Raw genomic sequence first — 121,896 nt, forward strand, 5'->3', positions numbered from 1 at the left:
GATCTGTCACTTCAAACACTGAAATGGCAATCAGGTCCGGAGAAAAGACACCATTCAAGATACAGGATTATCCACCAGGGAATGGTGCACAAATAAGATTTTTTGAAGATAGAAATAAACTGGACGGATTTAAGGAGACATTGAATGGAGAACATGTTACTGTGGCTGACAGTGTTCTTTCTGACATGGTCTGATGTAGCAGGTTAGTGCTCTGATTAAATCTGTGCATCCAATCTCTTGTGATACAGATATTTTTCAGATTCCAACTTCAGCTGATGCTGAATAAGTGTAACACTACTGGATCATTCAAATACAATTGTGTAGTAACTAATATAACTTAAATATACTATTTTGTTACAAAGTTTCTGCTTATATCCTTAGATGATTCAAGTTTAAATAGAACAATGTGATGGAAAATTCTTTACTTGTGAGTTACAGCTTTGGCCAACTTTCACATTGTGTAGGTTTTGTTGGGGGTGAATTTCAGAGGGCGATTCAGGCACTAAAATAATGTTCAAAATGTACCATCATTTCTGGCTACAGATATAGACTCTTTGCAGTGAAAATGGATACCAATTTATTGCTTAAATTCTAATATCTCATAACAGTTATTTTGTTTGTGAGCCGAGATTGCAAACTATAAACATTTGGGCCCCAATATGGCTCAGAGGTACAGTGCAAATGGAGGAGTGTTGGTGGTCGGGGAGGTTGTCGGGATCAGCTGTTCCGTCGAAACAGAAATATGGAAACATTTATGGCAAAGAAGGAGGTCATTCAGCCAATTATCTCCATGCTGCTCAAAAAAGAGCTAATAAGAGTTTTAACAACACCAGGTTAAAATCCAACAGGTTTATTTGGTAGCAAATGCCATTTGCTTTCGGAGCACTGCTCCTTCGTCAGATGGAGTGGAAATCTGGTTTTGAGAGCAGATTTCCACTCCATCTGACGAAGGAGCAGCGCTCCGAAAGCAAATGGCATTTGCTACCAAATAAACCTGTTGGACTTTAACCTGGTGTTGTTAAAACTCTTACTGTGTTTACCCCAGTCCAATGCCGGCATCTCCACATCAAAAAAGAGCTATCCAGCCTAATCAAACTTTCCAGCTCATGGCCTTGTAGGTTACGACAAGTCAAGGCAGATCCAAGCGGTTTTTCTAATGTGATGAATGGTTTTGCCTTTACTACCTCTTTAGGCAGTGAGTTCAAAACCGCACTCCCCCCAACTTAGAATGAAAAAGATTCCCCATTAGTGGGGAGCTTTAGCAATCCCCACTCTGGCTGCGGGGGGAGATGCTAGTGGGCCCGGAGGCTTCAGTCCCGGGCCCACTAATAACATTCAAATTATATTGAAATAACTAATTAAAAACTTACCCTCTCTCCCTGCCGATTTCCGGCGCAGTTCTGATGCTGCCTGAAATCCAGTGCTGGGAGGCACTATTGCACTGGGAATGCATGTGCAAATCATGCGCATTGCCCGCCACGAGATTCTCCCGGCCCGCTGTGCTGATTTGGGAGAATCGTGGCCATTATGTGGGAAGTCCAGACATACATGCGTTCAACATGTTTGTTGGTGGAGCTTCAACAAAGCCAGCTCATTATCATTTTACTTTGGAGTTTGGCAGTGATTCTGTGACAGCCAGTGAGATGAAGACCTGCAGATTGCAATCCCAACACCTTTGTCTGGAGGACCAGGTCATAGGTGGAATGTTGAGTAGCTGGAGTTGGAAACAACCAAAGTTAAGCTGTTAAAAACAGATTCAGGATGTTCAAACTCTGCATTCTGCTTCAGTTGTGCCTCACTTGATGGACTGTTAGGGGGAGTCAAGAACAAGAGATAGGTACCCTTCCCCAACAGGGAAGGAAGAAATCTGCTACCCTTAGGAAGAATGTGTGGCTGAAGGTGGCTCAGAAGATGAGCCATTCTGCCTTTTTGAACACATTCAAAAAAACACATTGTTAGCTCATAGAATCCCTACAGCACAGAAGGAGGCCATTCGGCCCATTGAGTCTGTACTGACCACAATCCCATCCAGGCCCAATTCCCATAACCCCGCACATTCACCCTGCTAATTCCCCTGACACTAAGGGCCAATTTAGCATGGCCAGTCAAGCTAACCCGCACATCTTTGGACTGTGGGAGGAAACCCACACAGACACGGGAGAATGTGCAAACTCCACGCAGACAGTGACCCGAGGCCAGAATTGAACCTGGGTCCCTGGCGCTGTGAGGCATCAGTGCTAACCACTGTGCCGCCATGCCGCCTGTAACATTACATCATATTACGCCTCACATCCATTGATCTTGCAAATAACCCCCAACCTTCTCTTTCGATCTACTTTCTCAAATCTCCAATTGCCCAAACACCATCTCAGGACCAGCTCAGATACTCGTACTTCAGTGGGACCAGTTAAACAAATTTTCAACTGGGTACTCACACTTCACAAGTGAGCAAGAGCAGATGGTGATGATAGGAACCGCTCTGGAATATCTACACCAGAAACTGTTACGCTATTCAAACTGTGCTGAGCTCAAAGCTGATGCTGTATCATCCAGATCATCAATGAGAAGGACAAGCGTTGAGAAACAACAGAGGACATGTGATGTACTGTCCAAGCCTACTGGCCATGATTGCAGAGAGAGTAAAGAAGTGGCACGGTGGTACAGTGGTTATCACTGCTTCCTCACAACACCAAGGACCTGTGTTCAATTCCCTGCTTGGGTCACTATTTGCGTGGAGTTTGCATTCTCCCCGTGTTTGTGTGGGTTTCCTCTGGGTGCTCCGGTTTCCTCCCGTATGTGGGTTAGGTGGATTGGCCATGCTAAATTGCCTCTTAGTGTCAGGAGAACTAGTGAGGGTAAATGCATGGAGTTATGGGTATAGGGCCTGGTTGGGATTGTGGTCGGTGCGGACTCGATGGGCCGAATGGTTTCTTCTGCACTACAGGGATTCTATGATTCTATGATTATATGAAGTCCTCAGGAAAGAGTGGGGTAATGTTGCAAGACTTTGAGAGGATATCTCCATACATAGATAGAATGGTCAACACTATGGAACATTAAATGCAGTAGTCAAGTGTGTCTATCCATGCACTTACCAGTGTTGTGTTCAGTTTTGTTGTCAATATCATGATGCCCTTAAATAGGAAGACAGATGTCTTAGCTTTGGCCTTACAGCAACACACTGACCTACACCAGAGTGTTCTCCAGCAGAGTGGTATTAGTAAAGTGCAGCTGCTCCATGTGAGGGGTGGCGCTGAAAGGTGACATGACTCCAATAAAAGTGCTTTCAGTTCTCAGCCATTGCCCATGCTGCCTCGTGTCCTGATGACCTTTTACAGTCTTCAGCAAGGCCCCAAATGGGCTCGAAAACCCAGAGGTCATTAGCCAGGAGCATCTCAGCAGTCAGAGCAAGGACTGTAGCAGCCTGCCTCCAAATCTGCTGAAACCACAAGGTAACACCATAAAGGAATGGTAGGAAAAGGAAGAGTTAAACTGGAGTGTGTACATGGATGCATGAAAAAATATCATGTTATGACGTTTCTGTTTTATGGTTCAACATACATGGTATTAATTTGTGCCGCTTTCCCAAGCTGCCCATGTTGCTGGGTGACAAGGTGCCATTAATTTGATAATCAACCTGAATACTCCAATTGATTGGGACCAAGAAGAGGATGTGCAAGTGTTAATTGTTTGTAGGACTGCTTGACATGGAGGGGAGACATTAGTCCACAGATGAAATCTAAGTCAACCTTGAATTAATAAGGACATCCCTGAACTCAGGCAGCAATGAGGCTGCATTGCCCATATCACCTTCTTTCTCTTTGTTTCTCTTTGTTTTCCTCCTCCTCTGAATTGTCTGCGGTCATACTGTCGTACGTTCCTATGTCCCTACGCTCTGTGCCTTGTTCCTCATGATGTGGAGATGCCGGCGTTGGACTGGGGTAAACACAGTAAGAAGTCTAACAACACCAGGTTAAAGTCCAACCTTTAAAGTTGGACTTTAACCTGGTGTTGTTCGACTTCTTACCTTGTTCCTCATACAGGAATGAACACCATTGCGAAACAATATTGTGCAGGTCGAAGCATGTCGAGATCATTTCGGATACATTCGCTGGAGTACTGGTGGGTGCCTCCAGCTCTGTCTCAGCACCTGAATTAACATTTAGCAAGTTAATGGCTTGCGCACTGACATATCTGGTGGTCACCTCTGGTGGGCATTCACCGTGTAGTCATTAGGTTTCATGGGTAGGCCTTCTGCTGGGAATCATCAGCTAAGTGGGTATCCCTTGTCTCCAAGCAGGCATCCCTTAAACCTGTTTCCAGCTCCAAAGATGTCAAGGAATTTGCACTGCTGCAGGGTGAAAGCATCATGGCAGCTTCTCAAGAATCTTGTCACATTTGCAGGAGTTGCTTTTCGTGGCTGCACACCAGCTGCAAATAGATGAAGTGGAAACCTTTGCATTTCACACATGCTCATGGTTGATGTGGGTTACCTGGATTTAACATGTGTGTGCAGCCGATGACACACTAGACCTGTGGACAGCCAGGCAGAATAAACCCTCAGCACCCACTCACTCTGACTGGCACTGGCACAGGTGAAGTTCACACAAATCTTTGCCCTGCCAAACCAGCCGTCAGTCACCTCTCGCTCTGCATTGGTGGACGGCTCACTGGGAGACCCTGCGATGTGTCTCCAGCTGATAGAATGCAGGGGCAAAAATGTTCAGGGCAGTGAGTACTTTCACAGCCACTGGAAATGTGAAGTGTTCCAGGGGGCCGCAGATGTCTGAGACCACATGACGTCTGAGAAGCTGAACCTCCTCAAGCTGTTCCGACATGTCAAGTAAACTCAGCCTCTGTCTGAGATGTGGTTAGTGCCTCCTGCAAACAGCACTCCTCCCTCCATTGCAACTCATTGCAGATAAGTCTCCTTGTTGGCTTTGTGTGCATTTTTTGTCAGTTGTAAGCCTCAGCTGCTCCTAAACCCAGCTGTTCATTCACATCGAATCCCTCCTCCCATCTATCTATCCATGCATGTTTCCATTCATTCTGTTCGTTGCTTTTAAAAAAAAATCATGCCCATATGATTTTCTGTTTGGTATTACAGATCTCAGGTAATATTTGGCAGATGAGACACTTTATCTAATCTAGTGTTCTACTTGAAGTGACTTTACGGTGTGTCGCCATTGCACTTGAGATTTCAATTCACCAAATTAAACTGCACATTTAACTACCCAAAGTACAACTATATTTAACAATACTGACTGAACCCACACAGTCTTGTACAGAGCTTTACTTTGACTATGTTACAACAACTAACAGCTATGCATTGATCTTTCTTAAAAGGGAATAGCATGTCCTGTTTTTCTATCATTGAGTAAGTGTTTTCAGTAACTGTGTTATTGGATTGTTGAAGTTCGACACTTTATTTCCAAAGTCCTCATTATATTTATAATGAGTGGTGATGATAAGCAATATCCTTCTAGCTCTAGACAGAAGACAACATGGTTAGAAATCTATAATTAGACAATTATTTTGACAGAAAAGATTAAAAGATGCTGCAATGCAACATGCAGCACTCAGATCGATATCAATATGGTGTGATGATCTGCAAGTGGATCTGAGATGCACTGCTGTTGGCAACTTCGGTTGTAACTTGATTACACTGAGACACTATGCATTTGTGCCTGAATGCACGCACAGAACACTGTTCAGGATGATTAATTTTTAACATAGGAACAGGAGGAGGCTATTATTAGACTTTCCAGCTTGTTCTGCCAGTCAGTGCGATCATGGCTCATCTTAATATCATAAGAGGCAGGGTGACAAACATCCTCAAGACATTAACAAATTTTTGAAAGATGCTTCCAAAGCTCTCAGAGTTTCAATGAAAGGTCTGAGAACCTTTAAAATAGAATTTACACTAGCTGGAGTGATACTTCAATTCAGGTAAGCGCCAAGCAAACTGTGACTACCGATTGTCCGTGTTTCAATTCTTCTTTAACCTGTTGGGGAGTCAGATTTCTGATCCAAACCAAAGTTTCCACTTCTGTTACACCCTAACACTCTTTCTCTCTTGACGTAAAAGTGGTACGTTGACATAGCTAAAGAATTCAGCCCTTCAAATCTGTGTGTCATTTGAGCTGATCTGGAACTCTATTCCATTTATCTGCCTTTTCTCAATATCTGTTGATGCCCTTATCTGATAAAAATCTGTATCGATCAGTGCCTTAATCCATTCTCAGTGTTAGAGTTTTAAAAAAAACTCTTGCTGTATCGCAACACCTGTGGTGACTTACAGTTACAAATATTAAATTCAAATGTTGAAGGCTACAATTAAAACTCCCAGAGATATGCTCCATATATAAAGCTCAGCTTATAAATAAAGGAAAGGACTTAGTTGACTGAGACAATGGGCCGGATTCTCAATCATACCCGCAACTGGGCTTCTCCAGTCCCACTGAAGTGAATAGATAATTGGCTGAGCGCCACATTTTCAGTGTTCGCTGGTGGCACGCTGGCACAGTGGTTAGCACTACTGCGTCATGATGCCAGGGACCTGGGTTGGATTGTGACCTCGGGTGACTGTGTGGAATTTGCACGTTCTCCCCATATCTGTGTGAGTTTCCTCCAGGTGCTCCGGTTTCCTGTCCGAGATAGAGAGGGTGACAAAAGAGGTGACAGTGTTGCTTTACTGATTGGGGAGAATGTCACAGCTATACAGAGAGAGGACACCTTAGTGGGATCATGCAGTGAGGCCATACGGGTAGAACTCAGGAACAGGAGAGGTGCAATCACACGGTTGGGGTTTCACTACAGACCTCTCTACAGCAGGATGAAGTGGATGAACTGATATGTCAGCAGATTATGGGGAGGTGTGAAAACAACAGGGTTGTTGTGATGGGCGACTTTAACTTCCCCAACATAGACTGGGATTCCTTTAGTGCCAGGGGCTTGGATGGGGCAGAGTTTTTTCAGTGTGTCCAAGAGTGCTTCTTGAGGCAATATGTGGATAGTCCAACTCGGAAGGGGCTATCTTAGACCTGATTCTGGGAAACAGGCCCGGACAGGTGATTGATGTCTCGGGGGGGACCATTTTGGGAATAGTGATGACAATTCTATAAGTTTCAAGATACTTGTAGAAAAGGATAGAAGTAGTCCCCGAGTGAAAGTATTAAACTGGGGAAGGCTAACTATGACAGTATTAGGCAGGAGCTAGGGAATGTAGACTGGGAGCGGCAGTTTGAGGGTAAATTCACATCCGATATGTGGGAGTCTTTTAAAAAGTCAGTTGTTAACAGTTGAGGACAAGTATTTCCCTGTAAAAATGGAGGATAAGGATGGCAAGATTCAGGTATCTTGGATGATGCGAGAGATTGTGAGCTTAGTGAAAAAGAAGAACATAAGAACATAAGAACTAGGAGCAGGAGTAGGCCATCTGGCCCCTTGAGCCTGCTCCGCCATTCAATAAGGTCATGGCTGATCTTTTTGTGGACTCAGCTCCACTTACCCGCCCATTCGCCATAACCCTTAATTCCTTTATTGTTCAAAAATGTATCTATCCTTGCCTTAAAGACATTCAATGAGGTAGCCTCAACTGCTTTACTGGGCAGGGAATTCCACAGATTCACAACCCTTTGTGTGAAGAAGTTCCTTCTCAACTCAGTCCTAAATCTGCTTCCCCTTATTTTGAGGCCAATGCCCCCTAGTTCTAGTTTCACCTACCAGTGGAAACAACTTCCCTGCTTCTATCTTATCTATTCCCTTCATAATCTTATATGTTTCTATAAGATCTCCCCTCATTCTTCTGAATTCCAATGAGTATGGCCCCAGTCTACTCAGTCTCTCCTCATAAGCCAACCCTCTCAACTTCGGAATCAACCTAGTGAATCTCCTCTGCACCCCCTCCAGTGCCAGTATATCCTTTCTCAAGTAAGGAGACCAAAACTGTACACAGTATTCCAGATGTGGCCTCACCAGCACCTTATACAGGAGCAACACAACCTCGCTGTTTTTAAACTCCATCCCTCTAGCAATAAAGGACAAAATTCAATTTGCCTTCTTAATTACCTGCTGCACCTGCAAACCAACTCCTTGAGATTCCTGTACAAGGACACCCAGGTCCCTTTGCACAGCAGCATGCTGCAATTTTTTACCATTTAAATAATAGTCCATTTTGCTGTTATTCCTACCAAAATGGATGACCTCACATTTACCAACGTTGTACTCCATCTGCCAGATCTTCGTCCACTCACTTAGACCCTCGCCCACTCACTTAGAAGGAAGCATACATAAACTTCAGGAAATTTACAACAGCTAAGGTTCTTGAGGAATACAAAGATAGCAGGAAAGAGCTTGAACAGGGACTCAAGAGGGCAAAAAGAGGCCATGAAAGGTCCTCGGCAGGCAGGATTAAGGAGAATCCCAAGCTTTTATGTGTATATAAGGAGGAAGAGGCTAGCTAAGGAAAAGGTAGGTCCACTCAAGGACAGTGGAGGGAACTTATATGTGGAGCCAGATGAGGTGGGTGAAGTCCTGAATGAGTACTTTGCATCAGTATTCACAAAGGAGAATAAAGTGGTAGAAAGGAGGATGTTGACATTCTCGGAGATGTTGAGATAAAAAAGAAGGTATTGGTGGTTTTGAAAAATATAAGGTGGACAAGTCCCCAGTGCCAGATAGGGTCTATCCCAGAATACTGAGAGAGGTGAGGGAAGAAATTGCTGAGGCCTTGGCCAAAACCTTTGTATCCCCTTTTGCCATGAGCGAGGTACCAGAGGATTGGAGAATTGCTAACATTGTTCCTCTGTTTAAGAAGGGCAAAAGAGACAATCTGGGAAATTACAGGTCTGTGAGCTTTATGTCAGTGGTGTGGAAATTATTGGAGCAGATTCTTAGGGACAGGATGTACTCAAATCTGGAAGTGATTAGGCTTATTAGCGATAGGCAGCATGGTTTTGTGAAGGGGAGGTTGTGTCTCACAACGCATTAACGCCAGAAACTTTTGGCCAATGTCAAATGGGTGAAATAATGAGGCAGAAATTCTGAAGAATTTGCAACTGTAATGGTGTGAAAACCTCAGAGAAATATGTTTACTTTCCCCTTGGTGTTCTACCAGATGCCCACCAGAAAGAGAACAAGAGACTTGGGCAACTCTTCATAGACCCAAAGTTCAAACATGGTTGTTTGGAATGATAGGAACATTCTATACAACAGTAATAGTTAATATCTTAGTGAGAAATGTTTGGCTCTGTAGAAACATACATATCAGTGAAATCATGCTGCGTATCGTTGAATTCTTTTTAATCCTCTACTTCTGTAAAAGCTATCACTCGAAGCCCTTGGCCCATATTTCAAAGCCTCTATTATAAATCAGTTGACCTTAAATAGTGAGGGCAGAGAGAGAGAGAGTCGGAATGGAACCAGTGCCAGAGGACTACAATTAGAAGTGCAAAAACCAACAGGCAATGAAAATATTCAGGTAGAGTCAGAGTTCATGAATGCTGTGGCTCATGAAGGTAGCAATTTATTTTAAGAGTTGGGCAGTAAATGCTGACCTTTCCAGCGATGCTTACATTTGAAGAATGAATATATCTAAAATAATCCTCAGTATGTGACAGATGTCAGTTGTGTTCAGTATTAGGGGTGGCACGGTAGCACAGTGGTTAGCACTGCTGCCTCACAGTCCCAAGGACCCGGATTCAATTCCCAGCTTGGGTCACTGTCTGTGTGGAGTCTGCACGTCCTCCCCCTGTTTGTGTCGTTTTTCTCTGGATGGTCCGGTTTTCTCCCACAGTCCAAAAGGCATGCTGGTTAGGTGCTTTGGCCATACTAAATTCTCCCTCATTGTACCTGAACAGGCGTCACAATGTGGCGACGAGGGAATTCTCACAGTAACTTAATTGCAGTAAGCTTACTTGTGACCCTAATAAATAAACTTTAAACTCGGTATTTTTTCAGTCAGTAGTAGTGCAGTGACAAGATGGTTGGGATCTTCCTGGTTAACCAGATGTGCAGTAAAGTCTGCCAGTTGCTCAAGTTCCACCAGCACTTGAGATGCGGCTGAAGTCACTGCAATTCACTTATTGAATATGAGAGCATGTTACAGGATGTGGCCACTTCACACCTACAGGAGGTGCAGCAGCTAAGGTGATGCACATCAATTTGGACACGAGGTTCGAAGCTTCAGTAAAAGAAGGCTTTTATTAACTAATAATGAAGCTATCAGAACTTATGTACACTATCCCAGACTGAAGGGGTCCCGGCCAGAGCAGGGACTCTTATACCTCTCCCAGGAGGCGGAGCCCGACTGGGATGTGCCACAACAGTAACAAACACAGGTGTAACAACCCCACCCTAACCCAACAGCAACAGTAGTACAATCCAATAGTAACATATGTACATCCTTGTAGTCCTGGCCAGCCCCTGGCTCAGTACTATCCAGTGGGAACCAACGATGGTTCACCACATAAGGTAAGGTTGACGACCACATAAACAGAGGGAAGACACAGGCGGTGTTGAAACCTTCCCAGCGAGTCTGACTCACTGATTGGTTTTCAGTTTTGAATATGGGGGAGAATCTTTTAGATTTAGATTTTTAGAGGGCGGCACGGTAGCACAGTGGTTAGCACTGCTGCTTCACAGCTCCAGGGTCCCGGGTTCGATTCCCGGCTCGGGTCACTGTCTGTGTGGAGTTTGCACATTCTCCTCGTGTCTGCGTGGGTTTCCTCCGGGTGCTCCGGTTTCCTCCCACAGTCCAAAGATGTGCGGGTTAGGTTGATTGGCCAGGTTAAAAATTGCCCCTTAGAGTCCTGGGATGCGTAGGTTAGAGGGATTAGCGGGTAAATATGTGGGGGTAGGGCCTGGGTGGGATTGTGGTCGGTGCAGACTCGATGGGCCGAATGGCCTCCTTCTGCACTGTAGGGTTTCTATGATGATTTCTATGATTTCTATGATTCCCCGACCATCAAAACCAATCTCCCTGCGTTGACCCTATCATGCTCTTTCTGAATCATGTGTTTCAGTGAGATTGCCTCTCATTCCTCTGAACGCCAGAGAATGTAGGCCCAATTCACTCAACCTCTCAACATAGGGCAACCCTTCCATCCTCATGATTAATCTCGTGAATCTTCACTGTACTGTCCTCAGTGCAAATATATTCTTCCATAAAGATGGAGGCCAAAACTGCAGGCATATTCGAGATGTGATCTCACAAAGTCCTTCACAACCAAAGCAAGACGTCTTTAATCTTGTGCTCCAATCCACTTGTAATAAAGGCCAACATGCCAATTGTCTTCCTAACTGCTTGTTGTGCATGCATGCTAACTTTCTGTGTTCCTTGTAAAAAAATAAGGAAAAATAAGGAAAATAAGGAAAAATAAGGCTTGACAGGGTCAACGGTGAGGGGATGTTTCCTTTTGTGGGTTTATCTATCAGGGCCGCTGTTTAAAAATAAGGGGTAGTGTTTTAGGACAGAGAGAACGAGAATTTATTTCCCTCTAAGGGTTGCGAGTCTTTCGAACTCTCTTCCTCAAAAGCAGGTAAAAACAGAGGCTTTGAATATTTTTAAGGCAGTGGTCGGTAGATTCTTGATAAGCAAGGGAGTGAGAGGTTATTGCGGATAGGCGGGAATGTGGAGTTGAGGACACTATCAGATCAGTTATGAGCACATTGAATGGTGTAGCAGGCTCGAAGGGTCGAATGGCCTACTCCTGCTCCTAATTCATTTGCTTGTATGTTTAAAAGTACATCATTTGAAAGTGTAGAAAGAGTAAGATTCTGAATCTGACTGCGCTGTATGTGACTTGGGAATGCTAATTTTTAATTGGGCTTGTAATGTACTTGGGGTGGCACAGTGGTTAGCACTGCAGCCTCACAGCACCAGGGATCCAAGTTCAATTCTGGCCATGGCTGACTATCTGAGTGGAGTTTGCATGTTCTCCCCGTGTCTGCATGGATTTCCTCCAGGTGTTCTGGTTTTCCCCCACACTCCAAAGATGTGCAGGATAGGCAGGTTTGGCCATGCTACATTGCCCCTTAGTGACCAAAGTTGTGTAGATAAGGTGGATTTGCTATGATAAATGCATGGGATTACAAGGATAGGATGGGAGGTGAGCTTGAGTAAGATGTTCTTTCAGAGAGTCGGTGCGGACTCAATGGGCCAAATGCTCATCTTCTACGCTGTTGGTTGGGATTCTACATGTTCTAATTTGTAGGACTACAGGGGAAAAAGATGGTCTGAGGGATTTGGACAGCTCTTTCTGAGAAGTGGCACAGGCCTGATGGGACAAATGGCCTCGTTCTGTGCTGTAAGTCTCATAATACTTTCAATTTTGTTAATGAAAATGATAAATCTGATCTATGCAAACTATAGTGAATGTTTCAGATAGCAAGGGATTCAGGTTAAAAATTAGGAAGATAGGGATAAAAAAAGATGTCAGGAACATTTTCAACTTCAGGGTCTACATTTATGGAACAAAATACAAGTATTATTTTTAATATAAATGATCCCAATAACCTTTTTGAAGACATATAGATTGAGGGAAATGTTGAAAAGGTAAGTTTTCTCTCCTAAAAAAAGGATTTTGGTGCTTTTTCCTATTCACAAAAAAATCTGGTCAAAGACTGACTAACTCTCTGGGTGATAGCTACAGGATGCTTCACATGCTTTTGACCTCAACAACAAATCAGGAGAGATAGCTCCACCAGAAGGAAAGGAGGGGAAGTTGGAGAAAGTCGGATTTTCATCCTTGAGGTGGAGTTTTGGGAGTCGAGAAAATTCCTGGCTTGGTCTGTCCACCTATGGCAAAAGTGTCAACAAAGGCAGGATTTTCACATTGTGGGTCTCGGGGGGGATGGGGTGTGGTGTTGGGCCAGTTGAGGTTGAGGGGTCTTGGGGGCACCCACAGGGGCTGCCATGTCCAGAGATGGGCTGTTCAAATAACTTAATGCTGTGGGACTTTGTTTTGGAGATGCCAGTGTTGGACTGGGGTGGGCACAGTAAGAAGTCTCACAACACCAGGTTAAAGTCCAACAGGTTTATTTGGAGTCCACTCCACTCACTTGAGGAAGGAGTAGCACTCAGAAATTGACACAGTTAAAAGAAAAGCAGGAAGGTTCTCTAGCCCTACCTCTCACACTTTAAAGGGTCTGGATGTTTAAAGCTTTTATTGCCTCGCAGTAAAAGAAGATTTTTAAGAAAGTCAGAGGAATGAATGTTCTTTGAAACTTATTCTACACATCCTGTGGTCACTAAAGCGTTAATTGCTCTATACAGTGTTTAGTGGGTGAATGGACATTGAAGTGTCATAGCTTGGACTGGGATGCATGAGGGGGCCATAGGGATTGATTGAACCAGGACTCTTTGAAAGCCTGACCCGATTCCATGACAATTCAGAGGACGAGGGGATTCCTAACCACGCAATGGAGCCAGCCAGGCCAGGGGTGCAGGATGGGGACTTTTGACCCAAACCAGCCCTTTTAAAGACTCTGATGAAAATTGGAACCCCCGAAAATGGAGTCGGAAGAACCCAGAATTGGGTCCCAGCTGCCATTTTGAAAGGCCTCCCCAGTCTTCCCGGCTGGGTGAAAATCTAGGCCCAAGTCAATCTTTGTTACTGTTGCATATTTTCAGTTACTTGTTTGAAAGTATATCAAGTTGAGAGTGGCTGTTAGCCTCTCTTTTAGTTAAGAATACACTTCAAAAGAATGTGAATAAAATCCCATTCAACAACCAATCATCCCAGAAGTCTAATTAAGAAGAACAATTCTGCCAGTACTTCCTTTAAAAGTTTTGTGACCTTGAATAAATATTACAATGCAAGATATATATTCACACAGAAAGAATGTACCTTATGGCTTTTAATTCCAGTCAGTTTTATCAAGTCCAATTGAATCTGTCTTTATGACTAATTACTCTCCATTTCCATTGTCCTGACTCGGATGGTCCAAAGCGTGTCATACATTACAGGATTTCTGACTCAGGTATGTTCCATCCACTGCTCAAAAACTTCATTTATGTTAAGCACCAGTCGTTTCTTGAACTGAACTGTACAGCGGACAGTAACCCAGCATCCACCATTATCTGGTTGAAGAAATCTTGGACGCAGAGTGGGTGCATACAATTGGTCACTGGAGTAAGCAATTCGATCCTGAAGAAAATGAGTGTTGATAATTCAGACAATGGTGACTCCATCTGCTGAACACAAATGAATATGATTTAAGGGAATCTGCTGCAAAGATATACCTCATATCTGATTTGAGAACTAAGTGTCAAAGGGAATTCTTTTTTCCTTTATGAATTATTGGTGCAGAACAAACTAAGGCAAGAGTAATTTATTATAAACGTCAAGCATGAACTCTTTTACCTTTTAGCTTTCCAATTCCTATTCATGTGTCAAACCAAGATGATTTAATTCCCTGCAATGCTGCTTGTGAAGTAAAATAAGCCAATGATCAATAAGCCTAGCAATGTATACTATCTAAGAAAAGTGAATTCTTCCCTTAATTCCGCATCATAAAAATATCTAGTGATCTTTCCATCCATTTAGAGGATCAGTAAATAGATTTTCCTCACTTGAGCCATCAAGTACTATATTTTTTTATTCATTCATAGGACATGGGCATCACTGGCTGGCTAGAATTTATTGCCCCATCCCCAGTTGCTCTCGAAGGGCATTTGAGAGCCAACCACATTGTTGTGGCTCTGGAGTCATCATGTGTAGGCCAAGTAAGGACGGCAGATTTCCTTCCCTAAAGGACATTAGTGAACCAGATGGGTTTTTCCGACAATCGACAATGGTTTCATGGTCACCAGCAGATTCTTAATTTTTTTTTATTATTGAGATCGAATTCTGTCATCTGCCATGGTGGGATTTGAACCCAGGTCCCCAGAACATTAGTTGAGTTTCTGGATTAATAGTCTAGTGGTTATACCACTCGGCCATCGCCTCCCCTCAGTCTGAAGAATATTAATATAAATGCAACCAACCATCCGTCAAAGGACCAGTAGACTGCTGAGAGATGGAATTAACCTCAAAGAAGAAGTCACGCAATCAAATCATGAACTAAAGTTTCATTATGAGCATACATATAAGAATACAATTAGCAGCATTTTAAATATTAAACATTTGAATTATACGAGGTTCTTGAGTAGATGTTATTAACTGTCAATTAGCATCTGAGGTTACTACAGCCGTTTGAATGGATCATAGTAAAATGCTACAAGTTTGATTCTACCTCTTAGAAGTTAATATACTTCTGGTCGTAAGTCTAGTTAATTCTATGCATTGCATTGCTCAAGGTATAATACCCTCCTATAATATTCCTAGACCTTATACAATTCTGCTCTTGAAAATTAACATAGGCCAGACTTTGGGTCTCCCCCACTGGCTGGCCTTTGGGAGGCAATGAGGGCATGAAATTGAAGGGATGGAATTCCCACTGGGTTTCCACCCACTCGGACCACACTATAATTTTACATTGGGGTGGACAAGGATGGGAAGCTCGCCCTTACTCCAACTGAAACCCTTGTTGGCCATTTAAGGCCTGTTTCCCAACCAAACTCAATTCATCGGCTGGTGGGAGGATTAAATGTCCATGGGTATAGCTCTAAAAAGAAGAGTTAGATCCTGGGTGAGAAAGGTTTGGGTAGTGGAGGTGGGGCTGGGGGACTTCCATCAGAAGACCCTTTCTGAAGTCTGACATATAGGTGCGGTGGCCTCCGGATCTCCCTCCCTCACCAGCATCTCCCACAAGACCACAATTGCCCTCTGTGCATTCCCCTTTGCCTTCACTACCCTCCCTGTTCTGAGTCTCTTTGAACTTACCTTGGCCTCCAGTGCTTGGCCTGGGCTCCAACATCCTTCTGCATTTTTTTTTCTGTCCACTGCAGCGTTGTTGCAGCAGGAACTGAAGAACTGCCAGTCAGTCCCGCCCATAGCCACTCATTTAAGTGTGAAGTGGCTATGGGACACTTGGACCCAGGAGGGATGTGTCCCCCACCATCTCTTTGGATGGCGGGATGTGAGATACTACCATCTGTAAAATTCAGGCCATTGGGCTGGATAAAAGGAAAGGGGGGGTGGGCAAGTCCTCCCACAATCCCGATAGCTGCCCTGCAGCAATTTAATCCAGGGAGCAAAATTAATTGCTTTAAGGCAAGACTTCCACCTCTTTCTGGTCTGGAGTCCTACCTTAGAGGAATGCCACTGTTGGGTCTCCAGGCGGTCCCCAATGCTAAGCAGCCCAGGTTAGTGTGTGATCATGGATCTTGGTGAGGGGTTGATGAAGTGGGGAGATTTGGAGCAGTTTCAAGAGGCTGGGGACAAGGTTAAAGGCAGGGGGTGACCTTCTTCGGGTTAGAGGTGTAAGTGTCTGCAATGGGCCCAGGGACCATTAATTAGCCACTTGAGGGCCTCAATAAAATGGCATCCAGCCCTCCCATAACATGTTAGGTAAGGCCAGGGAAGATGGGGAGGGGACTGGAAGGGCCACTACTGGATTTTACGTGTCTTTGTCCTTCAAACATGCACATGAGGGTGCATAAATCCAGTCGATAGAGTTAGTGCCCTCACTTCTCTTTGTACTGCTTGTGCTAGTCTCGCAGATATCAATATAATTAATCTCAGCCATACATCACATTTTCACTTCTTTCTCAAGGGCATTACCCTGGCATTTGTTCTCAAAACTTAATTTAAGTACAAGTTAACTCACAAGCTCAAAATCCCTGGCAAAGTGAGGGGCATCGGCTCATCTTGATGCGTAGGTTGTGACCAGACTGGAATATCCAGCAAACTGCTCTTGTTCAGAGTACAGATATTGTGGAGCCTTTTTTCATTTGTGGTTTAAAAAATATCCAGTTGCTTCTCAGGCTTTTGAAGCAGATTGAGGAGTTTAGACAAAGACAACTCAGTGGGTAAATTTAATTGTCATAATGTGAAACGTAATTTTTATCTTTTTAATTTTCATATAACTTAACATTGGATGTCAGTGAAAATAGAGCAGATGTAAATATATTTTTTAAGTATTTTGAATTATTTGATTGGTTCTTAACACATTCTTAATGGCAACTTATTTATCTTTAGATAAAGGGTCCTAGAGTCACAGGTGGTGAGTTTGAGCCTCTCCGTCCGCAGGATCAGCGGCTCAAGATCCGGTGAAACCCGGAAATCAAAAATCTCGCCGGCAAGATCACGATTCCGGATTTTTCTACCCCTCCCCCACGACGTAATTATGTCCATGCCCATAATGGGTGAGAACCTGATTTTAATACATTTAAATAAATTTAAATATAATTATCATCGAATCACTACAGTGCAGAAGGTGGCCACTTGGCCCATCGAGTTTGCACCAGCAACAATCCCACCCATGCTCTATCCCCATAACTCCTTGCATTTTACCCTGTTAATCCCTCTGACACTAAGAGACAATTTAGCATGGCCAATCAACCTAACCCGCACATCTTTGGAAAGTGGGAGGAAACCGCAGGAAACCCACGCAGACACGGGGAGAATGTGCAAAACTCCACACAGACAGTCACCTGAGGCCAGAATAGAATCCAAGTCCCTGGGGCTGTGAGGCAGCAGTGCTAACCACTTTGCCACCATGACGCCCCAAATTATGCATCTCCCTCACCATATGTACCACCTTCACTAAATTGTCGTAACTTGCCGATGTGACGTGATGTCAGTGCAGTTCACAACTCATTCACTCAGATGTGAACCTGTTGTAAAGGTGAGTACAGCCCCTGGGGGAGAAGAACATGGTCAGATAGTGCCCTGAAATTGCCCCCAGCACAGGCTGGCACTGCCATCTCAGCAGTTCCAACCTGGCACAGCCAACCTGGACCAGATGGCAGTGCCAGGAGGGGATCCTATGGGGAGCCTCGTGTGCATCGATTCATTTATTTGTAGTGGTGAGGGGAAGTAGATGTGGGAGGTGTGGGGATTATGACATGCTGGCGATGACTGTTTAGTGGGGGCAAGGTGAGGAAGGGGAGAGGGTGGAGAATGGGGCCATGCCTGTGATGTTTGGGTGCAAGTGGGGAGGATGCTGGTGATGACTGTTTGGGGGGGAAGGGGGGAAGGAGTTCAATGCCGGCAATGTTCAGGGGTGGGGAGGATGCCGGCGATGACTGTTTGGAGGGGGGGCAGTGGAAGCCCCAGAGGCCTCCATGGTGGGGCAGAGGGGAGGTTAATTCTTGGTCTGATTGGGACACTGTTTTTAATTGGGAGCCCCCTTTTTTCTTTGACAAAGTTCCCTAAGATCTTGAGAGAAAACTAGCCTGTTTCTCTGGAGAAAAACACGCCAGTTTTCAATCAGATCCTGACACCTTGCCATTTTCTGGCACAATTCCGCCCATAGAATTTCACAGCACTGAAAGAGCCCCTTTGGCCCATCATGTCAGTGCCAGCCATTAAGTACCTATCTATTCCAATCCCATTTTCCAACAAATGGTGCAGGGCCCTGTATGCTGTGGAGCTTCAAGTGGATATCTAACTCATCTAAACTTTTGCCATTATATTTGTTGGCTTCCATTCTAAATATTTCCCATGGATTTTGAAGGTTAAATGCTGTTATTCAAAATGTGATTCAGTATCTCGACACATGACCCGAGATTCTATAATGTGGATATAAGTATGCCATAAATCACCAGGCACACACATCACAAGGATTAAACTTAACATTTAACCTGATTAGTCATTTCTGTTGAGAAATATATAGCTTGGTTTTAACTTTATATTTTAGTGTTACAAATAGGCTTACATTAACACTGCAACGAAGTTACTGTGAAAATCCCCTTGTCGCCAGACTCCAGCCCATGTTCGGGTACACTGAGGGAGAATTTAGCATGGCCAAAGCATCTAATCAGCACGTCTTTTGGACTGTAAACTGGAGCACCCAGAGGAAACCCACAAAGACACAGGGAGAACATGCAGACTCCGCGCAGTGACCTAAACCGGGAATGGAACCCAGGTCGCTGGCGCTGTGGGGCAGCAGTGCTAACCATTGTGCCATCGTGCCGCTCCCATTAATAGAAAACAACTTCACAACAGGTAGGTTAATAGTGTTGGTGAGGATATCTTAATGGGTTGTGCCATGTTTAGAACAGTGATATTATATTACCAAGACATATCGGTAATGGAAATAAGGACCAATGTATTCCTACCATATGCACGTTGCAACAAAGATTCTGCCCTGGTATTAATGGAGATAATGAAATTTAAGTCATAAATCGTGATGATAATATTATATTGAGTCAGTAATCCAGGAATGTTATTTAGCTGTTATTTGCCACCATTCTTTCACACTGCAGCACATCGTAAAAAAACTCAAACGACGTTTCTGTTCCTTCACAGGCAGTTTTCCTGTCTGATCTGTAATCATGCCAATTTTTGTGATCTCTGTCACTTTATTGCTGATCTGCTCCAATAAACGGAAAGATAATCAAACAATATCTGTCGTGAAGCACAAATGTAAATGGGCAATTTTAATCGATATTGACTCATTTGTTGGTTGATGGATTTGGTTGAGTTAAGAGTATTCAAAATGAGAAAGTAAACAAGTCAGCAAACCCGCTCAGTAAAATATTCCTGCAATGGTTGGCCTTGGGAAAGGGATAGCTAGCACCACTGAGTGGTTGCCAGATGTTGGAAGTGATGTGTGGTGATGTGTGGCGTAGTGGCATTGTCACTGGAACTAATAATCCAGAGACCCCGGCTAACGCTTTGGGGACCCTGGTTCAAACCATTGTTGACTGTCGACCCATCTGGTTCACTAATGTCCTTTAGGGAAGGAAATCAGCCATCCTTACCTGGTCTGGCCTACATGTAATTCCAGATCCACAGCAATGGGGTTGACTCATAATTTCCCTCTGAAATGGGTAATAAATGTTGGCTCAGTTCACAAAACTCACATCCTATGAATTAATTAAAAAATGCTATTCGGCATGGTGGCGCAGTGGGTAGCACGGCTGCCTCACAGCGCCAGGGACCTGGGTTCATAATTCTGGCCTTGGGTTGCTGTCCGTGTGGAGTTTGCACGTTCTCCCTGTGTCTGCGTGGGTTTCCTCCGGGTGCTCCGATTTCCTCCCACAGTCCAAAGATGTGTGGGTTAGGTGGATCGGCCATGCTAAATTGCCCCTCAGTGTCAGGGGGACTAGCTAGGGCTGAATGACCTCCTTCTGCACTGTAGGGATTCAGCATTAAGTAATTTGAAAGGATGATCATATATACAACTGTTAATGGAAAAACCTGGAAAGGTGTAGTTGATTTACTTTGAAGCACAGAGGTTTGAATTGAAACAAGATCATAAAAAATGCCTTTCTGAAAATTATTAGAAATCCAGTGTAGTTTGGAGGTGAAGAAGTGATATGTTTATTTTTAATTAAAGTGTTAAATTTCATCAGCACTGTAAAACCAAGTGATGGCTTAGAAGTGTTGTAGGGAAAAATCCCTTGTACCAGTGCATTCAAAGAAGTCGAGTCGCAAGGCAACGTTCAAAGTGTTTTTCTTTATTGTACAATTACTGGGAACCCAGGGAGAACCAACGTAACCAGCTCCGAAACAGTGGCTTGGCCACGTTGATCTCAATCCTTTCACATCAGCTCTGGATCTTTATAGGGATCCAAATTCGAGCGGGAACATTTGATTATGCATTTTTACAATATGTATAAAGTGGTCTGTCGGGTCAGGAAGTTCTCTGGGAGGCTTGTCAATTTGCATTTGTATGGTGTGTGTGTTTGTGTTAATGGGACTACCTGTTCTTGCCCCGGTGTTTTAATGTGTTTCCCATTATCCCCTCTATGTGTCCCCTTATCTGAATTGACCTCATTGTTTTGTGTCTGTGTTCCCTGCTTGCGAGATTAGGTGTTAATGTCATTTTGTCCTGCTGTGTGTAGGGAGATTTAATCTAATCTTTTATTCCTTTTACCCTAGTTTGTTAAGTTTCTTTGCCTGCCTTGGCCATTTTATTCCTGTAATATTTTATTGATAGTCTGGTTATGCCATATAGCCCACTCTCGGTCTTGACTCGCAGATATCCCGATCTTCCTTGGCCAAAGGCCGGTTTAAAATGCAGCTTCGCGCTGTTGCTGGGCAGAATAAGGATCTTTCGTTGGCTTTGAAATTTAAAGGTCTCTCAGCTGTGCAGAGGGGGTTTGAACGAATATCCATCCGGGTGTTCCCCTCTGCATTGTAGGCACGTTATGAATGGTGCCAATATGGCTTTTGGAAAATTGCCTACTTCAGAAGGATGTGGTGACATTGAAATGTGATGCTCCAGTCACACAGGCCAGCAGAGTTGTCCCTGTGTGTAGAGGTCCTGGTCGGGTGATTACATACTTACTCAGGCCCACTTGTGAATTATAGACAGGAAGAGTAGACAGGTGTTTGGGGTACTGAACATGCAGCTCCTGTGATCCCAAGTACAAGAGCGAACCAAATACCTCAAGTGAAATGATGCCTGCTTTCCGATTCTAAATCTAGAAGTACCATGGGAATTTCGAAAGAGAATTCCCATGGTTAAAGGTTTAGCACAATGCTAATGTCTGCGTCCAGTATTGTAAATGTGCATGCTGTTTGCTGTTTGCTGCAAATGATCTCAAACGCAACATTTATAAATAGTGAGAGGCAAGCTTGTGACTTACTGACAGTTGCAAGGGCAGCATCGATCTGTAAAATGAATTGAACTGTGCATGATTGAGAATACTCTCTGCGATCAGGGTTTTTAATCTGGTCATTCTTTTTACATGCTTTGTTGCTGCGACATTTGGAATGTTATTTCTTCAAGCTCTATTTGATTAATATTGTATTGAAGGCTCTCCTTTCTGCCTATTTGCTTCTGCAATGTCTCCATGCATTTGTTGCTTTTAACACTATTGCTACTGAATCCATTGCCCACCACACTCCTGCTGGCTGCTGCTCGCATGGTCGTGCACCATGGCAACAGATGCCCTTTTACTTTGATTCGGGCTGTTTCAGTGCTATGGCAGCATTAGAAATTGTTTGGACCAGACTGAAACAGGAAGCTATCGGAAAGATAAGCGTTGACTTGGGAGATGGAAACACTTTCAAAGAGATTGGCAGGAAAGGAAAGTTTGGACTTAGGGAAGGACTTTGTGAGGATAGAGAGAAAATGTGATTTTGTTTTTGAGAGGGTAATGGCACAAATTTTAAATCAGAGAGGGCATGGACTTGGGGAGATGGAGCTACTTACAATGTCAGCAAACTAGGGGATCAAGCAAGAAATTGGACGGTGGATAATTTAGTGGAATCAGTGTCAAGGTAGAAAATGTGGGTCTCATTTATTATTATTGTCACAAGTAGGCTTACGTTAACACTGCAATGAAGTTACTGTGAAAATCCCCTTGTCGCCAAACTCTGATGCCTGTTTGGGTACACTGAGGGAGAATTTAGCACGGCCAATGCACCTAACCAGCACGTCTTTCGGACTATGGGAGAAAACCGGAGCACCAAGAGGAAACCCATGCAGACACGGGGAGAACATGCAGACTTTGCACAGACAGTGACCCAAACCCTGGTGCTGTGAGGCAGCAATGCTAACCACTGTGTCACCGTGCCACCCTATGGATGAGATGACCTTAATGTAGGTATAATAACTCCAGGAGTCGGCTGTAAAGGAACAGTGCTTTATTACAAAATAAAGTAAAGTAAGACCATAAGCCTGTAGTGAACACAACAGGTCCAAAATGAAAAGAATAATGGACCTACTCAGGGGCCTGCTTTATACAGGGCTTGGTATAAAGGAGATAGCTGAAGAAATAGTGGAGGCGTTAGTTATGATCTTTCAAAAGTCACTGGAGTCAGGGAAAGTCCCAGAGGATTGGAAAATCGCTGTTGTAACCCCACTGTTCAAGAAGGGAACAAGAAAAAAGATGGAAAATTATAGGCCAATTAGCCTAACCTCAGTTGTTGGCAAAATTCTAGAATCCATCGTTAAGGATGAGATTTCTAAATTCTTGGAAGTACAGGGTCGGATTAGGACAAGTCAGCATGGATTTAGTAAGGGGAGGTCGTGCCTGACAAACCTGTTAGAGTTCTTTGAAGAGATAACAAATAGGTTAGACCAAGGAGAGCCAATGGATGTTATCTATCTTGACTTCCAAAAGGCCTTTGACAAGGTGCCTCACGGGAGACTGCTGAGTAAAATAAGGGCCCATGGTATTCGAGGCAAGGTACTAACATGGATTGACGATTGGCTGTCAGACAGAAGGCAGAGAGTTGGGATAAAAGGTTCTTTCTCAGAATGGCAACCGGTGACAAGTGGTGTCCCGCAGGGTTCAGTGTTGGGGCCACAGCTGTTCTCTTTATATATTAACGATCTAGATGACGGGACTGGGAGCATTCTGGCCAAGTTTGCCGATGATACAAAGATAGGTGGAGGGGCAGGTAGTATTGAGGAGGTGGGGAGGCTGCAGAAAGATTTAGACAGTTTAGGAGAGTGGTCCAAGAAGTGGCTGATGAAATTCAACGTGGGCAAGTGCGAGGTCGTACACTTTGGAAAAAAGAATAGAGGCATGGACTATTTTCTAAACGGTGACAAAATTCATAATGCTAAAGTGCAAAGGGACTTGGGAGTCCTAGTCCAGGATTCTCTAAAGGTAAACTTGCAGGTTGAGTCCGTAATTAAGAAAGCAAATGTAATGTTGTCATTTATCTCAAGAGGCTTGGAATACAAAAGCAGGGATGTACTTCTGAGGCTTTATAAAGCACTGGTTAGGCCCCATTTGGAGTACTGTGAGCAATTTTGGGCCCCACACCTCAGGAAGGACATACTGGCACTGGAGCGGGTCCAGCGGAGATTCACACGGATGATCCCAGGAATGGTAGGCCTGACATACGATGAACGTCTGAGGATCGTGGGATTATATTCATTGGAGTTTAGGAGGTTGAGGGGAGATCTGATAGAAACTTACAAGATAATGAACGGCTTAGATAGGATGGACGTAGGGAAGTTGTTTCCATTAACAGGGGAGACTAGGACGCGGGGGCACAGCCTTAGAATAAAAGGGAGTCACTTTAGAACAGAGATGAGGAGAAATGTCTTCAGCCAGAGAGTGGTGGGTCTGTGGAATTCATTGCCACAGAGGGCTGTGGAGGCCGAGACGTTGAGCGTCTTCAAGACAGAAATTGATAAATTCTTGATTTCTCGAGGAATTAAGGGCTATGGGGAGAGAGCGGGCAAATGGAGTTGAAATCAACCATGATTGAATGGTGGAGTGGACTCGATGGGCCGAATGGCCTCACTTCCGCTCCTATGTCTTATGGTCTTATGGCTTGGTATACAGGTTAGTTAATTATCAATCCCCAGGGAACTTGTATTCAATGAGTACTACAGGGAAGTCAATCAGTGATTCCCCATGCAAGTCTTGGAGGTTATCACAGTAGAGATGACAGAAAATTGGGAGAGAAACTGGAAAAAGGTGGGGGATTGAGAGCAGGGTTAGCCTGGGATCTTTAGCTGGTAAGCAAGGGGAAGCGAAGTAGCAAAAGCAGCTAAATGGGTGATCTCAAAATTCATGACAAAGAAGTCCATGAGGCCCTTCCACTTGGGAGGTGATGGTAGATGTCCAGCAGGAGATACAGATTGAAGATTTTTTTGGAAATAGAGAAAGGAAGCTTGAAATGGATATCAGGACTATGGACTGAAACAGTGAATACAAGGCTTAGAGATTGTACCTAGCACGCATAAATAAAACATTTTGAATGTGACTCCTTACAGGGGTAAAGAGCTTCACACTAACAAAGCAAAATGCAAAGTGAAAGGAGAGAACCTAATGACAATATCACTGTCATACGAGGCACAAAAAATTCAAGCCATTATCTCCTCTCAAACACACCACCATAAATAACATTCATTGGGCTCTGAGCACAGTTCAGTTTCATTTATAATGCAGAGGTAGTCATAATCGGCACCATGGCTTTAGAAGCGATAAGTCTTCCTCTAATCTACCAGACTCCTGTGATGATTTAATAATGGAAGCACAGGACAATAACTTGACTGAAAAGTCACAATGGCTTTTTTTCAGCTAATCTCAATCCTTTTTTTAATCAAAATGTGGACAGTTCAAAAAGGTAATTAATCATCTTTTGACACAAAAGCTTGAGTTACCTCCTGAAGAGTATAAGTAGCTAATCATGGTTCATCATGGCCTCAGTAATAATTCAATGGATCAAGTGGAATCAATGGTAGAGTACGTTATACCATGTCTGTGAAGGAAGCTGATTTTTATGAAGGGGCGGCACGGTGGCACAATGGTTAGCACTGCTGCCTCACAGTGCAAGGGATCCGGGTTCAATTCTGGCCTCGGGTGACTGTGTGGAATTTGCACATTCTCTCCGTCTCTGCGTGGGTTTCCTCTGGATTTTCTCCCACAGTTCAAAGATGTGCGGGTTCGATGGATTGGCCATGGTAAATTGACCATTAGTGTAAGGGGGATTAGCAGGGTAAATAAGTGGGGTGATACAGATAGAACCTGGGTGGGATTGTTGCCAATGCAGACTCGGTGGGCCAAATGGCCTCTTTCTGCACTTTAGGGATTCTATGATTTGGTAGAATAGATTACCTTGCACATTCCATGCTTTATTTTCATCTAAATGAGATTCATGCTTTAACATTTTTTTCTCATTAGGAAGTTTGGGTGAACATGACACTGCCAAAGATCCTTGATGTCCAGAAGAAAATAACAACATCCAAATTATGAACGTCTGGGGATTCTGATCCTCAATCGCTTAATCTATTTTTTTAAACAAAGTATCGTTTAGTCCAGAGGTTTGCTTACGCTGAGTCTTTTTTGGTGACTCATGGCCCATATGAAATCTATCTTTCCTTAAGTAAACAGTATTTATCTCAGTGGCAAGAAGCAGAGGTAGTTTTAAGTGATACATGTTTGTATTATTGGAAGTTAGAAACAAGGTATAGATGTTAAAGTGTATTTGATATAGTGTTTCTGAACAAGGAAGTGGAAATTTCTAGTTAGATTCATGTTAAACAAAGGTATTTGCTTGTATGGGTACTTTTGGTTTCAGTTCAAACTGTGCTGAGAGAGTTAACGGCGTGTAAATAAAAGCTCGGAAAAAGGATGAGATGTTGCTTTGCAACCAGGGACCACTTTTTGGGGAAGAGACCTTGTTGCAATTTTAGTTTAACTGAACCAGAGCAGAAGGAGTTTAGCAATGAGAGGGAGAACATCTCTCATAGTTTTTCTAGAAGAAAAGCCATACAATGGAGTAAGGGGCAAGGAAGCAAGTGCCAGAAATCTAAAGAACAGCTAGTTAAGTAGACTTGGGAATGAAGATAAGTCTGGAAATCTGATATTATCTGATACCAGGAAGTCTGATGTTAAAGGGTCAGGGGAAACTGGAACAGGGCACTACTGTTCATTGAGGTTACAGACAGAGCTGAGAAACTGAGTTGGCTAGTGAGAAGCTAGAAGAGATATCTGAAGTAATTCTAAGATTTGCGATATCTTACTACAGCCTGTGAAGTGATAGTTGAAGCAATCGTGAAGCAATTAGCAGCTGAATCTCTGAGAGTTTGTGTGAAAACTTGAAAGCGTTCAAAACAAAGGAATACTGAAAGGAGAGTTGTAAAATCTGGAAGCAGATCCTTGTTTGGGAACAGCTGAGGGGAAGCATTGTTTGAAAGAAGATTCTAAGGTGTGTCTTTTTGAGAGTTTGGAATCACTCGTGTGGAAGCCGGAGTCCAGTAATTTAAGTTGGCTCACGTTGTAACAATCATCATGAGGGGAAATTCACAGAAGGTTACTTGGGTGACATCTGGCACTTGGTTTCAGAGTGGAGTGTGTCTGACTATAGCCAACTTGTGGGTTTAAAGGGATTGTGTGTTTGCGGAGATGATTACAGCTTAAGATATATTTTGTAACCTGTATTACATTTGCAATCTGTGTACATTTGTGGAGATAAGTTGGAGCGAAGGAGTATTGGAGTATAATCAAACTTTTCTGCTTTGATAAATGTTTTTTTTGTTGTTAAAAGTCAACTGGTAGCCCTGTGACTCTGTTCATTCATGTTTTCCAAAAACAAAGTAAAAGTTAGGATCTTTTGAGCCAAGATTCCATTCTGGGATTTTCCAGTCCAGTGGTAATGTCAGCTGGGATCATGACAATAAGGAACAAGAGAATTTTGTTTTCTGGGACAGTCTAACTTATTGCATAAGACTACCCAGTCCCCAATATTTTGAAAAGATGAAATTTCCCCCAACAGCTGCAATCATTCTTCTGGATGAAAGTAACATCCTCAGTGATAAGCAATGGCTCTTCCTGGCGATTTGGTTAGCTTTATTTTAGTTTATTTCCAATGCCAAAATATTGATTGATTTTGAGAGAGGTTAATATACTTAAGAGACCCTAAACCAACTTCAAATGTCCCTGAAGAATTGCTCCACCCAATAGAGGGTCAGATATTAGCCTCTGAAATTGACTTTATTACACCCTTTCTTAGTTTTCAGGCAAAATGCCCAGTGGATATTAAGAGAAATTCCTCTTCCATGTTAAGGTTTAAAAAGAAACACAAGAAATAGAAGCAGGAGTCGAATAAACAGGGATTGTTCTCCCTGGAAAGGCGGAGGCTGAGGGGCGACCTGATAGAAGTTTATCAAATTATGAGAGGTACAGGTAGGGTGAACAGTTGGAAGCTTTTTCCCAGGGCAGAAATGACAATTACAAGGGGGCACAAGTTCAAGGATAGGAAAGGTTCTGTGGAGATGTGCAGGGGAAGTGGGGGTTTACGCAGAGGGTGGTGGGGGCCTGGAATGCTTTGCCAAATGAGGTGGTTGAGGTAATTACGTTCGCCACATTTAAGACTTATCTTGATAGGCATATGAAGAAACGAGGAATAGAGGGATATAAGCGGTTGATCTAGATAGGACAATGTGATCAGCGCAGGCTTGGAGGGCCGAACAGCCCGTTCCTGTGCTGTATTGTTCTTTGTTCTTTATAAGGCCCATAAGGTGGGACTGCTCCACCATTCAATACAATCATGTCTGATCCTCAGCTTCACTTCACTTCTCCGCTCCCTCTCCATATCTCTTGATTCCCTGAGAAACCAAAAGTGGGCTTATGTTGAAGGGGGGGGGGGGGGGGGGGGGGGGCGGGGAGGAAGGTATGCACAATGATGGGTGTGGGAGGAGGGGGGAGGGGAGGAAGGTATGCACAATGATGGGTGCGGGGGGAGGATTTATGCAGGGGGAGCTTTGCAAGAGTGGGTTAACAGCGGGGGGGTGGTGGGGGGGGGGGCACATGCAAGGGGGGAATTATGCAGGGGTCTCATCAGGAGGGTCCTGATGTCCAATGCCAGCGACCAATGTTGGTGTAGGGGGGGAATAATGCGGGCAAGATTTGGGGCAGGGGTGGTTGGAGGGGTCCGTGAAGGAGGGGGGGGGGGGGGGGGGGGAGGGCGGTGGTGGGAGAAGATCACCCAGTTCTGTAGGAGATCAGGCTGGCCTGCACAATGGCACCTGAGTGCTCTGCAGCCATCACCCCCATCCCTGTCCCCCCCCTGCCGTCCTCACCTCCCCCACCGCCCCCCCCCACCCCCCTCATCCCCCATACACTTACCAGTGCAAAGCTCCCAGATGTCAGAAAAACTGACAGTGTCGAAAAATTGCCGTGCGGAGCTCGCCCAAAAGACCAGCGCGGAGGATTCCAGTGTTCACATTTTAATGACACTTTAGAATTTTTAATGAGTAATAATTAGAATGAAGTCATTCATTGTCATAAGCAGACTAAGCAACAAATACAACATAGGATCGACTAGCATTCATGAAACTCCTCCATAATGCTATTAAAATACAATTGTTTTAGCACATTGTCTGAAGAGGCAATGTGGGGCATGGTGGTTCAAGATCCCTTGAACCAAACTCCCTTGAAGCAAACTCCAGGAATACACTCCATTAGAGTTGGCAACCCTACCTGCAACCAAATGTGGAAAAGTTTAGAGACACAAGTATGGGCCTAGCAGGTCAATGAGGCCCTTCTGTTGAATTTAGAAAGGCCAAATTAACTTGGAATCGAAAAACTTTCTATGTTGCTCTAACTTCCTCTAAGTCATTCTTTATCACACGCCGATTTTCTGTAAACCACAGAATCCTAGGAGACCAAAAATACACTTCCTGCCAAAAATTACCCTTATTCCTAGAACTGCAGAGAATCTTCATGCATGAGGTTAGTTAAGGTTATGAGGAGGATGGGGTGTCATAGCCTCAGATAGAACGCCAGATGAAATCAGGATAGAAAATTTGTCAAATCTGTGTAAAAATAACACAATTATTTTATCCAGCTTTATCTTGAACAGATGCCGCAATTTTCCAAGCAGCTGTCAATCTACAGACTAACTTTGTCAGCAGCTGTTACCTCATTGGCTTTGTCTATACTTAGGCTTTACTGACATTTTCGAACAGGCATTGTGAAGTTACAACTTTACTTACATGTTGTGGCCTTCATGAGGCCGTGAATGGTGCTGCGTAGACGCCAATTATAATTTTCTTTCACCCTCAGACAGCTTGTCTCTATCCTCTTATCAGACCATTGGTTTACCATAGTCAACCTTCAACAGATCGATCCAACAATTAAAATCAACAACACCGTTTCTATCAGGTGTTTTGACAATAGTGATTCGCACTCCAGTCAGTTTTGTTCTTGACATATGCCAAAGGCAAACATTAGCAGATGTACCACACAAAGACCATCTGAGTAGACTTCAACTCATAGAGAAGATGTTCGGTGACCGTGATGGGGAAATGATATCTTTTGAGTTTACAAAGTAATACTGGATCAATAAAAACACACAATGTGTATAATTATTTTATTATTTTAACTGCAATATATTGTCATGGACCTGGCTGATGTTATCTGCAAGAGTATCCCAACCTGAGATACTGGTTTGTGGTGGTCTATAGTTTTGTTTACAGCAATGGCGTAAGGAGCCGCATGCGAGACCCAGTGAGAACAGTAACGAGCCCAGTCATACTATAACACTTATTAAAGACTATGGGCGGGATTTTCTGGCCCTGCTCACCCCAAAACCGATAAATCCCACCCGAGGGCAACGGACCTTTCCGTGGTCTGCCCTCACCCACTACGATTCCTGTGGTGGGCGGAACGGGAAAATTTGCTGCTGTTTAATACAATAAGGACAAACAGGACTATAATGATTGGAGACAGTTACACATCAGAACTCCTCAACACATCCACACAGTTTGAGTAGAAATTACCCTTTTGATACAAAGTACATTTACGAGATCTGAACTATTTCAGGACTTCCCTCTTCTCAAACAACATCCAATTCAATAGACTTATAAGTAAAAACCAGCTTATAGTCACCACACGGTACATAATTGAATAGTTATTCTGGGAAACTTCTCTCCCTGGTTCTATGGTTTTAACTGCCTCAACAAAGGTTTCTGCACTCTCGCTTCTGGTCTGCTAGCTGGAACCGGCTCATAGACTGCTAAGTGGAATCTGCCCCCCAAACTGCTAGATGGAAACTGTCTCTCCGCTTCCATGAAAAGGATGCCAATTATTCTATTATTTCCCTTTGATGTTTCACACGGTGTACGTGCTGTCTGTCCGCTCAATTGCTGCAGTTCTAAGCAATTAACATATGTGGACCTTCCCAGGATAGTGCAATCGTCTACCTGTTAGTGGGACGATGTATTCTTCTGGTCTGCCGACAACTGCTAGTCTTGTTACTGGGATTCACATCCTGTGAAATACCTTTTGAAATGCTGGTGGCTTTTAACCTGCAGGCACATTCATCACAATATTAATGAAGGGAATCCAAAACTAGGAGTCATAAATAAAAGATTGTTAACAACAAAGAGGAGGAACTACTTATTCGAAAGAGCATTAAAATGTGTCACAAGGGATGGTTGAGATGAATAAGATGGATAGGTTTGAGGGGAAGCTAACTACAAGGGGGAAATAAATAGAAAATATGTTGAAAGGATGAGTTGAAGTAACGTAGGAGATGGAGCCTTGTAGAGGACAAAAATGGCCCAGGCTGAGTGACTTGTTTCTGAGATCTCAATGTTAAATGAACTTCTGTTTTGACTTAATCCCAACCAATGTGAAATCAAAGGCCACACTTGGAATACTGTGTACTGTTCTGGTCATCCGATTATAGAAAGGATATTATTAAACTAGAAAGAGTATAGAAAAGATTTACTAGGATGCTACCGGGACTTGATAGTTTGAGTTATAAGGAGAGGCTGGATAGATTGGGACTTTTTTCTCTGGAGCGAAGGAGGCTGAGGGGTGATCTTATAGGGGTCTATAAAATAATGAGGAGCACAGATCAGCTAGACAGTCAATATCTTTTCCCAAAGGTAGGGGAGTCTAAAACTAGAGGGCATAGGTTTAAGGTGAGAGAGGAGAGATACAAAAGGGTTCAGAGGGGCAATTCTTTTACACAGAGGGTGGTGAGTGTCTGGAACAAGCTGCCAGAGGTAGTAGTAGAGGCGGGTACAATTTTGTCTTTTAAAAAATGTTTAGACAGTTACATGGTTAAGATGGGTATAAAATGATATGGGCCAAACGCGGACAATTGGGACTAGCTTAGGTGTTTAAAAAAGGGGCGGCATGGACAAGTTGGGCCGAAGGGCCTATTTCCATGCTGTAAACCTCTATGACTCTATGACTCTAAAGTAACTGCTGTAGACATCTTGTTAATTCTGAAAGAATGAGAATTATTTTGAGTAGATTCCAGTTCATAGAGCAATTGTTTAGCTCTTGGTGGAACATAACCAGACGAGCAACACTGCATTAAAAAAATCTTTCACAATTTATGGGCATCACAGGCTAAAAGTATTGAATGCCATTCCCTAATTACCCTAGAAAGGTGGTAGTAAGCTGCCACTCCGGTGCCTGTTCAGGTACACGGAGGGAGAATTTAGCATGGCCAGTGCACCTAACCAGCACATCTTTTGGACTTAATTTCTGGTAACACTATTTCTCAGATGGGATACTGACTCAACTGTCTTCTGGTAGATTGCGATAGATGTGTCATAGCTAAAAGTATTGAATGCCATTCCCTAATTACCCTAGAAAGGTGGTAGTAAGCTGCCATTTTGAACCACTGCTGGCCATATGATGCAAGGCCATATCTAGGGGGGAGTTTTACGACCTCATTGTGCCCATTTAGCGGTGGGAAATGTAATTATGGAGACCAGAACTGCACATGATGCTCCAAGACTGGACAAACCAAGGTTCTATACAATTTTAATGGAATTCAAAAGCAGGGAAGTGATTTTTCATTAGAAATAAACCCCATTGCTCTTTTTATGCAATCATTTGCTTACTTGTATTGATTTGTATATCCGTATTCCATCTCACTTTGCTCATCCACCCCATCCAGACTCATGTTTTCCAAGCAGTATGCGGCTTCCTTGTTCCCCCTACCAATATGTACCATGTAAATTTATCTTTAGTGAAAGTAATTTGGCAATTATCATGGTCTACTTTTCCTTATTACTTATGTTTATCGAATACTTTACTATTTTAATAATTTCTCTTCTTTCCTATCTTCTTCATGTTCCATTTATGATCCCTTCCTTTCTTCATGCAGTTATTTTAAGAAACAAAGAACTAAAGTAAAATGTAATCTCATTTGTCATCCACGGTATGACTATTTTTGGATGATGGGAAAAGCTTATAATGGGATGTCTAGTATATCCAACCATTTGATGGCCCTCTCAGGTATCAAGTAGAGAATTGAAGTGCCTCCCACAACAGAACTTCATGGAGGGGTTCATGTGAGGTGCTCCCAATTGTGTTTCAAGTCAACCTCATCTTCCACTTATGGAGTAATTGGCCACAACATCTGTGATCCATGCAAAATCAGTTGAATGCTGTCCACTGTCTTCAAGGGAAGTCAATCAGAGACCTCTACCACTGGGTGTTGTGTCAGTAATGGTTCTTGGCCGACTGTTCTTTCTATTGGACAGTGGATCAATGCCAGTGGCAGAAATATCAGCTGCTTACCCAGAATGGCTGGCATGATTTCAAATCCTTGGTGGATTTTCAAAGTCTTGGTGAACAGGGCGAATGATATTATTCATAACTATTTTCATCTCACAAGTCATGATGTGATTGTGGTATTTGACAGGTGGGGCAATGTGGGACAGCAATGGGAAACCACTTGAGCATCCCTGACACAGTCTTTGTGGCAGTGTTTAATGCATTTGCATGATCTTTGTGTGACAGCTACAAGACCATGAAGCATTGCCTGGATGAGTGTGGCTAAAACGATACTAAAGAAGCTTAACATCATCCAGGACAAAGCAACCCGCAGTGTTGGCACCTTAAACATTCACTCCCTCCACCACCAATGCACATTACTAGCAGCATATATATATACACACACACATACCATATACAAAATGCACTGTAGCAACTTATCAAGGTTCCTTCAACAGCACCTTCCAAACATCAACCCCTTTCCAATTACAAGGACAAGGGTGGCAGAAGCGTGGGAAGACCACCACACACCCCCCAAACCACACACCATCCTGATTTGCCACCATATCACTATTGCTGCACTGTTGTGAGGTTAGATTCCTGGATAGCACTGTGGATGTACCTGCACTAGATGGACTGCAACGATTCAAAGAGGGAGCTCACTACCACTTTCTCAAAGGCAATGAGGGAAGGGCAATAAGTGCTGGCCACGAATGAATAAAAGAAAGGCAGAACAGTGTTCAGCAGAAGAGGAGACTAGGGCCACAGTGTAGTGTGTTCGGGCACTGCTTTCCCATGATATTCCAGTGAATTTCTGGACCATGTTTACTCTGATTTTACAGGTTTGGCTAGTCTTAATAAGATGAGGCGAATAGACGAGAGTGCTGTCCAGGCTGTTTTTGTGTAAGGATCATGAATAAATCACTTTCCGCAGAAGGACACGTTAAAAGTTTTTAAAATTGATTTATTAGTGTCACAAGTAGGCTTACATTAACACTGCAATGACGTTACTATGAAAATCCCCCAGTCGCCACACTCCGGTGCCTGTTCAGGTACACGGAGGGAGAATTTAGCATGGCCAGTGCACCTAACCAGCACGTCTTTTGGACTTAATTTCTGGGAACACTATTTCTCAGATGGGATACTGGTAGATTGGGATAGATGTGTCATAGCTAAAAGTTGCTCCAGCGTTGATATTTCTGGTAACACTATTTCTCAGATGGGATACTGACTCAACTGTCTTCTGGTAGATTGGGATAGATGTGTCATAGCTAAAAGTAGCTATGTGTCATAGCTGAGGAGCTGAGTTGAGTGTGAAATGGCAGTGGGCTTGGTGGGAGTGGGCGGGAACGAATTACATTTCAATTCTCAGAATGGCGAGCCCTCACCATTCTAAAAATTCTTCCCATTGAAACATAGGAAATAGGAGTAGCCCACTCAGCCCATCGAGCCTGCTCCACCATTCAATGTGATCATAGCTGATCCTCGATCTCAATGCCATACTCCCACTCCCTCCCCATACCTCTTGAGGCCTTTAGTGTATAGAAATCTGTCTATTTCCTTCTTTATTTCCTACCTTCTATGCTTCAGAATTCCACAGGTTTACCACAGTCTGAGTGAAGAAATTTCTCCTCAACTCAATCCTCAATTGACCCTGACCCTGTGACCTCTTGGTGTAGACCCTCCTTTTGTGCATCCAGTCTATCCAGCCCTGTTAGAATTTTATCATTTCAATCACATCCCCTCTCATTCTTCTAAACTCCAGTGAATACAGGCCTTATCCATCCAATCTCTTCTACACGACAATCCTGCCTTCCCAGGAATCAGTCTGGTGATCCTTTGCTGCACTCCCTCCATGCCACGTATATCTTTTACAGAGGGCGGCATTTTATGGGCCCGCTCGGGCGAGGCCGGAAATTCCCGCCCGAGGTCAACGGAGATTTCCTTTGTCAGACCCTTGCCCGCTCCGATTCCGTGGCAGGCAAGGTGGTAGAGTTCCGGCCAGAATCTCTACAGTGCAAGAGGAGGCTATTCAGCCCCTCAAGTCTGTACCAACTCTCCAAAAGAGCATCTTACTCAGGCTCATCCCCCACCTTATACCCGTAACCTTGTGCATTTACCCTGTTAATTCCCCCTAACCTACATATCTTGGGACACTAAGGAGCAATTTAGCAATCCACCTAACCCACACACCTTTGGACTGTGGGAGGAAACCGGAGCACCCGGAGGAACCCCACACAGACACGGGGAGAATTTGCAAACTCCACACAGACAGTCACCCAAGGCCAGAATCAAACCGTGGGACTTTCTAAAAGTTTAAATTAGTGGAGTTGCATTTGCCACCCTCCAATCTGCTGTGACTATTCTAGAATCTACAGAATTTTGGAAGATGACACCAAATGCATCCATTACTTCCACAGCCGGTTCCTTCAGTCACCAATCCAATTAATTTCTCCAGTCCTATCTTTTTTACTGGTACTAATTTCCTTCGATTTTCCTTCTTGCTCGACCCTTGGTTCCTTAGCATTTCTGAGAAGTTATTTGTGTCTTCTTCTGTAAAGACAGAACGAAATGAGTTGTTTTATTGCTTCACATTTACATGCCCACACTGTTTCAGACATTCGAACACGGTCTTATTTCACAGCCTGGTTAAGCAGTTTTTAATAGAATGAATCAAATTAAGAATGATACTTCATGAACTGGTCACTGAATATTAATGGAACATTAGTACTACCTTCCCACAAGTCCTCCATCACAGAGCAATTGCTACCAAAGATACATGTGTACGCAGTTAAAAATAACACCTTTCAGCCCTTTCACCTTGCTGCTGTGATGCGCGATTAATTCACTCGGGAGGCTAGGACGTACCCGGGAATAAAGGCTTTTATTCACAACAAGAATACAGCATACTGCTTAACAATACTGTGGAGATGCCGGCGTTGGACTGGGGTAAGCACAGTAAGAAGTCTCACAACACCAGGTTAAAGTCCAACAGGCTTATTTGGTAGCAAATACCATAAGTTGAATGGTCTTATACCTGGAACTGTGATTAGGACGACTCCTGGTAGTAAGATTGCATCATTCCTAATGGTAACAATTCCTCAGATCTCAAGCACAATCAAGAGTTTTGATGAACATTTGAATATTTCTTCCCTCCAACTGGGACTGTCCTGTATTTATGACAAGCGGTTTACGAAATCTTTCTTCTATCCTTTCCTGATTTGTTTGGCATGCTGGCATTTGGCTTCCCTGGCCTATGGTCTGATACCTCACTCGTGTCCATCCTTTCCTGTGTGAAGAGAGACGGGGAGGGGGTCACAACCAGGCTTCGCGCGTCTGGATCCTCTGGAAGCACAGGGACCAAGGAGAAGAACCTCACCGGGTTCACACCTCCCATCCTCCAGCTGAGGAACATTCTACTACTGTCCCAGACTAAGGGCTACTAGGAAGTAGCAGTGACCTTTATACTCCTGTAAGAAGGCGGAGCCAAACGGAGTGTACCACAGAACAATGCTAACAGGTGGAACACCCCAACCCAAACAGTAACAAGAGTAACATATGTACAAGTACCCATAGTGATAACCATCTATGGTTCACCACATGTTGTTAATCTTGTTTCTGGAGATGTTACCATATCAATGTCACAATAATGTTCTCCCATGTTCATTTTATCTCTTGTGGTGCCATTATCTCGGTTTTCCTACGATAACAACTGGGATCAGGAAGAGAGCGAGAGAAAGCTATTTTCTGCACATGTACATCTTATTGTGACATCACTAGAGTTCTCCAGGGGCCGTGGCGCAGTGATCCAGAGACCCAGGGTAATCCTCTTGTCACTGGGTTCAAATCCCACCATGGCTGTTTGTGAAATTTTAATTCAATTAAACAAATCTGTAATTAAATGTCTAATCATCACTGTGATATATGTATGTTGGGAGTTTGGGGTGCGTACTGCTCCTTTAAGCGTGCAGATCATGTTTTAGTTTAGCTTATTTATTATTGTCGCAAGTAGGCTTACAATCACACTGCGACGAAGTTACTGTGAAAATTCCCCAGCCGCCACACTCCAGCGCCTGTTTGGATACAATGAGGGAGAATTTAGCATAGCCAATGCACCTAACCAGCACGTCTTTCAGACCCTATGGCCCATGGGGTTAGCTCCCACCAGTGTGGAACCTCGTTAAGCAATCTAGGATTTGACTGTGGACAATGCACACCTGTAATAAAGGGCAGAATTTTCCTCTCCTGCCTGCCACGGGAATCATAGCGAGCGGGGGACGGACCAGGCAAAGGTCTGTTGACCTCGGGTGGGATCTTGGGGCGAGCGTGGCCAGAAAATCCCACCCAAAGAGATCCCAGTGTTTAAGCTACGAGGCCTACTTCGTAGTTCTTCTTGCAGAACCCTTGGCGACATTCATAACAATGACCATTGCTGATTGTTGTAAATTACACCTGGTTCACTAATGTCCTTTAAGGAAGGAAATCGGCCATCCTTACCTGGTCTGATCTGCATGTGATTCTTGACCCACAGCAATGTGGCCTACTCTCAAATGCCCTCTGAAATGGCCTACCAATCCACTCAGTTCAAGGGTAGTAAATGGGCAATAAATGCTGGTCCGGCCATTGGTGACCACTTGCCATGCAAATTTAAAAAAAACTGAAGCTTTTGATTGGGCAAAACACTAAAACTTGGAGACACTTAAGAGGACCAGAAACTGAGCCAACAAATCCAGCACGAGCTTTCAAACAACTTCTTCTGAAGCAGCTAGAATCAGGCCCTTTGTGAATATTATGGACATTGGGAGGAAAGACTAATGCCATCTTCTATAGTCATTTAATGTAAAAACACCTACGCTTCCACAAAGCCTATGAAACACAACTATTTTATTCTCTGTAATGTTATTTCAATAATTATGTCCCTTCGGAAAAATTATTAATGAACATCTACTGATCTAGAACATTAGTTTACCAATTTAGAGACCACATTTGGAATATTGTGTGCAGTTCTGGTCACCTCACTACAAGAAGGATGTGGAGACACTGGAAAGAGTGCAAAGGAGATTTACCAGGATGCTGCCTGGTTTGGAGGGTAGGTCTTATGAGGAAAGGTTGAGGGAACTTGGGCTTTTCTCTTTGGAGCAGAGGAGGTTGAGAGGAGACTTGATAGAGGTTTATAAGATGATGAGGGGGATAGATAGAGTGAACGTTCAAAGACTATTTCCTCGGGTGAATGGAGCGGTAACTAGGAGGCATAACTATAGGGTTCATGGTGGGAGATATAGGAAGGATGTCCGAGGTAGGTTCTTTACTCAGAGAGTGGTTGGGGTGTGGAATGGACTGCCTGCAGGGATAGTGGAGTCAGAAACTTTAGGAACATTTAAGAAGCTATTGGATAGGCACATGGAGCACTTCGGGACGATAGGGAGGAAATAGCTTGATCTGGGTTTCAGACAAAGCTCGGCACAACATCGTGGGCCGAAGGGCATGTCCTGTGCTGTACTGTTCTATGTTCTATGTAATTTACTCTTAACAGATACCGAAAACACTCAGAAATCTCAAGCTTAATCAGATGAGAGAGTTTGCAGCAGCTGAAGAATAACATGTTACACATGGAATATTTCATACATTAAGGCACAATTTAAATCTTAAATTAATCACCGCAAAATGCTCGGGCAGCGTGCAGATGTACAAAATGATTCACAAAATAGAACTGTTTTCAAGAAGATCTTTAGATTAGAACACCAACAACTGATTGGATTAGATTAAGACAGACGGATTATTTTCCGTTCCTTGCAAGCGCCGCCCAGTCTTTGGTTAGATAATGCTGTCGATTTCTTCATATGTATTTCCTGTTCAAATATAGTGTGTATAAATAGGCTGTTGGTATTGTCTTTGAAGGGAAAGCAATGAAACTATGCAAAAGAGTGAATCTGATGGGATGTGCAGTTGCCTCAAAAGAGGTCAAACGTCACAGTTCAACAAGATGTTGGAAAAGAACACAAATGGCTACTTGTATCCTAGGATATGTAGCACTCACACAAGCTTATTTGATTAAACTGGAACCAGCAGCTCAGTATTATAATTCCATCTGTTGACATTAAACCACGGACAACTGGCAGATGTGATTGCCCCAGCAATTTTCACAGCTGCTGACTGACATCACCCCACCTTGTGTCAACAAACACGAGAGATGTGACGGTCACCCTTGCAATGGTTATTAAACCTCACTGATATAGTCAGTGCAGATCACAACAGCAAAGAGTAGAAATTATGAAGCCCAGTTTATAAATGCAATTTCATTGTTATATTCAGATGCCTTTCTCGGTAACATCTAATCCGACAGGAAGATGGATCAAAGGAAGCCATTTTTGGTCTGTTCTTGTCCTCACCATCCTTAAAATAATCAACGAGAAACTAATAACCTGATGGGGAGGTGGTAGCACAGTGGTGTTGTCGCCAGACTAACAATCCAAAGATCCAGGGTAATGTTCCGAGGACTCGAGTTCGAATCCCACTGTGTGTGGCAGATGGTGAATTTTAATTCAATAAAAGTCTAATGATGACCATGTCAATTCTTGCAAAAACCCATCTTACCTGCTCTGGCCTACAAGTGACTTCAAACCAACAGCAACGTGGTTGACTCTTAAAATGCCCTCTGAAATGGCCGAGCAAGCAACTCAGTTCAAGGGCAATTAGAGACACAATAAATGTTGGCCTTGCCAGCAATACCCAGATCCCATGAGTAGAACAAAGAAAAGTACAGCACAGGAACAGACCCTTTGGCCCTCTAAGCCTGTACCGATCATGATGCCCTAACTAAACTAAAAAAAACCCTTCTGCCCTTACTCGGTCTGTATCCCTCTATTCCCTCCCTATTCATGTACCCATCCAAATGCCTCTTAAATGTTGCTAATGTGTCTGCTTCCACCACCTCCTCTGTCAGCGTTTTCCAGGCACCCACCACTCTCTGCGTGAAAAACTTCCCCCATACATCTCCCTTAAATTTTCCCCCTCACACCTTGAACCTGTACCCCCTTGTAATTGACACTTCCACCCTAGGAAAAAGCCTCTGTCTATCCACTCTGTCTATGCCTCTCATAATTTTGTAGGCTCCATTGGGTCTCCCCTCAACTTCTATCTTTCCAGTGAAAACAATCCTAGTTTATTCAACCACTCCTCATAGCCAAAAAAAAACCCCTCATCCGTTATAATCTCCCGTTCCTCCCTTCTACCACAACATAACTCTTGTCTTCACTCCCTTTCTCCAGTTCACTTTGCCTGTTGGCTTGGATAGGCTCCAATCTAATACACACTTCAATTCTGAATCTGATCGTATTGATCGAATGCAGTTCCCATCCTCCACAAAACAACCTGTCGATGTCATTGATTCTCAGTGGCATCTTCAAGCTTTTGCTTCTGTGCTCCTTAATTAAAAGGAGATAACCTTTTCCAGCATAATGCGTCGACTGCTTTTAGATCAGAAGTTGTAAAATCAATAAATCTTTTCCATTAGACGGAACTGACTAGAAAAGGACGGCAGAGCCCGAAGAGATAAAAGGAAACAAAATATCCATTGCATTCCATGGAAACCATTCCACTTTGTCTTCAGACAATTCAGAAATCTTACAAGAAATTCAGTCTCCAAAATTGATTTCATATTGCAACACAAAGGAAACACAAAGAAATCATTATATTTACATAATGCTTTTCACAATCTCAGAGAATCACCACTTTAAAGCCAATTATATAAAGGCGTTTGAATCAGAAATATTTTCAGTGGGTGTCTCACTCGTTGCTTGAACCAGCGGCGAGACACCTGCGCTGACACTTAGGAGGAGGTACCACTGCATCTTCTATCCATCGGGCAGTTAAGTGGACAGCAGCGGGCCTTCATCCAGACCAAGGACCTTGGAAGGTGACTTCCTGCCTGCCAAGAGCTGCCAGCCAATCGGACTCAGCGGTGTGCTACATAAGAAGCCATGGCTGCAGCCGGGACAAAATCCCCTGGACTCCCAGAATTGTGCAGTGTCACAGGGAAAAGGTAGGTGCTGTTGGGGGTGGGGGCAGGGGCGGTCTTGCGGATGAGAAGATGACAGCAGGGGCGGGGGAGTGGCTGCCATGGTCACCCTTGATCGGACAGATATTAATGCAGACCGAGGGACTGTCCACCCCTCCAGCTGACACGTGGTTCACACAGTTTATTCAGTTGTGCAGGTCACATGTTGGCAGGCCCACCTGGAGCTGAGAGGATTGCAAAAGTGTGCAGGTTAGGTTGATTGGCCGTGCTAAATTGACCCTTAGTGTCAGGGGGACTAGCAGGGTAAATATGTGGGCTTATGGGGATGGGGCCTGGGTGGGCTTGTTGTTGGTTCAGGCTCAATGGGCCAAATGGCCTCCTTCTGCACTGTAGGAATTCTATGATTGCAGCAGAGGCAGGAAGATGGCCTTAAGCTGTCATAATTGATCACTTAGTGGACTCCAGTGGGCAGGAAGTTCGACCATTGGCTTTCATGCCGAGGACTTACTTCCAGTGGAGTTGGGAATGCATCAGATTTGAGTCCTGAAGCCGATCCACAAATTTTCAGGTACATCTGCCCCTTCCTTCACTTCATAGAATCCCTACAGTGCAGAAGAAGGCCATTCGGCCCATCGAGCCTACACTAACTCTGTCAGAGTACCTTACTCCCACTCTATCCCTGTAATTCCCCCACTTGGCTAATCCATCCAACCTACACATCTTGGGACACTAAGGGGGAATTTAGCATGGTGAACCCACCTAACCTGCTCATCGTTGGAGCGTCTGCATGCCCAGTCTCCGGAGCACCCAGAGATAATCCACGCAGACACGGGAGAACGTGCAAACAAGGCTGGAATTGAATCTGGGTCCCTGGCATTGTGAGGCAGCAGTGCTAACCACTGTGCCACCCTAACTGCAGAAGCAGAATGTTCTGGCCATACTTACTTTTATGCAGGAAACATTACAAAGACATTAATGTATGAAAACACCTCAAGGCATTTCACAAGAATGGAATCAGACAAAAGCTTCAATATACAAAGCTAAGTAGAATTTCTAGTCATGGTGTTTAAGTTCAGAAAATGCACAGAACCATTGCAGAACAATATTGTTGGGATACAGTAAATGACAGCAGGTTAAATAGATGGTAAAATTCCCATTCAAGTCCAACAAATGCGCCAATGCATCTGGTTTTCAATATTTAATGCGTGACACTTAAACCAGACAGCAGGTAGCAGAAATAAATGCCAGTCTTCCCAAACCTCTTTTGGTTTATTTGAATTAACATTAAGTTTCCTGCTCAGTTTCCAAATATTGCACCCTGAATGTCATTTGAAACAATTGAAATTTCTCAATGAATTGTATACTTTCAATGCTCTCTCTCAGAAGAATTTCAGGCAACTCTTGCTGTCCTATAATGTAATGAATTGAAAATTCCAAGCGGCCACAGCTAGCAGAAGTATCAGAAATGTCGAACCTAAAACAAAAAAAAAACAAATATGAAACATTAAAATATAAATGGTTTGTTTTTTTTAAAAAATGGAAACTACATAGCCAATAGGTGTGATGATTAGAACTGCAATTCTGCGTAGGTTTCCTTGGGGTGCTCCGGTTTCCTCCCACAGTCTAAAGATGTGCGGGTTAGGTGGATTGGCCAGGCTAAATTGCCCCTTGGTGTCAGGGGGACTAGCTAGGGTGAATGCATGGGGTTATGGGGATAGGGCCTGGGTAGGATTGTGGTCGGTGCAGACTCAATGGGCTGAATGGCCTCCTTCTGCACTGTATGATTCTATGATCCTAATTCTTTACAAGCCTTTACTAGTTCTAACTGAAATATCAGATCAAGTTGATCCAGAGGTCGGGTTGACAAATCAACCGGGTTTATTCTCAGGTCGATTAAGAGTGATCAACTGGCAAAGGGGATCTTTTTTTAAAAGTTTATTTATTATTGTCACAAATCGGGTTACATTAACACTGCAATGAAGGTACTGTGAAAATCCCCTGGTCACTACACTCTGGCACCTGTTCAGGTACACTGAGGGAGTATTTAGCATGGCCAATGCATCTAACCAGTATGCCTTTCTGACTGTGGGAGGAAACCGGAGCACCCAGAGGAAATCAATGCAGACACGGGGAGAACGTGCAGACTCCTCACAGACAGTGACCCAAGCCGGGAATTGAACCCGGGTCCCTGGCGATGTGAGGCAGCAGTGCCATCGTGCTGCCCCTCAGTAAGGGAACGACATAAGTGAGAGAGGATCACTTTGAAAAGGTTAAACATCAATGGAAAATGTGAGCAAATGGGTTAACATATCAACGGTATAATAAATAACCATTTTGGTTTGACATCATTTACTGGACCATAGTTAGAACTTTCTAACTCAAGATTCTGCATTCTGTTGTCACAGTGAGAGACACACTCAGGGTGGGACTTACCACCCTTCCCATGGTGTGCTTTACAGCAGTGGGGGTGGCTCAACATTGGCAGGAGGCAGGACCTTCCGGTCCCATCAACGTCAATGACGGTTTGCGTTGTTCGCCAGCCATGCCACGGAGATTGGGGGGTGGTGGGGTGGGTGGGGGGGTGCACGATTGGGGCTGGATAATCCCGCCGGCGGGAAAGATTGGAAAATTCAGTCCTCAGATTCTAGGGCTGAATGATATTCCTCTGTCAAAATTCCATGGCTCTTCAATGGAGCTAAACAGTTTACCTGGTGGGCACATGAAATTGGAACCCAAATGGGGCACTTCAGACTTGAGTAAGCAGTGTATTGTTTAGCCCAAATCAAACACTGATCACTCACAGTTGGAGCGACCAATCTGTAATTTCAGGTTGTTCAATTGTAAATCAACAACGTGGAAATCGTCAATTGTTAGCGGTGACCAATGAAAAAAATGAAAAGGTATAAAAGTGAAATGCTGAGGCTGTTGGAAATGGTAAATCCTTCGTGCACCAAGCAGCAAAGTGCAGAGACAGAAATAACATTTACATTACCGCTCAATGGCCAATTGTCAAAACTGTTGGCCTGAAACGTTGGCTGGAATTCTTCAGCCATTCGCGCCAGCGGGAATCTCCGGTCCTGCCAGCCACCCACCTCCATTCGCCGGTTTCGTTGCAGCCTGGGGTGACATCAATGGGAAATCCCATTGACAGCAATGGGACCAGAAAATCCAACCACTAGCAAACAGGACGTCGCCTTCCACAGCTGAGAAACACATGGCTGGTGGGGGGGGGTGGGGGGGGGGGGGGGGGGTCGGGGTCGGAGAATCTCTCCCATTAATTGTCTTTCCCTTTCCACAATCTCTGTCTGACCAGAGGGATGGCTACATCCTTAAGTTGGGATCATGAGGGGAATATCTGGGGAAGAATGAGGATCTTTGGATCTGCCCATATTTCAGGCTCCCAGCTTAAATATTCTGAACATCCCATCATGCCACCAAATTGGACTATCCTCTGCTTATATATCCTTTTGTTTCAAGCCCTGTGGCTACAAATTAAGTAGTTACCCAGTTATTGAAGAGTGCATGTTTCCTGTGTGAAAAAGTCCTACCCCGGCTGATATGCTTACCTGTGTTTACATTAATTCCATTCAACAGAATCCTTATTTGCTTATATTCTAGAATAAAGAGAATGGGCACGTTAGAAAGGATTAATCAGAAAAAATCTATTTGAATTGCTCAAATAGCAGTTCAAGCTTTATAAAGGAACTCTTAAAATGAAGTACAATATCCACATAGAAATAGTCTGGATTAATGAATGAATTAATTTTTCCAAAATGTTTCCATTTGTTTAAACAACATGTACCAGATATTTTTGAGGAACATTTCCCCTTGGACGATCTGGGAGGCAACTGCGACTAATACTGCAGCAATTTTGACATCGTCTTCTTTTCCTCAAGACTCTCAAGTCTCTCAAAAGCAAACTAATTTGCCAGTGTAAACTCAGGTGATGTTTAGAAGTTTGTTTTTTCAATTTTGTTATTGGCTTGATATATTTAAGAGTCTGAACTTGGTATCATTTGGTTAATAGAGCAAGAAAATAAACATTTTAATACGGGTGGCACAGTGGTTAGCACTGCTGCCTCACAGCGCCAGAGACCCGGGTTCAATTCCGGCCTTGGGTGACTGCGTGGAGTTTGCATGTTCTCTCTGTGACTGTGTGGGTTTCCTCCAGGTGCTCTGCTTTGCTCCCACAGTCCAAAGATGTGCAGGTTAGGTTGATTGGCCATGCTAAATTGCCCCTTAGTGTCGGGGGATTAGTAGGGAAAATACATGGGGTTAAGGGGATAGGGTCTGAGTGGCATTGTTGTCAGTGCAGGCTCGATGGGCTGAATGGACTCCTTCTGCACTGTCGGGGCTCTATGATTATCAGAGGGCAGAATATTCCTGTCTCGCCCACCACGGGAATCATAAACGGACAATGCAAAGGACCTTGGGTGGGATTTTCCGGTCTTGGGGTGAGCTGGAAAATTCCAACCAGTGTTTCATGCAACAGTGCCTGTAACCAGATATTAAAATGTCTGAATATGACTGAAAATTATGTAGAATCATTGCTAATTACATTAGTGTACAGTAATCAGTTGAGTAAATTTAAGAAAAAAAGTGTTCAAAGCTTTCAAAATGTGCCTATTAGTGAGGAAGATGTGAGCAATACACCCACCCCCTAAAATTCAGCTCCGTGCGACTGTTTTACCCATCGCCAAGTCTGAGTTGGTTAATATCAAAATATAAGCCTATCCCTACATAAAAGGAACAGCACTATTTGAGTTTGTACACTATCAAATGAAAAGAAGTCGTGCCATGAATTTCTATTTCTCTACTATGACGAAGAAATTATGCTCCCAAAAAACTCTTAAGTGGCGAATTTGTGTGAAAACTGGAGTAAATCCCGCTGGTTTTTTTAGTGGGAATTTCAAAATAAATCTCCCACTCTGTGCACTGCAGAGTGCACTCGCGTGATTCGCGATAAAAATCAGTGCGCAGTGACTATCCCTGCGAGGGGGGCTGGCAGCACAGTGCTGAGCGGGCCACTGTGCATGCGCCAATCTGTCAGCGCTGAGATCGGCGCAAGTGCAGTGGCCCCTGTCTGTTGGCCTCTTGATTGCTGGCCAGCTCGATCGCTGTCCCGCGACCCCCGCAACGCTGGCCCACCACCCCCCTCTCACGCCCAATCATTGGCCCCCCAAGCTTACCCAGAGCCAGCCTCGACATCCCACAGCCCTGGTCTCCCGCGTCTCCCTGACCTTTCCTTCCCCCCCCCGCCCCCCCACCCCCCCCAGCAGTTCCAACACCTGAGCAGGCTCCCCCCGCCACCCCCCTCCCCCCACCGATGGCCAGCCCCGATCGCTGGCATCCCTCCCTCTGTCACTCAGCCCCAGTGTAGAGTGGCAGAGAGCACCCCCCCCACCATGCTCCACAGATCGCCCCCAGAGACCCTGTCCCAACAGGCTCCTCCCCCATTAGGCTATTCCCCCCTTGGCACTGCCCCATGCCTGGGCATTGGCACTCTGCTCTTTGGGCTGTGCCTGGGGCACAGGCTGGCACTGCAAATGTGCCAATGCCCAGGTGGCACCCACCCCAACGCCCGACTCTCTGGAGGGCCCCAATTTCCTCCCCTTCAACCCAGCGGGGTCAGGCTGTCAGCTCCCCAAAAGTGGGGAGCTACTGTAAACCCCGCTGGAGTGAAATGCTTCTGGCAGGGGGGTGGGGGGAGCGGGCCCGGAGATTTCAGTCCTGGGCCCACTAATAGCACTTAAATCAGATTTAAATTGTCACTAACATAAATTATGCAGCTCCGCGCTGATTACTGGTGCAGAGCTGACGGTGCCAGAAATCTGGCACTGGGAGATGCATTTGGGGCCGGACATCCAGCGCTGATCCCGCACCGCCTAAATCCCCCAGCCCACTGCGCTAAAAAAATTAGACCCCCTCCCACCTTATCACACTGACCTTTCCATCTTTTCCCTCCCTTCTACCTTTTCCTGCCTCTTGATTAAACCTATTAAATCTCAAACCTTATGCAGTTCTGATGATAGGACATCAACTTCAACGTACGTGGAAAACCACAGACCTCGTCTGCAGCTGGGATTCTCCGGCGCCACTGCAGTGAGTGGAGTTTTGGCTGAGTGCCAAATTCTCTCCATTCTCACTGGCAGCGGGGTGGGTACAGGCGAGATCAGAGAATCCTGCCTGTTTTCTTTGTTGCTCCCCTGCCTCCCAGAGTTGCTGCCTGACCTGCTGAATATCTACTACGTTTTCTGCTTTCTGTTTTGGAAAGTTATCTTGGGGGTGGCACGCTGACACAGTGGTTAGCACTGCTGCCTCACAGCGCCAGGGACCTGGGTTCGATTCCCGGCTCGGGTCACTGTCTGTGTGGAGTTTGCACGTTCTCCCCGTGTCTGCGTGAGTTTCCTCCGGGTGCTCCGGTTTCCTCCCACTCTCCAAAGATGTGCGTGTTAGGTGGATCGGCCATGCCAACTTGCTCCTTAGTGGTGGGGGGACTAGCTAAGGTAAATGCATTGGGTTATGGGGATAGGCCCTGGTGGGATTGTGGTCAATGCAGACTTGATGGGCCGAATGGCCTTCTTCTGCACTGGAGGATTCTATGATTCTAGCTGGTGCTAAGGTAACTGAATTTTGTTTAAAAAAATGTGGGGTTTATCCGTTGTAAGTTAAACCCATTAAACTGTGCTGGTTTGATGAGGCAAGATTTTTATCCCACGCCGCAGCACGTTTCGCAGCGAGGGCAGGTACCGTGCATTCGCTCGGGCCCGGATCTTATGATTCCAGCATTGTCAACAGGGTTTCCCACTGAATGCATCCCTCGCCGTCAGGAAACCTGTGCCGGGGTGCACCGTCAGCGAGGGCAAAATATCCCACTGGCATGAACGGTAGTAAGATTTTGCCAATGGCTTCTGCCTTGAACAGCAATTGCACCACCTCAAGTTGCTTTCGAAAGGAGGTTGTGCCTTTGTGGGAACAGGTCTCTTCCTGTCTGTTGAAGGAACTAACTTGTGATCCAGGGGAAATAAATATGAAAATAAGTAAAAATGATCACATGGAATGTTTAGTCATCTGAGTTCACATGAACAGCAGCTGATTTCCATATAAAGAAATTGCTGACAGCTTTATGTAAACCAGAGTTCTATTCCTCACATTTAACCCTTCGAGGATGAGAGGACTTCAAGGTTGGTGTGCAACAAACATTGAGCGAATGCAACTGTGATCAGATACACACACACGCGCACACACATATGCGCACACACACACGTACGCACACGCCCACACACATGTGCGCACACACACGCCCACACACATGCGCGCACACACACGCCCACACACATGCGCGCACACACACACGCCCACACACATGCGCGCACACACGCGCCCACACACACACGCCGACACACATGTGCGCACACACACACCCACACACATGCGCACACACACACGCGCCCACACACACACGCCCACACACATGCGCGCACACACACACCCACACACATGCGCACACACACACGCGCCCACACACACACGCCCACACACATGCGCGCACACACACACGCCCACACACGTGCGCGCACACACACGTGCGCGCACACACACACACGCGCCCACACACACACGCCCACACACATGCGCGCACACACACGTGCGCGCACACACACGTGCGCGCACACACACACACGCGCACACACACACACAAGTGACTGTCAAACCTTCTCTTGCCCCAAACTACAACGGGTCGTGAGTGTAGCGCAGTTCATCACACAAACCAGCCTCCCATCCATTGACACTATCTACACTTCCCGCTGCCTCGGCAAAGCAGCCAGCATAATTAAGGACCCCATGCACCCTGGACATTCTGGGCCCAATTTTACCATTTTGATTTTAAATGCTGGGTGGACTTGAAACTGGGAGTGTTTCAGGTCCAACTTTTAGACCCGTTTTCAGGCACCCCCAAACGCACTCTGCCTGAACAAAAATATCAGCGATTCCGAATCATGCTGCACAAGCCTGCAGTCGGAGCTTAACGTACCCAAAATCCTGCAGCTCCGATCCGTGCCTCAAACTGTGCATTCGCAAGAAAAAAATTGATAGAATGCGGTTTCTCGACACATCACTCCCGGGCCGAATAATGCCTCCGCCTGGCCTCCACAGATATTGCCCCACCCCCCAACATTATTGACCCCTTTATCGTCTCACCCCCTCTGCCATCCAGACTGATCGCGGGCCCCTCCCCCTCCTTCCCCTTCCCACTGATCTCAGGCGGAGTGGCAGCGGAGCCCCCCCCCCCCCCCTTTGCCCTCCCTCTGATCTCAGGCAGAGTGGCAGCGGAGCCCCCCTTCTCCGCACTGATCTCAAGCAGAGAGCCATCTCACCCACCTACCCCCACCACCCCCCCCCCCTCTCCCCCGCCAATCTCAAGCAGGGAGCCGTCGGACGCTCGATACTTACCTCCTCACTAATTGGAGCTACCGAATCGGACTTTTGTAGAGCATGCCTGTTTCGAATCTGGATGGGCGAACGGGTGGTAAAGGGGGAAGTGCCGGTAAGGTTGGGCGTGCATCCCATTAAGTCAATTTAAATGCGTGCAAATGCATTTAAATGGCCGTCGCGCCCATTTCGGGCGCCGTCCCGATTGCGGCCACTTTCGGGCCTTGGTAAAGGGGGAACCGGCGTGGAGGCAGGTGCAGATTGCGCAACTCGCCTCACGCCCGACTTTACCAAGTTCCTGATGGTAAAATCGGGCCCACTCTCTTCCACCTTCTTCCGTTGGGAAACAGATACACAAGTCTGAGATCACGTACCAACCAACTCAAGAACAGCTTCTTCCCTGCTGCCATCAGACTTTTGAATGGACCTACCTCGCACTAAGTTGACCTTTCTCTGCACCCTAGCTGTGACTGTAACACTACATTCCGCACTCTCTCCTTCCCTTCTCTATGAACGGTATGCTTTGTCTGTATAGCGCAAGAAACAATACTTTCCACTGTATGCTAAATACATGTGACAATAATAAATCAAATCAAATCAAACCTAGTCTGGTTTAATTGATCAAAAGAAGACTTTTAATAAGTATACAGAACCATTTGCTAGTCATACTGGGGTAGTCAGTTTCTTCGTGAAATTAAACATCGGTGCTATCCCCAAGCTGTTAAAAGCTCACTTATTAGGGTCATTGAACTCGAATGATCCAACTTAATTTTAAAGCCTCTCTGGAGGACGACAAACAATTAGCAAAAACTCTGAAATGATGATTAATCCCATTAGGGAGTGGCCAGCTTTTTGCAAGGGGAGGGTTGGCTCGTGCAAAGAAATTACAGACACCAATTTGATGGTAAAAGTTTATCCAATCTCTTGCACTAATAATGCTGATATCAGGCGAATGATGGTGAAAAGATCTGTGCAGCAGGGCAAAAACTCTGGGCACCAATTTAAGAGTGAAATTGGAAAATCTATTGTCAAGGGGAACAGTTCAGGATGAAGCATCAGCAGATAGGTAAGGACCCACCTTTGTACAGAGCACACATCAATGAATAAACGCATTTTCAGAGAAAAGGTAGCAGGAATCAAAGACTCTCTTCACCAAAAGCCTGTGAATGTCGGATTATCCTGTGTTCAAATACTCAAGACTGGAAAGGTCCAGGTTGACAAATGCAGGTCAGATACAGATAAGCCCTGGTTGTTGTTCCCTGAGATCCCTCACCGATATTTCACTCAGCCATGGTGTCGTGATTTTATCATTAGACTGCACACAATGGGTTCAAATCCCACCACAGCAGTTGGTGGAATTCAAACTCAGTTAATAAATTTGGAAGATGAAGCTAATCTCGGTAATCGTGACCATGATAACCATCATCGAATGTTGTAAAAACCCATCTGGTTCACTGATGTCCTTTGGGGAGGAAATCTGCCGTCCTTACCCGATCTGGCCTCCATGTGATTCCAGGCCCACAGTAGTGTGGTTGCCTCAAAGTAAAGTAAAAGTAAAGTTTATTTATTAGTCACAAATAGTCTTACATTAACACTGCAATGTCATTACCGTGAAAATCCCCTAGTCGCCTGCTCGGGTACACTGAGGGAGAATTTTGCATGGCCAATCCACCTAACCTCCACATCTTCCGGACTGTGGGAGGAAACTGGAGCACCCAGAGGAAACCCACGCAGACATGGGGAGAATGTGTCGACTCCACACAGACAATGACCCAAGTCGGGAATCGAACTCGGGTCCCTGGCGCTGTGAGGTAGCAGTGCTAACCACTGTGCCACCGTGCCGACTCTTAAATGCCCTTGGAAATGGCTGAACAAACAACTGAGCAATTCGATACGGGTAGCAACTGCTGGCTTTGTCAGTTCCCATGAAAGAGTAATTTGAGGTCCATTTTCTCGTCGAGTCAAACCCAGACTCCCGACAATAAATTGAACAATACGAGATAAAATCTTTACTGTTTATGTGGGAATTAAATGAAACCAGAGCACCATATGAACATTATAAAGCACTGTCCCGTTGTTCTCTGGTTAAAACAGGTTTAATAAAATTGCAATGTTATATTATTAGCCATGATGATGCTACGAACTCCAGGCGTCAGGTACAATGAGGAGAAAAAAATCTTAATCTGCAGTAAAGCCTCTTTCAGTCACACACAGTTACACCAGAAATCAAATTAACCATGAACTGCAGGAATCAATGCCAGTCTACACCCCATTTCAATATAGTTGAAGAATTGTCAAGTTTTACATTTATTAGTTTCACAAGCAGGCTTACATTAACACAGCAATTAAGTTACTGTGAAAATCCCCTAGTCGCCACACTCTGGCGCCTGTTCAGGTAACACTGAGGGAGAATTTAGCACGGCCAATCGAGCTAACCAGACGTCTTTCGGACTGAGAGAGGAAAGCGGAGCACCCAGAGGAAACTCATGCAGACACGGGGCAGAACGTGCAGACTCCGCACAGACAGTGATCCAAAGCCGGGAATCGATCCCGGATCCCTGGAGATGTGAGGCAGCAGTGCTAACCATTGTGCCACCATGCCGCCCCTTTTCATCTGGTCCCAATTCATGGTTTTATAGACTATAATTGTTGGAACAATGTCTTCAAAGATGTCCAACTTCGCTCTGTCGTATAATAAGTCTCAACAGCTTCTGGAGAGCAATGAAGGGCATCGTTTGAAGAAGAACAAAGAAAAGATTATTTTAGGGCTCCAACATTATAAAGAGACATTAAAAAAATTGAAGTGACTTCCACTGCAGAAAAGATGATTCAGAACAGATGTGGTTCAGGTTTAAACATTGAATAATCTAAAGCAAACAAGAAAAAAATGGATAATGCAAATTATTTTATTCGACTGTAAGCAGAGGACTAAGTGTAGAGTTCAAGTGGTAGATACTTGGAAAAGGCTCTCAAATGCCACAGGTAATTCCAATTTAACATATGAACGTGCAAATTCGGAGCCTGCTCCACTATTCAGTTAAATCCTGTCTGATTTGATTGTAACTCCAACCACACATTCAAAGAACAAAGAAAATTACAGCACAGGAACAGGCCCTTCGGTCCTCCAAGCCTGCACCGACCATGCAACCCAACTGAACTAAAACCCCTACCCTTCTGGGGACCGTATCCCTCTATTCCCATCCTATTCATGTATTTGTCAAGACGCCCCTTAAAAGTCACTATTGTATCTGCTCCCACCACCTCCCCCGGCAGCGAGTTCCAGGCACCCACCACCCGCTGTGTAAAAAACTTGCCTCGTACATCTCCTTTAAACATTGCCCCCCGCACCTTAAACCTGTGCCCCCTAGTAATTGACTCTTCCACCCTGAGAAAAAGCTTCTGACTATCCACTCTGTCCATACCCCTCATAATCTTGTAGGCTTCTATCAGGTCTTCCCTCAACCTTCCTCGTTCTAGTGAGAACAAACCAAGTTTCTCCTCATAGCTAAAGCCCTCCATACCAGGCAACATCCTGGAAAATCTTTTCTGTAGCCTCTCCAAAGCCTCCACATCCTTCTGGTAGTGTGGCGACCAGAATTGAACACTATATTCCAATTGCGGCCTACCTAAGGTTCTATAAAGCTGCAACGTGATTTGCCAATTTTTAAACTCAATGCCCCAGCCGATGAAGGCAAGCATATCGTATGCCTTCTTGACTACCTTCTCCACCTGCATTGTCACTTTCAGTGACCTGTGTCCCTGTACACCCAGATCCTTCTGCCTATCAATACTCTTAAGCATTCTGCCATTTAGTGTATATTTCCAACCTGTATTAGACCTTCCAAAATGCATTACCTCACATTTGTCTGGATTAAACTGCATCTGCCATCTCTTCGCCCAAGTTTCCAACCGATCTATATCTTGGCTGTATCCTCTGATGGTCCTCATCAATATCCGCAAATCCACCAACCTTTGTGTCATCCGCAAACTTACCAATCAAACCAATTATATTTTCCTCCAAATCATTTATATGTATTACAAACAGCAAAGGTCCCAGCACTGATCCCTGAGGAATGCCACTTGTCACAGCCCTTCATTCAGAAATGCTGAAATTCCTGCCTACCCTGATAAGCTTTCATCCCCTTGTTAACCAAAAAGCTGTCTTACTCTGTCTTAACACTGCTTCCACCATCTTTTGGAGAAGAGAGTTTGAGAGACTCACAACCCTCTTGAGAGAAAACATTTCTCCTCATCTCGTTCTTAAATGAGTGACCCCTTATTTTTATACAGTGGCTCCTCGTTCTAGATTCTCCCACATCCTCTCTAATCCAGAAGTGAAGACCTCTTATGCTCTTAAAGGTTTTGATCAAGTCGCTTCTCACTCTTCTAAACTCCAGTAGATATAAGCCTAACCTGTCCAACCTTTCCTCATAAGCCCATTCCTGGTATTATATTTCTGAGAAAAAATTCTGCTGAGCATTTATTTGAAAAATGAGATTGACAGTCATAATCAAGTCCAAACATTGGTGCTAAAGTGCTGCATGGTGCAAAATAGAAGGTTTCTAAATCTTGGTAGTTTAGAAGTGTCATTTCAAGGCAGCCGTAGACCAAGAATACATACTGTAGGATCGAAGCTAACTATTTTTGTTCAATCATGGGATATGGGTGTTGCTGGAAAGGCCAGCATTTAATTATATTTATTCTCCATCCCTACTTGCCATCGAGATATAACATACTCAACAGCCTGTGCAACACCCTAATGACATCACCACCAAATCATGTGATCAACTCTTACAGCAATCTGCAACCACTTAAATATATATAATCAAAGTATACTTACAATGGAATGGACTTAAACCAATTATTACAATTAGAAACTTCTAATATCTTACATACACATACTCTTAATTGCTAAGTACATCTTAACTGATAGAGAAAAATAATACAAGTTGCAAATTTAAATATATTGAGATATTTGCTTTACAACCTTGATGAAAATAGTTATTGACCACAGAAAACCTGGGTTAAATGGGATTAGTTGCTTTCTTGTTTGAGATTCTCCTGATCGCTCAATGGGCATGATCTTACCTGCCGTTCACGCTACGCTCCCGCGGCAGCAAGTTTGGAGAATTTGGTGGCCAGTCAAATCTCCGTTCACTGCGACAGGATGGGAAAGTCCCGCCGGTGTGAACAGTGGTAAGATTCCAGCCAATCAGTAAATGCACTACCCGATTGTGCTTGTGGGCCATGCAAAAAAAATAAAATCCTTGTATTCGTAATAGAATGAGAAGTCCTTGTATTTGATCTAGGTCCATGCAGAATTAGTCAACTGAACCTGGGCAAGATATGCAACATTTGGTGACAGTGTTTGGGATCAGAGGGAGAAAGATGGAGACAGTCGAATTCTCAGAGCAGAAACTGAGCTGTGCTATAGAACCCAACATGGATTGATGTCCAGAAGGAATTCATTTTCAATTACTTTAAGAACATGGTAGAAATGGTCAAGAGCTTCAAGTTTTTAGGTGTCCAGATCACCAACAACCTGTCCTGGTCCCCCCATGCCAACACTATAGTTAAGAAAGCCCACCAACGCCTCTACTTTCTCAGAAGACTAAGGAAATTTGGCATGTCCGCTACGACTCTCACCAACTTTTACAGATGCACCATAGAAAGCATTCTTTCTGGTTGTTTCACGGCTTGGTATGGCTCCTGCTCTGCCCAAGACTGCAAGAAACTACAAAAGGTCGTGAATGTAGCCCAATCCACTAAGCAAACTAGCCTCCCATCCACTGACTCTGTCTACATTTCCTGCTGCCTCGGAAAAACAGCCAGCATAATTAAAGACCCCACGCACCCCGGACATACTCCCTTCCACCTTCTTCCGTCGGGAAAAAGACACAAAGGTTTGAGATGACATCCCAAACGACTCAAGAACAGCTTCTTCCCTGCTGTCATCAGACTTTTGAATGGACTTACCTTGCATTAAGTTGATCTTTTTCTACACCCTAGCAATGACTGTAACACGACATACTGCACTCTCTTCTTTCCTTCTCTATGAACAGTATGCTTTGTGTAGCGCACAAGAAACAATACTTTTCACTGTATGCTAATACATGTGACAATAACAAACCAAATCAAATCAAACAGTTTTGCGAAATATTCAAGAGGTCACTATATAAGTCAGCAAGAAAGATCCCAGAATTGTGTTATTTGAAAGCCATCAAACAATTTTAACATCCAGTATTGGAACGATACTGTTCCAATATTCATTAATCCACTCAATGGAGCCTTGGCTTGAATTGAGCTGCCATATGAGCCAAATTGCCTGAAATACATACCTTCAGACTATAATACAATATATATTAAAAAAGAACCTACCAGCTTGTACAAGCAGATCAATGGCGCATTCATAGGTCGTGTTTTCAGTGAACAGGCTGGAAATGTATCGTCCACTAGCTGATGCAGTTAATTTTGGGATAATTAAAATACTTTGTCCATCAGAAGCATCAATTTGATATCCCTGGCAATCGGAATCTTGGCCGGTTGACATATAGCAAATAAGGTTGTTGTCCTTTTTCCAATACGCAATAATTTTCTCCCTACTGCTGAATGGGTGGTTACACTTCAGCACTCCCTTCTGGCCAACTGTAGCATTCTGTCTTACAGGGTGAATATCTGTTTAAAATGAAAATGAATAAAGAGTACATTAAGTGTTTGGAAACAATCCCACTTCATTCAGATTGTTCTGGTCTTATCAAGATGTGTGTGAAGACAAAGGTATCAGAATTACCTCTGTTATTATATCTCAATAATTTGGAAGTGGGGACTGAATGCTTTATCTCCAGATTTGCAGATGATACAAAGTTGGATGGGAGGGTGAGCTGTGAGGAGGACATAGAGATGCTTCAGCGTGATTTGGACAGGCTGAGTGAGTGGGCACATGCATGGAAGATGCAGTACAATGTGGATAAATGAGAGGTTATCCACTTCTGTAGCAAAAATAGGAAACCAAATTATTATTTGAATGGATGTAAATTGAGAGAGGTGGATACTCAACGAGACATTGGTGTCCTCGTGCATCAGTCGCTGAAGGTAAGTGCGCAGGTACAGCAGGCAGTAACAAAGCCAAATGGTATGTTGGCCTTCATAGCAAGAGGGATAAGGATATTTTGCTGCAATTGTAAGGAATATTGTATGCCGTTTATCTGAGGAAGGATGTTCTTGCTATCGGGGAAGTGCAGTGTAGGTTTACCAGGCTGATTCCTGGGATGACAGCTCTGTCATCTGAGGAGGACTAAGTCAGTTAGGATTATATTCACTGGAGTTTAGAAACGCGAGAGGGGATCTCATAGAAACTTATAAAATTCTAACAGGATTGGACAGGGTAGATTCAGAAAGAATGTCTCCGATGGTGGGGGAGTCCAGAACTAGGGGGTCATAGTTTGAGGATAGTTTTAGTACAGAGCTGAGGGGAAATTTCTTCACCCAGAGGGTGGTGAATCTGTGGAATTCACGACCACAGAAAGTAGTTAAGACCAAGAAGAAATTAGATCTAGCGAATGGTGGAGCAGGCTCGAAGGGCCGAATGTCCTACTCATAGAACATAGAACATAGAACATTACAGCGCAGAACAGGCCCTTCGGCCCACGATGTTGCACCGACCAGTTAAAAAAAAAAACTGTGACCCTCCAACCTAAACCAATTTCTTTTCGTCCATGAACCTATCTACGGATCTCTTAAACGCCCCCAAACTAGGCGCATTTACTACTGATGCTGGCAGGGCATTCCAATCCCTCACCACCCTCTGGGTAAAGAACCTACCCCTGACATCGGTTCTATAACTACCCCCCCTCAATTTAAAGCCATGCCCCCTCGTGCTGGATTTCTCCATCAGAGGAAAAAGGCTATCACTATCCACCCTATCTAAACCTCTAATCATCTTATATGTTTCAATAAGATCCCCTCTTAGCCGCCGCCTTTCCAGCGAAAACAATCCCAAATCCCTCAGCCTCTCCTCATAGGATCTCCCCTCCATACCAGGCAACATCCTGGTAAACCTCCTCTGCACCCTCTCCAAAGCCTCCACATCCTTCCTGTAATGTGGGGACCAGAACTGCACACAGTACTCCAAGTGCGGCCGCACCAGAGTTGTGTACAGTTGCAACATAACGCTACGACTCCTAAATTCAATCCCCCTACCAATAAACGCCAAGACACCATATGCCCTCTTAACAACCTTATCCACCTGATTCCCAACCTTCAGGGATCTATGCACACATACACCTAGATCCCTCTGCTCCTCCACACTATTCAAAGTCCTCCCGTTAGCCCTATACTCAACACATCTGTTATTCCTACCAAAGTGAATTACCTCACACTTCTCCGCATTAAACTCCATCCGCCACCTCTCGGCCCAACTTTGCAACCTGTCTAAGTCTTCCTGCAAACTACGACTGCTTCTATTTTCTATGTTTCTATTTTTCTATCACTCATCGCGTATGTATGTTAGGGAAGTCGAGTTAGATGAGTGTTTAATGACAAATCTTAAAACATGTGCTAACCCAGAGAATCCAAAGCAGGTTCTGAGCATGAATGACTCCGGTGACTCATATTCAGCACAAGTGCACACACACTCTAACAAGTTAATTCAACATTCCCCAAATGAATTTGGTTCTGCAGCCCATTTCTTGCTTTGTCTTGCCTCTTAATGATTTCCTATTACTAACTTAAAAGCTACTAGCTGTAATGATATCATGTCTCCTGCATGTTATATCACTGGATGGAAGATTACCTGCATGTTATATCACTGGATGGACAGATAGATAGACGGACGGACGGGCGGGCGGGCGAGTGGGCAGGCGGACGGACGGACGGAAAGAATGAATCCCTACAGTGCAGAAGGAGGCCAGTCAGCCCATCAAGCCTGCACTGACAACAATCCCACCCAGGCCCTATCCACATAACCCCATTTATCTACCCTGTTAATCCTCCTGACGCTAAGGGGCAATTTAGTGTGGCCAATCCACCTAACCCGCACATCTTTGGACGGTAGGAGGAAACCGGAACACCCGGAGGAAACCCCACGCAGACCCAGGGAGAATGTGCAAACTTCACACAGACAGTGACCTGAGGCCGGAATCGAATCTGGGTCCCTGGCGCTGTGAGGCAGCAGTGCCAACCACTGTGCCACCATGCCGCCCGTCATGAGCTCTAGCTCCCAAGATTTTTGGAAATTCCAATCTATCTTGACTTCTCCTCAGGGAACATTCTATATTTACTCTGTACTTTAAAAGAAAACACTTCAGGAAGGATGTGAATGTTTTTGGGGTGGTATTGAAGAGATTTACCAGAATGTTTCCACGAATGAAGGATTTTAGCTCTAACACTTGGGGTAGGGAAGCTCTTTTGGAGAAAATGAGTTTGAAAGAAGGTTAGGTAGCATTTGAAAAGCTTACTGTTTCTTCACCCATCATGATGCAGCAGTTGCATCGAGTCAATACTTACTCTCAGTATTTCCTTTCAACCCAAGTGTTGAGAAAATCACCATGTAAATGATGCCAGTAGTCGTAACCATGGTTGCAGACCGGGTGGAAAATTCTGTAAAGAAAGGCATATTTAAATGTGGATCAAAGAGATTTGGATTTCCATTCTACGTTTTTGCAGTAACAGCGATCTCTCTTCTTCCTTCTTCCGTCGGGAAAAAGATACAAAAGTCTGAAGTCATGTACCAACCGACTCAAGAACAGCTTCTTCCCTGCTGTCATCAGACTTTTGAATGGACCTACCTTGCATTACGTTGATCTTTCTCTACACTCTAACAATGACTGTAAGACTACATTCTGCACTCTCTCCTTTCCTTCTCTATGAATGGTATGCTCTGTCTGTCTAGCATGCAAGAAACATTACTTTTCACTGTATGCTAATGCATGTGACAATAATAAATCAAATTTAAAAAAAATACCCACAAAGATTTCACCGACTTTACAGCATTAGGTTTGCTCCAATCTGGTGTCTGATCTAGAATTCCTACAGTGCAGAAGGAGGCCATTCGGCCCATTGAGTCTGCACCGATTCTCTGACAGAGCATCTTAGTTATCCCCTTAACTGCGCACACTACACCTTCTATCTGTGCCACCTGTGAGCTAGACAAGAACGGGTGCCGCTCTTCAACCAATCAGATTGCTCAATGAGACACTGCGGTCTGGATTTCCAGCCACTACCTGTCCTGCGACCGAAGGCAGGCACCAGCTAAAAGCAGCCCTTCCGCTGGCTTCACATCTACCTCGCTCCGGATCATGCTCGGCCATCTTTGATTTGGGTAACCAATCAGAATCATACACAGCCTAATTGAGGCCAACTAAAGGAGACCAAATGGAATTTTCTAATTGGCTTCCATGCTCGCTCAGAGAGCAGAGGGTCAGTTTTGATGCCTGGAGCCAGGTTCCTGGTGACAAGCACAGGGGGCGCGGGGTGGGGGGGGGGGGGGCAATGGTACTGGCAGGCCTACAGTCTCTCCTTGCCTGTCTTGGTGCAGGCATGATGGTGCAGGCAGACACGGGTTATCCTGTTTGGAGGTTCTTCCCCATTCCCTTGCAGGTCTCAGTCCCCTATCTCTCTTTACAACTATCACTCCCTCCACTTCCCACCTCACTCTCTGTTAGGGTTTCAGCATGATGTCCCTTGGAACTAATTAACAAATGAAAGCTCAAGGCATGTACATAGATAATAACCACAGAGGAATGGGAGTTGGCCATTTAGCCCCTCAAATCAGTTCACCATTGATGGGATCATGGCTAATCAGCCTTTTCCTTTTGTATTAGAAAGAACATAGAAAAACTACAGCACAAACAGGCCCTTTGGCCCACAAGTTGCGCCGGTCATGTCCCTACCTACCTAGGCCTATATATAGGCTTACCTATAATCCTCAATCCTATTAAGTCCCATGTACTCATCCAGAAGTCTCTTAAAAGACCCTATCGAGTTTGCCTCCACTACCATTGACAGCAGCCGATTCCACTCACCCACCACCCTCTGAGTGAAAAACTTACCCCTGACATCTCCTCTGTACCTACTCCCCAGCACCTTAAACCTGTATCCTCTCGTAGCAGCCATTTCAGCCCTGGGAAAAAGCCTCCGAGAATCCACCCGATCTATACCTCTCAACATCTTGTACATCTCTATCAGGTCACCTCTCATCCTTTGTCTCTCCAAGGAGAAAAGACCGAGCTCCCTCAAGCTATCCTCATAAGGCATGCCACCCAATCCAGGCAACATCCTTGTAAATCTTCTCTGCACCCTTTCAATAATTTCTACATCCTTCCTGTAATGAGGCAACCAGAACTGAGCACAGTACTCTAAGTGGGGTCTGACGAGGGTCTTATAAAGCTGCATCATTATCTCCCGACTCCTAAACTCAAGCCCTCGATTGATGAAGGCCAGCACACCATACCCCTTCTTAACCACCTCCTCTACCTGCGAGGCCGATTTAAGAGTCCTATGGACCCGGACCCCAAGATCCTTCTGATCCTCTACACTGTTAAGAGTCTTACCCTTGATATTATACTCCTTCATCCCATTTGACCTGCCAAAATGTACCACTACACATTTATCCGGGTTGAAGTCCATCTGCCACTTCTCCGCCCAGTCTTGCATCCTATCTATGTCATGCTGCAGCTTCTGACATCCCTCCAAACTATCCACAACACCACCAACCTTCGTGTCGTCGGCAAACTTACCAACCCATCCCTCCACTTCCTCATCCAGGTCATTTATGAAAATGACAAACAGCAAGGGTCCCAGAACAGATCCCTGGGGCACTCCACTGGTGACCGACCTCCATTCAGAAAAAGACCCATCTACAACCACTCTCTCCCTTCTCCAGGCAAGCCAGTTCTGGATCCACAAGGCAACAGCCCCTTGGATCCCATGCCCTCTCACTTTCATTCCTTCTTCGGATGTGGGTGTCACTGTCTGGACCAGCATTTATTGCCCATTCCTAATTGCCTTGGAACTGAGAGGCTTGCTAGGCCATTTCAGAGGGCATGTAAGAGATAACCACATCGTTGTGGGCCTGGAGTCACGCGTAGGCCAGACCAGGTAAATATGGCAGACTTTCTTCCCCAAAGGACATCAGTGACCCAGGTGGATTTTTGCAACAATCCATGACCCCTGCTTAACTTCTAAGAAATGAGACTCCACACTTTGAAAATTAAGTTTTCAGAGGTTGTTTGGCAGTACCTATCTCTTGTAACGCCATTAGCATTTCATTAATGCCTGAATGTACTAGCCCAAACTTTTTTTGGCATGTTTAGGGGTTAAGTGCCCCAACCTCATGCCATTGCAGGTCTTTCAATGGCAAGGCTGTTGCCATAGTTCTGTTATAGTGCAACCTATGGAGGAACATGGTTGACCTGAACTGTCGATCGATGAGTTCCAACGCGCCACAGCGAAAAACCGCACCAACCTCCTCAGAAGACAAACACGAGACACGGCGGACAGAGTACCCTTCGTCGTCCAGTACTTCCCCGGAACGGAGAAGCTACGACATCTTCTCCAGAGCCTTCAACATGTCATCGATGAAAACGAACATCTCGCCAAGGCCATCCCCACACACCCCACTTCTTGCCTTCAAATAACTGCACAACCTCAAACAGACCATTGTCCGCAGCAACCTACCCAGCCTTCAGGAGAACAGTGACCACGGCACCACACAACCCTGCCACAGCAACCTCTACAAGATGTGCCGGATCATCAACACGGATGCCATCATCTCACATGAGAACACCATCCATCAGGTACACGGTACATACTCTTGCAACTCGGCCAACGTTGTCTACCTGATACGCTGCAGGAAAGCATGTCCTGAGGCATGGTACATTGGGGAGACCATGCAGATGCTACGACAACGGATGAATGAACACCTCTTGACAATCACCAGGCAAGAGTGTTCTCTTCCTGGTGGGGAACACTTCAGCGGTCACGGTCATTCGGCCTCTAATCTTCGGGTAAGCGTTCTCCAAGGCGGCCTTCACAACACACGACAACGCAGAGCAGAGACTGATAGCCAAGTTCCGCACACATGAGGACAGCCTCAACCGGGATCTTGGGTTCATGTCACACTATCTGTAACCTCCACGACTTGCCTGGGCTTGCAAAACCTCACTAACTGTCCTGGCTGGAGACAATACACATCTCTTTAACCTGTGCTTAAGCCTCTCTCCACTCACATTGTCTGTACCTTTAAGACTTGATTACCTGTAAAGACTCGCATTCCAACCATTATTTTGCAAATTGAGTTTGTGTCTTTATATGCCCTGTTTGTGAACAGAACTCCCACTTACCTGATGAAGGAGCAGCGCTCCGAAAGCTAGTGGCTTTTGCTACCAAATAAACCTGTTGGACTTTAACCTGGTGTTGTGAGACTTCTTACAACATTTATTACCCATCCCTAGTTGCCCTTGTGTGGCAGTTGAGAGTCAACCACATTGCTGTGGGTCTGGAGTCACATGCAGGCTAGACCAAGTAAGGACAGCAGATTTCCTTCCCTAAAGGACATGAGTGAACCAGATATGTTTTTTCCCACAATCGACAATGGTTTCATGGTCATCAGTGGACTCTTAATTCCAGGTATTTTTAATTGAATTCAAATTCCACCATCTGCCGTGGCAGGATTTGAACCCGGGTCCCCAGGACATTAGCTGAGTTTTTGAATTCATAATCTAGTGATAATACCACTAAGCCATCGCCTCCCCTGTAGGCCAGAACCAATCTCCGAGCTCAGCTTCACAGTTTGACCGGACAGGAAGGTAATACCCCCATTTCTGTCAGCACGCCCCACATGCACCCACCCCCCCAGGTTCACCCCCTCCTGCCCCCTGCCCACATCCCCAACCACCCTCCTCACTCCATCTTTGAAAGTAGGTTAAGTAGTGTGGATACTATCACATTTATAGTTTGTTCAATGGACACCTGTGGTGGGATTCCTATGAAAATCAAATAACTGTAAGGGAAACCATACACACCATGAATTTAACACTGGCCAGCTGCTACTTTATGTATAAAGATAATGCACAAAGAACTTCAACCAGGTGCCAGCTAGGATAATGGATAAAAATGAACATGAGAATCACAGATGCCAGAAACCAGACGAGGAAAAACTTTATAGGCAACCAGTTAGTGTGCCAGAGGCTAAAAGAGCGTGCATCCGTGGCTACTGTACTAGAATGTTCTGCAATGTGCTTTAAATCCTTCCGCAAAGAAAGAGGGATGTAGTCTCTGTCCTCCGTGCATTGGTGCATGTGTTGAGGTGAAAATTCATCTCATGAGGTGGCACAGATTCAAGGTGGTGTCGGAGCGTGGTGACTTCTTGCGAGCTGTCCCCAGCGTACCCCTTAATTCTATCTTTTATTCTCATTCTATGTTTTTCTGTCCCCTCTCCTATTCTTCTCCCAAGTGTACTCTATCAATGGTATGCTTTGGCTGCATAGCGCACAAGAAACAATGCTTTTCACTGTATCCCAATACATGTGACAGTAAGAAATGAAACGAAACGAAAATTATTACTGGAGCCAATAGCTATGTGCAAATTACGAGAATCTCTGAATAAAGCAGAACAGAAAGACAAAACGCAGAAGACCGTGGGGAGAAAAATGAAAACTCAGGAAACGGTTACCTTGTCCAGGAATGCAAGCTCATAAAATCATTCTCTGTGAGAAGTACAGTTGAGGTTAAAGATAGGGGGGCAGAAAAAGCAACAGAGCGAGAAACAGGATCTTAGTCGGTTTAGCAGGGAAGAAAAGCATCAACTTGGGTTCAAAAGAGGGAAGAAACTTAATATGTGATCAATGGCAGTTTTGTTTTCATAAGGAGGCACCATTTGTGGTGTAAAATTCACACGAAATCAATCTTCACTCGGTAACCAACAAGCAAACCTACATAAAAGTGGACAAAATATGAACACTCAACACATGTTGAAGGCAATAAATAGTTTTTTTAAAATAATTAAAAACAAACTGATTATTCCCTTACAGTTACATTGCGGAAGAGGATTACTGAGACTTTGTCACCCAAATATTGCTCTATTTTATATGCAAGCCACATCGTCACGCACGTTTTCTCAACTCAACGGAGCATACAACTTGTAGGCACTTGGGTTAAGAATCAGTACATGCTAAGGTAACAACTTACCCAGAGGAGCAATCTTAGGGTGGAGCTTATGGCAGCATAGATAGAAATGGCAGCCTCAAGTCAGGAAACGATTCATCAGCTGGTTGGACCTAATATATCAATAACTCAGTGCAGATCACAACTGAAATTCTGTTCCCAGCAGACATCCTTCACTTCCCACAATCTCCAATGTGCTCCAGATGAGACCACCAACACCTACAGGAAGAAAGTTGGACATTTGTTTGACTCCATCAAAAGTTTTAAAAAAAAGTTTATTTATTAGTCACAAGTAAGACTTACATTAACACTGCAATGAATTCCCCTAATCGTCGTAGTCCGGCGTCTGTTCAGCTCAATGCACCTAACCAGCAGGTCTTTCAGAAAGTGGGAGGAAACCGGAGCACCCGGAGGAAGCCAACGCAGGCACGGGGAGAATGTGCTAACTCCACACAGACAGTGAGCCAAGCCGGGAATCGAACCTGGGTCCCTATCGCTGTGAAGCATCAGTGCTCACTTGCCACCCATCACATCATTCTTTGACTAACATATTTCTTCTCTGGTGCAAGAGCTCAAATCCAATCTTCTCAGTACTAAAAAGAAGGGCTTGGGGTTTTGCCTATGAGTGCAACTTCAAATTTACACCCAAAATATTGTGCCCATTTTGTCAATGTATAGTGACAGCCAAATATCCTCTGATCCTCACTAGGTTATTCCTAAATGTAGAATGGAAGTAAATCGACAAACACAATTTGGAACCCATGGAAGACACTGAACCCACACCAAGGACCCCATGTACCCCGGACATTCTCTCTTCCACCTTCTTCCGTCAGGAAAAAGATACAAAAGTCTGAAGTCACGTACCGACCAACTCAAGAACAGCTTCTTCCCTGCTGCCATCAGACTTTTGAATGTACTTACCTTGCATTAAGTTGATCTTTCTCTACACCCTAGCTATGACTGTAACACTACATTCTGCACTCTCTCCTTTCCTTCTCTATGAACAGTATGCTGTGTCTGTATAGCGCGCAAGATACAATATGTTTCACTGTATACTAATACATGTGACAATAGTAAATCAAATCAAAAGATTTCTTCTTAAACTCTGGTATTTAACTCTGATAAGTTGCTAAGTGTGAGGTCATGCACTTTGGAAGAAGAAACTAGATGAGGGAGTAATTAATGAATGGCAGGACATTGGGTAGCTCAGAAGAACAGAGGGATCTTGAAGTAATTATTCACAGATCCCTGAAGGCAGCAGAACATGCAAATAGGATAGTTAAGAAGGCATATGGGACACTTGCTTTCATTAGTTGTGGTACAGAGTATAAGAGTAAGGAGGTAATGTTGGAGTTGTAGAGAGCGTTGGTTAGGCCACAGCTGGAATATTGTGTGCAGTTCTAGTCACCTCATTATAGGAAGGATGTGATAGCACTAGAGGGGGTACAGAGGAGATTCACCAGGATGTTGCCTGGGATGGAGCATTTGAGCGATAAGGAGAAACTGGATAGGCTTGTATTGTTTACTTCAAAGGAGCAAAGGCTAAGGGGGGGACATTATGGAGGTGTATAAGATTATGAGGGCTATGGTCAGAGCGGGTAGGGAGCAGCTGTTCCCCTTGGTTGAGAGGTCAATCATGAAGGGGCATAGTTTTAGGTTAAGAGGCAGGAGATTCAGAGGATCATAGAGTCAGAGAGGTTTACAGCATGGAACCACGTCTTTCAGCCCAACTTGTCCATGCCACCCCCTTTTTTAACCCCTAAGCTAGTCCCAATTGCCTGCATTTGGCCCATATCCCTCTATATCCAATTAATGAATGTAACAGTCTAAACGCTTTTTAAAAGACAAAATTGTACCCGCCTCTACTACTACCTCTGGCAGCTTATTCCAGACACTCACCACCCTCTGTGTGAAAAATTGCCCCTCTGGACCCTTTTGTATCTCTCCCCTCTCACCTTAAACCTATGCACTCTAGTTTTAGACTCCCCTACCTTTGGGAAATGATATTGACTATCTATCATTATTTTATAGACCTCTATAAGATCACCCCAAAGCCTCCTACATTTCAGAGAAAAAAGTCCCAGTCTATCCAGCCTCTCTTTATAACTCAAAGTCTCGGTAGCATCCTAGTAAATCTTTTCTGTTTATTAATATCCTTTCTATAATAGGGTGACCAGAACTGTACACAGTATTCTAAGTGTGGCCTTACCAATGTCTTGTACAACTTCAACAAGACATCCCAACTCCTGTATTCAATTTGACTAGGGGATTTGAGAAAAAGCTTTTTCACCCAGAGGGTGGTGGGAATCTGGAATGCACTGCCTGGGAAGGTGATGGAGGCCGGAAACCTTACAACCTTTAAAAAATATTTGGTAAGCACTCGAAATATAATAACATTCAAGGATATGAGACAAGTGCAGGACAATGGGATTAGCGTGCCTTTGGTGGTAGTTATTGTCGGTGCAGACTCGATGGGCTGAAGGGCCTTTCCTGCGCTGTATGACTCTATGACTACATAGAAAATGTAACTTTCAACTCATTGAACCAGAATTCTTTGAACAGCATGCTTAAGAACCTACAGTTGGGGTGGCTTTCAATGTTTAATGAGATATTGCATAGTCACACTCCCACAGTCCAAAGATGTGCGGGTTAGGTTGATTGGCCATGCTAAATTAACCCTAGTGTCAGGGGGATTAGCAGGGTAAATATGTGGGGTCATGGAAATAGGGCCTGGGTGGGATTGTGGTCAGTGCAGAGTTGTACAGAGAGTTGGTTAGGCCACAGCCGAAGTATTATGTGCAGTTCTAGACACCTCACTATAGGGGGGATGTGATAGTACTAGAGGGGGTACAGAGGAGGTTCACCAGGATGTTGCCTGGGATGGAGCATTTGAGCTGTAAGGAGAGACTGGATAGGCTTGTATTGTTTTCTTTAAGGCAGAGAAGGCTAAGAGGGGGGTACAAATGGCCTCTTTCTGCACTGTAGGGATTCTATATTCTTTATATGCATGAAACAACATTCAGAGCAAATCTGAGAGGATAATTAAATGAAAACATTCAAGAATTGTAATGAAGAACAAGCATTGCTTACACTCAAAGTTCCGTATTCGATGAAGGCTCGCAACTGGTTTTCCCTGAGAAATGGAGGAAGCTGCACATCATCGCATTTATAATAGTGTCTGACCCAGGGAAAACAGCCAACAGCATGATAAATCTCAAGATCATCAATACACGTTGGCATATAACTATTTACTCACTATGTTTGCACAAAACCTAGCATCAGGAAAGAGAAGTCACGCGGAGTTTGTTTTGTGTGTTCATAAAATGCACTTAAACATTTTGCAGAGTTCAGCACTGAAACTGCGTCATATTAAATATCCGCTCCAAAAGGGTACAATTTCAAATGCTAAATGTCAATATTAGGCAAGTTTACGCTGTCAGATTGTAATTTTGATAAGGCTACTAATTTTTCGGATTCTGTATCATTTTGAAGTCATATTTGAGGGTTTTTGCCTTCGCTCTCAAATAGTCAGGATTGAATTTCTGTCTGTTGAGTAAGGAAGTTAAATATTTTAAAAACAGGCTACGGACAGTTACAGCAGCTGTTCAGCTGTCTGCCTGGTTCAAAACAAGCCCTCCGTATACACAGGATCTGCTCGGATGAGGAGGATCGCAACAGACACCTCCAGACGCTGAAAGATGCCCTCATAAGAACAGGATATGGCACTCGGGTCATCAATCGACAGTTCCGACCGCCACAGCGAAAAACCACACCGACCTCCTCAGAAGACAAGCACGGGACACGGTGGACAGGGTACCCTTCGTCGTCCAGTACTTCCCCGGAGCAGAGAAGCTATGACATCTTTACCGGAGCCTTCAACATGTCATCGATGAAGACGAACATCTCGCCAAGGCCATCCCCACACCCCCACTTCTTGCCTTCAAACAACCGCACAACCTCAAACAGACCATTGTCCGCAGCAAACTACCCAGTCTTCTGGAGAACAGTGACCACGACACCACACAACCCTGCCACATTAGCCTCTGCAAGACGTGCCGGATCATCGACACGGATGCCATCATCTCACGTGAGAACACCATCCACCAGGTACACGGTACATACTCTTGCAACTCGGCCAACGTTGTCTACCTGATACGCTGCAGGAAAGGATGTCCCGAGGCATGGTACACTAGGGAGACCATGCAGATGCTACGACAACGGATGAATGAACACCTCTCGACAATCACCAGGCAGTAGTGTTCTCTTCCTGTTGGGAAACACTTCAGCAGTCACGGACATTCAGCCTCTGATCTTCGGGTAAGCGTTCTCCAAGGCGGCCTTCACAGCACACGACAACGCAGAATCACTGAGCAGAAACTGATAGCCAAGTTCCGCACACATGGGGATGGCCTCAACCGGGATCGTGGGTTCATGTCACACTATCTGTAACCCCCACGACTTGCCTGGACTTGTAAAATCTCACTAACTGTCCTGGCTGGAGACAATACACATCTCTTCAACCTGTGCTTAACCCTCTCTCCACTCACATTGTCTGTACCTTTAAGACTTGATTGCCTGTAAAAACTCGCATTCGAACCATTATTTTGTAAATTGAGTTTGTGTCTATATATGTCCTGTTTGTGAACACATCTCCCACTCACCTGATGAAGGAGCAGCACTCCGAAAGCTTGTGCTACCAAATAAACCTGTTGGACTTTAACCTGGTGTTGTGAGACTTCTTACTTATTCAAAACAGCCAGAACTTTCCTTTTCATTACAAATTCCAGCTTTAAAGGAAGGTTTGAACTCAGCAGTGTGACTTTAGTATTACAATTGAGAAGAGCCAGCAGAATAATGTTTGCTAATGCCATTTTATGTCGAGCTAAAATTCTGTATTTTAAAAATAAATTCTCGCCTGAGATGCTAGGAATGACTAAGAACATCTGCTCTTAATTGTTTTAGTATCCATAGAAATAGGTTAGCATGTCGATACGAATTGTTTATTTACAACTGAGATGAGGAGAAATGTCTTCTCACAGAGGATGCTGAACCTATGAGATTCTCTACCCTATAAGACTCTCTATATTCAAATCGCTGATTATAGTGAAGAAAGAAATAGCATTTTTTAATTCATTCATGGGACATCGCTGGCTGGCCAGCATTTATTGCCCATCCCTAGTTGCCTTTGAGAAGGTGGTGGTGAGCCTTCTAGACACTAAAGATGTTCAGAGGTATGGGTTGAATGCTGGAGTATTGTGTTGAGATAGAGGATTAGCCATGATCATGTTGAAAGGTAGGGCAGGCTCGACACGTGTCTCTGTGTGCCCTGTTTGAGAGCAGATATCCACTCCATCTGTCGAAGGAGCAGCGCTCCGAAAGCTAATGGCATTTGCTACCAAATAAACCTGTTGGACTTTAACCTGGTGTTGTTAAAACTCTTACTGTGTTTACCCCAGTCCAATGCCGGCATCTCCACATCATGTCTACAAGTATGTGTCATTGTTCACAATGATATCTACAAGGATGTATCATTTGTTCACAATGGTATGTAACTCCTGGAACTGAAAGGAAATAAGCAAAGAACATTCATCTCAGTTTACATGGCTCTAGTTACAGAGGTGGGGTGACATTAGCCCCACCTATAACCAGTGAAAAAGTTTAACTCAGTCTATTCCCTCATAAGGAATGAGACAGTCAGAATTTGGAATAAAAGTTGATATCGTTTCATTATCATTTCTGTGGTATAATTCTTCTGCGACAGGGTGCAAGATTACTTCAGAAGCAGAAGAAGAAAGACATCGGGGGCGATCTTATCGGCTTGTCACGCCGGTCGATTGGCGTGGTGAGCTGGTAAGATCGCGGGAGGGGCGGAAAATCGGGTTCGTACTCGGTTTCACGCCTCTCACAAAATTACAGGCCCTACTCTGCCGGTGTAATTATGATTTAAATATGAATAACCTGATTTTAATATTATTAGTGAATCCTAGATGTTTCCATTCAGGCTCATTTGCATTAATGGCCTCGTCGGTGAAGGTCCTCGCTGGTGAGGATCACGTATGGTCACCAGCAAAGGGGAAAAGATGCAATGGCATCGCCGGTGGAACCAGAGGCCGTTGAGGCCCCCCGGGTGGTCCGGGGTAGGGGCAGGCAGTGTCCCTTGGGCAGTGCCAGCCTGTCACCCTGGCACTGCAAACCTGGCACCCTAGCACTGCGAAATTGGGGGCCTTTGGCCTTTGATTGATTGCTGCAGGTATAGTTGTTTTAAGTGTCCTCTCGCACTATGCAAAATTAGAGGCGGTGATCACGGGGGGGGGGTTCGATCGGCGGGGGGGTGCTGCGATTAGCGGATGACTGGGTGGGGTGTGCAATGTGATGTTTGTGGGGGAGGGCAGGGGGGAGAGAAATGACAGTCTCCCAATTCACTATGTACTCTTGACACAGTACATTGGGAGATCAAAACGCATGCGCGGTCGTGCTGTCCAGCAGCCTTTAGCCGCCTTGCCAATGTGAATTGATCCCGCCCACTCCCCTTACTGGCGAGAATCACTCTTTGCCTCTTTTTTTCCCTAAGCATCACAACATTTTCTCTCTCACCAAAAACGAGTCTGAAACTCTTACGTTCAGCACTTTTTGGTAAGATTGCACCCTGACAGCATTCAAGGAATCCTAAGGTTTTGAGGGATTAAAAAAAACTATTGAATAGTCTTCAATGCTTTTGTTAAGATATAACATCTTGCTTTGAAGATTCTACTTGATTCACATGTACTGGTTGCTTGTATTTTGTTAGGTCAGGCACAACTAGGACCCCTTGTCATGAATTAAGGATTAAAAAGGTTTTATATCTCAACTCCTAAAGCCTACAAGGTGACCTTTGTCTTCTGAATCATTGATTGCTGCAGATATACTTGTTTCAAGTGTCCCCAGCATGATGCAAAAGTCAGCAATCTTCCTGTTTTAACCTAAACATCAAGTTTCAGCAAGCTCTTTAACCATCAGATATGGTGAATCCTGTCCTTACCCTATACACATGCCAGATAATATTCAGAAGCACGAGGAGCCCTGACTGATTTATCCGACAATCACAAAGGCGAACTGGAACATGTCTGGTCAAGACCAGCTAACTCGGCACAGACTGCAGAACAACCTAGAAACACTGTGCCCCGTATGGCTCAGTTACCCACATCATTTAACAACTCAGAGATCAGCAGGTGCCCTTTTCTGAGCAAGCTCAGCATTCAACTCAATGCCAACACACTGCAGACATTGTTTTCTCTGGAGCTCCTGGCTCTGCAGGAGTGTTACAATTTGCCTGCTGGAGGCATTGCATTGACCACCCAATATCTGCAGTGCAAAATTTGATCAGGACATAACAGCCTACTCAAACACATTGAGGAGTCACAAACAATTTAGTTCAAATACTTAAAGTAGTTTATTGAGAAGCAAAAGTTAAAAAAAACCAGAATAAGAATAGTTACAGTAGACATAAGACAGACATGATGAACTGGGGTCATAGTGCCTATCATGCTCAAAAATAGTAAATGCTGGAAAATCTCAACATAGAGTCATAGAGGTTTACAGTATGGAAACAGGCCCTTCGGCCCAACTTGTCCATGCCACCCCTTTTTTAACCACTAAGCTAGTCCCAATTGCCTGCATTTGGCCCAGATACCTCTATACCTATTTTACCCATCCAATTGTCGAAATGCTTTTTAAAATACAAAATTGTACCCGCCTCTACTAGTACCTCTGGCACTTAATCCAGACACCCACCACCCTCTGTGTGAAAACATTGACCCTCTGGACCCTTTTGTATCTCTCCCCTCTCACCTTAAACATACGCCCTCTCGTTTTAGACTCTGCTACCTTTGGGAAAAGATGTTGAATATCTAGCTGATTTATGCCCCGCATTATTTTATCGACTTCTATAAGATCATCCCTAAGTCTCCTACACTCCAGAGAAAAAAGTCCCAGAGTATCCAGCCTCACCTTTATAACTCAAACCATCAAGTCCCGGTGGCATCCTAGTAAATCTTATCTGCACTCTTTCTAGTTTAGTAATATCCTTTCTATAATAGGGTGACCAGAATTGTACACAGTATTCCAAGTGTGGCCTTACCAATGTCTTGTACAACTTCAACAAGACGTCCCAACTCCTGTATTCAATGTTCTGACCAATGATACCAAGCATGCCAAATGCCTTCTTCATCACTCTGTCCACCTGTGACTCCACTTTAAAGGAGTTATGAACTTGTAACCCTAGATCTCTTTTGTTCTATAACTCTCCCCAATGCCCTACCATTCACTGAGTAAGTCCTGCCCTGGTTCAATCTACCAAAATGCATTACCTCACATTTATTTAAATCAAACTCCGTCTGCCATTCGTCAACCCACTGGCCCAATTGATCAAGATCCCGTTGCAATCCTAGATAACCTTCTTCACTGTCCACTATGCCACCAATCTTGGTGTCATCCGCAAACTTATTAACCATGTCTCCTATATTCTCATCCAAATCATGAATATAAATGACAAATAACAGTGGACCCAGCACTGATCCCTGAGGCACACCGCTGGTAAGAAGTTTAACAACACCAGGTTAAAGTCCAACAGGTTTATTTGGTAGCAAAAGCCTGTTTACCCCAGTCCAATGCCGGCATCTCCACATCATGCACACCGCTGGTCACAGGCCTCCAGTTTGAAAATCAATCCTTTACAACCGCCCTCTGGCTTCTGCCATCAAGCCAATTTTGTATCCATTTGGCTACCTCAATCCGGATCCCATGAGATTCAACCTTCTGCAACAACCTACTGTGCGGTACTTGTCAAAGGCCTTGCTAAAGTCCATGTAGACAACATCAACTGCACTGCCCTCATCTACCTTATGGGTTACCCCTTCAAAATACTCAATCAAATTTGTAAGAGATGATTTTCCACTCACAAAGCCATGCTGACTGTCCCTAATCACGTTTCGAGTCTGGATGACCCTTCATTGAGATCTGACGACGGGTCATCCAGACTCGAAACATTGGCTCGATTCTCTCTCCACAGATGCTGTCAGACCTGCTGAGACTTTCCAGCATTTTCTGTTTTTGTTTCGGATGCCAGCATTGGCAGTAATTTGCTTTTATGGATATCATGCTTGCCTGTTATGGCTATTGGAGCTGGGGGCAGGCTGGTGGGTGGGAGAAAAACATTCTTATTTACCCTTCCAATAACTAACTAGGTGGACATTTTCTGGTTGTCATCAGTTGAAAGTAATATTGAACTTGCAGTAATTCATTAACAGAATGTCGACATAAAATTCTAGTCACTTCCAAAATCTGCCCTGACACACATGATTTTGTAAGAAATCTCACAACACCAGGTTAAAGTCCAACAGGTTTATTTGGTAGCAAACGCCACACACATGATTTTGCCAGATAGTATTATTATCTTAGCCATAGACCATAGAATCCCTACAAAGCAGAAGGAGGCCATTTGGCCCATCAGGTCTGCACAGACTCTCCAACAGAGGATCACACCTAGGCCTTTTTCCGTAACTCCAAATATTTACGTCGCTAATCCCCCTAACCTACACTTCTTGAGATAGTAAGGGGCAATTTAGTGTGGCCAATCCACCTAACCTGCACATCTTTGGACTGTGGGAGTAAACTGGAGCACCCAGAGGAAACCGACGCAGACACGAGGAGAATGTCTTTAAGTCTATTTAGTAGTGTCACAAGTAGGCTCACATTAACACTGCATGAAGTTACTGTGAAAATCCCCTAGTCGCCACACTCCAGTACCTGTTCGGGTACACTGAGGGAGAATTTAGCATGGCCAATGCACCTAACCAGCACGTCTTTCAGATTGAGAGAGGAAACCGGAGCATCTGGAGGAAAGCCACGCAGACACGGGGAGAACGTGCAGACTTCACACAGACATTCACCCAAGGCTGGAATCAAACCCAGGTCCTTGGCGCAGTGCTAACCACTGTTTCACTGTGCTACCCTTGATATCTTTAAATATTTGTTATTTTCTGAGATCTTCTTTAAATTTGCTGCTTTAATTAAGTGTAAAATTGTGTTGCATTTGCAACTATGGCTCAAGCATTGTTTTAGCTGGTGCTGTGACCAGTAGAGCACAGAAACCAGATTGATGGTAGCTCCATAGGGAATGGTGCAAGAGCTGAATAGGAATTGGGTACCAACAATGGTGCTGAGAATCTTGGAGAAAAGAGGAGACTGAAGAGGATGGAAGAGGCAAGGAAGGGGTTTCTAAAGGAGCAAGGCACAAAGGCCGGGAATGAAGGAAATAAAGGTTAGGAAGTGATGAATGTGTTTGAGCATCAGGCTGAGACAAGACAGGAGTGGTTTGGAATTGGGAAGTAGGTGATGAATTACAGCCCCTGAATGGGCTGACATGGAGATGAGGGATGGAATAGCTACAAATACTGCGATGGGGTGGTGAGGACAGGGAAAGCCTGAGGTGGCCAGATGCCAACTTATGCAGGTAAAAGATTGTAAACTCTTTGAACTCAGTGTTAGAGGTGAGAATAGAATGAGCCAAACGGGGCAAGGGAGGTCCTATCTTTACTGTGCGGAGTGGCCAGAGAATGATATGGTTTTGACACAGAAAAGGAGGTGGCATTGTTTAGCAGCTGCTCTGCATGTCCCCATATGTTAAACCCAAAGTACTAAGGGCACCAAGGGTCTGCCTTAAATCTTGAATGAGCAGTGAGAGGAAATGAACACATCTTTCTTGCACTGTCCAGACAAGAAACACAAGGAAACACACCAACCGGTTTTGAGCTACTCTTAGAAAGTCTATAAATGTTTCTAGGATAAAGCTGTAAATAGCAAGAACCCCTATTTGCAAAGGAACTAAGATTTTGTTAGGTGACATGAGTTGTCATAGCATGGCCAGCTAGAGGTTCAATAATGGAGGTAAAATTGGCAAGTGGGTCGGGAATGTGGTTTGTGGAATTTACCCCACTGGAGAGAATGATATGTGCGCAAGAGAAGGAGAATGAAGTAGCTTCTTGCAGTCTTTATGAGAGAGTGACCAAGCTCGAAAGTTCCCCGCACAGCACAGCTTTCATAAGTGTGTGCATTGCTGTTGCATCACATCATCCTGAACTCATTGTGACAGGCTGAATCATGGTTTGGAGGGAGGTAACGCAGTATCATAGAATGATAGAATCCCTACAGTGCAGGCGGGCCTGTACAACAATCCCAGACCCCCATCTCCGTAACCCCATGTATTTACCCTGCTAGCCCCCTGGCACAAATGGACAATTTTGCAAGGCCAATCAACCTAACTTGCACATCTTTGGACCTTGGGAGGAAACCGGAGCACCCGGGGGAAACCCACACAGACACGGGGAGAACGTGCAAACTCTACACAGTCACCCGAGGCCAGAATTAAACCCAGGTCCCTGGCGCTGTGAGGCAGCAATGCTAACCACTGTGCCACCGTGCCACCCTAAAAGGCAGACGCATTCCACCAGTTAGAGAAAGGAACAAAAGAGAACCAGGCAGAGTGACTCAACTGAAAGAGTGACCACAGCAAAAAAAAACAGTCCGCATTTAGCTTATCAAGAACTGCCCAGTAAATTGCAGGAACTCTTACTTTTACTTTTAAGTTGGAATCTCACGCAGATACCAGAGCGCCAGCTACAATCGAGAATAAGAACCCAAAGCAGCAGTAAATTTCAGGGAAAGAGAAGTCAAAAAGAACATGGATGACTAAGTTATTTATCTGAAATAACCATCTCTGATCTTTCCTATTCATTCCATGACACTGGTGAGATGACGGAGTTAAACTTTCATCTTTAGCAACCAGACAACAGAACTTTGCACATTGGAAAGCTGTAGCTTGAATACAGGCTCAGTTACTGCCAGACTAAAGTGCTCAAATCACAGCACTTTCAGCTACCAATGCAATCATGAAGCACAAAATTCTACACCAAAAGCACTAGAGTCAGTAAATCTGACCCTTACTGCACATCTATAAGCAAATTTTGGAAATTCCCTATTTCTTTCTGACCTGGCAATTAAACTATGATAAACAGCTACAGAATAACAATAACTGATGCAGACACTACACTCATTCTGACATGTAGCAGTCTTCACTTTGTTAACTAAATTTCGTAACAAGCATCACACAAACTATTAGAGCTACACAGATCTATGGTGAAGGGACAAATCAGAAGTTGTGCTGTTTTGTTGGCAATATTGAATTTGGATGAAGGAATTTGGAAACAAACAGCATGTTGGGTTAGTTTATTCTAACTATTTGTAACTACGTTAAACAACTTTCCCGTTTTGCAAGATGCAATAACTCTCTGGATTTGTATAACAAGTTGCACTTAGAATCATAGAATATCTACAGTGCAGGAGGAGGCCATTCTGCCCATCGGACCTACACTGACTCAGCATCTTACCCTGGCCCACACACCCTCACCGCATCAGATTTCCGTAAGCCCCTAATCCCCCTAACCTACACATCTTTGGACACTGAGGGGAAATTTAGCATGGCCACTCCTCCTAACCTGCACATCTTTGGAGTCTGGGAGGTGTTGTGGGAAATTCACCACTTCGGAGTCAGACTTGGAGGTTCAACAAACAGTTTTATTCGGACAAAGCTTTGGGAGAAGTGCTGGCACTCCGCAGTACAATGGTAGTTGAGCATCTTTTATACATTGTTAGATAATAGACAGTACGGACATTAGCCGTTAACACATCGTTACAAGTTGAGTAGACAGGTACGGACATCGACAGTTAACACATCATTGTACATAGAGTAGATACATTTATGCAGTTCTGTCCTCTATCAATGGCTGATCTTGTTATATACATTTATGCCCCCATCAGTGGCTGATCTCATTATCAAACTCATTGTTTTGGGTCTCCTTTTATCTCAAGTTTAAGGTGCCTCAAGGTCTGACCTGTTTCCTGCAGTAATTTAAACACTACAGGTTTTAACTCTTTGTGTAATGTCTGTGCCCAAAGTCAGTGTCTCTTAATGCCTTTTTCCAGAGTCCATTTTGTGTGCCAGGTAACCATTTTGTGTCCTTTACTTTGATTTCACTCCAACAGGAGGAAACCTGAGCACCCGGAGGTAACCCACGCAGACACGGGGAGAATGTGCAAACTCCACACAGACAGTCACCCAAGGCCGGAATTGAACCTGGGTCCCTGGTGCTGTGAGGCAGCAGTGCTAACCACTGTGCCACCGCTCTGCCAGTTGTTATGAGAACTTGAAGAAATATTTCATCTTCTAATTGATATGCCTATTAAAAATAGCTTCAGGAATCTACATTTTGTGCAAATAATGTCAAAAGTTTACATTTAAACTCAAAATTGCTACTGATGCAGACACTACAACCTAAATTCAACCTGGGGCTTAATATGCCTTGGTTAGGCCACACTTTAACTGATATTAATTCAGATTCAGCTGCTTTCATCATTTAGATACAGACAAAAAACAAAGTTTTGCTTTTTTATCCACCCTGTTGTGCACTTCTTGTGACACCTCGGCTTATTGTAATTTTCTGTTTCTAAAGTGACATTTTGTACGCAATAATTGCGAGGTCCAAGTTAACAAGATGGACAGTTGGTTAATCTCTATTGTTGAGGAACAATGTTGGCCAAGGGAATATGATTCCCACTTCTGTGAATAGTGATTTAAATTACGTTCCAACCAGGCACATACCTGGACAGCATTGACCCTCCTGTCCGATTAAGACTCCATGTAGGGCAGAAATCCTGTCCCCAAGGGGACACAGCTACAAGATAAAGCGTCAGTCATTTAAAACTGAGGTGCGTAGAAATTTCTTCTCCAACAGGATGGTGAATCTCTGGAATTCTCTGCCCAAAGGGTGGTGGAGGCTGGATCATTATAAGTATTTAAAGTGGAGGTGGATAAATATTTGATAGATCGAGGAATAGATGGCTATGAGGAAATGCCACAGAAAAAGAGCAGAGGCCGGCATAGATCAGCCATGATCATATTGAAGGGTTGAAGGGTCTGATGGCCGACTCCTGCTTCTATTTCTTGTGTTCTTGCGTTGAGAGCTGTTGTCCAATAATAGGCTGGCAGCTCTCCAATGACAGAAGCACCACCAGGCGTGGTGGCCATTGCTGGTTACAGCATCACATTTACCAGGGATCGCTGATGGATCCCTGTCGAGAGGCGAATAGGGTTGCCAGGATTGGCCTGGAGTCCAGAGGAATTGAAAGTCAATCCCCAGGGAACTACCGCGTGCAAACCTGGAGAAAAATCATCGGCAAATTGAAAATTTGTTTATTTTTTCTGGTCATTTTCTTTGAAAATTTTTCTTTACCGGATAAAAGAATATTGAAAATGGGGGGGAAAAAGTGCTGTTTGGCTACCAGTCAAGCATCATTCAATTAGGAATTGAGTCTTTTTGTTTTCTGACTATTGCAGGAAGATAACGGATCACAAAGGTCGATGAGTCAGCTGACTAATCACAAGACTATGGGAGCAAGTCATGTGATGAAATCTCCAGGTATTAATTTAATCGCGGTTGGCAATCCTAAAGGTGAGTGCAGATGGGCTTGAGGTCGCTGGTGAGAGAGGAGAGGGTGGATCAGAAGCAAGAGTAGGGGAGTGGTTTTCTACTGGGTCCCGCCTCTCGCAATGCTGGGTATCTCGATCGGGCACAAAGTTCCCCCAAATGAGGGGCTCTCCTGGTGGGCAGCTGACAAACCTGGACAAGGTTCGATGGGCAGTTTCCCTGGACGGCGAGTCATTTACCTGCCACTGGATGAATGCCAGCGACGTTACGATGAGTTGGCCTCCATGCGGGAAGGCTGCCCACGAGCCTTCCTGCCCCGGATTTGATCGGAGGGATATGAAAGAGTGGCAACAGCTGCATCCGTACCCTCCCATCAGATCACACACCCCCATACCCGCCTTCAAGCTCACACATGTGGGTGGGGGTTGAAACGTCATGTCTAATGAGCAATGCAACTGTCCCACAGCTTCAACTGGTGAAGCTTGTTTAGGTTGAATAATCAAATTATAGAGTGCTACTGAAACTCACAACTTGCTTGTGTAACCAACTGACCCAAACCCACAAGGATGTACTCAAAAATAGATTTCTAAAGTAGGTTTTCCAAAGCATTGGAGAGTGCATGAAGAAAACCTCATGATAAATGCTCACAGGACCATTCTGTAATTTCCAAATCTGGAACTGCCGAGAAACACAGTAAGAAGCCCAACAACACCAGGTTAAAGTCCAACAGGTTTATTTGGTAGCAAACGCTGGCTAGTGGCTAGTGGAAAGCTCGTGGCGTTTGTTACCAAATAAACCTGTTGGACTTTAACCTGGTGTTGTTAGACTCCTTACTGTGTTTACCCCAGTCCAACGCCGGCATCTCCACATCATCACTGCCGAGAAACCCATACTTCCATTTGTTTTTGCAATCCTAGTGATTTACAATACAGTTCAAGTCATGACACGTCTCTGATTCATTTCACTTTCGCTACTACTTTTCGCATGTTAATACATATTCAGGGCTGGGTTTCATTTTGTCCACTTTTCTGGGAATTCTGTCAACTCTTGCCAGTTTTCGAATGAGACATATATGTGGAAGGAAAGCAACGGGGCAAGGAAGGGGAAATGGGAAGCGAATGGATACAAAAGGGCAATAGAGCTCAAATCAAGAGCAGACCAAAATGTGCACATAATGACATAAGGAAGTCTCAAAGAAACAGGAAACCAAATTAATTACATAGCTAGAAAGGAGACAGCCACGGTCTGGGTATGGTCTAAGGCCTACTTTGATACGCCTGCCGGCAGTGGTACAGTTAGGTTTAGATTAGCTTAGTTTAGGTTTTTTAGGGTGGTATGGTGGCACAGTGGTTAGCACTGCTGCCTCACAGCGCCAGGGACCCGGGTTCAATTCTGGCCTCGGGTCATCATCGCCTGTGTGGAGTTTGTACGTTCTCCATGTATCTGCGTGGGTTTCCTCTGGGTGCTCCGGTTTCCTCCCACAGTCCAAAGATGTGCAGGTTAGGTTGATTGGCCATGCTAAAGTGACCCTAGTGTAGGGGGATTAGCTGGGTAAACATGTGGGCTTATGGGGATAGGGCCTGGGTGGGATTGTGGTCGGTACAGACTCGATGGCCTCCTTCTGCACTGTAAGGATTCTATGATTCTAGATTGAGGGTGGCAGAATTATAATTATAGTAACTCCAGGAGTCAGCTTAAAGGAACAGTGCTTTATTACACTAAGGAAAGTAAACCAAAACCACAATCCGGTGGTGAACACAAACAGACCCCAACCTGGACAATACAATAATGGACCTACTCAGGGGCCTGCTTTATGCAGGGTTCCACAAGGTAAAGTAATTACCAATCATCAGGGAGCTTGTATTCAATGAGTCCTCCAAGGAGGTCAATCAGTGATCTCCCCATGCAAGTCCTGGGGGATTGTCACAATAATAGATCTGAAATATTTCCTTTATTTTGCATTCAGACAGCAGCAATCCACAATTCATCAAGGCACATCTTGTGTTCCTTCACTTGTCCAATTGCCACTCCCTTTGGCCTTGCAACATCAACTCTTCTTTCATTTAATGCCTTCCACCCAATCTCAGATCTTCCCGTTTCTTCTTCTCCTTCACACATTACTTCCTCCTTTCACTGATTGGAAAACCTATTACATTCCGAACCTTTCACTCCAGGCTCGGGCGGAGGACCCCAGAACTGGAACATCAACTCCTTCTCTCTGCAGTTGTTGCCAAACCTGCTGAGCTGGTATCCCCAGCATTTTGTGTGTTTATTTCAGAGTTCCAGCATCTGCAGGGATCCCAAGGCAAGGATCGATTTCGGCAGGACCTAAAGGTCTCTTAGAATCCCTATGGTGCAGAAGGAGGTCACTCGGCCAATCAAGCCTGCACCGACTCTCTGACAGAGTATTTTACATTTTACCCAGATACGCCACCTGTTGCCATAACCCCACACATTTACCATTGTTAATCCATCTAATCTATACATCTTGGGACACTAAGGGGTAATTTAGCACGGCCAATCCACCTAACCCACCCATCTTTAGACTGTGGGAGGAAACCAGAGCACCCAGAGGAAACCCACACAGACATGGGGAGAATGTGCAAACTCCACATAGACAGTCACCCATAGCTGGGATTGAATCTGGGTCCCTGTGAGGCAGCTGTGTTAACCACTGTGCCACCACTGATGGGAAAGGCTGGATATTCCACCCCAAGTCTTGCTCTCTGACTTGCATCAGCTCCCTACAACCTCATGAAAGGTCGACTGAATCTGCGTCAACCACCTACAGGCAGTACATCCTAATTCAGTGCAAGAAAATGTTGATCCTCAAGTCACCTCTTCTTTGGACAATTATCTTAAAGCTATGTTCTCTAGTTATTAACCTACTAGGCAATGAAACATTCTCTCCTTATTTATCCATGCATCCTTTGGGTTTGGCTCTGGCTGGGGCAGAGTCAAAAAATACGTTCCCAATAACCTTTGGTACTTTAGCACAGACATTTTATTGATTCAGCAACATTGCACAGTTTTTTAGATGTGTTATTGTTGTTCTATATTTTTTTTCACTTTACGCAAGTTAACTCTTCGCATGGGCATTGTTTCAATTGCACAGAATAAATCCAATTCAATAGGATGACACAGTGGCACAGTGGTTAGAATTGCTGCCTCACAATGCCAGGGACCTGGGTTTGATTCCAGCCTTGGGTAACTGTGTGGAGTTTGCATGCTCTCCCTGCGTGTGTGTTTCCTTCGGGTGCTCCGGTTTCTTCCCACAGTCCAAAGATGTGTGGGTTGGGTGGATTGGCCATGCTAAATTGCTCCTTAGTGTCCAAAGATGTGTAGATTAGGTGATTGGCAAAGTAAATATGTGGGGTTACGGGGATAGGGCTGGGGAGGGGGCCATGTAAGATGCTCTGTCAGAGTGTTGGTGCAGAGTCAATGGGCTTAATGACCGCCTTCAGCACCGTCAGGATTCGATGATTCAAAGATGGAGGTTGAAGCGCTATTCTGCTAACGTAATAGTTACTTTGAGTACTCAGTATATACCACTCATTTCATCCCACCATCTTCTGATTAATATGTCCCTGAGGGTGAGTAGGACATACAGATAAATAGACAGAAGGTTAACTGGAAGTCACCCTGTGAGTCATCTCAGATGGATAAAGTTCACCATAAAAACACCAGCAGAATGTCCACAAACTGCAAATGGCTGAGTGGATTTCCACAAGCGGACATTAGTAAAAAAAAAAATTTTAAAAGAAAGAATGCAATCTGTGTAACAGTGCCAAAAGGGAAATGTAATAATTGAGGGCGGCTCATTGTGACTTCAAGTTGAGAAGGGTTTATTACTAACAATAATGTATAGATAAGCAATGGTCAAACAGAACTAAAGACATGAATACACTCTCTGCTCCCCAGTTCCAACTGAGGTTCCGCCCCTGCCCTGGGCGTACAGCCAATTGGTTCGGCTTCCTGTGCTCACTCTCCATATTGTTCAGCCCAATCACGTGGCCCTCAGGATCGCTCCCTTAAAGGGGTCTTGCTACCACAGTCAACTCGATTATTTCAACCGCAGTTCTGCCATAATTTAAGAAGGTGCTAAAATATAGTGCTTAAGCACGTGAAGATTAAGCTTCACTCTTATTACGAACACATGAAAACATTAAGTAATGGAATACTCTTCACTTGTCTGGACGAGTACAGTTGCAACAACACTCAAGATGCTTGACAACATCCAGGAAAAGGCAGTCTTCTTGATTGCTATCCCTTCCGCAAACATTCAATCACCTCCACCATCGACGAACAGTGGCAGCCACCTGTACCATCTACAAGACGCAATGCAAGGACTCACCAGAATTCCTTAAGCAGCATCTTCCAATTCCCACTGAGGATAAGAGCAGCAGATATCTGGGAACAGGCCGCTCTCTGGTTGGTGGGGAGGGAGGAGGAAGGCCCGATCATTCTCTTGCGGGGGAGGAGGCCTGATCATTCTCTGGTGGGGGGGAGGGGGATCATATAGATCTCTGGTCGGGGGGGTTGGGGGGTGGGGGGGGGGGGGGGGGGGGGGGGAGAGAACAGGGGTGTGGGGACCGCTGCCACTCTGTGGGAGATCGGTGGGGGGGGGAAGTGGGGCAGAGGGTCACGATCGTTCTGGGTAGCGGGGGGGGGGGGGGTGAATAAGGGGGACAGTTATGTTGTGGGGGTGGGGCGATGTCTGTCAGGACCATCACTCCCGCTTTTCGCTCCCGGGCCGCTTAATCCGCTTTTTGCAGCCCGGGAGCGATGTGACTGGGGCACATTTTTCAAATTGTTTTTTTCTCACTGCGCACGCACAGTCGAAGTCTCCGATCGGAGCTGCAGCGTTTCGGGCGCGATAAGCCCCGCCCACAGTGCGATTCAGACTCACCATTTTTTTTCCAGGCTGAGAGCGTATGGGGGTGCCTGAGAACAGATTTCCAAGTCGGATCTGAATTGCGCCCAGATTCAGCCCTTAGAATCAAAATGGTAAAATCGGGCCCGAAGTGTGGTGGCAGCGGGGGGTGTGGCAGCGCCTTTCCCGTTAGCCAGAATGGTGGGATCCCACGCCAGATTCTGAGCTTGGAACCTTCTTAATTATGCACAGGCGTGTTCCCCTCGGACTCTCCTTGTGGACTGGCAGCCTATTTGTTGTCAGCCATAAGCTGGTGGGTTAGAAGGTCCCAGCGCCATATTTCAACACCAGTCCAGCACACCTGCATCACTCTCTCCAGCTCACCTGCCTTCAGACTGCGCAGGACATCAACAATCCCGAGGCAAAAGGCCAGCAGTCTCAAGAAAGAAGGCTGTTCCTTTATTCAAATTCCCTCATCCGAAGCCTATTGCCTGCCAAGCGTCCATGCCCCACTTGGAGCTCTGCCCACTGCACCTGGAGTCTTTTGCATCCCCTGCAACTGATCATTCAACAACATCAAAGCCAGGAACAAAACTGGGAAATTTCTGTTCAATGCTGTTTGATGATCTGTATTTTTTAAACAAACGGGAGAATATTGTTTGTACTTTTAAAGGCAGTAGATGCCTCTGAGTAAACCAGAGGGAGAGACCAGTAAAATTAAGCTATAATCTGGAGTACTCAACCGAGTTCCCACTGCTCTAAGAACTCAATGTCCTTGGCTGTGTGTCGAATCAGAACAGAATCAGATAAAACAGCTTTCTAAAAATCCTGGCATGCATTACATAATTGGGGTTAAGGCAAGCATGTTCTTTCAGATGAGGGGATATTGGAATGAGGAAATTCAGTCATCCATGTCTCTGGGAGATGCTAAACTGATTGTGTTTATAATAATACAACAATGGGAAGAGTTTGTGAAATCAATATGACCATAGAAATCATAGAAACCCTACAGTACAGAAAGAGGCCATTCGGCCCATCGAGTCTGCACCGACCACCCAGGCCCTACCCCCTATATCCCTACATATTTTACCCACTAATCCCTCTAACCTACACATCTCAGGACACTAAGGGGCAATTTTTTCAGCATGGCCAATCAACCTAACCCGCACATCTTTGGACTGTGGGAGGAAACCGGAGCACCCGGAGGAAACCCACGCAGACACGAGGAGAATGTGCAAACTCCACACAGACAGTGACCTAAGCCGGGAATCGAACCCAGGTCCCTGGAGCTGTGAAGCAGCAGTGCTAACCACTGTGCTACCGTGCCGACCATTGCAAAATAAGAGATTGAAAGGAGTTTTACTGACTCCATGTTGATATTCTGCCCTCACTGATGTTTATTTAATACTCATTGGCATTAGCATCGCTGAATTCCCCACTATCAGTATCCATTGACCAGAAACTGAACCGGACCAGTCATATAAATACTATGGATAAAAGAGCAAGTCAGACGTTAGGAACCCTGTGGCAAGTAGCTTACCTCCTGAGTCTCCAAAGGCTGTCCACCATCTACAAGACACAAGTCAGGAATCTGAACCACTTGCCAGGATGAGTGCAACACATGGACGTCAACAATTTAAGAAGGCAGCATACCATGACCTTCTCAATGGCAAAGAGAGATGGGCAATAAATGCTGGTCTGACCAATGATGCCAACAATCCATGAATGAATAAATAAAAGGTATATAGTGCTTTAGCAGCAGTGTGCATGAAAGGCAGAGGTCAAAGGTAGAATTCATAGAAATGCCATGTACACCACTATTATGTAATGCTCATACTGGATTCATGGGGTGGCACAGTGGTTAGCCCTGCTGCCTCACAGTGCCAGAGGCCCGAGTTCAATTCCAACCTTGGGTGACTGAATGGCGTTTGCACATTCCCCCCGTGTCGGCCTGGGTTTCTTCCGGATGCTCCGGTTTCCTCCCAAACACCAAAGATCTGCGGGTTAGGTTGATTGGCCATGGACCTTAGTGTCCAAAGATTTGTAGGTTAGGGGGATTAGCAGGATTACGGGGGTGGGGTGGGCCTGGATACAATGCTCTTTGAGAGTCTGTGCATACTCGATGGGCTGAATGGCCTCCATCTGCACTGTCGGGATTCTTTGATTCGATGAAATGTGACTAACCTGGGCGTTCATTCTGTGTGAGGTATGAGATCAACAAAAGAGCCGTGTATTCATACTGGAATCTTGAAGTGTGAAGAACTTGAGTGCACACACTTAATAAAAGACCTGAGTGGCCATTGTTAAACACCGCTATGTGCATCCTTTTGAGTTTAAAATAAAACAAAAGAAAGCAGTTTAAAACCACCTATGACATGTTTCCATCCCAATGGTTCATCCTTTTTCTAATTCATTCAAGAAATGTGGGTCTTGCTGACTGACTCCATCCCTAGTTGCCTTTGGGAAGGTAGAGGTGAGCTGCTTGTTGAACTATGTGGTCTATATGGACTATATGGACTTCAGCAAGGCGTTCGATAAGGTCCCCCATGCAAGACTTCTTGAGAAAGTGAGAGGGCATGGGATCCAAGGGGCTGTTGCCTTGTGGATCCAGAACTGGCTTGCCTGCAGAAGGCAGAGAGTGGCTGTGGAGGGGTCTTTCTCTGCATGGAGGTCAGTGACCAGTGGAGTGCCCCAGGGATCTGTTCTGGGACCCTTGCTGTTTGTCATTTTCATAAATGACCTGGATGAGGAAGTGGAGGGATGGGTTGGTAAGTTTGCTGACGACACCAAGGTAGGTGGTGTTGTGGATAGTTTGGAGGGATGTCAGAAGTTGCAGCGAGACATAGATAGAATGCAAGACTGGGCGGAGAAGTGGCAGATGGACTTCAACCCGGATAAGTGTGTAGTGATCCATTTTGGCAGATCCAATGGGATGAAGCAGCAGTATAATATGAAGGGTACCATTCTTAGCAGTGTAGAGGATCAGAAGGACCTTGGGGTCCGGGTCCATAGGACTCTTAAATCGGCCTCGCAGGTGGAGGATGCGGTCAAGAAGGCGTACGGAGTACTAGCCTTCATTAATCGAGGGATTGAGTTTAGGAGTCGGGAGATAATGCTGCAGCTTTATAGGACCCTGGTTAGACCCCACTTGGAGTACTGCGCGCAGTTCTGGTCACCTCATTACAGGAAAGATGTTGAAGCCATTGAAAGGGTGCAGAGGAGATTTACAAGGATGTTGCCTGGATTGGGGGGCATGCCTTATGAGGATAGGTTGAGGGAGCTTGGTCTCTTCTCCCTGGAGAGACGAAGGATGAGAGGTGACCTGATAGAGGTTTACAAGATGTTGAGAGGTCTGGATAGGGTAGACTCTCAGAGGCTATTTCCAAGGGCTGAAATGGTTGCTACGAGAGGACACAGGTTTAAGGTGCTGGGGGGTAGGTACAGAGGAGATGTCAGGGGTAAGTTTTTCACTCAGAGGGTGGTGGGTGAGTGGAATCGGCTGACGTCGGTGGTGGTGGAGGCAAACTCGTTGGGGTCTTTTAAGAGACTTCTGGATGAGTACATGGGATTGAGGGCTATAGATAGGCCTAGAGGTAGGGATATGATCGGCGCAACTTGTGGGCCGAAGGGCCTGTTTGTGCTGTGGCTTTCTGTGTTCTATGTTCTATGTTCTATAACTACCGCAGATGCACCCACAGCACAGTTACGGAGGGAATTCCAGAATTTTGATCTAGCGACAATGAAGGAACGGCGATATATTTCCAAGTCAGGGTGGTGGGTGGCTTAGAGGGAAACTTCCAGGTGGTGGCTTTCCCATGTATCTGCTGCCCTTGTCCTCCTAGATGCTAGTGGTTCTGGGTTGGAAAGGTACAGTTTAAGAACCTTTGTGAGTTCCCACAGTGTATCCTGTAGATGGTACACACTGCTGCCACGGTTCAGCAGTGGTAGAGGGGGTGAATGTTGGTGAATGGGCTGCCAATTAAATGGGCTGCTTTGTCCTGGAGGATATCAAGCTTCTTGAGTGTTGTTGGAGCTGTGCTCATCCAGACAAGGGGAGAGTATTCCATGACACCCCTAATTTGTACCTTGTAGATGGTGGACAGGCTTTGGGAGTCAGGAGATGAATCACTCGCCACAGGACTTCCAATCTCTGGCTTGCTTTTGTAGCCACTGAATTTAAATGGCTAATCCAGTTCAGTTTCTGGTCACTGGTCATCCCTAGGATGTTGATAGTAGGGGATTCAGCGATGGTAATGCCATTGAATGGGAAGGGGTGATGGTTAGGTTCACTTCTGTTGGAGATGGTCATTGTCTGGCACTTGTGAATGTAAATGATGTTGAACACTGTCAGATCATCAGCAAACATTTAAATCTCTGGCCTTACGATGAGAGGAAGGTTATTAAAGAATCAGTTGAAGATGGTTCAACGTAAGACAGTACCCGGAGGAATTCCTGCACCTCCAACAACCATAACCATCTTCCTTTCCTGGGCGGCACGGTAGCACAGTGGTTAGCACTGCTGCTTCACAGCTCCAGGGACCTGGGTTCGATTCCCGGCTTGGGTCACTGTCTATGTGGAGTTTGCACATTCTCCTCGTGTCTGCGTGGGTTTCCTCCGGGTGCTCCGGTTTCCTCCCACAGTCCAAAGATGTGCGGGTTAGATTGATTGGCCATGCTAAAATTGCCCTTAGTGTCCTGAGATGCGTAGGTTAGAGGGATTAGTGGGTAAAATATGTAGGGGTATGGGGGTAGGGCCTGGGTCGGATTGTGGTCGGTGCAGACTCGATGGGCCGAATGGCCTCTTTCTGTGCTGTAGGGTTTCCATGTGCTTCTATGTGCTTTATGCTCCGTACGGTTCCAACTAGTGCAGTGTTCCCCCGATTCCCATTGACTTTAGTTTCACTCGGGCTCCCTGTGCCACACTTGGTGTCACGCAGCCTAGTGAAGACACACACACGCATGCGCACTTGCACATCTTCCATAATCATCCCACAGGCATAGATGGAACAGATAAAACTGCAGTGGAATTGCTTCAAACACCCACATTGTAATATTTCAAATAATGATTGAGGTCCTATACTGCAACAATCAAACATTTTCCACACTCAGAAACACAGGAAGCTTTATTTCCAAATAGAGTCAACCTGTGTTTATACAGCTGGCCATATTTGTTGAGGTGATTTTGAAAAACATCAGTCCAAAACATAGCAACAATGACATTTTTTCCATAGAACCTTTAATGTATTAAAACAGCCCAAGGCACTCGACAAGAACATTTTCAAACCAAATTTGTCCATGAGTCACACAAGGAGATTTTGGGAATGATCATCAAATGTTTGATGGAAGAGGTAAGTTTTAAGGAGCTTCTTAAAGAAAGAATAAAGAAAAAGGAGATGATTAAGTTTATCCAGAGCTTAGAACCTGGATAGTTGAAACTGGGGACAAACATGAGGCCAGAATTAGAGGAACGCAGATATCTCAGCAAGTTGCAGTGCTCGAGGAGGCTGTAGAGATACGGAGGGGCGAGTTCATGGAGGGATGTAAAAAACAAGGATGAGAATTTTAAAATCAAGGCGTTGTTTAACCAGGAGTCACTGGAGCTCAGCAAGCATAGGGGTGATTGATGAATGGGATATGAGCAGCAGAGTGTTAGGTACATTAACATTTTTGGAGACGGAAGACTGCGTCAGAACAATCTAGTCTAGAGGTACCAAAGGAATGGGCGAAGGTTTCAACAACAGACTAAATGAGACTGGGGCAGAGTCAGGTGATATACGGTGGAAGAAATAAATGGCCCAAGTAGAAAAGCGACAGTTGGATTGGTATTAAAATGCAGCATATATATCAATAAACTTGGGGTAGTGTAACAAATCCACGGAGGCGAAGGTCCCGTCACCAAAAGTTCCTTTATTTACAAGACATACTACACAACAGAGTGCTCCCTGTCTGCTTCCTGCTTCAGCAGGCAGAGAGACTGACACACCTGCTTTAAATAGGGAACATGAGGCTCCCTGATTGGGCCATCAATTAGGACTCAATCAGGGAACTCTTTTAGTCCAAACAAATAAAGAACTCAATCAGGGAGTTCATACTCCAGCAGGCCAATCTCATTTGCCTGACTGAAGTCATCACAGGTAGATGCAAGGGGCATAATGAGAAACGTGACCATGAGGGTTCTGGAGATGGACAACAGTGGCTGCTCACAGCCTGTGTAAACATGGCAGAGGTAAAGGAAATGCAATTTCTGGTAGGGCAGGGAGGTGATGTACTGTTGAACTCACCGATCACGTCAAAGAGGTGATGTGTGTATTACAATAATTAGTCATTAGTGGCTGCTTATCAAGATCCGGCATTTTTAGCAGCTGTTAATGAGATCTAGCAGTAATATAGAATCATAGAATCCCTACAGTGCCATTTGGCCCATCGAGCCTGTACCAACAACGATCCCACCCAGGCCCTATCCCCATAACCCCACGTATTTACCCTGCTAATCCCCTTGACACTAAGGGTCAATTTAGCATGGCCAATCAACCTAACCTGCACATCTTTGGAATCATAAATAGGTGTTGCAAACTGAAAAATTGAGGAATTCCATTTGGAAGGCCAGGCATGCTCAAATATTTTTTTTTTACTTACGTGAACCTCTTAGATTTCTATATAACACTAGTGAAGGAACCAAAGGTCAGACGTTAACCTCAAGTTCAGATATGACAATAAGGTTGCAAACAGTCTGGTTTAGCATCTAAAGGTTGTTACGAGGAGTGAAGGAGTTCGTGGTTAGGACACACAGAGAGCGGCAAGGACAGAAGACAATGGCTTTGGCTTTCCCACGATTTATGCTCATCCAGCTGTGAATGTCAGACAAGCAGTTGGAAAGCTTGGGAGGCAGGGGAAGGTTTGAAAGAGAAGATGGTTGGTTAAAAACTGGTGTCGTCAGTGTACAGGTGAAACCTGATTTTGCGTTTTTAGATGATGTTGTTGCTGATGGGCAGGAAGTAGATAAGAAATAGGAGCAGCTGGGGATAGGCCATTGAGGGATTCTATGTGGAAGGGTGCAGGAGAGATTAGAGTAGCCATTACCAGGAATTCTCTCCTATGACCAGGTAGCTAGGAATGAAACCAAATACGAGAATCCCACCTGCTCGGATTACAGAGGGGAGGCCTCTGAGGAGATTAGTGCAGTCGACTGGGCCAAAGGCTGCAAACAGGTAGAGAAGGTCAAGTAAGGATAGTTTACCACAGTCAGTCAGATAGGATTTACTTTCTGACTATGATAAGAGTCATTCTGGCTTCTGCGGCAGAGGTGGAAAGCAGATTGGAGCGATTCAATCACGGATTCCCGAAAAGTACGCAGGCATTTTGGAGGGGAAAATACACCCAAGGACTTTGGAGTGGAACAGGAAGTAAGAGATGACACAGCAGTTGCAAGGACAAATGAGTCAAGCTTGTTTTTTTTGCACAGACATTACGATGACAGATTTGAATTGAAGGAGGGTAGTGCCAGAGAAGAGAACAATAGAAACAAACATGGTGGCCAGGGAAGATCGTAGAATCCCTACAGCGCAGAAGGAAGCAATTCATCCCAATGAGTCTGCACAGACTCTCTCTGATAGACACAGTAAGAAGTCTGACAACACCAGGTTAAAGTCCAACAGGTTCATTTGGAATCACGAGCTTTTGGAGCGCTGCCACTCACCTGATGAAGGGCAGCACTCTGAAAGCTCGTGATTCCAAATAAACCCATTGGACTTTAACCTGGTATTGTGAGACTTCTTACTATGCATCTCCACGTCATGGCTACCATTTCTCTGATAGAGTCCATTACACAGGCCCTTTCCCCCATCCTATCCCCATAACCCCACGCATTTACCATGGCTCATCCATCTAGCCTAGACATCTTGGTACACTAAGGGACAATGTAGCATGGTCAATCCACCTAACCTGCACATCTTTGGAGTGTGGGAGGAAACCCACGAAGACACGGAGAGAATGTGCAAACTCCACAGAGACAGTCACCGGCATTGAACCCGGGTCCCTGGCGCTGTGAGGCAGCAGTGCAAAACACTGTGCCATCGTGCCGTTGGAGTGTCAGCGGTTTGCAGAATATATGACAAATTCATACAGAAATCCACTGGTCACCGCACATTGGGAGCGAAAGACTTTGGAGATGGTGCATTGGAGATTTACTTGAATAATAGTACTATGGGAATGAGAGATCTCAGTTGTGTATAGTGTCTAAAGAAGCTGAGAATGTGTGATTCAATCTATGGATTAATGAATGAGCACTGCAGTTTTTTAAAAATAATCTGGACTGCTTTTGGAGTTGCTTTCACAATTCGCTCTCTTGCTTGTACTAATGAAGTGATCCCATTGATCGGGGCTTCCATGGACTGTTTTTGGGATGGAAGATCAATGGTTTTCATTACAGTGATTCAGAAATTACGAAGTAAAAATTCCAAACTTCCTTCAGAAAAAGAAAAGCTATATCTTGAAAGTTGGAAATAGTTCAAAACAGGAAGGCGGCTAAACTAAATGAACACAGTTGCCTATAGTGTGGAAAGTCCCTTCACATGCTCATTTCCACCCACTAAACATCACAGTCAGCGTCTATTTCTAGCTGAATTGGAGACCCCGTTACCTTATCTGCCTTTTAAAGAGCAATCACTGAACTGGATGTGGCATTGAAAGCTTCACTTTCAAACCGACAAAGCATATTTGTTTGGAACGAATTACGCAGATTACAACTGCAGCATTTTTCCGTGGGTGCATTTCTTACCCAAGTGGTTTCTAACATTTCACACAATCAATCATTGAAACCTGATGCCCCACGTCAATGTACCCAAAGGTCCACACAGAACCCAAATGTAACGCAATGGGAGGTGTCACTCACCTTGCATAGCTTCAGGAACCATGCAGAATTGACTCTGTCTACTCTTCCCGCTGCCTCAGAAAAGCAGCCGGCACAATCAAGGACCCCATGCACCCCAGATATACTCGCCAGAATTCTACCGCCCACCACGGATTCAGAGCGGGCGAGGGACAGACAACGGAAATGTCCATTGACCTCGGGTGGGAATTTCCAGTCTCACTCAAGCGAGGCCACTCTCTTCCACTTCTTCCGTCATGAAAAAAATACAAAAGTCTGAGGACATGTACCAACCAACTCAAGAACAGCTTCTTCCCTGCTGCCATCAGACTTTTGAATGGACCCACCCTATATGAAGTTGATCTTTCTCGATACCCTAGCTATCACTGTAACACAACAGTCTGCACCCTCTCCTTTCCTTCTCGATGAACAGTATGCTTTGTTTGTATTGCGCCCAAAAAACAATACTTTTCACTGCACACTAATACATGTGACAATAATAAATCAAACCAAATCAGAAAATAATGAAAACATACAATGTTATATAGTAGACAAGTGAAGACATAATTGCTTCCGAATGCCAATTCTTGTCATCAATTTGTAAGAGCTAAGAAGAATAATGGCAAAAAAAATTGAATGGGTTGGTTTTCAATCGCAGCTATCACAATTGCCCCACAGTTGAGACATGCAAACTTTGTACTCCCTCCTCATCCAAATGATTTCAGGGTGCAGTCAAGCACAGCTGGCCTGCCAGAAAATGACAGCTTAATCCTCTCAAAAGAAAGCAGCATTTGTGCAGCAGGAACTATTACTTCCAGTTCATGTCTGGAAGTGAAAGCACAGCAAAGGGTGACACGGTGGCACAGTGGTTAGCACTGCTGCCTCACAGTGCCAGGGACCCGGGTTCGATTCCAGCTTTGGGTGTGGAGTCTGCACGCTCTCCCTGTGTCTGCGTGGGTTTCCTCCGAGTGCTTCGGTTTCCTCCCACAGTCCAAAGATATGCAGGTTTGGTGGATTAGCCATGATAAATTGCCCCTTAGCATCCAAAGATCTGTAGATTAGATGGATTAGCTATGGGAAATGTGTGGAGTTACAGCGGTAGGTTTGGGGAGAGGGTCTGGGTAAGATAATCAGTGCAGATTCAATGGGCCGAATGGCTTCTTCTGCACTGTAGAGATTCTATTCAATGAAATAGATCAACATGGAAGGGACTCATAACCCAGAGGTCCAGGCTAATATTCTGGAGACACAGGTTTGAACGGCACTTGTGTGCTGTGAATGTTACTTGCTCAAGCCTAAATGTTGTCCCGGTCCTGCTGCCTTTCGTGACGCAATGCTTCACAACCTGAAGAGAATGGTGCTGAACATTGTGCAATCATCAGCAAACATCCCCAATTCTGACCTCATGATGGAGGGACGGTCATTGGTAAAGCATCTCAAGATATTTAGTATTAGCATTGGGCCTAGGACACTAACCTGAGAAACTCCTGCAGCAATCTCCAGAGTTTGAGATGATTGACCTCCAACATTTACAACTATCTTCCTTTGTGCTCTGTATAATTCCAGCCAGTGGAGGGTTTTCCCTCTGATTCCCATTGACTTCAGTTTGCCCGAGCAAACTCCTTGTTACCAAACTCAGTCAAATGATGTCAAGTGCAGTCAGTCATTCTCACCTCATGTCTTGAGTTCAGCTCTTTTGTCCATGTTTGGACCAAGGCTGGAGTGAGGTCAGGAGCTGAGTGATCCTGGTGGAACTCAAACCGAGCGTCAGTGAGCAGGTTGTTTGACTAAGTGCTGCTTTATTGATGGCACTGTCGTCAACAGCTTCCACTGTTGTGTTGCTGACCAAGAGTAGACTGATGATTGACCCAACATCGATTGGTGTTTGCAGAAGAGACCTTCAAACTTCTACCCTGTCCATGTAGAAAAGAGTCCTAATTTCATTCCTGACAGTCCTGGCTCTTATTTTTAAACAATACTTCCTCATTCTAGACTCCCCAAGCAACGGGAATTTCTTTCTATCAGTCCCAATATGTTCACCTTAATATCTTGCAAACTCAATCAAAAAAAACCCTTTCAACTTTCAAAATTCCAACAAAAACAAGTCCAAGTGTTTTTCTGGTTAGTCTTGGCTGCATTCCCTCCAATAATGGCAAACCTCCAGAACACCAGAGCCAGAGTCAAGACAGGAGTGAATCCCATATGGAAGTTGGTGGGTAACCACCTGAGGCAGTAATGCCAACACAATGCCAGTCCAAAGATGTGCGGGTTAGGTTGATTGGCCAGGTTAAAAATTGCCCCTTAGAGTCCTGAGATGCGTAGATTAGCGGGTAAATATGTGGGGGTAGGGTCTGGGTGGGATTGTGGTCGATGCAGACTCGATGGGCCGAATGGCCTCCTTCTGCACTGTAGGGTTTCTATGAATATGCATTGCTTTATTTGCCCTGAGCTACCCAACCTGGCTCAGGAGCTGCCACACAAATATGGCGGATGTCCACCTCTGGAAAGTCATGAGAATTACTTCTGAAATATTGAGACCAACACGGCTTGAGTGGGTTCCAGTGAACCGACTGAAACTCCTAAAAGAACACTGCCGAGTGACAGCTAATAATGCAATCCCATTGACACAGGACCTCAGAAAAATCCCCATGCGTTTGTTTGAAATGTTATAGCCCCAACAGACCACACTCCGCACTCTGCAAACTGACGGCAGCCCAACTTCTCGATGGCTGACTTCCAAGTAGACTGCAAACATCACCAACCGCACCCGAGCAACTGACCGAGTTGTGTGGTCCCAGATTTCAATGTCCCACACCACAACCGCTTGAGGTCATAGTATCATAGTATTCCGACGGTGTAGAAGGAGACCATTTGGCCCATTGAGTTTGCACCAACCCTCTCCCACACCTATCCCCATAACACCACATATTTTACCATGATTAATCCATCTAACCTACACATCTTTGGACACTAAGGGGCAACTTAGCATGGCCAATCCACCTAACCCATCTTTGGACTGTGGGAGGAAACTGGAGCACCCGGAGAAAACCAATGAGAGAACTTGCAAACTCTGCACAGGCAGTCACCCAAGGTCGGAATTGAACCCATGTCCCTGGCGCTGTGAGACATCAGTGCGAACCACTAGGCCACTTTGCCACCAGGGAAGATGTGGCCACCTGCGCCACAAGTTAAACGAGGAATTTCTCTGACTATCGCCCATGTGCTGAACATTCGCCCTCAGAATCATGGGCCAGAATTTTACCATCCCGCCCGTCACAGGAATCGGAGCGGGCGAGGGGCGGACCATGGAAAGGTCCGTTGACCTCAGGCAGGATTTTATGGTTTCGGGATGAGCGAGGCGGTGAAGTCCCACTCCTGGTGTCATCACAACCATTTCCAACGTGCCAGTTGAAGCCTTGAATTGATTGTTAATCTTGACATTGAACAATGACTGCTCCAGCAGCCTTACAAATTAGATATATACTCCCTCCAAGACCAAAGTATCCTTCCTCATGTGTGATGTTGAGAACTGTCCATAGCATTCCAGGTCTCGCCAAGGCTTTGTAAAGCATCTATCTCTTTCTATTCTAGTTCACTCGATATAAAGATGAGAATGTTTTTTGGACTATTTTGTGTGTCTGCGCATGACCGTTGAATAATCTGTTTGCCTGGACACCCCCAGGTTTCTTTGGAACCCCACAGTTTTTAGGTTTTTATTTAGAATGTATTCTGCTCTTTTCACTTCGCTGGATGGCTGGTTCATGAATACAGAACGACACCAACAGAACTGTTGATGCCCCATCGCAGATCCTATTGAGACATCCTGCCTTTTAGAGTGATCTGCCCATTATCCCTACTCTCTGTCCCTTGCCAATCAACTAATTTCCTCACCAGTTCAATAATTTACCTTCAATTCCATGAGCTGTAACTTTAGCTCACAGTTGCTTATGAGGAAATTGATCAAATTCTTTCCGGGAGTCCATTTCAACATTCCCCTATTGCTTCAGTACAACTACTTCAATCACCTCTTCAGGAAGTTTAGTCAGATGTGTCAGGCATCACCTACCCTTTGCAAATCCACCCTGGCTCCCTGATCCTCTGAAAATGTCAAAGTTTTCAAGTTTTTAATTGTAGACTCTCATAATTTCCCCGACAACAGATATTGGGCTAACTGATCCATAATCATAGAAATAGAATCATAGAAACCCTACAGTGCAGAAGGAGGCCATTCGACCCATTAAGTCTGCACCGACAACAATCCCACCCAGGTCTTTTCCCCACTTAGTTACCCTGCTAATTCCTCCAACCGATCACATCCTGGAACATTAAGGGTTAATTTAGCACGAACAATCAACCTAACCCGCACATCTTTGGAGTGTGGAAGGAAACCGGAGCACTCGGAGGGAACCCACGCAGACATGGGGAGAATGTGCAGACTCCACGCAGACAGTGACCCAAGTCGGGAATAAAACCCAAGTCCCTGGAGCTGCGAGGCAGCAGTGCTAACCACCATGCCACCCCTGTGCCACCGTGCCTCGTTCTAGTTTCACCATGTTCTAGTTTTAGCAGTCAGTCAGATTGCTGCCATTTGCATCAAGCCAATGCCGTCCAAAGCCAAGACCAGAGCTGCTTGAGGTTGTCCTGCAAAGCTACCTACAACTCACATCCAGCCCACTGAACGTCAACCAGTTCTCCCAGCCACTGTGGTAGCACTGAATTAACGCACCAGTTTAGTTGAAGACACCTGAATTTGATTGACTTATTATTGTCACATATATTGGTATACGGTGTAAAGTATTGTTTCTTGCGCACTATACCCTAGATAAAACATGCCATTCGTGAAGTACATAGGGGAGAGGATAGTGTTGCAGCTGCAGGTAGGGTGAAGAGAAAGATCAGCTTAATATGTGATCTGACCATTCAAAAGTCTGATGACAACAGAGAGGCTATTCTTGAGTCTGTTGGTACCTGTAGGATTGGCACCAGTAGTGCAAATGTTGTTGGATGAAAGTCTAATGGAATTTTTTCTCTTAACAGATTTTTACTCCAGCATTTTGACCAAAAGGACTCTGTGATGGTCCATATTGCAGATGGATTGAATTGAATTGAGGAGCAACTGTGATGTGGGGGTGACACCTCAGAGGAACTGGAGTGTGAGTATCTGCTCGTGGACAACTCGTCTGAAATGAAGGATTTTTGGTTGCCTTCTCACTTCCTCCCGAGGGAGCCTCAGTGTCTCTGGTGGCAAGGGTTGTGCCGCCTTGATGGCAAGGTTACAGATTGCACAACAGAACACCACGAGCTTGGAAACATACTCCAGAAAAGATGGGAAAAACCGCCCACCCCAGGCAGTCTGAGCAGTGGTACCATTGCTTCAGCAGGCCAATGACTTGCAACACACCATTCCTGATTGCTACCGTGGCTCTAATTGCCCTTGTGTGGAGGAGGAGAGTCATTAGCCAGGTGTAGAGTGTGTATACCACGTTACCCACCCTCTGGTAACTAGTGATTGGGCAAAGATCGTGGGTGTGACTGACTGGCACAGGATGAAATCATCAGTTGTTGCTGTGAAGATAGAATCATAGAATCCCTACTGTACAAAAGGAGGCCACTCAGCCCATCGAGCTTGCACGGAAACAATCCCTTCCAGGCCCCTTCCCTGTAACACCACGCGTTTAACCTGCTAATCCCCCTGACACTAAGTTGCAATTTAGCACGGCCAATCAACCTAACCCACATATCTTTGGACTGTAGGAGGAAACCCATGCAGACACGGGGAGAATGTGAAAATTCCATACAGTCACCCGAGGTGGGAATTGAACCCGGGTACCCTGGCACTGTGAGGCAGCAGCGCTAACCATCATGCCGCCCTGGATTTTAAGAAAGTATTTGACAAAACATCACATAAGAGACTAGTTAACAAACTTGAGGCTCATGGGTAGGAGGGTCGCTGTTAGCTTTGATAAAATATCGGGTTAAGAACAGTCGTGGTAAATGGTTGCTTTACAGAGAGGAAGATAATAGGCAGTGGTATTCCCCAAGATTCAGTGCAAGGACTACTGCTCCTTGGTGACATGTATATAAATGATCTGGATATTGAAATACAGTAAATCCTTAAAATTTGCCTACGATATCAAAATGGACAAAATTTGCCTGCAATATCAAAATGGACAAAATTTGCCTCTGATATTAAAATGGACATATGGCAAACAGCAAGTCTGATATCAAGTAATTTAACAGGATACAGATCAGCTAAAAGAATGGGAAAACATGTGACAGATGGCAAGTTTAATTCAGGGAAGTATGAGGTAATGTATTTTGGCAGAAGAGACAGGGAGAGGCTATACAGACATAATAACACAGTTCTAAACAGCGTACAGTATCATACTAATGTGACATATGCCTGCGAAGGTCAGGACATGGGTTAAAGATCTTTATATCTTTATATAGGCGGTCCGGTGGCACTGCTGCTTCACAGCGCCAGGGACCCGGGTTCAATTCTGGCCTTGGGTGACTGTGTGTAGTTTTCACATTCTCCTCGTGTCTGCGTGTGTTTCCTCTGGGTGCCCTGATTTCCTCCCACAGTCTAATGATCTGCAGGTTAGGCTGATTGGCCATGCTAAATTGCCCCTTAGTGTCAGGGAGATTAGCAGAGTTAATACATGGTTTTGCAGGGATATGGCCTGGTTGGGATTGTTGTGGGTGCAGGCTCGATTGGCCGAATGGCCTCATTCTGCACTGTAGTTTAAATTTTATTGATTAGTGTCGCAAGTAGGCTGACACTGCAATGAAGTTACTGTGAAAATTCCCCAGTTGCCACACTCCGGCGCCTGTTCGGGTATACTGAGGGAGAATTTAGCATGGCCAATGTACCTAACCCGCACGTCTTTCGGACTGCGAGAGGAAACTGGAGCACCCGGAGGAAACCCACGCAGACTCAGGGAAAACGCGTAGATTCCACACAGACAGTGACCCAAGCCGGGAATTAAACCCGGGTCCCTGGCGCTGTGAGGCAGCAGTGCTAACCACTGTGCCACCATGCCGCCCCACAGAGATTCTATGATTTTACATCCGATCCTAGGTTAAAGGTTTAAGCTCAAGAAAACATGTAGGACTGAGCTATTTGCAATCAGCACATAAATGTTTAAGTCCAGATGCTGAATGAATAACTTCATCTTTCTCAATGAGAAAAGACCCTGTTACAAACAAATCGAGAAGTGGGACAATTGCAGCATGTTGCTGTGCAGAGGGACCTGGGTGTCCTTGTGCAAGAAACACAAGGAGTTAGTTTGCAGGTGCAGCAGGTAATTAAGAAGGCAAATGGAATTTTGTCCTTCATTGCTAGAGGGATGGAGTTTAAAAACAGCAAGGTTATGTTGCAGCTGTATAAGATGCTGATGAGGCCACACCAGGAGTACTGTGTACAGTTTGGTCTCCTTACTTGAGAAAGGATATACTGGCACTGGAGGGGGTGCAGAGGAGATTCACTAGGTTGATTCCGGAGTTGAGAGGGTTGGCTTATGAGGAGAAACTGAGTAGACTGGGGCTATGCTCATTGGAATTCAGAAGAATGAGGGGAGATCTTGTAGAAACATATAAGATTATGAAGGGAATAGATAAGATAGAAGCAGGGAAGTTGTTTCCACTGGTGGGTGAAACTAGAACTAGGGAACATGGCCTCAAAATAAGGGGGAACAGATTTAGGACTGAGTTGAGGAGGAGCTTCTTCACACAAATGAATCTGTGGAATTCCCTGCCCAGTGAAGCAGTTGAGGCTACCTCATTGAATGTTTTTAAGGCAAGGATAGATACATTTTTGAACAGTACAGGAATTAAGGGTTATGGTGAGCGAGCGGGTAAGTGGAGCTGAGGCGACGAAAAGATCAGCCATGATCTTATTGAATGGCGGAGCAAGCTCGAGGGGCCAGATGGCCTACTCCTGCTCCTAGTTCTTATGAAAGAAATGTTTCCTCACCAGTCATAATAGCAGGGACAGAGGGACCTGGGGGTATTTTTGCATAAGCCTTTGAAGTTGGGAGGACATTTGATAGGTCAGCCAGCAAAGCATCCCATATACTTCAAGGTCAATCAGATATGGGCAATAAATGCTGGTCTAATCAGTGTCGCCCACATCTCATGAATGAAAAAAAGATCTTGTGCTTCATAAGTAGAAATTTTGAGAAAAAAATCAGGGATGTTCTGTGGAACATATAACAGCTCTCGTTAAACCACAATTAGAGTATTGCAGTCCATTCTGGTCACCATACTTCAGCAACAAGGTGAGGTTTCTTGAGTGTGTGTAATGGAATTTTACCAGCATGGTTCCAGCAATAAGGGAAACATAGCACTATGTTAGATCAGTGAAGCCGGTGTTGTTCTTCTTGGAGTTTGAGGGGAGAATTGACAGATATATTTATGATAGTAATGCAACTCACCAGCCATGAGGGTGTTGGAAGTGGAGATGATCAATGTTTTCAAAAGGAAATTGGTTGGGCACTTGTGGTGAATAAATGTGCAGCACAATGAAATTAGAGTGGCAGAATGAGATTGACTGGATTTGCTCCACAGACAGCCAGCAGGGACTTAATGGGCTGAATGGCCTCCTCCTATTCCCTGATGACTAAACATGCTGATCCACAGGTCAGTACTAGAGGGGGATACATGGCTTGGATGGGGAGGAGGAGGGCGAGATTCACACCAGTACACTTGGAAACGAACAGATTCTGCAGGGGAATCTGAAAGGAATAAGGTGATCAGGAGAGACAAGGTTTTGATTTAGCATTAGGCCTAGCAGTCCAGAAGGTTGTGTGGCAAGCAGATGGAGGCACAGCCACCAATAGTAGAGAAGAAGGGATCAACTTAACTCTGTCCTTCAGACGTTTGGACTGGTAAAACCTGGCTAAAACCCTGAGAACCGATTCGATATTTTATGCAAAAACAGAGACTGCTGGAAAATCTCAGCAGGTCTGACAGCAGCTGTGGGGAGAGCATCGAGCCAACGTTTCGAGTCTGGATGACTCTTTGTTTTGTTTCAGATTCCAGCATCTGCAGTATCCTTCTTTTAATCTTGCAAGATACTTCCCTACTTGGCTATAGCTGTGGTACAATCCTTATAGAGACTGATAACTTTCACAAATAGACCAAAAATCTCAGCATCTGTGGGGACGGAATAGAGCCAATGTTTCCAGTCTAGATGAGCAGTAACTGGCAATAAGCCAATTCTCCCTAGTTTGAAGTGCTGACTCTGACTCCATCTGACACAGCAAAGCCAATGTTTTAAACTTTATAAACAGGAGATGACATGCTGAAATGTGGGCCGCGATTCTCCCAATGCTGAATTGGCGGGGAAACTGTTCTAGATCCCGACTGTTTCGTCAGTTCAGCTTCTCACCCTAATCTCCGCACTCTACGCACAGCAGAGGTCCCAGTCGTGAATATCATTAAAAACCCAGTGGGGGCGGGGGGCCTATTCGTGCCAGATTCTGACAGTTCTGGAGCTCTGCGCATGCGCAGTGGCCCCGATCTGTCAGTCTCTCCGTTTGCTGGCCAGCCCAATCACTGGCCAGCCTGGGTCCCCCACAGTGTTGCCCCTCCAACCGCCCCCCCCCACCCCCGCCCCCACGGCCCGATCGCGGCCCCCATAACAATTCCCGGGCCAGCCCTGACCCGCCCTCCGTCCCAGGGCGCCCCGATGTCCAGCCCCCGCACCCAGCAGTGGCGATCCCCCCACCCACCTCACCCCGGCAGACAACCTCCGCTGACCACCCCCCCCGGGGTCAAACCCCCTCCCCCCACCCCACCCCCCCTTGGAGGCAAGCTCTTCCCCCCGGCAGACCACCCCCCCAAACCCGCCCACAATAGGTCCAGCCCCCTTGGCACTGCCCGATACCCATTGGACAGTGCCAAGGTGCCCTCTGGGCATGGGCACTTTGCCCCTTGGGCAGTATTAGGGGGCACAGGCTGGCACTGCCAGGGTACCCATGCCCAGGAGATACCACCCCCCCCACCGTCTGACCCCCTGGGGGCCCTGATTGCCCCCCCCTTCATTCTGGAGGGGTCTCCCGCTCGTTCCCCAAACATGGAGAGCTGGTGTAAACCCTGCCGGAATGAAGTACTCCTGGTGGGGTGGGAGATTCAATCGGGACCTGAAAATACCTGATAATTGGATTTTAAATATATTTAAAATACATTTTTAAAAGATTTAAATGACGTATCTGCCTTCCTGCCAGTTTCCAGCGTGGTCTGACCGGCGACTGTTCTCCAGCTCTGAGAGACAAGCATGCGTTCCCAGTGCATGCGCAAATCCCAGTACAAGGCCGGCGATGTGCATCTCCCACCGCGACCCGCCAGAAAAGCTGCGGATCGCAATGGGAGAATCACGGCCGTGGTTTCACAGCTCCCTCATCTAAAATAGCCTCTCTGCATGGAAAAGGCTCAACGGCAAATGCTGGTGGGATGCACAACCACAAGACTTGGCAATGGAGCCAGAGTGCTCTATTGCCAACTATCCACACATGACCAAGTCCTGACAGCAGTCAATGGACAATAGCCGAACCCTGGATGATTTGCACAACACCCACCCCAATTCAGAACCCAAAAATATCGAGAGCACGACCAGTGCCCGACTGAATGTATTCAAGGCAAGAAATAAAACACAGCACCATTCTGGTTGTATTACAGAACGCCACATCAGTTAACAACTTCTCACTTCGATGACTGTTAATGAAACTGCAGCACCTTGCACTTATCAGGGCCTTGCTAAAAGTACATCAGGGACTTGGTAGAGTGTGGCAGATATGTGCCAATGGCACTGGATTAGAAACGCAGGGACGCAACATGGGAAGGTGCGAAACACAATTCAGCTGATCAGCCCCAGAAATATGAACATGAAAACTCTTTGATTGTTACGAAAACCCACTGGTTCTGCAATGTCCCTTCCAGAAACATGTCACATCTACGCAACCTGACCTACATGTGACACCTTTACTACATCCTACAGCTGACTTTTAATGGCCGCACGTAGCTGCTGCTTGTAGCTACTCCCCAGGAAACATGCTGTCCTGCTAAGTCACACTTCTCTGGCTTGTGCAATCCTCACACATCCACTGTAGCTTAACCGCTCTGTGACCTCTATCATCCAAGTACGCTTAGGCCGGCCCCTCTTTCTACTACCCTCCATTTTGCCCTCCCAAAGAGATCCCTGCAGCTTTTCAGCTCTGATCAAATGGTGGAAATACTGACATTCTCTTTTCTGAATGTCACTTTTCAGCGTTTGTTTTTGCCGTTGCAAATTCAAGGACCTCTTTATTTATTTTAAAGTCTGTATGAAATTTTTAGCATACATCTTAGCATGCACATTTCAACAAAAAAAGCACATGTATGGGCAAGTTACTTTTGTAGGCATTTTCAACTTAACTGCAAAGCAGAGTCCTCACGGCATGTCAATTACATCAAAAGGAGACTGATGTGTGAGCTGTACCTGAGCCAATTTAAGGACTTGCCAACCCGCCTTTCTGAGGCACCATTTGTTGAGCACTTGAATTGAAAGGCACGCCTTGCCAAAAGCCAAACTGCGAGCAGCAATCAGACAAACATCCTTTTCATATTGAATATGTGACCAAAATTTACAAAGAAAACTATCCGGCAGTGACAATTCAAACAGAAATCAGCAAAACAGAATATTGATATGCAACATTGGCCATAGGCTGTCAGCATGCTACTGATATACCCAAAAACAAGTCTACCCACAGACTCCAAGATTCCAAGATGGCGCCGGAGAGTGGCGACTTCTTGCAAGCTGTGCCCAGCATACCCTCTAATGCTATCTTGTTCTATGCTACTAAAACTTTGTTCTAACTCTTTTAAACTTGGCGGCACGGTAGCACAGTGGTTAGCACTGCTGCTTCACAGCTCCAGGGACCTGGGTTCGATTCCTGGCTTGGGTCACTGTCTGTGTGGAGTTTGCACATTCTCCTCGTGTCTGCGTGGGTTTCCTCCGGATGCTCCGGTTTCCTCCCACAGTCCAAAGATGTGCGGGTTAGGTTGATTGGCCATGCTAAAATTGCCCTTAGTGTCCTGAGATGCGTAGGTTAGAGGGATTAGTGGGTAAATATGTAGGGATATGGGGGTAGGGCCTGGGTGGGATTGTGGTCGGTGCAGACTCGATGGGCCGAATGGCCTCTTTCTGTGCTGTAGGGTTTCTATGATTCTAGCTCTCGAACAATGATCTTCCTCTACACCCTCGCTATGACTGTAACACTACATTTTGTACTCTCTCCTTTCCTTCTCTATGTACGTTATGCTTTGTATAGCGCGCAAGAAGCAATACTTTTCACTGTACACTAATACATGTGACAATAATGAATCAAATCAAATCAAGACTCCTTTGCAATGTAGGTCCAGAATAAGATGCATTATTTTATGCTGAAGCTTATCCTGTGTAGCTCTGTAATAAGGTACATTCTCTGTGCTCTAGAGAATGCAAGCCGACATCAACTGCTGCTGACAAACCATTAATTCGGTGAAAGAAACTGAAACTTGCTGGTCTTTCAATGCGAAGAGTAATTCTGAGAATTGCAGACTGGAACATTTCAAGCTGCAGGACTCCGTGCTGAGGGATGGCTCTAAAGCTTGGGGCAGGCACTGCAAAAAAGCTCAATGGGGAAAGTCTCCCTCATGAAAGTCCACGGAGTGATTGGAAACATTTTTTTTTGCAAAACTATAACTTTACTTTTTGGCAAAAATATAAAAGAACATTTCAAAATGCCCTTCACAGAAAGTGCAATGAAATACAAATTTGCTACACAGATCATGCGGCAGTTTCAGACGCTCCATCACAATTGTGATATGTAATATTCACTGTATACATTCGGTGTGAGTCATGCAGCCTGAAGGATTCCATACAATTTCCAGATCCTTGCTGGATTGCTGCACTTTTGGTGGAAGGTTTTGGACAGCAACCTTTCCCCATTGCACCTCTGCGGCGGCAGTCCCAAGCTTGAGTGCGTCCCTCAGCACATAGTCCTGGACCTTGGAATGGGGCGGTCTGCAACACCCGATCGGGGACAATTCTTTGTACTGGAAGACCTGGACCCAGGGGCAGAAACTGGGTGAAAATCCTGCAGGATGCATGTTCGACACAGCTGGAATATTCTAGCCAGAATCCATAATTGTACTTGCGAAGCCTCGAGGGGGACATCAGAGTGCCACATCAGAGACCTCATGCTAAATTTGAACTGCCATGTAACCTTGACAAATTTAATGAATGAAATATATACATGGGGGGGAATTCATAAACCTCAAGGGTGCTGAAGGACGTTTAGGATCCTGAGCAGTTGCCTGCACGAGAGAGAGCAAAATATCCGAGAGGCTGATCATGAGAACAAAGAGATGTGGAGGGCAAATGGGCAATGTAAAATGAGAGAAGAAGTGTGGGGGTAAAGAGGGGGGGGGGAACGATTCGGGAACAGGACCCTGTAAAATCAGTGGAGAGTGAGAGGGGGGAGAAGGGCGGGAGATGGGGGGGAGAAGGGGGGAAAGGGGGGGATAGGGGAAAAGGGGGAAAGGGGAAAAGGGGGAAAGGAGGGAAAGGAGGGAAAGGGGGAAGGGGAGAGGGAAGGGTGAGGGGGAGAGGGGGGAGAGGAGGGGTGGGGGAGGGAGGAGAGGGTGGAGGGGGGAAGGGAGGAGAGGGTGGAGGGGGGAGAGGGTGGAGGGGGGAGAGGGGGGAGAGGGTGGAGGGGGGAGAGGGGGGAGGGGGGGAGAGGGGGGAGAATCATAGAATCCCTACAGTACAGAAAGAGGCCATTCGGCTCATCGAGTCTGCATCGACCACAATCCCACCCAGGCCCTGCCCCCATATCCCTACATATTTATCCACTAATCCCTCTAACCTATGCACCTCAGGACACTAAGGGCAATTTTAGCATGGCCAATCAACCTAACCAGCACATCTTTGGGTTGTGGGAGGAAACCGGAGCACCCGGAGGAAACCCACGCAGACACAGGGAGAATGTGCAAACTCCACACAGACAGTGACCCAAGCCGGGAATCGAACCCAGGAGGGGGGGAGGAGGGGGGAGGGGGAGGAGGGGGGGGGGAGGGGGGAGGGGGAGGGGACGGAGTAGTGGGGAGGAGGGAGGGGAGGGGGGGGGGTGGAAGAGAGGGGGAGGAGAGGGGGAGAGACGAGGAGGGGGGAGAGAGTGAGAGTGAGAGGGGATTCCCTCCCCCCAGCGATTTCACTGGGAGTTCCATCTGTCAGTTTCACACACTCTGCATTGTGCAGTCACCAACAGGGAAACCGCTCAAGGGGAGGACAGAAAGACGTACATAATTTAAGATGAAGAATGGAGGGAGAAAATTAGGGTGGGGGAGACACTTACCGATCTCCAACCGCTTGCAAAACGAGTCAGCAGCAGCTTTTCGATGTCCCCATTCAAAACTTGCAGCAACTTTTCGGGTTTGTCATCAGTGTACCCAGGCTTCTTGAAGAAACGCATTGACAAACATCTTCACCTCTTCGTATTTCAACCCCTCGCTGCTTGTCTGACTCGCTCCAAATGGTCGAGACAATGCGAGTGATCTAACGAAAGGAAACCAGGAGGTTTCAGTCCAGTCTCACACTGCTCCTTCTCCCCACAGAGCCTTCTCCGCGCTTTGTCCCAAATCCACTCTGTAAACACAGCCCTGCTATCAAATCATCAACTTCCTCTGCACGCCCACTAGCTCAGTGAAAACGGCATCGCTCAATGATTGCTGAGACCGAATGAGGAATGGCAATCGATGGCAATTCTAAAACTGTGGCTCTCATTTTAACTCTGGGTGGATGTTGAGTTAGTTAAAATCTCGCCCAGAATGGGTTTCTCAAAGGTGAAGGGGGCTTGTTCTTGGGATCGACTGGCCACAAGCTTAAACCCTTTCTTTTTTATTGAGACACCCCATAATATTTCGAGCAACTGAATATTTTTTTTGTGTTCTGTGAAGGCAGATAGCCATGGATACACTTGGGTGGGATTTTCCGGCCGCGCTCACCCCAAGTCCGGAAAATCCTTCCCGAGGTCAATGGACCTTTGCATGGTCCGTATCCCGCCCGTTACAATTCCTGTGCCAGACAGGATGGGAAAATTCTGCCCAAGGAATTTATATATATGTACATACAAGATGTGTAGGTTAGATGGATTAGCCGTGGCAAATGTGTGCGGTTACGGGGATAGGGCGGAGGGAAGCGCGTGGGTAAGATACTCTATCAAAAAGAGTCGGTGTAGATTCAATGGGCAGAATGCTGTTACCATCACTGAATCCCCCATTGCCAACAACCTTGGAGTTACCAACTGGACTTGCTATATAAACACAGTGGCTACAAGAGCAGGTCAGAGGTTAGGAATACTGTGGCAAGTAACTCACCTCCTGACTCCCCAAAGCCTTTCCACCCTCTACAAGGCACAAGGAGTGTGATGGAATACTTCCCACTTGCCTGGATGAGTGTAGCTCCAACAACACTCAAGAAGCTTTACACCATCCAGGGCAAAGCAGCCCACTTGATTGGCACCACATCCACAAACATCCACTCCATCCATCACTGCCACTCAGTAGCGACAGTGTGTACTATCTATAAGATGCACTGCAGCAATTCACCAAAGATGCTTAGACAGCACCTTCCAAACCCACAACAACTTCCATCTAGAAGGGCAAGGGCAGTAGATACATGGAAACACCATTACCTGCAGGTTCCCCCCCAAGCCACTCACCATCCTGATTTGGAAATATTTTGCCGTTCCTTTGCAATCATTGGGTCAACATCCTGGAATCACCTCCCTAAAAGCATTGTGGGTCATCCCACAGCACGTGGACTGCAGCGATTCAAGAAGGCAACTCACCGCCACCTTCTCAAGGGCAACTAGGAATGGGCAATAAATGCTGGCCAGCCAGCAACGCCCATGTTCCAAGAATGAATATCTGCCTTCTTAATTATTTGCTGTACCTGCTTGCCAACGTTTTTGTGATTCATCTACTAGATTTCCCTGTACTGCAACGTTTTGCAATCTCTTCACTTAAATATTATTCTGACATTTTCCCATATTATAGTCCTGCTGCCAATTTTTTTATGCATTCACTCCACCTAGCTATATTCCTTTGTGTCCTCCTTGAAACTTGCTTTCCTATCACTCTTTGTATCATCTTTAAATTTGACTACAGTACAATCTATTCCTTCATTCATGTCATTCATGTAGATTATAAATAGTTGACACCCCATTAGTTATGGTTTGCCAACCTGAAAATGACCCACTTATCCAGATTCCCTGTTACCTGTTGGTTAGTAAATCCTCTATCCTCTCTGTTCTGTTACCCCCAACAGCATGAGCTCTTACCACCTATGGTGCACCTTATTTGAATACCTTTTGAAAATCCAAATATTACATCTACTGGCTTCCCTTTATCCATCCTGTTTACAACATCTTCAAATAAATCTAATAAATTCCCCTTTCACAAAATAATGTTGACTCTGCTTGACTGCATTATGTTTTTCTAAATGTCCAGTTTTTATTATCTCCTAAATAATTGATTCGAGCATTTTCCCAATGACAAATATTTGGTTCACTTGTTTGCTAATAGTTTGCTGCTTCCTGTCCTCCTCCAAACCTGAATGGAGAATTGACACTGGACAGGAGATTTTCAGATGCTGCAGATCTTGCAGCCAATTTCCCTGTAGATCTGCTGAAAATAGTGTCAGATTCTGTCCTGTGAAGCATCAAGTATGCATCAAGCTACGGTAATTTTATCATTGCCAGTACAAGTCAGTTATTGTTTAATTGTATGCTTCTGCTCATGTTAAGGAGCAAATTACAATCTATGTGTAAATCCCATCCATGATGCAATGCCGCTTTGGGAGGGGTATATTCCAAGTTGCAACACACAACTTTGTGTTTTTTTTCTACTTTGCAGACAATCCATTCTGAGCCCATAATTAGGGTCTTCGGTGTCTTGGAATTCCCCCTGCAACCCATGTCTCATTTTCAAAGCAGAGTCACAAAGGATTAAATTATGAAAGCTGGCTGAAACCACATCTGGAATTGGTGCATTATTTGATCCACACACTCAGCATGTAGCAAATGTGACTATTCCAGAGCTATGAGTTAAAATTTCACCATGGTAACTGGGAGAATTTACATTCAATTAATAGATAAGTCAAGAAAAAAATTGGTAGTTCCATTACTAATGATCGTGAAAATAGTGGTTTGCCATTAAAAAACAATCTTTTTAAAAATTCATTCATGGGACATGGACGTTGCTGGCTAGGCCAGCATTTATTGCTAATCCCTAGTTGCCCTTGTTCAGAGGGCAGTTGGGAGTCAACCACATTGCTGTGGCTCTACAGTCACATGTAGGCCAGATCAGCTAAGGACAGCAGATTTCCTTCCCTAAAGTTTTTCTGACAATTGACAATGTTTAAAGTTTAATTATTTATTAGTCACAAGTGAAGCTTACACTGCAATGATGTTCCTGTGAAATTCTCCGAGCCGCCACACTCCGGCATCTGTTCGGGTCAATGCACCTAACCAGCACCTCTTTCAGACTGTGGGAGAAAACCAGAGCACCCGGAGGAAACCCACGCAGACACGGGGAGAACACGCAAATTCCACAGAGGCAGTGACCCAAGCCAGGAATTTAACTTGAGTCCCTGGCGCTGTGAGGCAGCAGTGCTCACCACTGTGCCACCATGCTGCCCACTTAACTCAAATCAATTCTGGCAGCGGTGGGATTCGGACCCACGCCTCCGCAACGACTGGAGCGTTAATCCAGTGCCTTAGACCACTCAGCCACGCTACCACGTTCATGGTTTCATGGTCATCAGTAGATTCTTAATTTCAGATGTTTTTTATTGAATTCAAATTCCACCATCTGCTGTGGTAGGATTTGAACTGGGTCCCAAGAACATTAGTTGAGTTTATGGATTAATAGTCAAATGAGAATACCACTAGGCCATAATCTCCCTTCCTGGCTCACTGATGTCCATGATGTGGAGATGCCAGCGTTGGACTGGGGTAAACACGGTAAGAGTTTTAACAACACCAGGTTAAAGTCCAACAGGTTTATTTGGTAACAAATGTCATTAGCTTTCGGAACGCTGCTCCTTCGTCAGATGGAGTGGATATCTGCTCACAAACAAGGCACACAGAGACACAAAATCAAATTACAGAATACTGATTAGAATGCGAATCTTTACAGCTAATCAAGTCTCCCTCCACTCCCTCCACTCACATAGTCTGTATCTTGAAGACTTGATGGGGGGCTGCGCAGAGGCCTGCTGGTTTCAGCCTCCCAGGTGGGAATAGGCCCCGCCTCCTTAAATCTAATGATATTCACACTGGTGGCCTCTGCAATGCACAGAGAGTGGGAGATTCTAGTGTGAACTGCCACTGTAAAAACCAGCATGAATTACTCCTGCGATTTTTGACACTTCGAACTTTTTTGGGAGAATTCCACCCAATAGAACCATAGAACATTACAGCACAGAAACAGGCCTTTTGGTCCTCCTTGGCTGTGCCGAACCATTTTTCTGCCTAGTCCCACTGACCTGCACCTGGACCATATCCCTCCACACCCCTCTCATCCATGTACCTGTCCAAGTTTTTCTTAAATGTTAAAACTGAGCCTGCATTCACCACCTCATCTGGCAGCTCATTCCACACTCCCACCAATCTCTGTGTGAAGAAGCCCCCCCTAATATTCCCTTTAAACCTTTCCCCCTTCGCCCTTAACCCATGTCCTCTAGTTCTTTTCTCCCCTAGCCACAGTGGAAAAAGCCTGCTTGCATTCACTCTATCGAAACCCATCATAATTTTATACACCTCTATCAAATCTCCCCTCATTCTTCTACGCTCCACGGAATAAAGTCCTAACCTATTCAACTTTCTCTGTACCTCAGTTTCTCAAGTCCCGGCAACATCCTTGTAAACCTTCTCTGCACTCTTTCAACCTTATTAATATCCTTCCTGTAATTAGGTGACCAAAACTGCAAACAATACTCTAAATTCGGCCTCACCAATGTCTATATACAACCTCACCATAACATTCCAACTCTTATACTCAATACTTTGATTTATAAAGGCCAATGTACCAAAAGCACTCTTTACGACCCTTTCTAGCTGTGACGCCACTTTCAGGGAATTATGTATCTGTATTCCCAGATCCCTCTGTTCGACTGCACTCTTCAGTGTCCTACCATTTACATTATATGTTCTACCTTGGTTTGTCCTTCCAAAGTGCAATACCTCACACGTGTCTGCATTAAACTCCATCTGCCATTTTTCAGCCCATTTTTCTAGCTGGTCCAAATCCCTCTGCAAGCTTTGGAAACTTTCCTCACTGTCCACTATACCTCCAATCTTTGTATCACCTGCAAATTTGCTGATCCAATTTACCACATTATCATCCAGATCATTGATATAGATGACAAACATCAATGGACCCAGCACTGTTCCCTGTGGCACACCACGAGTCACAGGCCTCCACTCAGAGAAGCAATCCTCCACTACCACTCTTTGGCTTCTTCCATTGAGTCAATGTCTAATCCAATTTACTACCTCTCCATGTATACCTAGCGACTGAACCTTCCTAACTAACCTCCCATGCGGGACCTTGTCAAAGGCCTTACTGAAGTCCATGTAGACAACATCCACTGCCTTCCCTTCATCCACTTTCCTGGTAACCTCCTTGAAAAACTCTAATAGATTGGTCAAACATGACCTACCACGCACAAAGCCATGTTGACTCTCCCTAATAAGTCCCTGTCTATCCAAATATTTGTAGATCCTATTTCTTATTACTCCTTCCAATAATTTACCGACTACTGATGTCAAACTTACCGGCCTATAATTTCCCACATTACTTTTTGAGCCTTTTTTAAACAATGGAACAACACAAGCTATCCTCCAATCATCCGACACCTCACCCGTGGATACCGACATTTTAAATATATCTGCCAGGGCCCCTGCAATTTCAACACTAGTCTCCTTCAAGGTCCGAGGGAATACCCTGTCCGGTCCTGGGGATTTATGTACTCTGCTTTGCCTCAAGACAGCAAGCACCTCCTCCCCTTTAATCTGTATAGGTTCCATGACCTCCCTACTTGTTTGCCTTATTTCCATAGACTCCATGCCAGTTTCCTTAGTAAATACGGATGCAAAAAACCCATTTCATATCTCCCCCATTTCTTTTGGTTCCATACATAGCCGACCACTCTGATCTTCAAGAGGACCAATTTTATCCCTTACTATCCTTTTGCTCTTAATATACCTGCAGAAGCTCTTAGGATTATCCTTCACCTTGTCTGCCAAAGCAACCTCATGTCTTCTTTTAGCCCTCCTGATTCTTTTCTTAAGTAGTTTCTTGCACTTTTTATACTCCTCAAGCATTTTATTTGCTCCTTGTTGCCTATACATGTCATACATCTCTCTTTTCTTCTTTGTCAGAGTTCCAATATCCCTCAAGAACCAAGGTTCCTTATTCTTATGCACTTTGCCTTTAATCCTGACAGGAACATAGAAACTCTGCATTCTCAAAATTCCTCCTTTGAAGGCCTCCCACTTTGCAATCACATCCTTGCCAGAGAACAGCCTGTCCCAATCCACGCTTTTTAGATCCTTTCTCATTTCTTCAAATTTGGCCTTTTTCCAGTTTAGAACCTCAACCCGAGGACCAGATCTATCTTTATCCATGATCAAGTTGAAACTAATGGCGTTATCATCACTGGAACCAAAGTGTTCCCCTACACACACTTCCGTCACTTGTCCTAGCTCGCTTCCTAATAGGAGATCTAATATTGCATCCTCTCTAGTTGGTACCTCTATATATTGATTTAGAACATTTTCCTGAACACATTTTACAAACTCTAACCCATCTAGACCTTTAACAGTATGGGAGTCCCAATCTATATGTGGAAAATTAAAATCCTCTACTATCACAACTTTATGTTTCCTGCAGTTGTCTCCTATCTCTCTGCAGATTTGCTCCTCCAATTCTCGCTGACTATTGGGTGGTCTATAATACACCCCCATTAATGTGGTCAGACCTTTCCTGTTTCTCAGCTCCACCCATATGGCCTCGGTAGACAAGATGTGGAGATGCCGGCGTTGGACTGGGGTAAACACAGTAAGACGTTTAACAACACCAGGTTAAAGTCCAACAGGTTTATTTGGTAGCAAAAGCCACACAAGCTTTCGAGGCTCTGAGCCCCTTCTTCAGGTGAGTGGGAATTCTGTTCACAAACAGAACTTATAAGACACAGACTCAATTTACATGAATAATGGTTGGAATGCGAATACTTACAACTAATCCAGTCTTTAAGAAACAAAACAATGGGAGTGGGGAGAGCATCAAGACAGGCTAAAAAGATGTGTATTGTCTCCAGACAAGACAGCCAGTGAAACTCTGCAGGTCCACGCAACTGTGGGAGTTACAAATAGTGTGACATAAATTCTGATTCTAGGATCGCATGATAAAGACTCAGGAGGAAAAAAGCAGAAATATTTATGTGAAATAGTGTGACATAAACCCAATATCCCGGTTGAGGCCGTCCTTGTGTGTGCGGAACCTGGCTATCAGTTTCTGCTCCGCGACTCTGCGCTGTCGTGTGTCGCGAAGGCCGCCTTGGAGAACGCTTACCCGAATATCAGAGGCCGAATGCCTGTGACCGCTGAAGTGCTCCCCAACAGGAAGAGAACAGTCTTGCCTGGTGATTGTCGAGCGGTGTTCATTCATCCGTTGTCGCAGCGTCTGCATAGTTTCCCCAATGTACCATGTCCCGAGGCATGGTACATTGGGGAAACTATGCAGACGCTGCGACAACGGATGAATGAACACCGCTCGACAATCACCAGGCAAGACTGTTCTCTTCCTGTTGGGGAGCACTTCAGCGGTCACGGGCATTCGGCCTCTGATATTCGGGTAAGCGTTCTCCAAGGCGGCCTTCGCGACACACGACAGCGCAGAGTCGCGGAGCAGAAACTGATAGCCAGGTTCCGCACACACAAGGACGGCCTCAACCGGGATATTGGGTTTATGTCACACTATTTCACATAAATATTTCTGCTTTTTTCCTCCTGAGTCTTTATCATGCGATCCTAGAATCAGAATTTATGTCACACTATTTGTAACTCCCACAGTTGCGTGGACCTGCAGAGTTTCACTGGCTGTCTTGTCTGGAGACAATACACATCTTTTTAGCCTGTCTTGATGCTCTCCCCACTCCCATTGTTTTGTTTCTTAAAGACTGGATTAGTTGTAAGTATTCGCATTCCAACCATTATTCATGTAAATTGAGTCTGTGTCTTATAAGTTCTGTTTGTGAACAGAATTCCCACTCACCTGAAGAAGGGGCTCAGAGCCTCGAAAGCTTGTGTGGCTTTTGCTACCAAATAAACCTGTTGGACTTTAACCTGGTGTTGTTAAACTTCTTACTCGGTAGACAAGCCCTCTAATCTGTCCTGCCTGAGCACTGCTGTAACATTTTCCCTGACTAGCAATGCCACCCCCCCACCCTTCATCCCTCTGCCTCTATCACGTCTGAAACATCGGAACCCTGGAACATTGAGCTGCCAGTCCTGCCCCTTCTGTAGCCAAGTTTCACTAGTGGCTATAATGTCATAATTCCATGTGCCAATCCACGTCCTCAGCTCGTCTGCCTTCCCCACAATACTCCTGGCATTGAAATAGACACACCTCAGAAGATTATTACCACCACACACAACCCTTCTATCTGTGATTTTGCATCATTAACATCATTTATTTTCACCCCCGCTCCACTATCTGCTCTGGCACTCTGGTTCCCATTCCCCTGCAAATCTAGTTTAAACCCTCCCCAATAACACTAGCAAACCTCCCTGCAAGCATATTGGTCCCCTTGTAGTTGAGGTGTAACCCGTCTCTCTTGTACATGTCCCACCTGCCCCAGAAGAGGTCCCAATGATCTAGAAATCTGAAATCCTGCCCCCTATACCAGTTCCTCAGCCACGTGTTCATCCGCCCGAGCATCCTACTCTTACCCTCACTGGCACGTGGCACAGGTGGCAATCCTGAGATTACTACCCTCGGGGTCCTGCTTTTTAACTTCCTACCTAGCTCTCTATACTCACTCTTCAGGGCCTCCTCACTCTTTCTTCCTACGACATTGGGACCGATGTGTACCATGACATCTGGCTGATCACCCTCCCACTTCAGAATGCTGTGCACGCGATCAGAGACATCCCTGACGCTGGCACCCGGGAGGCAACAAACCATCCGGGAGTCTCTGTCACGACCACAGAACCTCCTGTCTGTACCTCTGACAATCGAGTCCCCTATCACTACCGCTCTCCTCTTCTTCCACCCTCCCTTCTGCGCTGCAGAACCAGACTCAGTGCCAGAGATCCGGCTGCCGCAGCTGTTACCTTTGCTGAATTCTCCACCATCAACCTCCTGAGATGTTCCTATTGACCAGAACTAAACTGGATAAACAATATAATTACTATGGCTACAAGGGCAGGTTTGAGACTGGAGATTCTGCAGCAAATAACTTACCCCCTGTCTCCCCAAAGCCATTTACAAGGCAAAAGTCAGGTGTGTGATGGAATATCCTCCATTTGCCTGGATGAGCAACTCTAACAATACCCACATGCTCAGCATGATCCAGAACAAAGCTAGCTGCTTGATCAATGTCCATCCATCACCTTAAAACATTCACTCCCTCCACCATCAGTGCACAGTGGCAGCAGAGGTACTAGCTTCAGGACACAGTGCAGTAACTTGCCAAGGCTCCATCAATACTGAGAGCTCTGCCACATAGAAGGACAAGAGGTACGGTGGCACAGTGGTTAGCACTGCTACCTCACAGTCTCAGGGACCCATGTTCAATTCTGGCCTTGGGTCACTGTCTGTGTGGAGATTGTATGTTGTCTCTGTGTCTGGGTGGTTTCCTCCAGGTGTTCCAGGTTTCCTCCCACAGTCCAAAAGACGTGCTGGTTAGGTACATTGGCCATGCTAAATTCTCACTCAGTGTACCCGAACAGGTGCCGGAGTGTGGCAACTAGGGGATTTTCACAGTGACTTAATTGCAGCGTTACTGTAAGCCTACTTGTGACACAAATAAATAATTACATCATGAATATAAACAATCCAAAGATGTGCAGGTGAGATGGATTGGCCATGCTAAGTAGCCCTTAGTGTCCAAAGATGTGTAGATTAGGGGAATTAGTGAGGTAAACATGTGGGGTTGTGGGGATAGGGCAGGGATGGGCCTGGGTAAGATGCTCTGTCAGATAGTGCAGATGTGATGGGCTGAATGGACTTTTTATGCATTGTGATGATTCTCTGAAGAACAAGGACAACCAGATCATGGGAACACCACCAACAGCAGGTTTCCCGCCAAGTCACTCACCATCCTGACTTGAAGCCATACTGGCATCCTTTTATTGCTGCTCTGTTAAAATCCTGGAACTCCCTCCCTGACAGCATTGCTAATGTACCTACACCACAAAGACTGCAACAGTTCAAGAAGACAGATCACCACCATCTGCTCAAGCGCAATAAGGATGGGTAATAAACGCTGGCTTTGACAGCAGTGTTCATATCGAAGAGCAAGTAGAAAAAAAAATATTGTTACGAAAATAATTGTGAAAAATGGATATCAGGAAATTGTAGACCGGAAAAACAGAGGATCTTCAAAAGTGTCAAAGGCTCTGTCAGCAATCTTGATGCATTGGTTGAGACTTGGGAGTGCCCTGGATTTTGGTGGGAGCTGTCAAGAGGCAGCTTGCAAGCAGGAAAGTTTCAGGAGATCTGGGAGAACACAGGTGGGACACCCTAGGTCTGTTATCTACTGCAGCAGACTGGAGACAGGTAGGTACATTAGTCGGAATGGGCAACTAGGGATGGGCAATAAATGTTGGCCATCCAGCAATGCCCATGTCCCACGAATGAATAAATAAAAAGTGTGCAGTCCAGAAGGAGGCTGGAAAGTGAATGGAGGACATGAAAGTACAGAACTGGATACACTAGAGGCATAAATGAGAACTGGAAACATGAAGAGATTTGGAGCACTGAGGGAAGGACAAATGCTCTGAGGGGCAAAAGAGGAGAACAGAGTGGACAGGTGAGACCTAGGAGCACTGAGAGAAAAGTAGGGTTTGGAGTTATAGGCCATCCATAATATGATCAGGATCCAAAACTAGACTCTGGTCCCATCCAGTGGCCTAGGTTTGAGGGACTCACAGGAGAGGAGCATGGGTTGAAGTTCAAAACTGCCCACATATCAAATTGGCAATCTCACTCACAGGGCAGTTATTTGCTTGGGACAAGGTGAAATATATCTTGGTGCAGCAAGAAGGTTTAAACTGTCATCGCTATCATCGACACCGCAAACTACCGGCTCCAAGTGAAGAGGATCTCCAAGAAGATCGTGCATATCGACACAGACATCAAGTTTCTACAAAGATGCAAGAAAGCAAAAAAGATACCAAAAGGACTGCAGATCATTATCTTGTAAATTGAGTTTGTGTCTGTATATGCCCTGTTTGTGAATACAAGTCTTCGCTCACCTGATGAAGGAGCAGCGCTCCGAAAGCTTGTGCTGCCAAATAAACCTGTTGAACTTTAATCTTGTGCTGTGAGACTTCTTACTGTTCTTACACCAGTCCAACGCCGGCATCTCCTCATCATTTAAACTGTTCACCATGAATTTCCTCAAGGGTTCTGCCAAATCATGGTGGTAGATCAGGAAATCTCCAGCACTTGTCCACACTGGGTAATGAAAGATGTCCCCTGAATTTGCCACAACATAACTCAGAAGAATATTTAATTGCAAACACGATCCAGTTAAGCAAAAGCGTTAAAGAAAAATCAGTAATGGGAAATGCTATCTGCATTTTAGAAACTTACAGTCAGCCACTGAGGCAGAGAAACCCAAAAGACGGATGCATGGTTTACAAGTTACAGCTCGTTTGAATGCAAAATATTCAAAACAAAACACAAAAAGCAGCATTGTTAAGATTTGCAATGCTCTGAAAGACTTAACATCAACTTAGCATATCAGAATGCCATGTACATTTAAATAAAAACAAGTATATCCAGTTAGTGTGGCACAGTTATACTTATGTACCTAACCACCCACTTGTGCAATGTACAAAGAACAAACAAAGAACAAAGAACAATACAGCACAGGAACAGGCCCTTCGGCCCTCCAAGCCCACGCCGCTCCCCGGCCCAGGATTGAATCCTGAATCCAGGATCCCCGCCCAATTTTCCAGCCTATCTACATACTAATATCCTATCCCCGAGATGTCCCTCACAGCTATGATGCTTTGTTCATCACAACCTATTAACTCACCCCTACCCCCCCATTCCAGACCATGTGATCTCCAGGGAGAGGCGAAAACCCAGAGTGAAAACCCCAGGGCCAATATGGGGAAAAAAAATCTGGGAAATTCCTCTCCGACCCCCTGAGGCGATCGAAACGAGTCCAGGAGATCACACTGGCCCTGATCGGAAAATGCTTCCCAACCCTATTCATTTCCACTTCCACGAACACCATCTGAATTCCCTGCCCCCGAGACAGGTTCCCAACTATCCGCAGTCTCGCTCTGTACTGGCACCAGCAAGATGATCATAGAATGAAGCCTTGAAACGAGAAACAAAGAACAATTAGCCCGCGCCGCTCCCTGGTCCAAACTAGACCACTCTTTTGTATCCCTCCATTCCCACTCCGTTCATATAGCTGTCTAGATAAGTCTTAAACGTTCCCAGTGTGTCCGCCTCCACCACCTTGCCCGGCAACCCATTCCAGGCCCCCACGACCCTCTGTGTAAAATATGTCCTTCTGATATCTGTGTTAAACCTCCCCCCCTTCACCTTGAACCTATGACCCCTCGTGAACGTCACCACCGACCCGGGGAAAAGCTTCCCACCGTTCACCCGATCTATGCCTTTCATAATTTTATACACCTCTATTAAGTCTCCCCTCATCCTCCGTCTTTCCAAGGAGAACAACCCCAGTTTCCCCAATCTCTCCTCATAACCAAGCCCCTCCATACCAGGCAACATCCTGGTAAACCTCCTCTGTACTCTCTCCAAAGCCTCTACGTCCTTCTGGTAGTGTGGTGACCAGAACTGGACGCAGTATTCCAAATGCGGCCGAACCAACGTTCTATACATCTGCAACATCAGACCCCAACTTTTATACTCTATGCCCCGTCCTATAAAGGCAAGCATGCCATATGCCTTCTTCACCACCTTCTCCACCTGTGACGTCACCTTCAAAGATCTGTGGACTTGCACACCCAGGTCCCTCTGCGTCTCTACACCCTTTATGGTTCTTCCATTTATCGTGTAGCTCCTCCCTACATTATTCCCACCAAAATGCATCACTTCGCATTTATCAGGATTGAACTCCATCTGCCATTTCTTTACCCAAATTTCCAGCCTATCTATATCCTTCTGTAGCCTCTGACAATGTTCCTCACTATCTGCAAGTCCTGCCAGTTTTGTGTCGTCCGCAAACTTACTGATCACCCCAGTTACTCCTTCTTCCAGATCATTTATATAAATCACAAAAAGCAGAGGTCCCAATACAGAGCCCTGCGGTACACCACTAGTCACAGGCCTCCAGCCGGAAAAAGACCCTTCCACTACCACCCTCTGTCTTCTATGACCAAGCCAGTTCTCCACCCATCTAGCCACCTCCCCCTTTATCCCATGAGATCCAACCTTTTTCACTAGCCTACCATGAGGGACTTTGTCAAACGCTTTACTAAAGTCCATATAGACAACATCCACGGCCCTTCCTTCGTCAACCATTTTGGTCACTTCTTCAAAAAACACCACCAGGTTAGTGAGGCATGACCTCCCTCTCACAAAACCATGCTGACTATCGTTAATGAGTTTATTCCTTTCTAAATGCGCATACATCCTATCTCTAAGAATCTTCTCCAACAACTTCCCCACCACGGACGTCAAGCTCACTGGCCTATAATTACCCGGGTTATCCTTCCTACCCTTATGAAATAACGGGACCACATTAGCTATCCTCCAATCCTCTGGGACCTCACCTGCGTCCAGTGACGAGACAAAGATTTGCATCAGAGGCCCAACGATTTCACCTCTCGTCTCCCTGAGCAGCCTTGGATAGATTCCATCAGGCCCTGCTGTACTGCTCATTTAAGTGGAAAGTAAGTCCAATGCAAAAGATATGCTTAAACACCAGTGCAAACAAGTACTGCAAACCCAGTTCAAACTTTAAGATATGCTCTTTCTACATCATGTTTCACACAAAGTGCTGCATTTGAACATATAACTAGAGATTAGCATCTCAAGTCTCACAAAATCTCTGAGGTTATCAAATAGTTTCAAAAACATTTTTTGATATAAAAACATTGTTTTCATTCAGAGATTTTAGCAGTAATCATCTAATACTACCACCCACATGATTGTTGGAAGTGGTAATTCAGCAATCTTCATTGATATGTAAATGGAGGTTGTTTGTCTTACATAACCTGAGCTATTTCTATATTTGAACCATGATCAATAAATTAAGATTATTGTATTCCACCATCTTTCCATTAAAAAGCCCCAAGTTGGCAATCTCAAAGCTCTTTTGATCTGCCCCATCCACCTATCCCACCTACCTTTTTCCTTCTCACCCTTATATGCCATTAGGTTGCCCCTACTTCATCTCTTCCTCCATCCCACCCATCCGTACCTTCTTATTTATGTTCTCTTCCTTCCCTTTTCTCTTTTCTTGCTATCTATAGCCTGTTTATTTCTCCACCACCTGACCCCACTTGACCCGAAAACTGGACTTCATTTTGACTCCGGAAATGCAATGCTGTGTGAGATCAGCTGTGACAATAATAGAAACGTGATTCATCCTCCACATCCTGAATCCTGTTCAACTGCAAATTTACAAAGCAACTGTTTAGAACAGGCAATAAAGCATTAATAAAACATGCCAGATAACTTCATGGAAATCAGTAACTAATTTTCTATGTAAACATACATTAGTGGAGG

The 121,896-nt window shown here is 45.1% G+C and overlaps 1 protein-coding gene and 1 non-coding gene across 5 annotated transcripts; both read right to left on the reverse strand.

Moving 5' to 3' along the window:
• Positions 1 to 40,565: 40,565 nt before the first annotated feature.
• On the reverse strand, positions 40,566 to 107,581 carry LOC144479844 (uncharacterized). 4 transcript variants are annotated; one of them, XM_078198833.1, is made up of 6 exons: positions 107,244 to 107,581; positions 64,632 to 64,826; positions 58,950 to 59,042; positions 55,824 to 56,120; positions 44,579 to 44,626; positions 40,566 to 42,486 (listed from the first exon to the last, which is right to left on the reverse strand). In XM_078198833.1, the coding sequence occupies exons 3-6, from the start codon at positions 59,017 to 59,019 to the stop codon at positions 42,422 to 42,424; spliced, it is 480 nt and encodes a 159-aa protein (XP_078054959.1). In that variant the 5' UTR covers positions 59,020 to 59,042; positions 64,632 to 64,826; positions 107,244 to 107,581; the 3' UTR covers positions 40,566 to 42,421. The 4 variants fall into 4 exon arrangements, with proteins under 4 accessions (XP_078054959.1, XP_078054958.1, XP_078054961.1 ...); XM_078198832.1 differs by lacking the exon at positions 107,244 to 107,581 and adding an exon at positions 67,698 to 67,833 and having other exon boundaries at positions 40,631 to 42,486; XM_078198835.1 differs by lacking the exons at positions 40,566 to 42,486; positions 44,579 to 44,626 and adding an exon at positions 50,058 to 50,981 and having other exon boundaries at positions 107,244 to 107,575.
• Positions 107,582 to 110,606: 3,025 nt separating this feature from the next.
• On the reverse strand, positions 110,607 to 110,688 carry trnav-aac (transfer RNA valine (anticodon AAC)). Its single transcript has one exon. It is a non-coding gene; the product is annotated as a tRNA-Val (tRNA).
• Between the last annotated feature and the right edge of the window lie 11,208 nt (positions 110,689 to 121,896).

Source organism: Mustelus asterias, chromosome 27 (genome assembly GCF_964213995.1).
Source record: "Mustelus asterias chromosome 27, sMusAst1.hap1.1, whole genome shotgun sequence".
In the NCBI taxonomy this organism is placed as follows: Eukaryota; Metazoa; Chordata; class Chondrichthyes; order Carcharhiniformes; family Triakidae; genus Mustelus; species Mustelus asterias.

Coding starts and splice junctions, on each gene's coding strand:
- LOC144479844 (XM_078198833.1), bottom strand. CDS start 59,019: ATGGTTACGACTACTGGCATCATTTACATGGTGATTTTCTCAACACTT. Junction 56,121..58,949: donor GTTGAAAGGAAATACTGAGA/GTAAGTATTGAC, acceptor CATTTTAAACAG/ATATTCACCCTGTAAGACAG. Junction 42,487..44,578: donor TGGAATTAATGTAAACACAG/GTAAGCATATCA, acceptor TTTTTGTTTTAG/GTTCGACATTTCTGATACTT.